The sequence below is a fragment of the Moschus berezovskii genome, chromosome 2, assembly GCF_049115385.1.
Source record: "Moschus berezovskii isolate FMDL1 chromosome 2, NW_MosBer_1.0, whole genome shotgun sequence".
Classification (NCBI taxonomy): domain Eukaryota; kingdom Metazoa; phylum Chordata; class Mammalia; order Artiodactyla; family Moschidae; genus Moschus; species Moschus berezovskii.
Genome location: NC_142461.1, coordinates 108,531,509 through 108,675,687, shown reverse-complemented (window position 1 = coordinate 108,675,687; position 144,179 = coordinate 108,531,509). Strand labels below are relative to the sequence as shown.

The 144,179-nt window shown below is 36.7% G+C and overlaps 1 protein-coding gene and 1 non-coding gene across 7 annotated transcripts; one reads left to right on the top strand and one right to left on the bottom strand.

Moving 5' to 3' along the window:
- Nucleotides 1–4,280: 4,280 nt before the first annotated feature.
- On the bottom strand, nt 4,281–4,387 carry LOC129538810 (U6 spliceosomal RNA). Its single transcript, XR_008682345.1, has one exon. It is a non-coding gene; the product is annotated as a U6 spliceosomal RNA (small nuclear RNA).
- A 44,222-nt stretch (nt 4,388–48,609) lies between these two features.
- LOC129538674 (sodium channel protein type 1 subunit alpha) lies at nt 48,610–137,000 on the top strand. 6 transcript variants are annotated; one of them, XM_088829843.1, is made up of 26 exons: nt 48,610–48,873; nt 62,382–62,500; nt 64,834–64,923; nt 66,836–66,964; nt 69,406–69,497; nt 70,509–70,778; nt 76,907–76,970; nt 77,495–77,636; nt 78,281–78,487; nt 79,908–80,189; nt 81,402–81,602; nt 83,034–83,166; nt 87,608–87,846; nt 89,167–89,340; nt 90,870–91,226; nt 92,793–93,275; nt 110,082–110,202; nt 110,941–111,095; nt 113,127–113,300; nt 117,627–117,749; nt 124,958–125,239; nt 127,550–127,603; nt 129,578–129,715; nt 131,559–131,663; nt 133,730–134,000; nt 135,823–137,000. In XM_088829843.1, exons 1-26 carry the CDS (start codon nt 48,610–48,612, stop codon nt 136,998–137,000), a joined length of 5,847 nt encoding a protein of 1,948 aa, XP_088685969.1. The 6 variants fall into 6 exon arrangements, with proteins under 6 accessions (XP_088685969.1, XP_088685967.1, XP_088685962.1 ...); XM_088829841.1 differs by having other exon boundaries at nt 81,402–81,698; XM_088829836.1 differs by having other exon boundaries at nt 81,402–81,749.
- The last annotated feature ends 7,179 nt before the right edge of the window (nt 137,001–144,179 follow it).

Sequence of the window (144,179 nt, the reverse complement as noted above, 5' to 3'; positions counted from 1 at the left end):
TTGAAAGGGTCACAATTCAGTCCATAGTCGCTGTCTTTGGCTACACTTATGACTGCTAAAATAATGAATAAAGGTGATTGAAACTGACAGTCATTTTTTTTATTGTCAAATTGTTGTTGTTAATGGTAGTCTTTCATTATTCATGCTTTCTTCCCACTGAATAATAGGAACTGGCTATGTCTTTGTTAATAGTCAAGTAAAGGCAATTAATTAGGTTTGCATTTAAAGAGGCGTGATGAATAACAAAGTCTACAGAAGCAAAACGGTGGTGACATTGGTTCCACTCATATGCCTGTAACGTTCTTTGTATAACCTCTGATAAATTTACTAAGCCAAGGCTCCTACTTGTTTCAATGAGAAAGGTGACAAAAAGGGATATAAAACATGAGGTATTCATGAGACACTTACAAATAAAAGAATTTCAAAGTGTTTCAACTAACCTCAGTCTCAGTTGGGACACCACTGAAAATAATACTAAGTATATAAGTAACATCATGGACAGTTATTAGAGCTTACAGACATGCTGCTGCTGCTAAGTCATGAGGAGTAGGTAAAATCTAGAAACTGGAAATGACAAGAGTAAGGAAAATTATGACAGACAGTCCAGATTTTGGACTTTTGGTGGTTTTTGTTTCAAGCTGTTATCTCCTGGGATGATTGATTTCAACTGTTTCCAGGCTTTTTTTTTTTTTTTTAATACAGTCAGCTTTATGATTAAAATTCCATCATTTTAGAAGTGAAAATCTAAATGGTCACTTTGGGACTATGAATCTTTCCCTTTTGTTAAGGGTGAACTGGGTCCTTGGCTGATAGTCCCTCCAATCTGTTCCCCTTTTAAGAAGAGAATTCCACCAAACAAAACTGAAAACAGTCTACATACACCATGTAAGAAGAAACAGTAAATAAATCATGGTTCATGCAAATAATGAGACCTTGTAGAGCCATTAAACGTAATTATTTCAAGAAGCATTTTTACTTCTATGCAAAATTGTTCAGGATATAATGCTACATTGAAAAAGTATCTTACGTAGATATCATATATACCTAGTATGATCTCAATGGAAGACAGAAAACAAAAAACCATATTTGCTTAGGGAAAAAAACCCTGGAAATAATGTAATAGTTCTCCAGTTTATGGGATTGTAACTTCAATTTTCTTTTTTATATATTTTCTTTTTAAAAATAAAACATTAAATCTTATTTTTCTAATAACAAAATTAGTACATGCTAATTATGTAAAATGGAAAAGAAAGTATTAAATAATAAAGGATAAATTAACTCCTACAATTCTACAAATGCAAAATTATCAGTATTAATAATTTATTTTATTTATCAAAGTTTTTTTTTGTACAAATTCTCTAAAAAAAGTGTTACTTTAAAAATCAGCATAAAATTTAGCATACATTATTTTTCAAATGGAACTGAATTAGTCTTTTGTACAAAGATATTTATTATATCACTAGTAAAAATAGTAAACTCAAAGTTATTAAGGAAACAATTGAATATTTGAATAATTTATCAGTCCAAAACTCCTCTATAATAATATTGTAACATTTTTGGAAAATTTGTAACAAGTAAATAACGGTTGGGAAAGGATCTAACATAATGTTAATTTTGGAATTTCAAAAGGGTGTTGTTCTGAAAATTGTGTAATTTGGTAATTTAACTTCTCCCTGTAGAATTCAGCAAACTTTGGGGAAAGTTGTCTTACACACATGGAGCATTTCTGTTTGCACTGGGTTGTTTCAGTAAGAACTGACCTCAGACTGAGAATGACAGTAACAAAAGTTTCTAAATACTAATATGTGTTAATATATAAATTCTTAGCTGTTTAGACTAAAACTCATCAAATTGGGAAGAACCAAGTTATAAGGTTATAACTAGGTTAACATCATTACTAAATCCAATGATGGCAAGGTTAAACAAGCAGTTTACACTATTGAGCCAGAGGTGGCAGGATGGAGCACTGAAAATGATTATAGTATTTGTCGCATTTGGAGATGTGAAATTATTTATGTTGAAGCTGTTGTGGGAGGATTATGTATGAAGAGGAATAGATGGTTAATGACAAGTCTTAGATAACAGTATCTAGACTGTTTTAAAGCAAATATTAATAATTAAAAATTAAAGATTAATATTGAATAAAAAGAAACTAGAGTTCAGTGTTTCTAAGTATATATTCAAAGAGGAGGAAAAACTAACAATTCTGTCACATAAAATATTTCCATCTAAGAAATTCAGTGGATTTGAAAATCCTGGAAAGAGTTACTTTGAGACTTGACAAATGCTCTCAGGCAGCAGTTTTGATATTACCCTGGAATGTGATATGCCATTTACAACGGCCAGATATTTTGGGCTATGTCTGTCAGTGTGTTGGTACAAAACCAAAGAAGCAACAGGCTGGTTTCAGGTCTAGAGTACCATAATTTCTGTGCTGCTTGGGCCTTAGAGTTTCAGGTTTCAGGTGATTTGAGGAGTCTGGAAGATTGCAAACCAATGTTTAAGGCATTTAGAGGATTATAGATCATCAACCTATAGGAATGAAGACAAGAGTTTCCTTTGAAGAAATATGAAAAAGGAAGTTTGAACATAGTTAAGTTAAATAGAAATCAGTAAGAAACTAACAGAAGAGGGTGATCTCCATATAACTCTTTCTATAAGATGACAAAAAAATGGAATCTCAGCTCAGTTCTCTTTTCTCTGGAGCTAAAACTTACTCTCCTTTGATCTCACTTTTTTTTTTCTTTTTGTTTTTGACTAATTTTTATTGGAATATAGTTGCTTTACAATGTATGTTTTCCTACTGTACAGCAAAGTGAATCAGCTATATATATATTCCCACTTTTTTGGATTTCTTTTGGATTTCTTTCTCTTCTCATTTAGGTCTTCCCTGGTAGCTCAGTAGTGAAGAATCTGCCTGTCACACAGAAGATGCAGGTTCGATCCCTGGGTCAGGAAGATCCCCTGGAGGAGGAAATGGCAACCCACTCTAGTATTCTTCCTGAAAAAACCATGGACAGAGGAGCCTGGCAGGCTACAATCCATGGGGTCGCAAGAGTCAGACACAATTTAGCAACTAAACCACCACCACCACTCATTTAAGTCACCACAGAGCATTGAGTAGGGTTCCCTGAGCAGTGCAGCGTTTTCTTATTCCGTTCCGTTCCGTTCCGTCGCTCAGTCGTGTCCGACTCTTTGCGACCCTGTGGACTGTAGCCTACCAGGCTTCCCTGTCCATGGGATTCTCCAGGCAAGAATACTGGAGTGGGTTACCGTTTCCTTCTCCAGGGGATCTTATTAGTTACCTATATTATACAGAGTGGTGTGTGTATGTCAATCCCGATCTCTCAGTTCATCCCACTCCCGTTTCCCTCCTTGATGTCCATGTCTTTGTTCTCTATGTCTGTCTATTTCTGTTTTGCAAATAAGATCATCGATACTATCTTTCTAGATTTCACACATGTGTTATACAATATTTTCTTTCTGACTTATTTCATTCTGTGTGACAGTCTCTAGGTTTATCTGTGTCTCTACAAATGACCCAATTTCGTTCCATTCTATGGCTGAGTAATATTCCATTTTATGTATATATTACAACTTCTTTATCCATTTTGCTGTTGATGGACATTTAGGCTGTTCACATGCCCTGCTGCTGCTGCTGCTGTTAAGTCACTTCAGTCGTGTCCGACTCTGTGCGACCCCATGGACGGCAGCCCACCAGGCTCCGCCATCCCTGGGATTCTCCAGGCAAGAACATTGGAGTGGGTTGCCATTTCCTTCTCCAATGTGTGAAAGTGAAAAGTGAAAGTGAAGTTGCTCAGTCTTGTCCGACTTGTAGTGACCCCATGGACTGTAGCCCACCAGGCTCCTCTGTCCATGGATTTTCTAGGCAAGAGTGCTGGAGTGGCTTGCCATTGCCTTCTCCGGTTTGCATGCCCTAGCTATTGTAAATAGTGCTGCAATGAACATTGAAGTTCATGTGTCTTTTTGAATTACAGTTTTTCTCTGTTTATATTCCTAGTAATGGAATTTCTGGGTCATATGGTAGTTCCATTTTTAGTTTTTTTAAAGAACCTCCATACTGTTCTCCATAGTGGCTATGCCAATTTACATTCCCACCAACAGTGCAAAAGTGTTCTCTTTTCTCAACACCCTCTCCAGAATTTATTGTTTGTAGATTTTTTTATGATGGCCATTTTGACTGGTGTAAATCGTACCTCATTGTAGTTTTGATTTGCCTTCCTCTAATAATTAGTGCTGTTGAGCATCTTTTCATGTGTAAAAATATGGAACCCTTCATGAATTTGTGTGTCATCCTTGCAAAGGGGTGATGCTAATCTTCTCTGTATCAGTCCAGTTTTAGTATACTTGCTACTGAAGTGAGCAATCTTTTTTTTTTGTTCCCCATTCCTAGGCATTTTGTTTTACCCTTGAATTTTGCGTTTCATTTTTAACTCTCCTTCCACTCATGGGTTATGTGAAAATATTTCCACAGTTGTATTCTCAGTTTGTTCATAGCTTTTGATGTGTACGTGCGTGCTAAGTCACTTTAGTCATGTCCAACTCTTTGTGATCCTATGGACTATAGCCCGCTAGGCTCCTCTGTCCATGGAATTCTCCAGGCAAGAATACTGGAGTGGGTTGCCATGCCCTCCTCCAGGGGATCTTCCCAGCCCAGGGATTGAACCTGCATCTCTTACATCTCCTGCATTGGAAGGCAGATTCTCATTACTGGTGCCTGGGAAGCCCCTTTGATGCATATAGAATGTAATCCAAAAAATGGAAAAATTGTGTAGAGCGAGTGCAGAGAAAAAGAGAATGAGCTGGGCAGTCAGGCAAAGAAAAGGAAATTTATTAGAAGGAAACAAGGTGACTAGCCCTTAAAGAGAACCAGTATCCTGTTTCTGATGGGGTCTTTCTTATACCCCGCCAATGAAAAATTCTCTGAAGGGATGGTTAATTTTTAGCCCGTAGCGGAGTCCTGCAGTTACATAGCCAGAGGTCTGGCATCCAGTGGTCTCGTAGCCTTGAGAAGGTAGGGGCCAGCGGGAAAACAGAATGTCATTTGGGCAATTTGGTCTGTCTCAAGGGTCACTGTGACTTTATCCTTTGTTTGCGAGTTCAACATAATGAGCCATTTTAACAATAAGTCCCCATGTAAGCCTTATCAGTGTGTTAACATGACTTCAGTTATTGTCAAAATGTAGCCCACAGACCTCCTTGAGTTCTCTTGAAACCTTTTAGGGGGTCCCTCAGGGCAAAAGTATTTCAGAATAATAAAAAGAGCATTTTTTGCCTTTTTCACTGTATCGATTATTGCACTTAGGGTCAAAAGCAATTAAAACTCTTAACCTTAACAATTATCAAACCAGTGGCGCCAAACTACTTGTGGTCACTGTAGTCTTCACTACCATTCACCCCCCAGTAAAAATAAGTAAGTCAATATATGAGTAAAATTAAAAACCAGATTTACTGCAAAAATATCTTTGATGAAGCAGGAAAAAGTATTAATTCCATTTCACCTAGACACATAAATAAGTGCACCTGTTTTTTTTTTTTTAATGTTATGTGTGCTGAAATGGGAAGTATGCATACAAAATAGTTTCCGCAAACAAAAGTGTGATGATGGTTGACTCAAAAAATAAATAAATAAAACACTTGTGCAATTATTTTGAGTTGCAAGCTGAATTAGCTGATTTTCTATGGAACACCATTTTTACTTGAAAGAATGACTGACAAATTGTGGTTATTTAGACTTGGATATCTGGCAGATGACTTTTTGAAATTGAGTGAAATGAGCCTGTCATTTCAAGAAAAAATAATTGACTATATTTGTTACCAAGGACAACATTTGAACATTTGAGAGAAAAATCAGAATTTTGGAAAACTTGTATCTCCACCATAAGTTCAACAGCTTCTCAAAACAGAGTTTTCTGATGTGATGAATGATGGTTTCACATTTCAAAGATCTGCATAACTCAGTCAAACAATATTTTACAAATGAGCAGTGGATAATGATACAAAATCACACATAGATAATAGATCCATTCAAAGTGCAAGATAAACCAACAGATTTTAATGTAGCAGAATACAAGTTCATTGATACATCTTCAGATTCTATTTGTCTAGTTTTGCTAGACTTTCAAAGAAGACTATTTCTAAGACTCTATTATTGAATATGTATTGAAATAAATATTGTCGATGTTAGGTCGCTCAGTCATGTGCAACTCTTTGCTGCCCCATGGACTGCAGCACACCTGGCTTCCCTTCCTTTACCATCTCCCAGAGTTTACTCAAACTCATGTCCATTGAATCAGTGATCCATCCAACCATCTCATCCTCTGTCATCCCCTTCTCCTCCTGCCTTCTATCTTTCCCAGCATCAGGGTCTTTTCCAAGGAGTCAGTTCTTTGCGTCAGGGCTAAAGTATTGGAGTTTGAGCTTTAACATCAGTCCTTCCAATGAATATTAGGGTTGATTTCCTTTAGGATTGACTAGTTTGATCTCCTTCCTGTACAAAAATTTTCAAGAGTCTTCTTTAGCACCACAATTCAAAATTATAAATTCTTCAGTGCTCAGCCTTCTTTATGGTCCAGCTCTTACATCCACATGTGACTACTGGAAAACCATAGCTTTGACTAGATGGACCTTTGTCAGCAAAGTAGTGCCTCGGCTTTTAATATATATTCAATATGTTGAATGTATATTGAAAAGGCTGTTGAAAAGCTTAAATTCCGTATACATGTGAGGCCAGATTTTCATCATCCAAAATGTAAGGTATAATAGATTGAATGCAGAAGCAGATTTAAGAATCTAGACATTAAGCCAAATATTAAAGAGACTTGAAAATTTATAAAATAAGACAATAAAATAATTAAAATAACTTTTAAAAGTAAATAAAATGCAGTAGATTTTTTCTTTTAGAGCTATGATTATTTTTCACCTAAAATATTATTTTAATATATTATTGTTTCTTACTGATATTTATAATTTTTTCATGATTTCTCTTTTAATTTCTAATATAGTAAAATGTTAATATGAAGTTATGACCAAACTAGACAGCATATTAAAAAGCAGAGACATTACTTTGTCAACAAAGGTCTGTCTAGTCAAGGCTATGGTTTTTCCAGTAGTCATGTATGGATGTGAGAGATGGACTATAAAGAAAGTTGAGCACCAAAGAATTAACGCTTTTGAACTGTGGTATTGGAGAAGACTTGAGAGTACCTTGGACTGCAAGGAGATCCAACCAATCCATCCGAAAGGAGATCAGTTCTGGGTGTTCATTGGAAGGACTGATGTTGAAGCTGAAACTCCAATACTTTGGCCACCAGATGCAAAGAGCTGACTCATTTGAAAAGACCCTGATGTTGGGAAAGATTGAGGGCAGGAGGAGAAGGGGACGACAGAGGATGAGATGGTTGGATGGCATCACTGACTCAATGGACATGGGTTTGGGTAAACTCCAAGAGTTAGTGATGGACGGGGACGCCTGGCGTGCTGCAGTTCATGGGGTCGCAAAGAGTTGGACACAATTGAGTGACTGAACTATATAAACAAAAGCTTTTGGAGGTCCTCAATAATATTAACAATACAAAGAGGTCCTGAGATCAAAAGTTTATATGACAAGGATGAATTTGATAATTCTTTTTCTATGGTAAATACATTTATGTCTTTTACATTATGGACATGTCTTATTTGAAACTACTATAATGCAGGTAACTGAGTCCTGGAAATTATGCTGAATAAGGAAAATATTTATCACAGTATGCTAGTGTGTTTTCCATTACTGTGATATGAGCTGCACATATCATCAGTTTAGCTCAGTAAGTTCTAATACATGTAAGAAGTGTTACATAGCAAACCAGAGATTATAAAAGATAAATATTCTGATACTCTTGTTTGGATTTTCAACATCTCTCAACTAAAACAATGTAAAATTTTTCTATTGGTCTTTTTTCATATACGCACCTTTCCTACTTAGAAACCTCCCTCCCCTCCACACTAGTAACCTTTCTAACAGGCACATCAAGTCTCCGCTGTTTAAAAGTATTAGTGACATCCAGGGATAAAAGCTCAGTTTATTCAGGATGACTGGCTCCTGTGAGCTGTTGAGGTTTGTCTTTTTTCTGTGGTCTATCTACTCTACCATGTGCCCCCCTGATATACTGCATTTCTGTGTGTATCTGAACTGTTCTTGTCTCTTGGCCTTTGCTGCTGCTGCATTCTCTGCCTGAAAAGCCATGATCTCTTCTTCCCTCAAGAATGACTCATTTCCTTTCTGTGCTATGGTCGTGCCCGGAACAGACTTCCAGCATAGCACCAACTGCACTTTATCGTGCTTATTTCTTGGCTATCTTTTCATGTGCTGTACCTTCTCGGCAACACATTTCAGCCTATTCGCTGATGTAACAGGATCATCACCACTACCTAGTTCATTTGGGGACACCTGATGCTGGGAGGGATTGGGGGCGGGAGGAGACGGGGACGACAGAGAATGAGATGGCTGGATGGCATCACCGACTCGATGGACATGAGTTTGAGTGAACTCCGGGAGTTGGTGATGGACAGGGAGGCCTGGCGTGCTGTGATTCATGGGGTCTCAAAGAGTCAGACACGACTGAGCAACTGAACTGAACTGAAGTACTCAATAGGGGTTTCCCAGGTGGTGTTAGTGGTAAAAGATCCCAATCTGCCTCCCAATGCAGGAGACACAAGAGACGCAAGTTCGATTCCTGGGTGGGGAAGATCCCCTGGAGGAGGAAAATGGCAACCCACTCCAGTATTCTTGCCAGGAAATGCCATGGACACAGAAGCCTGGAGAATGAGACAAAACAAAAACATTTCAGGGAAACCTTTATTACCTGACAATTCTATTCTTTAAATAATATTTTCATAAATATATTTATTGGTAAAACTATACTTAAGCACATAATAATATTTTTGTGCAAATTCCAGACTCCTATCACAGAGTCCATATATGCTATGATTGAACACTGGTTTTCAAAGTAACTCTAAATTTTTTTTTCTTATTGTTACCTTTAATTAAAAATGACTTGATTTAATTCAGAGAAATCTCATTACTTCACATTTAATCTGTTGGATTTGTGTTTTGTTTTTTTCTTGAGTCAAATTTTTAAAAAAATTATCCAAGGATTATCCTCTTTTAGTTCTAAAAATTAGTGAAGTTATTATAGAAAACTTAGAATATTTAAAAAGTATAAAGACTATAATATTCATATCTTATAATCTTTTGTGTAATCTTTTTTGCCCACAAGAATAATAATATATTGCTTTTGACACTGTAATATTTTCCTCTAAATAATTTTTATTTTTGTTGTTTTGGGGGAATTTTTTTGTTGTTTCTTAGGCTTCCTATGGTGTTTGCAATTTTATATCTATCATGTGTTATATCATAAACATTTTTTTCATGCTCTCAGACATTTTTTAAAAAGATCATTTTAATAACTCCATAGTATTCCATCACAGAGTTTTACTTTTATTTAATTATTCCAACAGTTATGGAAATGTTGTTTCTTTCTAATTGGATAATTACTTTTGAGGTAAACTTAACTAACACATTAAAAATATCAAGCATTTTAGAGTTCTGTTAATAATCATCAGATCTTTTGTTGTATAAAATAGAGCCAAAAAACAGGATTCCCACATTGCCTGTGTAGTGCACACAAGATGAAAGTTCAGTCAACCAACACTTACATGTGGGGCAAACAATTTCAGGTGTGTAGTTTCTTGCAATAGGCTCCTTAGCTTTCACCTTTGGTTGTTCCGGGTCTCCACTGAGAGTAGAGCTTGAAATAGGTTGGTTCACTATTCTTATTCACTCCTCCTCTCACAATTTGTTCAGAATATATCCTTTTGTGTTCATTTTCTCAAATTTTTCCTTACTTTCAGAAATTGAGACAAAATAACTTAAATATTAACATGGAACAACTACACAAAAACTGTTGCAATGTTTGCTCTTTCTGCCACTTTCCAGTAGCTTATAATGCTCTTCTTAGATATTCAGATATAGTTTTAAAGAGATTTAAAGTTTCCATTAAAATATGTCTTTAACAAGTATATTGAATAATATGAGACTTGAAAGGGAAGTAAGGAAACGGCAATCATTTTACAGTTCTCATTTATCCTTCAATTATGAGTGCGTGCTAAGTTGCTTCAGTTGTGTCCAACTCTTTGCAATCCCATGGACTATAGCCTGCAAGGCTCCTCTGTCCATGGGATTTTCCAGGCAAGAATACTGGAGTGGGTTGCCTTTTCGTCTTCCAGGGGGGCTTCCCAAGTCAGGGATCCAACCCTCAACTCCTGGGTCTCCTACATTGCAGGCGGATTCTTTACCACTGAGCCGTTGAAGAATCCTAAATAGTACCTTAATCTAATCCACTTTCAAATCCACCAATTTAATACTATTTTATTTTGAGGTACCTGAATATATTTCAATATTCCTGCAGCTCCCTTTGGAGACTTATGCTTTTATGATTATTATTTTCCTGGCAATGTACTACATCTCTTATTTCTCTTTCATTGGCAGGCAGATTCTTTACCACTAGCACCATGTGGGAAGCCCTTCAATTATACATAGTTATCAGTCAGTTCAGTCACTCAGTCGTGACCGACTCTTTGCGACCCCATGAATCACAGCACGCCAGGCCTCCCTGTCCATCACCAACTCCCGGAGTTCACTCAAACTCATGTCCATCGAGTCAGTGATGCCATCCAGCCATCTCATTCTCTGTCGTACCCTTCTCCTCCCACACCCAATTCTTCCCAGCATCAGAGTCTTTTCCAGTGAGTCCACTCTTTGCATAAGGTGGCCAAAGTATTGGAGTTTCAGCTTTAGCATCAGTCCTTCCAATGAACACCCAGGATCAATCTCCTTTAGAATGGACTGATTGGATCTCCTTGCAGTCCAAAAGGTTTGATATTGTTAGCAGAGAGTCTGGTTGAGACCCCTCCTTCTGTTAGCCTTGGTTCTTGGTAAGGATGCAAAGAAGAATCTGAGGTCTTATCTGTTGCAAGATAATTTATTGAAGATGAAGAGGGAACATCTCAAAAGAGAGGTGGGCCAGGTCAAGGGCAGCAATGACCCTGGAGGGCTTAAGTGTAGAGTTTTTAAGGCAAGCTAATTTGCATAATCCAGGGAGTCCATTGACTGAGGTTATTTAAAAAGAGGCTCTACTGTACACATCCTTCACATATTTCAGTCTATTATAATTAGATGTATCTACTGGTGGAATGTTTATGAACAGTTACTGAGCCCAATGGCTGCCAAAGTCAGACACGACTTCGCAACTAAACAGTGGACAAGTAGTCACCTTCTTTCTTCTTAGCATTACTCTGATTCTGTGTAGGTACCACCCTCCTCAGGACATTGAAGGGTCTTGAGAAACTGGTCTGTCTCAATTCTCCACCCAGTTCTAGGAGTGCGCTAATTAGCCTGGGGGTGACCTCATTCCCATCATCAATGATTGATTTATCAATAGACTCATCATCCCATCCTAACTAATGAAATATAGAATGTCTACCATGGGGCTTCTAGAAAAACTCACTGCTCTCCTAAGAAAAAGCCATAAGATGGTATTTTTCCTCTGGTGTTGCCTCTCTGGATGTAACATCCTTCACTGCTGCAGAACACCTTACTCAAACATCACTGAAGGTGGTAGAATAGAAGCTTGAACAGAGCATGGCTTCTTAGGTGAAATTATTGGATGAGCCAACCCTGAAACCTCCTCTTCTATGGACTTTCTTAGTTCAAGCCATCAGTTCAGTTCAGTTGCTCAGTCGGGTCCAACTCTTTGTGACACCAAGGACTGCAGCACTCCAGGCCTCCCTGTCCATCACCAACTCCCGGAGTTCACTCAAACTCATGTCCATCGAGTTGGTGATGCCATCCAGCCATCTCATTCTCTGTCATCCCCTTCTCCTCCCACCCCCAATCCCTCCCAGCATCAGAGTCTTTTCCAGTGAGTCAACTCGTCGCATGAGGTGGCCAAAGTATTGGAGTTTCAGCTTTAGCATCAGTCCTTCCAATGACTACCCAGGATGGATCTCCTTTAGAATGGACTAGTTGGATCTCCTTGCAGTCAAGGGACTCTCAAGAGTCTTCTCCAACACCACAGTTCAAAAGCATCAATTCTTCGGCGATCAGCTTTCTTCACAGTCCAACTCTTACATCCATACATGACCATGGAAAAAACCATAGCCTTGACTAGATGGACCTTGGTTGGCAAAGTAATGTCTCTGCTTTTCAATATGCTATCTAGGTTGGTCATAACTTTCCTTCCAAGGAGTAAGTGTCTTTTAATTTCATGGCTGCAATCAGCATCTGCAGTGATTTTGGAGCCCCCAAAAATAAAGTCTGACACTGTTTCCACTGTTTCCCCATCTATTTGCCATGAAGTGATTGGACCAAATGCCATGATCTTCGTTTTCTGAATGTTGAGCTTCAAGCCAACTTTTTCACTCCTCTTTCACTTTCATCAAGAGGCTTTTTAGTTCCTCTTCACTTTCTGCCATAAGGTGGTATCATCTGCATATCTGAGATGACTGATATTTCTCGCAGCAATCTTGATTCCAGCTTGTGCTTCTTCCAGCCCAGCGTTCCTCATGATGTACTCTGCATATAAGTTAAATAAGCAGGGTGACAATATACAACCTTGACGTACTCCTTTTCCTATTTGGAACCAGTCTGTTGTTCCATGTCCAGTTCTAACTGTTGCTTCCTGACCTGCATACAGGTTTCTCAAGAGGCAGGTTGGGTGGTCTGGTATTCCCATATCTTTCAGAATGTTCCACAGTTTATTGTGATCCACACAGTCAAAGGTTTTGGCATAGTCAATGAAGCAGAAATAGATGTTTTTCTGGAACTCTCTTGCTTTCTCCATGATCCAGTGGATGTTGGCAATTTGATCTCTGGTGCCTCTGCCTTTTGTAAAACCTGCTTGAACATGTGGAAGTTCACGGTTCACATATTGCTGAAGCCTGGCTTGGAGAATTTTGAGCATGATTTTAGTAGTGTGTGAGATGAGTGCAATTGTGCAGTAGTTTGAGCATTCTTTGGCATTGCCTTTCTTTGGAATTGGAATGAAGACTGACCTTTTCCTGATCTTAATAAAATCAATATTCTTATTTACGTATACTATTTCAATGCAAATGCAGTACTGTGCCTTGACTGGTCATAATGGGATTCAAAATTTCAATCTAAATTTGGAAGAAAGATTTTTCTCTATTGTAATGCCCAACGTAACACCAAAGGTAATTAATAGACATCCCATGAGGAATAATCACTTTTGACTTTAGGCGAAAAGAAAATTATGTAAAGAAATATAGTAAATATCAAATATTACAGTTATTATTTCTATAAAATTCTTCTTGAATTCCTTTAGAGGAGTAAAACATAAAGAAATGATCAAGGCATTCTGATTCATAAACAGAAAAGAAAGGGAGTCAATAATTATCACTGTTTACATGATTATCCTTGTGGCGTGAGTTTCTTTTATAATTTATAGAGTTGTGCAACCATAACTACCACTTAATTTTAGAATACTTCCATTGAGCCCGAAAGAAACCAAATGCGCATTTGTATTCACGCCCCACTTCCGCTGTCAGTCGCAAACACCATTTAAGTTTCTGCCTCCATACATTTGCATTTTCTAGACATTTCATATGAATTTGAATAATGCATTACGTTATTTTCTGTGTCTTGCTTCTTTCACTTAACATTATATTTCTGAAGTTCACCCATGTTGCAGCATGTATCAGTACTATTATTTTTAATTGCTCAGTAATATTTCATTGTATGCATATACCATATTTGTTTAATCATTCACCAGTTAATGGACATTTGGGAAGTTTCTACTTTTTGGCTATTATGATAAGACTCCTCTGAATATTCCCATACAGGTTTCTGTATGCATATATGTTTCCATTTCCCTTTCTTGCTTTGGAGTAAAATTACTAGGTCATACAATATACCAATGTTTAACATTGTGAGAAACTACCAAAGTGTTCTCCAAAGTGTCTGTACCATTTTATATTCCTGCCAGCAATATACGAGGGTTCCGGTTTTTCTACATCCTCAACACCACTTGTTTTTATCTGTCTTTCTTATTATACCCATTCAAGTAGATGTGATGTGGTATCTCATTGTGATTTTGGTTTGCCTTTCCCTCACGGATAATGATTGCTGAACATCGTTTGATATGCTTATTGATTCGTATATCTTCTTTGAGCAAATGTCTATCCAAATCCTGTGCTTATTTTTACATTGTGTTTCCATCTTTTTATTATTGACTTGTAAGAGGTTTTTAAAAATATTCTGCATATAATTCCTTATCTGCTATGTAATTTGCAAATGATTTCTCCTATTCTTTGGCTTGTATTTATTTTCTTGATGGTGCCTTTTGAACTACAAATCATTTTTTATGCAGTACAATTTACCAATTTTTATCTTTGATTGCTTGTGCTTTTGGTGTTATACCTAAGAAATCATTACCTCTCCTAAGGTCATGACAAATTACTTGTATTTCTCAAATAATTTTATTGTTTTAGCTCTAACATTTATATCTATGATTCATCTTGAATTAATTTTTGTATGGTGTTATACATGGTCCCAAATTCTTCCTTTTGCATGTGGGTGTCTAGTTTTTCCAGAACCAAATGTTGAAAAAAGTCTTTTCCCGTCAAATTGTCTTGGTGTCTTCTTCGAAAATCAATTGGCCAGTGTCCTATTAGTTGCTAATAAAAAGCTAAATTGATAAAAATTTTTATCAAAGTAATGTTCTCTTCTATACAGGAATGAATCAGAATAAAAGCCTTTGCTCTTTTATAAATATCAGATGTCTAAATATTAAGGAAACTATATGGTCACTTAATGAGACCTTATACTATAAAATGTTCTGAAAAAAAAGTTTTGTGTTTTAGGTTTTTATTTTTGCTGTAGGTTTTGAATTTTTAACTATTGTGTTGTATCTCTCACTCTTGGGAGATGGCATTGTTATTCCAAGTATACTTTATTGATTAATGCAGAAACTATTGTGTGCCTTTCACAAGTATGCACTTTGCGTGTTATAGTGAAAAATGTAAACATGGATGATACTCTCAAGGTGTTTATGTATTAAGACAGAAAATAAGACATTCACAAGTAAATATAATAAGAGGTAAAAACTGGCAAGTAATGTGAGAATTGCAGATAAATGCTTATGGGAATTTAAAGATAATTCGCTGTTTATTTTGGAGAAGCGCCAGTGGATAAGAGATTAACAGTCTATGTGACAGCAAATTTAGCTCTCCATTGGCCTATAAAAGTGGTTAAGGTGATTACAAAAAATAAGCATTAAGTATCTGATTGATGAATATAAATTAAATATATGTAGCTATCAAGAAGTATCTCCTGTGAAAAAAATAATTATGAATAATAATCATTGTACATGACATGCCAGTTATCAATTTGTTGTCTCTCAGCTCTAAGTTCACCATTTGAAACCTAGACAGCTATAGGGCTTTTTAAGCATTAAGTGTTAGTCAACCGCTCTGTATCTGACTCTTCGGAACCCCATGTACTATAGCCTGCTAGGCTCCTCTGTCCATGGGATTCTCCAGGACAGAGGATCCTGGAAGAGGGTAGCCATTTTCTTTCTCCAGGGCGTCTTCCTAACCCAGGGGTCAAACCCGGGTCTCCCACATTGCAGGCATGTTCTCTACTATCTGAGCCACTAGGGAAGGCTTTTGTCAGGGAAGCTTTGTCAGTAGAGGACACTAAAAGGAACATTGCTGAAGAAGGGGCTGCTCTCGCTGCTATATTTCGTTTTCACTTCTCCTGTTGCACTGTCTGTTAGAGATGTGTGTGTTCGGTGACATGTAGCGATATTCTGCCACAGCCTAGTTGGGGCAGCCCATGGTGACTTCGGAACACAGATAAGGGCACAGTACCCCTTTGCCACAGCCCTCCTAACCCAGAGACCTCCTGCTCCTTGACTCGCACAGTAGTGCCCAACCCCTCCTGAGGACCCATCTTTAATACCAAACTTGGGTAACTGGGTTCTGAAGTGTTGTTCCTGCTTGCCTGACAATTATGACCCAGCACTGGCCTGAACACCCCCGCAAAGGCTGCTGCTGTACAGAAAAAGGGCTTCAGCTATCCCTTGTCCGATGAAATCTGAAACACTGCCTTAAGAAGGGCAGCACTTCCCTATCTTCCTTTCTATGCTCTCCCTCAGCCCTAGAATTCCCTTGAGACTTTTCTTACACCTTTTTTATTTACTCAGCTATACTAACTTAATAATCAGTCCTTCATATTAAAGTCTTCCTGTTTAAATTTCCACAGAGTATCTATCACTTGATTGGATCCCCAATTGGTACCTATTGCTATAAAATCTTTTGCTCATTAATATTCTTAATTTTTCCAGTTCCTCAGTTTAGAGTGATAAAGGTTTAATTTCACATCACTATCCCAGGCTTCCCTGCTGGCTTGGTGGTTCAGTTCAGTTCAGTTCAGTCGCTCAGTCGTGTCCGACTCTCCGCGACCCCATGAATCACAGCACACCAGGCCTCCCTGTCCCATCACCAACTCCCGGAGTTCACTCAAACTCATGTCCATCAAGTTGGATGCCATCCAGCCATCTCATTCTCTGTCGTCCCCTTCTCCTCCCGCCCCCAATCGCTCCCAGCATCAGAGTCTTTTCCAGTGAGTCAACTCGTTGCATGAGGTGGCCAAAGTATTGGAGTTTCAGCTTTAGCATCAGTCCTTCCAATGAACACCCAGGATTGATCTTCTTTAGAAAGGACTGCTTGGATCTCCTTGCAGTCCAAGGGACTCTCAAGAGTCTTCTCCAGCACCACTGTTCAAAAGCATCAATTCTTCGGCGATCAACTTTCTTCACAGTCCAACTCTCACATCCATACATGACCACGGGAAAAACCATAGCCTTGACTAGATGGAACTTTGTTGGCAAAGTAATGTTTCTGCTTTTTAGAATGCTATCTAGGTTGGTCATAACTTTGATTCAAAGGAGTAAGTATCTTTTAATTTCCTGGCTGCAATCAGCATCCGCAGTGATTTTGAAGCCCCAAAAAATAAAGTCTGACACTGTTTCCACTGTTTCCCTATCTATTTCCCATGAAGTGATTGGACCAGATGCCATGATCTTCGTTTTCTGAATGTTGAGCTTCAAGCCAACCTTTTCACTTTCCTCTTTCACGTTCATCAAGAGGCTTTTTTGTTCCTCTTCACTTTCTGCCATAAGGTGGTATCATCTGCATATCTGAGATGATTGATATTTCTCCCAGCAATCTTGATTCCAGCTTGTGCTTCTTCGAGCCCAGTGTTCCTCATGATGTACTCTGCATATAAGTTAAATAAGCAGGGTGACAATATACAACCTTGACGTACTCCTTTTCCTATTTGGAACCAGTCTGTTGTTCCATGTCCAGTTCTGACTGTTGCTTCCTGACCTGCATACAGGTTTCTCAAGACGCAAGTCAGGTGGTCTGGTATTCCCAGCTCTTTCAGAATTTTCCACAGTTTATTGTGATCCACACAGTCAAAGGTTTTGGCATAGTCAATGAAGCAGAAATAGATGTTTTTCTGGAACTCTCTTGCTTTTTCCATGAACCAGAGAATGTTGGCAATTTGATCTCTGGTTCCTCTGCCTTTTCTAAAACAAGCTTGAACATCTGGAAGTTCGTGATTAACGTATTGCTGAAGCCTGGCTTGGAGAATTTTGAGCATGATTTTACCAGCGTGTGAGATGAATGCAGTTGTGCGGTAGTTTGAAAATTCTTTGGCCTTGCCTTTCTTTGGAATTGAAATGAAGACTGACCTTTTTCAGTGCTGTGGCCACTGCTGAGTTTTCCAAATTTGCTGGCATATTGAGTGCAGCACTTTCACAGCGTCATCTTTCAGGATTTGAAATAGCTCAACTGGAATTCCATCACCTCCACTAGCTTTGTTCGTAGTGATGCTTTCTAAGGCCCACTTGACTTCACATTTCAAGATGTCTGGCTCCAGGTGAGTGATCACGCCATCGTGATTATCTTTGTCGTGAAGATCTTTTTTGTACAGTTCTTCTGTGTATTCTTGCCACCTCTTCTTAATATCTTCTGCTTCTGTTAGGTCCATACCATTTCTGTCCTTTATCGAGCCCATCTTTGCATGAAATTTTCCCTTGGTATCTCTAATTTTCTTGAAGAGATCTCTTGTTTTTCCTATTCTGTTGTTTTCCTCTATTTCTTTGCACTGTTCTCTGAGGAAGGCTTTCTTATCTCTCCTTGCTATTCTTTGGAACTCTGCATTCAGATGCTTATATCTTTCCTTTTCTCCTTTGCTTTTCACTTCTCTTCTTTTCACAGCTATTTGTAAGGCCTCCTCAGACAGCCATTTTGCTTCTTTGCATTTCTTTTCCATGGGGATGGTCTTGGTCCCTGTCTCCTGTACAATGTCACAAACCTCCGTCCATAGTTCATCAGGCACTCTATCTACCAGATCTAGTCCCTTAAATCTATTTCTCACTTCCACTGTATCATCATAAGGGATTTGATTTAGGTCATATCTGAATGGTCTAGTGGTTTTCCCTACTTTCTTCAATTTAAGTCTGAATTTGGCAATAAGGAGTTCATGATCTGATCCACAGTCAGCTCCTGGTCTTGTTTTTGCTAACTGTATAGAGCTTCTCCATCTTTGGCTGCAAAGAATACAGTCAATCTGTTTTCACTGTTGACCATCTGGTGATGTCCATGTGTAGAGTCTTCTCTTGTGTTGTTGAAAGAGGGTTGCTATGTTGCTATGACCAGTGCGTTCTCTTGGCAAAACTCTAATAGACTTTGCCCTGCTTCATTCCGTGCTCCAAGGCCAAATTTGCCTGTTACTCCAGGTGTTTCTTGACTTCCTACTTTTGCATTCCAGTCCCCTATAATGAAAAGGACATCTCTTTTGGATGCTAGTTCTAAAAGATCTTGTAGGTCTTCATAGTTCATTCAACTTCGGCTTTTTCAGAGTTACTGGTTGGTGCATAGGCTTGGATTACTGTAATATTCAATGGTTTGCCTTGGAAACAAACAGAGATCATTCTGTCATTTTTGAGATTGCATCCAAGTACTGCATTTTGGTATCTTGTGAGGAGATACCCCTTGTCCAAGGTAAGGTGCAGCGCCTGCGCTTTGCTGGAGCAGCTGTGAAGAGATACCCCACGACCAAGGTAAGAGAAATCCAAATAAGACGATAGGTATTGTGAAAGGGCATCAGAAGGTAGACACACTGAAATCATAATCACAGAAAACTAGTCGAATCTGATCACATGGACCACAACCTTGTCTGACTCAGTGAAACTAAGCCATGCTGTGTGGGGCCCCCCAAGACGGGCGGATCATGGTGGAGTGGTCTGACAGAATGTGGTCCACTGGAGAAGGGAATGGCAAACCACTTCAGTATACTTGCCTTGAGAACCCCATTAACAGTATGAAAAGGCAAAATGATAGGATACTGAATGAGGAATTCCCCAGGTCGGTAGGTGCCCAGTATGCTACTGGAGATCAGTGGAGAAATAGCTCCAGAAAGAATGAAAGGATGGAGCCAAAACAAAAACAATACCCAGTTGTGGATGTGACTGGTGATAGAAGCAAGGTCTGATGCTGTACAGAGCAATATTGCATAGGAATGTTAGGAATGTTAAGTCCATGAATCAAGGCAAATTGGAAGTGGTAAAACAGGAGATGGCAAGAGTGAACGTAGACATTCTAGGAATCAGTGAACTAAAATGGACTGGAATGGGTGAATTTAACTCAGATGACCATTATATCTACTACTGTGGGCAGGAATCCCTTAGAAGAAATGGATTAGCCATCATGGTCAACAAAAGAGTCTGAAATTGAAGTCTCAGTTCAGTTCAGTTCAGTTCAGTTGCTCAGTCGTGTCCGAGTCTTTGCGACCCCATGAATCACATCACGCCAGGCCTCCCTGTCCATCACCAGCTCCCAGAGTTCACTCAAACTCATGTCCATCGAGTTGGTGATGCCATCCAGCCATCTCATTTTCTGTTGTCCCCGTCTCCTCCCGCCCCCAATCCCTCCCAGCATCAGAGTCTTTTCCAGTGAGTCAACTCAGCACATGATGTGGCCAAAGTATTGGAGCTTCAGTTTCAGCATCAGTCCTTCCAATGAACACCCAGGATTGATCTCCTTTAGAATGGACTGGTTGGATCTCCTTGCAGTCCAAGGGACTCTCAAGAGTTTTCTCCAGCACCACAGTTCAAAAGCATCAATTCTTCGGTGATCAGCTTTCTTCACAGTCCAACTCTCACATCCATACATGACCACTGGAAAAACCATAGCCTTGACTAGACAGACCTTGGTTGGCAAAGTAATGTCTCTGCTTTTTAATATGCTATATAACCTCAAATATAAATTTTAAAAAATAGATTCCTATTTAAGATCTTTTAAACCTGGCATTTGGAAAGATCAAATTAATAGGGACTAGAAGATGGACTTCCCTGGTGGCTCAGAGGTTAAAGTGTCTGCCTCCAATTCAGGAGACCTAGGTTCAATCCCTGGGTCGGGAAGATCCCCTGGGGAAGAAGATGGTAACCCACTCCAGTATTCTTGCCTGGAGAATCCCATGGACGGAGAAGCCTGGTAGGCTACAGTCCACGGGGTCGCAAAGAGTTGAACATGACTGAGGGACTTCACTAAACTAAACTAGAAGATGAAATAGAGATGGAGATATACAGAATTAGTCATTCTCATAAAGTTAAGAAGGACTTTCCTGGATGACTCAGCAGATAAAGAATCTTCCCGCAATGCAGGAGACCGGAGACCCAGGAAATGTGAGTTCGATCCCTGGGTCCGGGAAGATCCCTAGAGAAGGAAATGGCAACCCACTCCAGTATTCTTGTTTGAAAAATCCCATGGACAGAGAAGCCCAACAGGCTACAGTCCAAAGGGTCTCAAACGGTCCAACATGACTGAGCAACTAAGTGAATGCACCATGCGTGCACACGTGCACGCGCTCACACACACACACACACATCTAGGTGAAAAGGGGAAGAAAGAAGTTAAAAACTAAAAGTATAATTACCGTATATTTATAAACTCGTAAATAAAAAGAGAAAACTTGTATAATATTTTTAGATTTCCAGCAGAAATGGTGAATGCATACAATATTTTTCAAATTCCATGAAAGGGCACATTTGAGATGTTTGAGAAAAATGATTAAAGAATTTTAGGACCTTTATCTTAACTCAATATCTTGAGATAGCCTAAAAAATGAGAAAATAAAACCTAAAAATCATACATATATTTAAATTGATAGTCCCCTACAATAACACAGATAAAAACAATTAAAGCCTGTGAGTAGAGACTGTGTCAGACCAATTTAATTTCCTTTGTGACAAAGTAAAAAGTCATGTTGATTAAGACGAAAATAATAAATATCACTTATCTGTGCTTTGGGGATGCTTTCATATATCTGTACTTGATCTTTCTTTTATGATCTTTTATTATTAATTCCAAACTTTCATGTAAGAATTATGAAGGACCACAAAATGAAAGAAGTTGAACTTTCAGTGCCTGTTGAGAGTAACAATACACTTTTTCAAAAAAGGCATCCATGAAAGAATTGATATTTTGTTAAGGACTATCATGTATATAATTACATAATTGAAAGAGATTATGATATGAATGTGTACATGGCATTTATTCAGCATGAATCAAAAGCCAGAGTGGGCATTACAGATTTTAGAATCTCTAGTATAACTCTGAGCCTGATTTCTTGAAATTATTTCTTTATTAATTTAATTTAAAATTAATTGTTAAGTGTTCAAGTGATTCAAGATGGTTAACAATGATTTCATGATTTCACAGAGAAATATATTAATTACACCATTGAAATCAACCCAGAGATTATTACGGTTTAATAACTTTTCACTGACCTCAATGTTGAAATTGGGAATTTTAGTATAAATGGTGTATAATAAATCATATTAATAGCTCTGAGGGATTCAAGAAGAGAACACAGGATAAACTTGAAACTTTTAGAAGCTGATAGACTCTAAAGTTCAACCAAGGTTAGATTTTGAATCAAGAACAAACCATTAAGCATACAAATCATAAGATGCTGGGAAAACTAGTCACAAATTGGTGGAATCAAGACCCTTATGTTTAACAAGAAGTCAGTATTTGTTTCTGATTAATAGTAGGAAGAGGATCATAGGATGTTTTTATATGTAAAGATTGATTTTATTGTTTCAACCCTTTTTATAATGTCGAATTGATTTGTGCAGATACAGGCTAAGTGAATAGATAGCCTATTACTGAAACAATTTGTGAAGAAAATGTATGCAAAAGTTAGGAATCATCTTTTATCATTGTTGTTGCTGTTCAGTTGCTAAGTCATGTCCTACTTTTTGAGACCCCATGGACTGTAGCCCATCAGGCCCTTCTGTCCATGGGATTTCCTAGGCAAGAATACTGGAGCGGGTTGCCATGTCCTTCTCCAGGGGATCTTTCTAACCCAGGAATTATCTTTATGCTATTTTTAATTACTATTATTCCTTTAGAGTCTCTGAGCAGCTCAGTGAGTTTGGGAAGAAATTGTAAAGGACCAGGTGAGCAATGCAAATAATTACATAGTATCCAATATAGGGCCTTGTAATATAGAAAATGTTGCAGTTTGGAAAAGAGAGCACTGAAGGGAGAGGTGATAACTGTTTTCAAGTGTATGTAGGTTTGTCACAAGAAGAGTATGTAATGGATCTTTTTTAATCTCTGTAAAAAGATAAATCACTGGCTATGGGCATAAACTGTAGCAAGAGAACTTCATGTTTTTCTTTGCTTCTTCCAAAAGTGATTTGATCTGACTTAAAAAATCAAATACAGTATAAATCAAAATAATAAAGACCTAACAAGCTAAAAGGAGTGGTGAATTTGATGTTCCAAAACCCAGAAAAGATGTGACTTCTACTTGGCTCTGAACTGAACTTTGTGCTTCTAACATTAACTAGCTAAAGGGGAAGCATGGAGGGTCATGGGTTACATAAATAGATCCCATTGTCTACACAGGAAAGTTAGAAGGGGACACACTGGAAATCTCTGCTATCCCTGGATCATCTAGTATGTAACTGAGCGTGGCTGTAGATTAATAGTTTCTTTGGTTGATTAATTGATTGATTGATATTTAGTCATCTTTTGCTGTTGAATTCCATTCTACCATATGCCTGCAGCTGTATGTCTATTGTTGTTCAGTCACTGAGTCATGTCCAGCTCTTTGCAACTCCATGGACTGCAGCACTCCAGGCGCCCCTGTCCCTCACCATCTCCCAGAGATTACTCAAGTTCATGTCCATTGAATTTGTGATGCCATCCAACCATTTTATTCTCTGTTGCCCTCTTCTCCTTCTGCCTTCAATCTTTCAGAACGTTAGGGTCTTTTTGAATGAGTTGGCTGTTCGCATCAGGTAACCAAAGCATTGGACATTCAGCTTCAGCATCGTTCTTCCAATGAGTATTCAGGGTTGATTACTCTTTAAGATTGATTGGTTTGATCTCTTTGCAGTCCAAGGGACGCTCAAGAGTCTTCTCCAGCACAACAGTTCGAAAGCATCAATTCTTCAGCACTTTGCCTTTTTTATGGTCCAACTCTCACATCCATACATGACCCCTGAAAACACCTTAACCTTGATTGTATGGACCTTCATCAGCAAAGTGATGTCTTTGGTTTTTAACACACTCTGTCATAGCTTTCCTGCCAAGAGGCAATCTTCTTCTAATCTCAAGGCTGCAGTTATGGGTCAACTGTGTGTCTATGCCAACTAATTAGAAATTTCTGGTATTTTTATCACATGCAACTTACTTTCTGCATTTGGCCCTACTTTGTAACATCTAAAACACTAGATATTTTTATACCAGGATTTTTTGAATTTTGAAGTGCAAAACATTCTGAATGTTTCTTACTTCTGCCAAAAAATTATATAATAACGTATAAACTGTGACTATATGTGGAAAATAAATTTGGCTCAATTAAATATTCTGGGTACAACTTAGTATCACCTACACAAAAACTTATTCTGGAAGATGTTCTGCAAGGTCTAAATTGGTCATTTAAAAGGACACTTTCAACACTCAATTCATTAAGTGGCATAGAGACTTCATTTGCAGGTAACCCCTTCTAACAGATCCATCAGGATACAATCTCCTTAAAATCAGTCATTCTCCGTGTGCCATTCTTTTCTTTCTTTTAAAATGTTGAGGGTATAGTAACAATGGCTGCCTTTTTTTTTTTCTGGTCACGAGTTTTCTCCATTCTTAATAACACAGAGTTCTGATAACCCAAGTAGCTGCTTGTTCAAGTGCTTGAAATTATGTTAGATCATTTTTTTGAGGAAGATTTGGCTTGGAAGGATTCCTTGGGTCTACTTTTAAGAAAAGTTAGGATGACTCAGTTTCTCAGTGAGAAAACATATTGTGACAATAAATGTTTCTAACCAAATATCAGCCCTGCTGCCTGAATTCTTGATTTTATAACAAGAGCATTGAACTATAAAACAGTAGACCCAGATTTCAATTTCAAACTTTCACAAACTATCTAACTAGAGCTAGTCACTCCATTATCTGTGGTACCTAACTTGTTGAACCTTCATTTTCTCCTTTACAAGGTAGACAGTTAAAATTTTAAGAATCTGTTAAGTGCAAAGTGTCCTTACATTTTTAACAGGGGGAAGGGAGGTGTCAGGGAATGCTTGTTTCCAAGGCATTAAAACACATTCAAGGTAGTACAGGTCAAATGGGTTATTTATTGGAAATCCCACAGACCAAAACATAGTTAATGCGTAAAGAGACTAAACTGAACTGAGAAGTCAGGAGCCGCATCACAACAGCTCCCTCTCGCTCGCTGTTTGCATGCTTACTTCTTATCTCTGCCGCTCTGTCTTTTATGCTTTGGCTGCTGTCCTCTGCTTGATCGGGGCCAGAGAGCGCTTCCCAGACTCAACCCTGGGTCACTGCGTTCGGGTTCTTGTAATGTTCTGACTCACTCAGTCTCACTCCAATCTAATCATTCTCCGGAAAGAGAACTGCAATAGCTCAGATAAGCTTGTGGATTGGTTCCACTGTGATCTGTGTCCTCATTTCACCTACCAGGCTGTGGCCACCGGAAGGGATGGGAAAGTCAGATGGTGCAAACATGGTCATTTAGGTTCATCCTTCAGCCCTGGCTACACCAGGGGCTGAGGAAGCACCCCACGTGTTATTATAAGAATCAATTACATTTTACAAATGATGAAATTGAACTGATGGATGTCAAGAAACTATTTTTAATGTCACAGTTTATTAAAGGTTAGAGCCAAAACTTGAACCAAGATAAACTCTTTGAGTTCTGTGATCTCACTACAAAACTTTCATGGTTGACAGAATAAACTTACAGGACAGAAGTGACCATTCCACTATTTAAATTATTGAATCATGGATTCCTCTCTAATCAATAAACTGATACTTGCATGAATTAATTCAATTCCTTGGGTATCAAATACTTGATTTTGATATTTATGAAGTATGCCTTACCTAGATCATTCATCTATACCAGTGTTTGTCAACACGTGCCCATTGATTAAATATAACCCCTCTGTCTTAATCACCTGAAGAGCCCAACTTCAGATCTCTGAAACAAAAATACTTGGGTGGCCTTGGACTTGTGTTTTCCAAGTCTCTCCCGGGTGATTTTTATGAATAAAATAATTAATATACTCAAGGTTCAATATCTATTAAATAGTAATATGCCCTTTTATTTTAGTTCCCCACAAATTAAAAAAAATTCACTTAATTAAACTCTAATGTTCCATTTTTTAATTTTGTAGAAAGGAGGATTTTTATCTGAATGAAACTCTGAGAATTTTTATTATCACTTTATGTTTGAGTTCCCTTAGTTTGTGATGACGTATATGTTAGAATGAGATGTGGGAGGACGGTGGCTTTGCCCTTCTAATGCCCTGGGGCTGAGCAGATGGTCTGGGTCTGCCTCTGATTCTGAATTCATTCGTGTATTCATTCATTCAAGAAAACATTTACTGAACACAGTGTGGCTCATGTGTTGTTTCTCCCAAATGTTGAATAGGATGATCTTGCTTATACTTCTAGGAGAGTTGGGGGAAAACAGAGGATAAAGGAGATTTAGTTGATTTAGTTCTTGTTGGATATTTGCACAGTTTGCCTTTTTCCTTAATGCTGAAGTTGTCTTTTCTGCCTTCCTCTTTGGTGGGGGGAAAAATAATTGAACAGTAGCAGAGGAGTCTTGACTTATGTATATAGCCAGCAAAATTTGGCAGGTTTAAAAGATGCCCAGAATGCTGAGTAATGCTTGCACATGTAAGAGGCCTGTCAGCCCCATCCCTACAGCTCTGTTCATGTCCTCTATCATGCTGTTAAGTCCCTGATGTTTTATAACCCTGTTTCTAGCCTCAAAATGAAACTCAAGCTAAATGAGGCATACAATACATTTATCCATTTTATCCTTCATTCAAATCAGTAGCATGTAAGAAGTCTTGTAAGGACTCTTCGCTTCAGTTACCAGAGAGACAAAAACATACTTAAAACTGCTATGTCTCTAGTTTCTAAAAAGTGTCAAAAATTTTTCTTTCCATGTAGTCAGTGTTTAAGGGAATTAATGTTAGATTAGTTATGTGAATTTTAAAAAAAGTAAAGAGAATCTCTGTTTCATCTCAGCTGAGAGCCAGCAGTGCTGCTCCCGAAAGAAGTGATTTTATTCCAGCCTCTCTCCCGTGCCTCTGGACTGCATTCGTGCAAGGCTGCAAAGCTGTGCATTGCGTAGCTTTCCCCATCAGTCAGACAGCTGTTTAGCTGTGTTTCCCATAAATGTTATTGTTCAAAAGGAGGCAAAAAATATAAACCCACTGCAAAAATAGATTATTATGTTCTGACATCTGTTTCATGCAGATTGTGGGTACAATAACATACTAGTAATTGGAATGAATATAACTGTAGTCTGATTTAATTTTGGTCAATTACATTTATTTTAATACACAAGTCTTAGGAAAATGAAATTTTAAACTTGGATTGTTTGGTTACAGAAATGAATAACAATACTAATATAAAATATTAGATTTTGGAATTTAGAATCTATTTGGGGGATTTCAGTTTAAAATATGAATTTTAATGAACAGTTGTTCAATTCATCAAAATTTTTGAAAAGCGGTTCAGTCCATCTTACTTTTCTGGGTATCTTAGAAAGTGAAAGGAGTTTGTAACAATGGTAAACGTGTAACAATATTAGCTGCATTTCGTAAGAAAACATCTATTTTATGCCCAGAGAGTGGTAGACAATGTAGGATGTGGACTTTGGTGACTGGGGAAACTGTATGGTTTAGACTCTGTTTAAGAAGAGCCTGGCATGCTGTGGTTCATGGGGTCGCAGAGTCAGACACGACTGAGCAACTGAACTGAACTAAAGAAGAACTGCTGCTAAGTCACTTCAGTCGTGTCCGACTCTGTGTGACCCCATAGATGGAAGCCCACCAGGCTCCCCTGTCCCTGGGATTCTCCAGGCAAGAACACTGGAGTGGGTTGCCATTTCCTTCTCCAATGTGTGAAAGTGGAAAGTGAAAGTGAAGTCGCTCAGTCACGTCCGACCCTTAGCGACCCCACGGACTGCAGCCCACCAGGCTCCTCCATCCATGGGATTTTCTAGGCAAGAGTACTGGAGTGGCTTGCCATTGCCTTCTCCGAAAGAAGAACTAAATGCTGCTAAATTCATATCCTTTCATTATTACTAGGAATATATCGTATCACATCTAAGGCTGAAGGGAACCTATAACTGCTTTATCTCTCTCAAAAGTTTATAGGTTTATGACTCATGCATATGTGTAAGAGCATTTTTCTTCCTGTTATTATGGCTGTTCAGGTGTACTGGTTTTGTTCTTAGTGATCTGACTAATCAGGGTGTGAAGGAGCAGATGTCATCCATGCTAAAAGTTGGGCTTTCAGACCCTTCTAGTTGAGATTTTTGTTTAAAATGGAAGCCAATGTATTAATATAACCATCATTGTTTACGCACATTGAAACCACAATGAAATTAGTTAACTTGATCTGTCTTGTGATTTTAATTGCCATCTCTTCACCATTTGTGAAAATCTACTTGCCACTGATTATAATATTTACCACTATCCACTTAAAAAAAAATGCCCACTACTGATTCCCTCATGAAGTAAGTACTGTTTTTAAGAAAAAAATCTAAAATAAGTGGGCTTTCTCTGGTGCTACTACCTTATACTCTTAGTCTAGTCTTCCCTGGCCTTTGATAACTGTCAGAAAATCCCCACTAAAAGTGGTTCATCTGCACATATCCTCCCACTGAAATTAAGAGTTCCTACCCAACCATAATTAACCTCTTCCCGCCAAAAAAAAAAAAAACACTCCCAGGCCCTTCAATCTGACTGACTGACCCACTTTGATTCAGAGAAATGATCTAGACATTGGGAATTAAGTAGTCTCTTTAAATTAATTCACACTGACACATAAACAACTCATATAATTCCCAGAAATATTTATCTTTTAAAAGAGAGTGCTTCTTAACTGATTGAAAAATGTTAATCAATTGAATGTTAGGTGATGTGAAAAGAATTTTTAGCAAGGAAGCCTTTCTTTGGATTTAGGATGACTAGATTTAACAATGGAGAAGGCAATGGCAACCCACTCCAGTACTCTTGCCTGGAAACTCCCATGGACGGAGGAGCCTGGTAGGCTGCAATCCATGCGGTCGCGAAGAATCAGACACTACTGAGAGAATTCACTTTCACTTTTCACTTTCATGCATTGGAGAAGGAAATGGCAACCCACTCCAGCATTCTTGCCTGGAGAATCCCAAGGATGGAGGAGCCTGGTAAGCTGCCGTCTATGGGGTCGCACAGAGTTGGACACGACTGAAGCGAATTAGCAGCAGCAGCAGCAGATTTAACAAATACAAATATGGGATACCCATACATTTGAATTTCAGATAAGCAATAAATAAATTTTTAGTATAAAGTATGCCCCAAATTTTGTATGGTATATGCTTATACCATAAAAGAGAGTCTCTTGCTTGTCTGAGGTTTAGGTTTAATTGGATGTCATGTATTGTTTCTGGCAGCCCTATTCAGTTTCTTTAAGTCACCATTGTGACTACTGGTGTCCTCCAAGGTGTAAGCTGTCCCTGGCTTTCCCTGTCCATCTGCCTGTCCAGTCCCAGTGATGAGTTGGTCGTTGAACATCATTATGTTTCCTCCTTTCAACACTCTACCCAGAAAACAGCAGTTTTCTTAACAAGTCAAGCACTCTTCTAGATCAACTCTGTAACTTAAAAATAAAAAAATCAGACCCTGCTGAGCCCAGGATCTTTGGGACTTTACTGGGGCTGGAGGTGAATCAGTAGGTGAAAAATGTTTGGAAATTGATACAGAAGGAAAAATCATTTGAGTATAAGCTTTAGTTAAATGTAATAACAGTCTACATTATTTATAAGGTTTTATTTAACAAAGCATGTAATTGAACAACTTCAGCTGCCACCTGCTATGGAGGATAACAAAAAGGGAAATTTTTCTCAGCACTTAAGTGTTCGAAAATATATTGAGATGAAAGAAGAGAAATGGATCCAAAAAGGATGCAGTGTGATTTAATTTAATCTGCCAAAAAAATAATTTAATATAAAACTCCACAAAGATATAGATGAAATAAATGCCACTGTTCTTGCTGTTCTCTCAAGTCATTTGTGGCCAGGTCCCCGAAGGAGGGGTGGGCGTTCTGTAGCCCTAAGTAGCAGCCAGGGGACATGGTGCTAGAGTTGGCGTTTGTGAATGCAGAGAATTTGTTAAAGCCCAGAAGTGCAGAGACTGGTCCTGTTCTGCTCATCCTTCCCTGTCTTGTCGCTCAACTTTTCTATCCCAACTCTCCTTGAATCCCTTTCCCTTCCTTTCTTTAGGAATTTTTCTTTTAGGAATTTTTCTTTTAACTAGCTCTTCACTGTCACCTGGATGAAAGACACTGGTGCCACAAAACTGGTTAGGTAGAAAGAAAGCAGGACATGCAGTGAACTTTTTCTTGTCTTACAGGCTTGTTAACATTCAATATGATATACTGCTGCTGCTAAGTCGCTTCAGTCATGTCCGACTCTGTGTAACCCCACAGACGGCAGCCCACCAGGCTCCCCCGTCCCTGGGATTCTCCAGGCAAGAACACTGGAGTGGGTTGCCATTTCCTTCTCCAATGAAAGTGAAAAGTGAAAGTGAAGTCGCTCAGTCGTGTCCGACCCTTAGCGACCCCGTGGACTGCAGCCTATCAGGTTGCTCCATCCATGGGATTTTCTAGGCAAGAGTACTGGAGTGGCTTGCCATTGCCTTTTCCGAATATGATATACTAAGAATGTTTTAAATGAATTTATTTTAAAAATGGGCATCCAGATTACAGAAAAATCACTCTGGCCTGATAGTTTTGTGTGAGACTGTGAATACAGATGATACAATGGTTGCCCGATTATTAAAGCATGGTTTAGCAGTAATGATTCAGAATAGCTTTGCAGCTCACACATTCACCTTCCACACACAGACATTCTCTTGACTTGTGAGGTTGGGAGAGATGTTCAGTTTTCAATGCTTCAGTGTTCAACATCCTTTTTTCTCCTCTCTGGGACTAAAAAATTGAATCCATTAAGATAAAAAGGCAAATGTCTAATTCTCAAGTCAAGGTCCATGTGCCTTAAAGTTTATTTCATAAGGTAGATTATAAAAGTAATTTGCTTACCTTCCAGTATTCCCAATATTGTTCTTTTTCCACTTGCTAACTTAATATCCTTAACAACCCTGCTCAGTGCCTTGTACATGGTATACATTCAATAAATATTTGAAGAACGAACAAAATTTATTGCACATATCATATGTTGCACAGAGAGACAGAAATAGTTCCAGCTAAGGCTCTGTTGTGACAGACGTTCTGGACATCTGGTCATGTCCGCTCTATACAAATCTGTGCTAATCATCAGCTGGTGGGCATTCAATCTAGATAAAACTATAGCAATAGCTAGAGGGTCACTTTAACACAGACCAGTACACCACAGAAGAAATGCAGTGAGGATAATAGAATTCACATCACAGACAGATAAAACAGTTAACATAAGTATAATTGTATATAATAAGTGAATCATAATTTATGTCATAGATGAGAAATAAAGAAAATTTAATATAGTAAATTTTGAATCAGGAAATCATCTCCATTTTTCAAGATCTATTTTCTATAACTTCTTTCAGCTTACCCTGTATTGATAGGGTTTTTCTATGAACAAATAATAATTGTACATAATACTATTACTTTGCCTATAAGTGTTCAATCTCAAGATTTTGCATATACAGAATATTTTTCAACTGGATTTCAGTAGCTCTGATACTTCTGGTCTTAATTCCTCATGTCTCAGGGAGTTTCCCTTCATCTTCAGGTTGTTCTGAAAAGTGAGTCTCCGGCATTAGATCCCCCTCCCCCAGGGCTGTTCATTTGTATGCAAGCTCTTCTCTCCCCTTCCTTCCCCTGTCCTGTCTCTACTCAGCTGCCTCTCAGTTGAGTGCTGTTTCTCCATATATCAACCCTGCCTTTGGCAGTTTTGATTTGTGAAGATATAGTGTCATACATACAAACTTCTTTGGGCCAGAAGAGTAACTTCAAATTGCGTTCCTGCTAAAGAGGAGCCCCCTGGGCAGAATTCCACCCTCCGGGCTACTTCCTGTGTGACACCATTTCCACACCCTTCTGGCTTGCAGCTGCTCTGGGACATCTCAAAAACTATTTCGTACTCTGAACTGTCAGGCAGCACTCACGAGAGTGAAGGGTGAAAATCTTCCCAAAATAAAAATAAACAATTATGAATTCTTAAGAATACCTAGATATTCAGTAAAGATGTGACCAAAAAGATGGACTCTGTTTCCCTCATTAACAGAGTCTAATCATATGTGTTGTAAGTCCTGAAATTGTTTACATCCTAATTGAAAATATTGCATCCTTTCACTGAAGTGATGATCAAGGTAGATAATTTGCAAGGAGGGAATGTAAGCATTTCCTCCCGGACATCTTGTGTTAAATGCTAGTGCTGGCTTCTACTTTCCTTCAATGGGAATTGTACCAAGTAAGCCTGATTGTTTTCCTCCCCTTGTTGTCCCATAGCCATCAAAGTACAAATGCCAACTCTAGCACCATGTCCCCTGGCTGCTACTTAGGGCTACAGAACGCCCACCCCTCCTTCATGAACCTGGTGACGAATGACTTGCCTTGCCTGAGAGAGAAGAGCAAGAACAGTGGCATTTATTTCGTCTCTTTGTGGAGTTTTATATTAAATTATTTTTTGGCAGTAGTTTCAAAAAAATTTGGACTGTTGAAATTTCTGCAGAGGAAGAGGGTATATGGAGAGTGTGGGGAAGATGAGCAATGGAAGCAAAATGAGGGCTGAGGGAAAGGAAGGGAAAGGGAGTGACAAGAAAGGGAAGGGTGAGCCGAAGAACAGCACAGGACAGGTCTCTGCACTTCTGGGCTCTAACAAATTCTCTGCATTCACAGCCTGCTGTGGTTAGCCTGGATAAAAGTGTGCTTCCCTCCTTCCCAGGTAAGCAGGTCTGGGGCATCCACAGTAGGCTCTTAGTGCCCTGCACCTCACAGTCTGTCAAAATCTGTAACCACAGACACAGCCAGGAACTATGAGTCTTCTTCTCTTCATATCCTCCCTAATTTCTGTGAGCTTGTCTCCCCTGCTCTGTGACCCAAACCTCTTGTTTGCAATGCATTTACGATTTTACCAGGAGCATGGACTTCAAGCAGCTCCTGTTTACTGCTCTACTAAAGTTCCTGAGGTATTAAAACCTCACAATTCAATTTGCTTGAAATGACAGAGAAAGGAAAATGTATAAACAGAGAAAGGAATATGTATATAACATACAAAGTTATATTTCACTAAATTATGCCGTCACTTAATGAGTTTTCTAAAGGCTAAGATTCTCAGCCCGAGTCTAGGATGCGAGCATTTCAACACTTCGTATTGTTAAAGTATCTTGTTCAGGGATCCACTAAGTGCAAGGTATATCTTATATTAGGTAGCAGTTTCTGGAGTTCAGGAAACAAATTAATGGTATAAAGGCATAACCTGGAAATAGCAGTTGTTCATAAGACTGGACCCAATTATTTTGCCAAATAAAATTTTCCACTGGGCAAAGAAAGATAGGATTAAAGGCAGGCAGGATGATGTCTATTTGAGCTAAATTTAAGTAGATGAGTTCTCTGTGGCGTGACAGTATAAGCCTGTGGTCTACAGGAGTACATGTATGGTCAAGCACTTTATGGGAGCCGATAATGAGTCTGTATATATTTTTTAATTTATCAAATGCTACCTCAAACCTATTGCCAAACTGGGATAACATTCAAAGTCGACTCCAACTAATATGATGTGAGGGCTCATATTTTGTTTTTCTAAATATTTAATTCAATAATCATATAGCAAGGCAAAAGCCCAACAATTGCACAATTTTATTAAGAAAAATGTGGTTATACATTTTTTTATTCCAAACATGCCTAGAAAGCAGTGTTTTAGTTCAGCGTAGTGGACTTGTTGATTCTACTCTGTGTTAATTTTGCATTAGCATCTGAAGTAAATATAGACCATTTATTCCACACAGTAATAATGATGTCAATTTGGACAAAGTAGTTTATTGATATTGGATCGGCAAAGGCACTAGGGGATTTACTGAATTTTGAAGCTTGTAGTCTATTGTTAGGCTGCCCTGAAAAATACCCCTGAAATGAACAAATGTACATGAACATGGAGATGTATATTAGATATGTGACCTTGTTTTAAATGTGATTTGCATGTAGCATGAAAATTAGTTTTGAAAGGTTCACATTTTTTTGAAGGTTAATAAAGTTTTGAAAGAATGTAAATGTTTTAAACACAGGGATGAAATATGTTATTTAGTCAGTCCTAGTTGTAATACTCAAAAAGAGTCTTGTTAAAAACCACATGAAATGCAGTTATTAAAAGCATATTAAAGCCAGTTATTTCCAGAAATTCATAAAACAATATTTCTTAGGCTTGTGAAATTCTATGTAAAGCAGCTTCTTTCTTGAGTGTTTAAGAACTAATAATGTGAGATTACAACCGTGAGAATAACATTTGACTAGTTATTTTTATTATTATTGGCAGTAACATTCTGTTGTAAAATAGGTGGCAGAAACACCACAAAATTAACTGAAACACTTCCTTATGAACTACTGTGCCCAGATGGATTACGTCCCCAGAATAGTAGTGGGATGCTGCAAGGAGCTGGCAGTCATTTTGGCAGGAGACTGCTTTCTCCTCAGTTTGAAAATCAAATCATTTTAAAGACAGAATTGCAGATATAAGGATTTTCCCTGTGTTACATTATATAATATAAGGTAGTCAAGATACATCAGTGTTATATAATTATAGCTTTGGTTAGAAAACCATTGAGTGGAGCTAATGAATTATACAGAGTGACCTTCTCAGTAGTAAATAGAAGTAGGTTTAGCAAAACATAAAAAAGTTATAGAAAAAAATATAAATTGACTGTGGAAAGATGATTGATCAGGTTTCAAATCTGCATAACACAGTTTCAAAATTTAAGTATTATGATCATTCTTTTTGATGTCTAGTGTTTTTTAAAGATAGTTTCAACTTCTGCCAAAATATTTAATTTACTAGGTTTGCTTTGGGTTTTTGCAAGAAATATAATTCATTGAATGAATGCGAGGTTACCATAGCTACTTGTGTTATATTTGCATACTTTTTTTTTTATTTAGGTTTAAAATCATGTAAGTACTTGAAAATCATTTCATAACTATTAAATATGGTCAGGCACTGGTTTGGGAGTCAAGAAATATTCTGAATCCAGTTCATTAATAAACTTGTGACCTGGACAAATCAAATATTTATTTTGGAAGTGATAAACACACAAATTCTAAACAAAGTATCAATTTTGTTTGTTTTCTATTAAATGAAAGGGTTGGATTAGATGGTTTTTACAGGGAGGCCTGGAGTGCTGCGATTCATGGGGTCGCAAAGAGTCGGACACAACTGAGTGACTGAACTGAACTGAACTGATCTTTTCTTTCAACATTTGCTATTTCTTGATTTTATGATTTACTTAACTTTATCTGATTCTCTTAAAGTAACTTACTTAACCTTTCAGAAGTTCAGAGATAGAAGCAAACTAATTCTTCTCTGACTGAGAAACCTGTCTTATAAACTCTAAGGATCTCTTCCACATCAACATTAAAATATGATTATGTTAAGGATTATTTATGTATCTATATACTTGTCTGCTGAAAACTAAGATCATGGCATCTGGTCCCATCACTTCATGGCAAATAGATGGGGAAACAGTGACAGACTATAATTTTTTGGGCTCCCAAATCACACAGATGGTAACTGCAGCCATGAAATTAAAAGATGCTTGCTCCTTGGGAGAAAAATTATGACCTACCTAGACAGCATATTAAAAAGCAGAGACATTACTTTGCCAACAAAGGTCCATCTAGTCAAAGCTATGGTTTTTTCAGTAGTCATGTACAGATGTGAGAGTTGGACTATAAAGAAGGCTGGGCACCGAACTAATGCTTTTGAACTGTGGTGTTGGAGAAGACTCTTGAGAGTCCCTGGGACTGCAAGGAGATCCAACCAGTCCATCCTAAAGAAAATCAGTCCTGAATATTCATTGGAAGGACTGATGCTGAAGCTGACACCCCAATACTTTGGCCACCTGATGTGAAGAACTGACTCATTGGAAAAGACCCTGATGCTGGAAAAGATTGAATGTGGGAGGAGAAGGGGATGACAGAGGATGAGATGGCTGGGTGACATCACCGACTCAATGGACATGAGTTTGAGTAAACTCTGGGAGTTGGTGATGGACAGGAAGGTCTGGCGTGCTGCAGCCCATGGGGTCACAAAGAGTCGGACATGACTGGCCAACTCAACTGAACTGAATTGAACACTTGTCTGTGAGGGAAAACTTATAAGTGACAACCTGAGAAAACATCAGACTGTATGTTTAATTTACTTATCAGTTGGCCTGTTTTTCCCTGTAAATTCTCTTCCAGAGTCAGATAAGGCATAAAATAATAATAATTATTCTAATAGATCATAATGGCAGTAGTAGAAGTTTGGAGGAAACCATGATAAAATGGTCTTACCACGTTGGGGTGAGGGAATGGAGGGAGTGGAAAAGGAAATTACATTTAGGCTTTAAAAGTAACATGGAATTTAAGAATGAAAACAATTCCATGAGAAGTTGCCTAAATTATGTTATTCCTCACCTAAATCAACAATAGCATTAGGATGAATAGTTGTGGATGTTGGGAGTCTTTTAAGGGTATCATTAAATGATACATTTTTTCTCACTCAGATTCTGAATGAAAGAGGCAAATTAGCAGATGAATAACATATGAATGGGCTTTCCAGGTGGCTCAGATGGTAAAGAATCTGCCTGCAATGCTGGAGACCTGGGTTCGAACCCAGGGTTGGGACGATCCCCTGGAGGTGGGCGTGGCAATCCTCTCCAATATTCTTGCCTGGAAAATCCACATGGACAAAGGAGTCTGGTGGACTATAGTCCACAGGGTCGCAAAGAGTCAGACATGACTGAGTAAGCACAACACAAATATAACAAAATATCATCTTATAGTTTCATATAAATTTGTTTGGCGGGTATAGCTGTGTAGTCAGGGACAGAGATATCCCCCAAAAGAAGCTGCATAGTATTAACTTATAAAAGGACCAATTTCTTCAAGTTGTTGTTGTTATTTTTCAGTTGCTCCATATAAACACAAGGATTAAAGAATTAAAATGTATCTCTGGTTCTCAAATACACACACATACACACACATTGTATTTGAAAGCAATACCAATTTTCACATTGGAGTTTTCTGCTCAGATTTTTCCTCACAAATTTCATATTCAAAAGACAATGTCATACATTTGCTCCCACCTAATATTTAAGTGTTAAATCTCCAAAATAGATTGTGATCCCATCCATTTTTCTTTGTCTTCATGGTCAAAAATCTAGACTGAGCCTTTGTTTGTTGTTCAGTCATTCAGTCCTGTCTGACTCTTTACAGCCCCATGAATTGCATCACACCAGGTTTCCCTGTCCATCACTGATTGCTGGAGTTTGCTCAAACTCACGTCCATTGAGTTGGTGATGTCATCCAACCATCTTGTTCTCTGTCGTCCTTTTGTCCTCCTGCCCTCAAGCTTTCCCAGCATCAGAGTCTTTTCCAATGAGTCGGCCCTTCACATCAGGTGGCCAGAGTATTGGAGCTTCAGCCTCAGCATCTGTCCTTCCAATGCATACTCCGGGCTGATTTCCTTTAGGATTGACTGGTTTGATTTACTTGCTGTCCGAGGGAATCTCAAGAGTCTTCTCCAGCACCACAGTTCAAAAACAGCAGTTCTTTGGTGCTCAGCCTTCTGAGTTGGACTATAAGTCCAACTTTCACATCTGTACACGACTGCTGGAAAAACCAAAGCTTTGAGTATACAGACTTTTGGCATCAAAGTAATGTCTCTGCTTTCTAATACACTGTCTAGATTTGTCATTGCTTTCCTTTCAAGGAGCAGGTGTCTTTTAATTTCATGGCTGCAGTCACCATCTGCAGTGATTTTTAGAGTTCAAGAAAATAAAGTCTGTCACTGTTTCCATTGTTTCCCCATCTATTGTCATGAAGTGATGGGACCATATGCCATGACCTTAGTTTTTTGAATGCTGAGTTTTAAGCCAGATTTTTCACTCTCCTCTTTCACCTTCATCAAGAGGCTCTTTATTTCCTCTTCAATTTCTGCTGTTAAAGTGGTGTCATCTGCATATCTGAGGTTACTGATATGTAACCTCCCAGCAGTCTTGATTCCAGCTTGTGCTTCATCCAGCCCAGCATTTTGCCTAATGTACTCCACATAGAAGTTAAATAAGCAGGATGACAATATATGACCTTGAATTATTCCTTTCCCAATTTGAAACCAGTCTGTTTTTCCATGTCAGGTTCTAACTGTTGCTTCTTGACCTGCAGACAGGTTTCTCAGGAGGCAGATAAGGTGGTCTGGTATTCCCATCTCTAACAGTTTTCCTCAATTTGTTGTGATCCACATGGTCAAAGGCTTTAGTGTAGTCAGTGAAGAAGAAGTAAATGTTTTTCTGGAATTCTCTTGCTTTTTGTGTGATTCAAGGGATGTTGGCAACTTGATCTCTGGCTCCTCTGCTTTTTCTAAATCCAGCTTGTACATCTGGAAGTTCTCAGTTTATGTACTGTTGAAGCCTATCTTGAAGGATTTTGAGCATTACCTTGCTAATATATGAAATGACCACAGCAGTGAGACAGTTTGAGCATTCTTTGGCCTTTATAAGACTGCCTTCAAGTTTAAGACTTATGTGAAACGCCACACTGAAAATGAAATGCTTCATTTGAACTATCGTAGATATTTCTGTTTGGATGTGAAAATGCAGATGTCTAAAGGCATCTGAACTGTGCAGCATCATGGGTTAAGTTTTTCTTTTTTTAATTGAAGTTCTTCTATGTGTACTATCAGTTCAGTTGAGTCGCTCAGTCATATCTGACTCTTTGTGACCCCATGGACTGCAGCACGCCAGGCTTACCTGTCCATCACACCATCCTGGAGTTTCCTCAAGCTCATATCCACTGAGTTGGTAATGCCATCCAACCATCTCGTCCTCTGTCATTCTTTTCTCCTCCCACATTCAGTCTCTCCCAGCATCAGGGTCTTTTCCAATGAGTCAGTTCTTCACATCAGGTGGCCAAAGTATTGGGATTTCAGCTTCAGCATCAGTCCTTCCAATGAATACTCAAGACTGATTTTCTTTAGGATGGACTGGTTGGATCTCCTGGCAGTCCAAGGGACTCTCAAGAGTCTTCTCCAACACCACAGTTCAAAAGCATCAGTTCTTCGGTGCTCAGCCTTCTTTATAGTCCAACTCTCTCATCTGTACATGACTACTGGAAAAACCATAGCTTTGACTAGATGGACCTTTGTTGGCAAAGTAATGTCTCTGCTTTTTAATATGCTGTCTAGGTTGGTCATAACTTTTCTCCCAAGGAGCAAGCATCTTTGAACTTCAGGGCTGCAGTCACCATATGATTTTGGAGCCCGAAAAACAAAGTCTGTCACTGTTTCCATTGTTTCCCCATCTATTTGCCATGAAGTGATGGGACTAGATGCCATGATCTTAAGTTTCTGAATGTTGAGCTTTAAGCCAACTTTTTCACTCTCCTCTTTCACTTTCATCAAGAGGCTCTTTAGTTGTTCTTTGCTTTCTGCCATAAGAGTGGTGTCATCTGCGTTTCTGAGGTTATTGATATTTCTTCCGTCAATCTCGATTCCAGATTGTGCATCATCCAGCCCAGCATTTCGCATGAAGTACTATGCATATAAGTTAAATAAGGAGGGTGACAATACACAGCCTTGACGTACTCCTTTCCCAATTTAGAACCAGTCTTTTGTTCCATTTCCAACTGTTGCTTCCTGACCTGCATACAGATTTCTCAAGAGGCAGGTCAGGTGGTCTGGTATTCACATCTCTTTCAGAATTTGCCTGTTTGTTGTGATCCACACAGTCAAAGCTTTGGCATAGTCAATAAAGCAGAAGTAGATGTTTTTCTGGAACTCTTGCTTTTTCGATGGTCCCAACGGATGTTGGAAATTTGATCTGTTTTCTCTGCCTTTTCTAAATCCAGCTTGAACATCTGGAAGTTCGTGGTTCATGTACTGTTGAAGCCTGGTTTGAAGAATTTTGAGCATTACTTTACTAGCGTGTGAGATGCGTGCAATTGTGTGGTAGTGTGAGTATTCTTTGGTATTGCCTTTCTTTGGAATTGGAATGAAAACTGATCTTTTCCAGTCCCATGGCCACTGCTGAGTTTTCCAAATTTGCTGGCATATTGAGTTCTGTACTATGAGGACGACTCAGGAAAAAGTTTTGACTGTGATAAACGCTTACTGAAGCCCAATTTGATGTTGTAGATTTAGCTCCCCCTTTTTATATCCACTTGGTGTTACCAGAATGCATCATCTATTTTATTTATACTTGTACATTCTATTTTCCCTTTATTCTTCTCTTTCCCACATTAATATTGGTTATGCTATTGCTATTACTTTACTATTTCTTTCCATTCACAAATTCTACTTTGCTTTTTTACAACCTTTTTTGTTTCACAGTCTCTGGCTTCCAATTTATTTCCTTTTGGATTTTTTTTTCCTTTTTAGGATTTTTAAAAATCTAATTGGCTTCTACTTTTGTTTTGTCTTCCTAAAGAATGTTCTTCTTCCATTTTTCTATTGCCCACTGCACTGCTTATTCCCAACTTCACACACACAAAAAATCTTTCATATATGCTCTTATCATACACGTCCTGTTATTTTATTCCCAGCTGCGGTTACTTAGTTATCTCTCTGGCTTTTTATAGTTCATTTTCATTTGTTTAAATGCATATCTGTATTCATCTTAAAAGTATTTCTCTCTCTTCAAAGTCTTTTTCCACCAAGAAAATTCAATTGTTTTGTCTCTTTTGAAAGGAGTAAGTGCTCCTCTGTCAACTCAAATGCAGATTTAAATGCCAGCTCTCAAGTAAAAAGAAGGTGTAGGCCAAAACTACAACCACATGTTTTGTGAGTTCCTTCCCTCTAAATTAGGACCATTTGCAGTATTCAGTTATAAAAGTTTATACTGAAGTGTGAAGTTTCCTTTCAAGTGTAAGTGAAAAATTCTTGATTTATTTATTTATTTTTTAACAAAGTATATATAGGTTCCAAATATAATTTAGAACTTTTTTCTGTAATGTCACTGATAAAATATTAATATTTAATTGTATTTGACAGCTTTTAGATATTCCATGAATAAACTTATAGGGCAGGTTATAACTTTAAAAATGTCTTTTACTCTTAATAACTAATATAATATAAAAAAATTTTAGATCATATTTGAATATAGGGTTACCTAAAGTTGAAGAAACACTTTCATTGATCTCACATGATTTCATTATTATATGGGTTAAGTTATTAATAATTTATAATTTTATATAATGCATTTTAAGTGATCATATTTGTCAGTGTAAATGCTTTTCTTCTATCTTCCTGGTTATTTACTTCTCTAGTTAGCACTGACTACTAGTACTCAGGGAGATTTTCCTGGAGGACTTTTCTCAAATGGACTATTTCTGGAGGCTAGGAAGGCTTTTTAGTCCTTGTTTTGTTCTTTCCACACAACTTCATGGATAATGATTTCTAATGTGGCACTCCATTTGAAAGGCAGTGATTGGCCAAAATGATCATATATATTTAAAATATATCTATAGATAGAATCTAAACATACATACATAAAGCAGTGAAACCAAATGGATGGTCAAATGAAAAGAAATTAAAAGTCATGACATATCAGACAAAGATATCTTCAAAGGGAAAGAAATAATAATGATATGAGTATTATTTAAGATAGTAAAGGCTTCAACCCACTGCAAAGATCTGACTATAAGCAATATCTACACATCAAATAATATAGCATTAAAATTCATAGAACAAAATTTACAGGAACTACAAGAAAAATAGAAACATTAAAAATAGACTTTAATTCACCTTTTACAATTTATAATAGATCAAGTAGAACAAAAATATATACTGATATAGGAATTCTAAGTAAATATAAAGATAAATTTAATTGAGATGTGCTGAACTCTATAGCTTTAAAATAAGGAAAATGCTTCTATTCTGTGTTCTTGGTGAAGTCATTTAAAAAAATAACCTTTATTAGGACAAAAATGTATATATTCCAAGAGACAAACAAGCTACATTATAAGATTATAATGCAATGAAACTGAACATAAATATTGAAAGATATCTATCATTTGGAAATTTTAAGCACTTTATCTTGCACAGCACTTATAATAAACACCAATTTGAAAGTGAAGTTCATTTTAAGAAATTATTTAAGAAGTTACTTTTGTTTGTTTATTTTCCCATAAATGTTTCAGAGAAGTTAGTTTAGTTTTAAAATTTTCTTATCATCTTGATGTGGGCTGCATTTAACTTATTAACTAATTTAGGGATATTTTTTGTGTCTTTATTATGTAGTATTCCTATCCAAGAATAGCATATGCTTTTCTACCCATTTATATTTCTTTCTAAGTTTGTTCAATGCTTTTAAACAATTTTTACATAATATTTAGGAAATATTCATAGTTGTTTTCTCCCTGTTTTAAATAGACTATTTTTTAGGTTCACAGTAAAACTGAGCAGGGAGCAGAGTTCCTATACATGCCCAGTGGACACACAAGCACTGTCCACTGTCAGTATCCCACACCAGTGTAGTACATTTGTTAAAATTGGAGAGCCTATATTGACACATCATTATCCAAAGTTTATAGTTTACATTAGGCTTCACTCTTAGAGCTGAAAATTCTACGGGTTTGGACAAACAGATAATGACATTTATCCATCACTATAGTAGCATATGAAGCAGTTTCATTGCTCTAAAAATCCTCTGTACTCTACTTTTTCAATTTTCCTTTCCCTCTAACCCCTGGCAATCACTGAGCTTTTTCTAGTCTTCATAGTTTTGCCTTTTCTGAATTGTCATGTAGTTGGAATCATACAGTAAGTAGCCTTTCAGACTGGATTCCTCCACCTAGTAATAGATGCATTTAAGTTTCTTCCATGTTATTTTCATGGCTTGTTAGCTCATATCATTTCAGTGCTAAGTGATATTCCATTGTTTAGATGTACCACAGTTTGTTTATCCATTCACCTAATGATGGACATCTTGGTTGCATCCAAGTTTTGCAATTATGAATAAAGCTGCTATAAACAACCATGTGAAAGCTTCTATGTGGACATAAGATTTCAACTCATTTGGGTAAATACAAAGGAAGATAATTGCTGAATCATATTCTAAGAGTAAGTTTTGTTTTGTAAGAAATTGCCAAAATTTCTTCCAAAGTGGCTGTATCATTCCAAATAGCAATGAATGAGAGTTCCTGTTGCTTCCTTGCCAGCATTTTATGTTGTCAGTGTTCTGGATTTTGGCCATTCTAGTAGTCATGTAGTAGTATGTCATCATTGTTTTAATTTGCACTTCCCTGATGGTATACAATGTGGTGTGTCATTTCATATGCTTATTTGCCAACTGTATATCTTCTTTACTGAGGTGTTAAGATCTTTGGTCTATGTTTTAATTAAGTTGTTTGCTTTCTTACTGGTGAGTTTTAAAAGTTCTTTGTATATTGTAAATAACAGATTAACAGTCCTTCACCAGCTTTAGTCTTTTGCAGTTATTTTCTCCTAGTTTGTGCCCTGTCTTTTCATTTTCTTCTTATTGTCTTTCACAGAGTAAAAGTTTTTAATTTTAATGAAGTATAGCTTATCAATTATTTCTTTTGTGGGTCATACTTTTTGTATTTATTTAAAAAATCATCACCTTGCCCAAGAGCACCTACATTTTCTTCTATGTTATCTTATAGGCATTTTATAGTTTTGCATTTTACATTTAGGTCTGTGATCATTTTTAGATTAATTTTTATAAAGGGTATATGGACTATGTCTATATTAATTTTTTTTTTGTATATGGATGTGCAGTTGTTCCAGCACCATTTGTTTTGACTTCTTAAAGGTTCTTGAAGTAGGGTACTGTCAATCATCCTTTTTGTTGTTGTTGTCATTCACTATTTTATTGTCTATTTCAGGTCCTTTGTTTTTCTATATAGATTTTAGAATAAGTTTGTCAATATCCACAAAATAATTTGATTTAGATTTTAATGATCAGTAGATCAATAGACTAATAAAGATCAATTTGGGAAGAATTAGCATATTGATAATATTGAAACTTCCTATCCATTAACAGGGAATATCTCCATTTATTTAATTAGTACTTTCCTGGTGATTCAGACAGTAAAAAATCTGCCTATAATGCAGGAGGCCTGGGTTTGATCCCTGAGTCGGGAAGATCCTCTGGAAAAAGGAATGGCAACCCACTCTAGTATTCTTGCCTGGAGAATTCCATGGACAGAGGAGCCTGGTGGGCTACAGTTCAAGGGATTGCAAAGAGTAGGACACAACGAAGCAACTAACACTCACTTGATTTCTTTGGTCAGTTTTATATTTTTCCTCATATAGATCTTGAACATAATCTGTTAAATCTGTATTTGAGTATTTCTTTGAGGGGTGTGCTAATGTGGGTGGTTTTATGTTTTTAACTTCCAATTCCACTTTTTCTTTGCTGGAATGTAGGAAAGCAACTGACTTTTCTATATTAACCTTGTAATTTGCAACCTCACTGTAATTGCTTATTAGTTCCAGAAGTCCTTTTATTAATTCTTTTGGATTTTTTAATATAAACAATTATGATGTCAACAGAGATACTCATTTGTTCCTTCCAATCTGTAAACCTTTTATTTTCTTTCCTTGCCTTATTTCATTAGCTAGGACTTCCAGTATGATCTTAAAAAGTGGTGAGAGGAGAAGTCCTTGCTTTGTTTGTAATCTGAATGGGAAAGGTTCTACTTTCTTCCATTACATTTTAAAACTTGTTGTTCCTATAAAGGAAATACATTGAGTTTTTCATAACACCTTTGAAATAGACACCTCAATTCTTTTACCACTTTTAGGATTCTTTCAGATGTTTCTATTTTTGCTCAGCATTCAATTATATAGTATGCAAATAACTATATTTTACTTTCTTCATCCTTATTAAATAGTGTAATTGTATCTCACATCTAATTGGATTGGTATTATAGTGTTGAGTTTTTCCTAAGCTTTATGAAAATACGTTTAGGATTTGTAAAGTTTTTTGTGGACCTTGGAGATCTGTGTGTGTGTGAGTGTGTGTATAAAATATTAGAACAACTGGACAAATGGATGTCTACCTCACTCCATATAGTAAGCAAATTCTAGAGCTTTCCTGGTGATCCAGTGGTTAAGAATCTATCTTGCAATGCAAGGGTCACTAGTTCATCCCTGGTCCAGGAAGATCCCACCTGCTGCAGAGCAACTAAGCTCACACACCACAACTACTGCGCCTGCACTCTGATGCCTGTGAGCCACAACTATTGAGCCCACGTGCAGCAACTGCTGAAGCCCGCACACCCTAGAGCCCGTGCTCCGTAACAGAAGAAGCCTCAGCAATGAGAAGCCTGTGCGCTGAAACTAGAGACTAGGCCCTGCTCCCCATAACTAGAGAGACCCTGTGTGCAGCTATGAAAACCCAACACAGCCAATAAGTAAATAAATATTAGAAAACAAATTCCAAATAGATCAAAGATTTAAATTTATAAATCTAAACCATAAAATGATAAAAATGATGGAAGAAAATATGATGGATCCCTCCACACTCTCAGGGACATGGATGCTTTCCAGAGCATGACACAAAATCTAGAAACCAAAGAAGAATTAGAGTATAATCATCAAATAACATGTAAAATATTTTAATTAAATTTTGTAATCTGTAGCACAAAACACCATAAACCCAAAATACATACACTGTATATTTTTAAAGCCCCCACATTCCCAAATTAAATAGTTCATATTGTATCTAAAAGAGTGCAATAGATTAAAAAGGAAAAGAAAATGAAAACATGTACTGTTATTTAAATAGTCACAGAAAGAAAAGAAAATATAGCTCTTGAACATATGCTCATGTAAGTTCACATAAGTTCAGTTTTTCTCATTTTAAGACAAATACAAATTAAAACAGTAATATGGCCCCTTTTTTGCCCCAATCAGGTTGAACATACTGAAAATATGATAACACATTATGTGGTGAGGATGTACATGAGCAGGTACCATATTCCATTGTTGTCAGAAAAATCAATGGGTTCAACCTTCAGAAAGAGTTATTTTGTAATAAAGCAAAATTAAAGATTCACATTTTGCATAGCTAAGTACAACTGTAGAAATTGATACTATACTATTCACATATATGTGAAAGTATGTGTATAACATATATTAATTGCATCTTTATTTGTAATAACAAAAGGTTAAAAACAGGCTGAATACCCCTAACTCAGGAATTGGTTGAATAAATTATAGTAAGTACAAAAAGAGGAAAACCATGCAGCTGATAAAGAGTTGAATCTGTAAAAACCGATAAGAACTGAACTCTAATAGGCATTTTTAGTGAAAAGTGCAGGGTGCAGAAAATGTGTGAGTATACATATACCTATGTGATTGACGCATATCTATTACATAGACAGATAACAGTGGTTACATCTTGGATCAGAAATTGATTTTTTGCAAACAAGAAGGAAGGGGAATTTTCCAGTTTCCTTTAATGTTTTGAATTTATATCATTTATCCATGTATTCTATCAAAAACTAATTAGACAGAAATAAAACCATCCATATATTGATGTTATAATACTTCCCTTAGAAAATGCACCATACTTGTTATCCCTAAACATTTATTTCAAAATAAATAACTGCTAGTATTTTCCTGATTCCTTATGGGAGCAGTAGAATTTTAAGGCAAAATATTCTTTTTCTATTGATTTAAATTTACTTGATTTAAATTTTCTTTTCTTCCAGGCCCTAAGCTGAATTAAAGGACCTCTGAAAATTTCACTAGTTTACTTCATGGACAAAGAGTACAAATTTAGACTTGTATACCCAGTAAAGAATCTGCCTGCAGTACAGGGGACTTGGTTTCAGTCTCTAGGTTGGGAAGATACCCTGGAGAAGGCATGGCAACCCACTGCAATATTCTTGCCTGGAGAATCCCTGTAGACAGAGGAGCCTGGCAGGCTACAGTCCATGGGGTCTCAAAGAGTTGGACTCAATGAGCGATTAAGCAAATTTTCGGTCACCCACCAAAAATATGGTCAAACACTTCACAGCAATGGGAATCTCCCTCAGTAAAATTTGAAGTTCCTGTAAGACCTCTCACAAGATATATGGCAGCAATTTCAATTTTTCAGTTCATATACACCAAAGCTGCAACTGACTGTATCGCAGTTTGTTGACCTTAATGAGTTAATGATCTTTCCTCCTAGCTCAGTTGGTAAAGAATCTCCCTGCAAGGCAGGAGATCTGGGTTCAGTTCCTGGGTCAGGAAGATCCCCTGGAGAAGGAAACGGCAACCACTCCAATCTTGCCTGGAGAATCCTATGGACAGAGAAGCCTGGCCGACTAGGGTCCATGGGGCTGCAAGAGTCGGACACAACTTAGCAACTAAACCATGAACCAATGAGTTAATGCCGTGTCCAAATAAAACTTGTGGCCAAATGATAGCCTAGGCTCTGAGAAGTTTGGCTCAGTATTATCTGTGAAATTTGAGCTGATATTAAATATGCCTTAAAACAATACATTTGGGATTTGGCCTCCAGCATCTGATCAGGTCTGGCAGCTATATAGAGTCAAGAGTTTTGCCTCAGGTCCTTATGTTTTGCACTATAGGATTCTAGCATCAGCAAGAATATGATTATTGCCTTTAGTGAAGGAAAATATCTCAGTGTTTGAGCTTGTGGAACTGTCTTCTTTCTGATTATTTTTTCCTCTGAAATAAGAGAATTCAGCTGTCTCCTGTACCTACAGTTATCTTCTCCCACCCACAGCCCAATCTAGTAATTTCTATCCAGCCTAGCCTTTCTGCCATTCTTAAGTCATCTAATTGTTGTCTGTCTAACCTTAGACTGTCTCTTTCTATATGCATTTAAGTAGGCCGACCCTAGCATGACTGATGCCTTGACAGGTCACAGTTCCATTGTCTTTGTCTCAGAAGAGATGAAGGCTCAATCAGGACAGCCATGGCTATTTGACTGGTCATTAAATCTGGCTGCAGCAAACTGTTCTGACTGGCTTGATCAGGAGCCACTTGTGCGGATTAGACAGTTGCATTTTACATCCTCTCGGCGACAACTCCCTTTCCACTTCATCCTGTTGATGAGTTAACCATGGTCTCTATGGGGCTACATCCTCATCTTCTGGGTGGCTCACAGAGTGAATAGCTCATTTGGGACAGGGTGGTACTTAGCCAATGTACTTTAATTAAAGTTATACTTGAATAACTTCCTTAAGTTATGGCAGTTTGTTCCTACCTCGCAAAGTGTAAGGATTGGATTAATAAACATGGGACATTTATAACAAAAAAGCTGAGATAGAAAACATGTTTGTTAAGCCAAACTCATTGAAACAGAAAGTGGAATGATGGTTGCAAGAAGCTGGGGAGGGGGGGAAATGGAGAATTGCTGTTCACTGATATTAAATTACGTAAGATGAATAAGTTCCAGAGAGCTATATGACTTTGTGCCTATAGTTGACAATACTGTCTTGCATATTTAAAAGTTTGCCTAAAGGGTCATGCTAAAGACCTCAAGTTAAATGTTCTAGCTATAAAAAAAGAAAAGAATTTATATTTAATTATTCCATTTGGATTTAATTGGAAATGAACTTTTCAGTCTTCTAGTTTGTATTGCATAACAGGAGGTGGCAGATATTAAGATCTTTTAAGCTGCTTAAAATATGTGTATTCTTTCTCTTTAGGACTTCATATGCAGAGTAAATGGTGATTAAAATGTGCAGGATGACAAGATGGAGCAAACAGTGCTTGTACCACCAGGACCTGACAGCTTCAACTTCTTCACCAGAGAATCCCTTGCGGCTATTGAAAGACGCATTGCAGAAGAAAAGGCTAAGAATCCCAAACCAGACAAGAAAGACGATGATGAACATGGCCCAAAGCCAAATAGTGACTTGGAAGCCGGAAAGAACCTTCCTTTTATTTATGGAGATGTCCCTCCAGAGATGGTGTCAGAGCCACTGGAGGACCTGGATCCCTACTATATCAATAAGAAAGTGAGTGTGTTTTATCAGGCATATTTTGCTGCTTATTGCCTTATAGTATACCTTAGATTGTTACAGTACCAACATATGCTAAGTTAGCACAAACTCTAAGTATCCTTCTTTTTGGGAAATAGAACACATTTGCATATGCTTTAAGCATATATACGACAAATAAATTGATCAGATCATAACAGATGGAGCTGTCCCAAATGTACACAAAAGATATCTAAAAATAAATGTAAGTCATAGGCAGCTATTTTGACAAATTAAAAACTTCTCCCCAGGGGTTATATTTACTATTTATGAGTTTTCTGTACTTGAAAATCCTGAAATTGTCACAAGTATAAAGATCTCAAAAATGTTGGTATTAATTTTTCATAGAACAAAATTTGATACCACAAGGATTTTCAATTTTTATATTATATATAAATATTATATATTGTATTAATACATAATAATAATAATATGTATTATATTATAATACATCAATTAAGTTCCTGAAGAAACTTTTTCATTTGGGAAAAAACATTACTATACACACTATAGTTTAAACAATTATTTAATCTTTTGGTGGGAATATATTAATATTGGTAAGGATTAACCAAAATGTAGTAATCTAAAAATACATAAATTTGAATATTCATGCTTGAAATGAATGTATTAAGTACTTATCCTTTCATTATGACCATGATTTCACCAAGCCAAGAAGAAAAGTATAAAAAAAAGATTAAATAAAAAAATTATTATATTGACTTTAAATTTATGGCTTGTTAATTTGCAGTATTTTATTATATTTTCACCTAAGACAACATATTTGTTAACTCTTGGTGGAAAGGTACAGCACAAAGATTGTAATTAAGCAAATGAAATGTTTTAGTTAAATATGGTCCTTAAAAGTGCCCCTAAAACTTTTAGGGATGTTTTTGGTTGCTGGCACAATTATCACGTTAGTTTTTATGAAGTGCAGAAGTTTGGACTTATGGTATGTTAATTCAAGGCAGTTTTGTAAATCACTTCTCATTGACTACTGCAGCTTTCAGAGGTAGAAACCTCTTAGGTTCAGAATTTTTTTTTAAGTTTTCAGCCTATAGCTGGTTTAAGTATAACAATTTTCCTTTTTAAAACTGATTTGTCCATTTTACAGTAATGGAAGAGATTAATCATTTTCAATAGATTTATTATCTTTTATGTAAATTTGTTTTTTAACATCGTAGTATTAAATCTTAGTAGGCAAGCCACTATCTGTTTCATAACTGCCATTTAAATTAAGAGAAAAATTACATTTTGTCATTCAGTCACCCCTTTGGAAATTAATATGACATCTGAAAAGCTAAACCCCATATTAAGCAGTCTATGAGGGGGTTATTTGTACTTTTTTTAAAGTAAAAATGTGATAAACCAGTTATTCAAACATTTTAACTTATTTAAAATTACTCTATTATTGAAGTTATCACTCTGATACGTTCTAGCCAGAAATTCATTGTAACTGAAGTATATGACTTTATGTGTGACTTTATTTATAGCCATTGGACATATCCAAGCTATTTAGAGCAGCTATTATCATGGGTTAGTGGGCTCCATCCTAAACAGGCATTTTGCTACCCCTAGACATCCAGTCCCCAGCTTTCCAGTAGGAATAACCATCTGAAAGTTATTAAAGTCACCCAGAACCTACCACTTCATCAAACAGGATCCACAGCTAGGATCCCAGATCCTCTGCCATGTCTTTATTTGTCAAACAATAAATGCATACATTGAGAAAGACCAAACTAATGCGTGTTGACAAGGGCAGCTCTTCTTCAAATAGAAACCAAATCATCCAATCAACCTTTTCCTTTAAATTGAAAAATTTTTAGATTGATAAAGTTGTCATCTTGAGCAAATGTCCCCAGACAAAGCAGTCCACAATTGGTTTATAGTGAATGATGTGTAACAAAGGATATAAAGACAGATGGAAAACAAAATGATGTAAACCCTTCCAGATAGTTAAAAGAAAGGTCTTGAAACTGAGGATGAAAGACAGACTCTGAAGGAATGACTATTCAACCAGATTCTTGTGCTGAAGTAACCCTTATAAACTTTCTTAGGTTCACATTCAAATTTGCCTTTATCATATCCTTATCTTCAAATGCACATTGTGTGAGGAAGGAAAAACATTCTGACATTTTGGAACAAATCGGTGTTCAAGTAGCACAACCTGATAAGAGAAATATTGTTATCAGAAAGGAGGTTTCCCCAAGGTGAGGCACATCCATTGCTTTCACTTTGAGCTGACATCAAGCAAGTCTCCAAATGTAAGTCATTGAAGAGAAATACCAATGAAACTTTTTGCAGGACTGAAATCCTTAAAAACTAACATGGCATACTTGAGCTGTGTGTTTGAAATTTCCTTTTTTTTTCCATCTTGTTTTAAAACTTCCTATAGTTATGTGTACACTCTTTTCTAGTTTTAAATTTTCTTTCATAATTGGATTGTTTCTGTATGGAGGAATAGTCTTAAATTCTGAATTTGTCTCCTCTGATTGATGGTAGAATGCTTAGAAAAATAATAACCTTTTTAAAATAATGAATATTTCTTTTGATATTTGACCAATTTCATTTTAGTGGCTTGGGTGTCTAAGGATGGCAGGGTGATCTTCATTAAACAACACAATACACATACACAGTACTCCTGGCATAGATAAAGGGTCTAATGATGGAAGTGTCACTGGGGAAAAAGCTTCCTAGGATGAGATTTCCCATTCCCACCGATAATAGGGATGTGGGTTTTATTGCCTTTGTGGGTTGTAACATACAAATATTAATCAGGCTAGTGACTCCCCTAAGGCTTAACTCAAGTACAGTACTTAATGTGTCAGTTGTATCTATATACCACATCTCTATAGTTTCCTTCTTAAAAATGTATAGAATAAACAAAGCAAGCCTCTTGTGAGAATGGTTGGAGAACCTTTGTTGTTTTAGGTTAAAGTGCAGTGGTGCACGTATATGAGGAATTTTCCTATAAGGAATAGAAAGGACACAAACCACAGTGAAACTGTCTGTGATCTTCTACAAAGACAGTGTCAGTGAGCTTGTGGAAATGTCACTGCTGATGGTATATTTTCGGATGGCATATGCCCACATATTTTTTCTCTTTTGCCCCAGTTTAAAGTGTACTAATTACATAATGTTCAAAATTTCTGCTGAGATTGTTAAAATAGTTTAATCCATGGTCAATGATATTGTGGCAGTAACTGGAAAAATAGTATCAACTGTCTCATGAACATTCATAGCACATGAAGCATTCCAGATTCTCAGATGTTTTAAGCCTTCAGAAGTCCAAGGTAAGAACTAAGGAATAAATTAACAGTGCTATCAGAAGAGACCCACAGAATTTTCCACACAGTGTTAACTTTGGTTCCATGGCTTCAGAACATAATTCCAGGCTGGGTTCCTTTTTTTTGTTTATTTACTGTGTGGCAAGGCACATTTTAGCTTGTGAACACACCTTTATTTCCTCATGCGATTTTTTTTTTTCACAGTTTCCTTTCATAGCTTCGGTTGATAGTGCACCATTTGGCTATACATTCAAATTCTTCACCCACTCTTTATTATAGAAAACTTCTTCCTTCTCATGTTCTTCTTAAAATTACAGATGACTCATTAGTATCCTTTTGACTGTGACAGTGTACTGGAAATAGAATGAGGTATTTTAGCTGTGCAGTGAAAATGGATGCTTGTTAATTATGGAATGTACAAATGTATCCATTTAAAAATGTACTCTTTACTTGACTGTCTCACCAACCATTTAAAGACAATTTATTCTCCCCTTTTATCAGCTCTTCTAAAAGAGATGCATGGCCCCTCTTACTGGGGCTGCATGAAAAATTGGACAGGAACTTGCGATTTTAAATTCATGCCTAGTTTGTCATCACCACAGGAGTTTTTAATTGTTACGTGGGGTTGGGGGAGTTATTTGTTTTGGTTTTAAACAAATTGGAATTAGGTAGTTTTTCTTGCAAAAGTAATTTAAAAGAAAATCAGAACAATAGATGGTAAGGGCTCATGATTCCATGAATTCTCATCTTCATGATTTTTCCTTGTATATCATTAACTCCTCTAAGATTACCAGTCACCCAGGCTCTCCCTCCCTTAGTTTCAGGGCACTATAGTTCACTTTTAGATCTTTTTCCTATCCACCCTTTGTTTCTTCCTTATGTCCCTTTCTTCTTTGTCACCTCCCTGTCTATGGCTCAGAAACAATCCCCAAGTTGATGAGGGTGGTAGTTAAATAATGGTTAACATTTATCAAGTACCTCCCATATTAGTAAAACTTCAAATGAAAGTGACCAAAACTCAATGGAAAATAGTTTTTGAAAACAAAAAAACAAATAAATGTGTGTATAGGGTAAATCTGGTCTTAATATCAAAGGATCCAGTACCTAAAACAGTGTCATCAGGACTCAGTCCTTTTGCATTTCTCACTCTGCTTCCGCCTATGCCAGCTGCATTCACAGGCTGGTTCTTCCCACAAGATGGTAGAAATAGCCATCAGTAGCACAAAACGAACTTCTACAGCCTAGTAACTCCAAAGAGAAGAATTCATTTTTTCTTCAAAATTTCTCCTGGAATTCATTTTACTAGGTCACATAACCTATTCTGAACCAGCCACTGTAGCCAAGGGTTTGTGATGGTCTCACTGGCCAGATCAGTGTCACATGTTGACCAGTGTTGCCAGGGGATGGATCAGCTCCACCCAAGCCATGTGGCCAGACAATGAGGCAGCGGTTTTCTGTAAAAGGAAGAGATAGAGACTGTGAAGAAGGTGTGCTAGACAAACAAAAGCCAAGCTCTGTCTATGCTTTAGGAAATTTACAGTTCTTATTTAACCAACATGCCCTTCCAAGATAACTCTTATCTTTATTCTAAAATGATGAAACTGAGGTAAAGTAATTTTCCTAAGATCATAGAGCTATTAAGTAACAGAGACTAGATTTCAAACCAGATCCTTCAGCTTCCATGGCTTGTTGCCATGCTACTCTGGATTTGCAGTTGTCACACTAATGAAGAGAAGTCAGTGATGGAATCTAAATAAGCCTGTCGCTACTTTTCCTGCCTCTCCACACAGGCCACTGTGAAGCTGTCCTCATCTCCTCGGCTGGCAGTATTTCCCAAACCTGACTTGTTGCTTCACTACTTCTACTCAGTCAGGACCTGCCTTTATAAAAACTAAAATCTTTGAGACTCAGTGGCTCCAGATCAGTTCCTAAATTAATTAGAAAATTACATTTCCCATCAGATTCTAATAGATTTTTTTCACGTTTTTTCCAAAGAGGACAGATTCAGGTAACATGAATTGTGTGCCTCTGTAAAGAAATGCCATTTAAATTGGGATCTCAAGCGTAGAAAGAAGAGAGAAGTCTTCCTTGGGAAGGGAACAGCCTGTAAGAAGACATGTAATATAGTGGAACTGTAATAAATAAATGGAAAGTAAGATGTGGTTGGGGAGATGGGCTTGGGGCTAGATCAAAGCCCCAAGAGTTTGAAGTTTAAGGGAAAAATAATTCCCTGAAGACTTTGGGTAGAGAAGTGACAATGTTCACGTTTTGCTTTTAAGATCAAGTTGGGGGTCTTTATTAGAGGTCTGGTCTAGATTTTTGACAAAGAATAATGGATGAGATCAGAATCCATTTTGGAGACATAATGCTTAAGCATTACATGGGAGCAAACAGATGGCATTGTTTTTTGAATATGAAATTTGGGAGGAAAGAAACTGAGCAGCAAAGTTCCAACGTGAAAATTGGCACTGCTTTGTTTTAACTTATGTTAAAACACATAAGTTTTAACAAGTGTTTGTTTGTGTATATATTTGAGAACCAGAGATACTTATATTTTTAATCCTTTAATCCTTGTGTTTATATGGTACTTGGAATTCATTAAGGAGATTCACATGTTTTATTTCATTTCTATCCTTTAAGCCACCCTGAGGTTAATAGTATTATAATCTTTTCCATTCAGATAAAAAAATTGACATGGAATAATTTGCCCAAAGTCTTCACACAGCAACATCTGCAATAAAACTGGGCCAATTAGTCCTTTTCTGTCAATGAAAAGTTAACTGAGCATGGACTATGTACCATACCCATGTTATAGGTTAAAGATAAAGGGATGAGAAATTTTTGACTCCCAGATTTTATCAGTTTACCTGTGGTTATAATTTTTCCTCTCCATCTGAGGCAGAGGCAGAAGCATCTGTAACCAGCTGATGGGAACCTAGTTGGGGACCAATTATGGGGTCATCTCTAGCACTGGTCCCACTGCAACTATTCTTCCCAGTTAAACCTTAGGGACAAGCAATTTTACAGACTCTTTTCTGGGTACACATTGTTCTCCTTTGCATGAACTTAAAGCAAAAATTAAAAAAAAAAAAAAAAACCTATGAGGCCTTGAGCCTGCAGATGTATTTTTGTTTGTCTCATGCAATACTGTTTAAAATTTTGAATTAGTGTCTGAGATTTATAAATCAGAAGATTGCACAAACGTTTAAACTTGCATATTTAGGTTTCTCACACACTATCAGATCTGGCATCACTGATTTGCATACCAGAAATTAACATGTCTCTTGCACTGTCTATCCTCTGTGGGGTGTTGGTTTGTGATCCCTGGCTTCAAGACAATTAAATGAGGGCTGGATATTAAAGCTTGGTGGACCGTGGGCAGGCATCAATTCACAGATTGTTCTTTAGGCTGGTTATCCCTCATCTAAGCAGAAAAATAGAATGAGATTGGGAGAAAAAACATTTTTAAATTATTGCTTACTCACTTTGGAATCAGGTAGAGAACCTGTGAGAATGCTCTCCATACCTCAGTGAGCCAGGAAAGGAAGGAAATCTTGGCCTGAATCCACAGGTTATTAAAAAATTTTAAAAAAAAGAAAAGCAAAGAAGTAGGTGAGGTCATTTAGATAGCTCATAGGGAAAAAAATAGAATTAGATACCAAGGAATTGGCCCACAGTGAAAGATGTCCCCAGAGATATGTACTAATGGGAATCTCTTGCCTTTCTATGCAATTATTTACACCCAAAGCTCTGAAGCATCTCTTCTGCCATGTGGTTTCATTCTGCCCTTTCTTGCTGGAACCTCTTCTCAGGCCAACAGCTTAGAGCTGGAAAAAGGTTGACCCCACTTTTCGAAGAAGATAGAGCCAGGGAATTTCCCTAATTTGAATGCCAGGGTAATATCAAAGCAGGGAGAGAGGTGCACCTTGCTGACCCACTTAGAAATCTGTTAACACTTTTAGAGCGATGATTTCTTATAAAGAGTGATAGAGTTCCACGCTGTCATTACACAGAACTCTATCTCATTAGGAATTATATAGACTTTTGAATCTATATGTAAATATATATCCTTTCTTTGAGAAAAGATGTTCAGAGTTGCAAACAATTGACCTCCAAGCACATTTTTGTGTCACAGTATAAGTACAAGTTGAAAATCACCTCTCTAAATTTTGAGGCTAAAGAATAAATGTAATCACCTGATAGCATATTCTGTTTTTCTATTATTCATGGTCATTGCTTACCTTCCTCTGTTATTTCTTTTGCTTTTGCCAGTACATTTACTATAAGGGCAGGCAAATTGAGTTGGCATCAATCCTTTTATTTGGCATTTTTAAAATAATGTTTAGATAAACACAAAGCTGGGCCTTAGGTTTAAACTATTTAAGAAGCAAAACACCTAGATTGAAAGAAAAATCAAGATAATGGACATAGTTTTTAAGGGAACAGGGAAACTCTAGTTTGTTAAATTCAGTGTTCATCCTGAGGGGAAATGATAAATCATTTTCTAAAGTCTCAGAGACAAGAAGGATTACTAAATAGTTAACAAGTACAGATTCATAAACAATAATCCTACCAAACTATTATAACTTAAGTGTTTTCTTATTGACCACGCAGTGTATAAAGGGGAAAAATTTTAATGCAGGTGCACAGCATAAGCGGATAACAAAAACAGATTCATAGTCCTCCTATTGCAGATCACCCTAGTTATTCATTAAAAGTACAGAATACTGCGCATCACAATCTGACCTACTAAATTAGAATCACAACACCTCTGTGAGCTTAGTGCATGAGTGCATGCTAAGTCACTTCAGTTGTTTCTGATTCTTTGTGCCCCCACAGACTGTTGCCCGCTAGGCTCCTCTGTCAATGGGATTTCCCAAGCAGAATACTGGAGCGAGTTGCCGTGTCCTTCTCCAAGGCATCTTCCTGACCCAGGGATCAAACTCGTGTCCCTTACATGTCCTGCAATGGGAGGCCGGTTCTTTACCTCTAGTGCCACCTGAGAAGCCCCAAGTTTAGTGTATATATTCCCATTTTTCAAAAGAGACAAATGAGTCACAGAAAAATTAATACTTGTCCAGGATCTCAAGGCTAGAAGGCGGCACAACCAGATTTTGAGCCAGACATCCAACTCCAGAGTCCACACTCTTAATAAATACATAAGCTAAAACAAATCCTAAATAATTTTTTAAAAAGAAAAAAGAATTAAAAAAAAAAAACAAATCCTACTTATATTTTCCTAATGTTGCTTTCAAGAGTATTAAACTTTGATTATCAGGAGTGTAACCTGCTTGGGTTTTTGTTGTTGTTTTCTTTAAAGCTGGAATGGATTTTTACCTAACAAAGCTTGCTGAAGAGAGTATGACCTGGCAGTACAATGAATGGTTTACACCTAGGTTGGTGCTGCCCAATTCAGTGGGCAGTATTCATGTGTGGCTATTGTTCTTGAAATGTATTTGACATATGGCACGTTCAGTCTTTTAAGATTTAGAATGGTATAAAAAGAGGATGTAACTTATCTCAATAATTTTTAATACTGATTTCTGCCCCAAATGATAATATATAGGATATATCGTGTTAAAATATTATTCAGATTAATTTCATCTGCTTTTTTTTTTCCTTTTTAAAAATATGGCTATTAGAACTTTTAAAATCACATATGTGTCTCAGATTTGTAGTTCACGTAGTATTTCTATTTGGTAGCTCTGGTCTAAGTAAACTTTCACTAATACTTCTAGATTTTCTTCTGTCAGTAGAGATAGTTGAACATTTGCTAGTTTTCAGGCTTCTTGGGGTCATAACTTACTACGTATTCCAAGTTTCTTGGGGGTCTTTGTTTTCCCTACAAACTTCAGCACAGAACTTTGTGAATATTGTGCTAAATGGTTAACGCACATCTTCTGCATTGAAGTGAATTGAATTAGCAATTGGACTGAGAATTAGGTCTAGGCTGCTTTCCAAGTGTCTGAAACACTCATACATATTAACAGCTTAACATATAGGGACTTAGTAAATGCTACTTGAGTTTAGTAGCTATACATAGAAGAGATAAGTGACAAGCCTGATCAATACCTAGTACTTGAAGAGTTATATTCCTACAAATGTGTCTCTAAAGTGGCATTTTCTATATAACTTCTCATTTCTAATTCAGTCAAAATGCTGTCTTGAAATTTGTTCTGAGGCACAGTATTATTCTCAGGTTAAAATGACTTCATGAATTTCTTACAGCCTTGGGCTGTTTAAAAAAAAAGAAGTCTGTTTCAAGCTGGATCCTACTCTATCAGCCTTTTCTCCTCCACCATCAATTCTGAAGTTTTCCTTTTCTACTGAAGTGACTTAATGCAATAAAAATTTTCCTGAGTAGTTATGTTGATGAAATTTTTATTAAACTGACTAGATTTAAAGAATGTTGATACTTTCCTCTAATAAGACATTCAGTACATTCATTAAAAAAGTCAACATCAAACTTAAAAACTTAGAATGGTAAATTTTATGTTAGGTGTATTATACAATAAAAAATTAGGGGCAGGGAGTTAAAAATATCACTCAGTCGAACAGCTCATAAATCTTGCTTTGCTTAAAGCTGCATATTTGTTTATACAATTTGAAGTACAGAAACATCTTGCCTGAAAGTGAAAATGTTAGTTACTCAGTCGTGTCCAATTCTTTGCGACCCCAAGGACTGTATGGCCCACCAGGCTACTCTGTCCATGGAATTCTCCAGGCAAGAATACTGGAGTGGGTTGCTGTTTCCTTCTCCATACATATTTGTTTATACAATTTAAAGTACAGAAACATCTTGTCCTCCTTCCCTGCTGTTTTCTTTTTGACCCCTTACCTATGAAATGAGGGAGGCAGATATCTCTATGTTGGAAAATTCTAGAGTTAACTTGACTTCTTGTAAGTAACAGTGTTTGGAAAATTCTAGAGTTACTTAGCAACTAAGGATGCACACACACACATCCTTTCGTTAATCCTTAATACTTACGAACTAAATGGCTTCTTGGAGTGCAAGTAAATATAAGGAGGATGAATACAGATAGATGACAAAATAGATATGAAATTAGTTACAAACTGTAAATTTGAAGTTCTAAATGGAACTTACTAACATAAAAATGATTACAGAGTCAAGATTCTAACATTAGGTTTCTCTGTAAGTCAGCAGTTTAAAATGAATCCATAAACACTTTAAGGAAGTATTTGTGTAGATTGTATGTAAATATATATGTTTCAACCTGGGAACAACTGAGTCCTCACAGAAGAAACCCTGAAATGGTCCCTTAATGCTGGTCTTAGCATCAGCTTCCTAGGAACTCTATCAAGAATGTCTTATCTCTCTATACTGCTGGCGAAAAATTAAAGAACAAGCATTGTTATATAGTAAAACCTCACTAATTTCATTATACATTCTAATTGTAAGCACTTACACACTGCACACATTTCTTAACTTATAAAGTTAAAAATACATTCTTTGAATTTTGTAAGTAAATAAGTGAAAATATCCTGAAATCGGTAAAAGTCTCTATCTATCTTGAACAATTGAGAATTATGTCCTTTTGCCTTTAACTTTTGTGTCAAAGTATTAATTTCTCTATGTGTAAGGACTTTTCATTTGAGAATTGTTTATCAGCATCAGGGGTGCTGTGGCGTTCATTAGCTTCACCCTGCTGAGTTCTGGCTCTTTTTCTGTGCCTTTTTGGGCTCCTCTTGGTTCAATTTCAGAATCTTGATTCTTTTTCTTCTTGGTCTTTAGGGCAGAGGTTCTTTCTTACACCCTTTCATTTGGCCTCTGCAGCTTTGCCTTTGGCTTGATCACCGCCTTCCTCTATCTTTTCTACTCCTTTGTTAGGTCTACTCATGGTTTGGACTGGAGGCTGGCTACACAGCCAGAGTCACAGGTGATCTTTTCTGTGAGTGGTCCTATCTCCTCAGGATGAGCTGGATTGTTATTCTTATCCACTGAGCTACAGTCAGGATCATCTTCAACCCCCTCCCCAAGTTCATGATTTAGCCCCATATGGACTGTAACTTCTTTTCAAAAATTTATTGTTTGTTGTTGTTTAGCCACTAAGTTGTGTTCGACTCTTTGCGACTCCATGGACTGTAGCTCACCAGGCTCCTCTGTCCATAAGATTTCCTAGGCAAGAATACCGGAGTAGGTTGCCATTTCCTGCTCCAGGGATTGAACCTGCGTTTCTTGCATTGCAGGCAGATTCTTTACCACTGAGCCACCAGGGAAGCCCTTTCCAAAATTAGGCTTGTAATATTATTTGAAACAAGGGTATTCTTATTTTTAAAAAACATATCCTATGCTATGTTTTTACTGGCTTTCCCACTCCCAGCCCATAATATTTCTACTAGGGTTTACTCAGCATAATTTTGGGGAGAGGAAGCATAGGCAGTATGTTTGCAAGGTGGACCATATTTGGTCCCTAATTAGCTCACTCAGGGCTTTTCTGTGTCCTTGCACGTGTATACTCCCTAGGGCAAAAGCATTTGCATTGGACAAGTCTGTGCACTTTTTATGATGATATCACAGTGACATTTAGGGGCACGGAATCAATCAGAGAAAAAGGCACTAAATACTGTAGACACAGGTGCTTGCTCCTCCAGTAAGCACATGTGAAACTCTGACCTTCTACAAATGGATATCATGATACAGTTTTCTTTGTATTCTTGACCCAAAGTCCTTCAAAGATGAAAGTGGAAACATGGAGTCAAACTTACGTGTAGAGCAGTGCTTCTCAAACTCTCTGTGGTGAAGATGAGGTGGCTAATCTATAAAATACAATAAAACTAATTTTCAGAAAATTGAAAAAACAGACCCACAAAATACAGTCTTCTGTTTTATTATTAGATGTGACAGATGTAAAATTAGTTTGTCAGACTGGCTTACACATTTCTAAATACCTACGTTCAGTGTCATGTTGCAGGTCAGGAAAAAGTTGGAGACCAGCACTGGTTGGACCAGGGTCAAAGCTCTCCTTTAGGGCACTTCTACCCATACCAGCCAGGAAGAGCTAGTTTCAAACAACAACTCAGTAAATATTTTGGAATGATTGCTTGCATTTAGAAAACCCTGAAAATAGAGGGAAAAAGAGTTGAGAAATCTGTAAATACCTGAAGACTAAATGTAGAGAATAAACGCTTGTCAAAGATTCTTACTAGAAAATAAACATAAGGTTAATGCTTGCTCTGTAGTAATGCTGGCTTCCATCTATGCATTTAGAAGGGGGGTAGAATTTTTGAAAGAATGGTGAATTTAAATTTAAAAGATCTGTAGTTCCCTTCCCAAGACATGTTCTTCATAGAGAAATAGGCTTCCTTTCATCACCCCCAGGCTGTTTAAATATATATAAAAGTCCCAAGAAACAATGAGTGAGAATCCTTGATAGAGGGTTGTACGTTGCTGCTTTGTTGGTTGTTGTTGTTTTGTCTACATACTGCTAATTGTGCTCATATATGGCTAAATTTTGGAATGCCAATTCCATTCACATCCATGCATCCTGGATTCTGCAGGGTCTTTGAGCTTTTCCTCTATGCTAAGAAAGCACTACATGAAATAGGCAATCAGTTGGGACTGGAATTCAATGTGTCAGCTAACTCAGAAATCCAAATACAGAATTTAGTACTCCTAGTCAACAGATACTCTCCAGGGAACTTGGCCTCCAGAAATCAATCATTGGTTTACATACATCTAACCCAAGAGTCGGTTTAATGGTGGCTGTTTTTATTTCCTGTTATAAACAGAGTGATTTTTTTATAAGCAGAAATGGTAAAAGAATATTTAAAAAAGTATTAGTTTTATTGAATGATTTTGTGTTCTACAGCATTAATTTTCAAAATAAGCAAAATGAGAAAGCTGAAATCACTATAAAAGAACTGCAGTGTCTTAAGGATCTGTAGAATGAAACGTGCACCCTTTTGAGACTTTCATTTAACTTAGATATTTAAAATACTAAGAAAATAAATAAATTATGTTGGCTAACTATCTTATAGACAATAAAACTGCAGGATCAGGTCAAAGGTAAGTGATATCTCTGGATATTGTTTCTAGTTAAGAGAGCCTGGAACAGTTTGTCCTTATGGTACACTTCAAAAAGTTGCAACATTGGAATAATTCATGTGGACAAACAGAAGGTGGGTAACAGAGTTTAAATGGTTGATACTTTTATACTTCTATGTTGTGTTCCTATCTTACAGACTTTTATAGTATTGAATAAAGGGAAGGCCATCTTCCGGTTCAGTGCCACCTCTGCCCTGTACATTTTAACTCCCTTCAATCCTCTTAGGAAAATAGCTATTAAGATTTTGGTACATTCATATCCTTTTCAAGTGATCAATATTAGCTATTTGTACATAATCTATAAGTGCTTTGTAGATAAATGTAAGATTAAGTTGGGAAATGTCATATTCTGCAGTTTTTATCATTTTCATTTTGTGTTTTCTTTTGTCATGTAAGTCTTTTCTTAAAATTTATTATATTAATGTTACTGAAATTTACAGTCTTTACTATTATATATGCACACTATATATATATATATTTCAGTCTATTATATATCAAAGTCTAACATTATATATCTCTCTCTAAAATTACTCATCCTACAAATCTAGTGTAAAGCAGACTTATTTTTACAATATTGTATAAAGTTTGTGACTTTCTGGAATTTTCATGGAATCCTGATATAATAGCAAGAAAACCAAACCTATATCCAGAGCCAAGTATAACTATATCTATAATATAAAGCATTTTCCTGTACCTTAGAGTTAACCTTTAAGCATAATTTCCATTGGAGAAGATCCGGGGACTTTGGTCAATATGTAGCTAGTTTTTGAACTTTCCTAATGAATTCTGTGAAGGAAGTACTGGATCACTGGCTGAATTTCAAATGGAAGTCATTGAATTATGACTCTGCTGTGCAAAACTGATTGCTTAGTAAAGACTCTGGAAGTTAATGAAAGATGCAGGGATTATATTTCCAAAAGGTCTTCAGGGATTTAGCTTTGTGATTCTCACTGGTGTTAAAAAAAAAAAAAAAGAAAGAACTTTGCAACTAAATTTATCCGTTCCTATTCATTGGCCAAAAGCCTTCACTTCTGATTATGTCTCATTTGATGGCTTTGGCAATAATAAATATAGAATTACTGGTGTAATTATCGTCTACTTATACTACCTGATTTTTAGAAAAAAAAAAGTTTCAAAAACTTAAAAATCCATTCTATTTTTAAACGATAACAAGAGATTCCTTATGGTATAAGTATGGTATTAGTGAATTTCAGAGATTTGAAACATAGCTTTTACACGTTCCAAGCTTTTACGTTTATGGAGGTTTCTTTATCCTAGTTTGTGTTCCTAGTGCCATCGTGTGGTCATTTGATGAAAACTTTCTTTTTCACTTATGGAAAATTTTTGCTTTGGCTGTAGATTGTTGTTGAATGTTAGATATGAATGCAAGAAATCTGTGTTTTACTCCTTGGCTAAGTTATCTACTTTCTCTAAAGTTTTAGCTTTATTTCTCTGATTTCTAAAATATAGGAATTAAATAGTTATCTTTCAAGGTCCATAATTCTATTAGGTCCTAGTCATTTGTTTCAGCTAACCTTTAGATCATATCTACTAACCAGACCTATTCCAATAATTCACACTTATTATCCCATTTAATCTGTACCTCAAACTGATGAGTTCCACATCTGATGAGCTCCATTGCATAAAATTCAGTGGAGACACTAGAAAGTTCAGTGGCACAGAGAGGTTGAGTCATTTTTATGTTGCTAAGATCACCTTTATGTTGAATTTTGCTTATATTCATATCATGCTAAGTCATGACTTTGAAATATTCACTTTCAGTCTTATCCAATGCTGCTATATGTTTACAAACATTTGAAATACAATGACCTGACATTTAACACCCTGCTATAATATATTCACCTATATTGTATCACATGTGTTTAAGAAATTACAATTCTGCAAGGATGTGCCTTCCTCAGCAATTCACTATTTTAATCAACTGCTGCTGCTGCTGCTAAGTCACTTCAGTCGTGTCCGACTCTGTGTGACCCCATAGACAGAAGCCCACCAGGCTCCCCCATCACTGGGATTCTCCAGGCAAGAACCCTGGAGTGGGTTGCCATTTCCTTCTCCAATGTGTGAAAGTGAAAAGTGAAAGTGAAGTCGCTCAGTCGTGTCTGACCCCCAGCGACCCCACGGACTGCAGCCCACCAGGCTCCTCCATCCATGGGATTTTCTAGGCAAGAGTACTGGAGTGGCTTGCCATTTTAATCAACTAAATTAGTTCAAATCAGTGCTCTCTGCTCAAAAGCTATGCAACTCCAGAATGCCCACAGTTTTCCCAATGAGGTCTTCTGGGAATAAATAGATTGATTTAATAACAGTAGCAAAAGCCACAGTTTACACTTTTATAAAGTTTTCTTGTACATTTTCTCATTCAATCTATACAACCACCCTGTGAGAGTAGTGTTATTATCTAAACTTAAGGATGAGAAAAATGAAATTTAAAGAGATTAGATGATTTGTCCACAGTATATTTGTCACTGAATCTAGCCAAACTGCAGGTTGAGCGTTTCAATGTTAGTTTTGTATAATATAATACATGGGTTTGGGTTTTCTTCTGTGTGTTCCTTAACAATAACCTACATTATTCAGCATGCTAATTATGTGCACTATTTTGACAAACTGTGTGTTTATGACAATGAGTAACCCTCCCGACTGGACAAAGAATGTAGAGTAAGTTCAACTAATAAGCCACCTATGTGAGTGTGTGTGTGTGTGTGTGTATTGTTGCATAGACACAGAGATGTGTATCTGTGTCTGTATATATGTATTAAGGATTTAATATCTCTCCATGTGTACTTGGTGGTGACCAGAAGCCCATCATTCTTGCACCTTCATCACTCTCCCTTTAGGATATACAGTGGCCAGAGCAAATATGGTGAAAGTTATCACAGAAAGGAACCAATGTGGTAGACCTTGGTTCCAGTTAACTTCCAGATTAATTCAGTGAGTCTTCCACATGCCCTAAAAAGATACTATCAAGCCTCACCAACTTTATACTTCCATCAGGCACATCCACTCTGTGTCAGGCCTATATTGGTTTCAAATGTGGTCACCAAAATATCTGCTGGGAAAAAAATCCCCAAATTTGGGATTTTCAAACTTGATTATTTAATAAACTGAGGGCTGTGCTAACTGAGCTTCCCTAGTCACTCAGACAGTAAAGAATCTACCTGCAATGCAGGAGACCAGGTTTTAATCCCTGGGTCGGAAAGATCCCCTGGAGAAGGAAAAGGCAACCCACTCCTGTATTTTTGCCTGGAGAATTCCATGGACGGAGGAACCTGGCAGGCTATAGTCTATTTTGTCACAAAGAGTCAGACACAACTGAGCAACTAACATACACACACACACACACTGAAATGAGAGTAGCATTTTCAGAAACCAAGTGCATTGCTAACTGTTCTAATGGACTCTGTTCTGGAATACTTTGAGGACAGCAAGGCCAGATATGTGGTAAGTGCTGCTGGGGCTGTTCTCATGGCTGGCGTGGTAACCACTATTGCTCTGTGGCTTCTGACCCTTAAAACAACAACCATGGGGGTATTGTCAAGGGCCTTTTCCCTTCCTGGACACTTTCAGGTTGGAGCCAATAAAAAGATAAAGTTTCTGAAGAAGTGAAAGTCGCTCAATCGTGTCCGACTCTTTGTGACCCCGTGGACTATACAGGCCATTGAATTCTCCAGGCCAGAATATTGGAGTGTGGGTAGCCTTTCTCTTCTCCAGGGGATCTTCCCAACCCAGGGATCGAACCCCGGTCTCCCGCATTGTAGGTGGATTGTTTCCCAGCTGAGCCACTAGGGAAGCCCAGAGATTCTGAAGGAAATTAAAAAAAAAATTATATACAAAGGATTGCTTAAGTATTAACACTAACGTGTGAGGCCCACAGGTCTCAAGTTGATTTGTTTCTGTGATTTCATTCTCCAACTTCTGAGTTGAAGATTAAAACATCTAAGTTTCTAGTTGGAAATCTATACATTTCTTATTTAAACTGAGTAAGTGATTTAAATTTTGGAAGCATCTAAATTTCAAATCTGTCTCAATATTTTATTCTAAATTAGATTTTCACCTCTGATGACCCTAGAATTATCCATTTGGCATGAACAAATTTCTTTTCCCAAGTAAGTTAACTTAGCTTATCTTGAAAAAAGAGAAAATCTTAAGACTTACTAATTTGTCAATGTTCCCTCATTCATAAAACATGATTGAAATTAAGCATTTTTACTTTCTAAAGGAAAATAATTTTATGCTTCCACAATATTATTTACCAGCTACTCCATCATGTGAATGTACTGGATAATTCTCAGGAGGCTCTATTCATTTGTGTCAATACTAAGATATTTCAGATACACTTTATACAGTATGTATTTCTCACTCTGCTCTTAGGGCAATTTAAAAACAACTCTGTGTGTGTTAAGGAGTTGAATTTAAATTTCAGACTATGTTTTATTTCCATGAAAATAATTTTAACCTGCATGGATTCCTTTTTAAATGTTTGTTATTAACATGAGAGAGTGTTAAGAAATTGATATGCCATGAAAGAAAGTGATTAGTTTATTTATTCTTTTTGGATACTTGTCTTCAGGTACACCTTCACAGGAATATATACTTTTGAATCACTTATAAAAATTATTGCAAGGGGCTTCTGTTTAGAAGATTTTACTTTCCTTCGAGACCCATGGAACTGGCTAGACTTCACTGTCATTACATTTGCGTAAGTGTTTTTTTTTTTTGGAAGCTTCAAAAAAGGATATATTTTGGCTTCTATGAATGTTCATGCTTTTAAAGAATAAGCTTGCTTTAACTGTAGAATATTTCTGTGTGATTTTGCAACAGAGGTCAAAGAGGCATTTCACTTTGGCATAAAGGCTTTGTAGTAATTGAAATTATAATGTTCACACATAAACATCTGTCAGCAAATTTCATACATGCTGCTGTTTCAACAGTACACACACACATTCACACACACACACGTGCTAATATGGAAGCAAAAGTGTATTTATAATCATCTGTGAAAATGGTTTTTAAAAATTACAACCAAAAAAACCTCTGCTGTCCCTGAAAATTTCCATTGACCTTACCCACATCTTGCACTCTCCCCAGGTTCTTAGGTAGAATAAACATCAAAACATTTTGACATAACAAACTAATAGAAAAACATAAGGTTCTTAATATATATTTGCTATTAAATGGTTATGTCATCAACAAATGCACAATTAAGGCTTACAAACAAGCATACTCTCTGCCTCTTCCTATTTCTCACTTGATCCTTTCCTTTCTCCCTCTCCTTTCCCCTTCTAATTTTCCTCATCATTTTCTTTATATAAACCTTCTTATCCTTATTTCCCAACCAGATAAATTCAGTAAGGCACACAGCACAACTTCTGCAGTCTGCTTTCTCTTTTTTTTTTTTTTTTTTTGGTCTAGTGATAAACTTCCCTGAGAAAGAAGAAACCCAGAAAAGTAACAAGGCCACTCTGCACTAGGTGAAATTAGAATGTGGAGGAAGATGGACCAATGTGGTTCACCCACATTCTTCAGCAGCTGGTTTACTTGGCTTCTTACAGGCATAAGGATGTGGGAAGATGGGCAGAGGAGAAATGGAGCTGATATTCTCGACGCTCCAAATGCTGCCTGTCTCGTCTAAATTCCATATCTAGTCAAGATGAGCAGATTCTTCACCATCCCCTCTGGCCGTGGCTCAAAAGAAAGCATTTTTGAGGGGCTTTGTTTCTTGAGGCTAAAATAATAGGAATGGCAAGAGTGATCATTGGGCCCCCATAAAATATTGTTCTTAATTTGCCTAGCTTTCACTTGAGTTACACCAAGAAATCCTGATCACATACAGATAGGCAATAAGTCAGTCTGCCTGAATTTCTCTTGGATGATTTCATGTATTTTTTAAAAACTGAAGGCCTAAAACTATTAGTTCAATCACTTAGTCATGTCTAACCCTTTGTGACCCCATGAACTGCAGCACGCCAGGCCTCCCTGTCCATCACCAACTCCCGGAACTTGCTCAGACTCAACGTCCATTGAGTTGGTGATGCCATCCAACCATCTCATCCTCTGTCACCCCCTTCTGCTCCTGCCTTCAAGTCTTTCCCAGCATCAGGGTCTTTTCCAGTGAGTCAGTTCTTTGCATCAAGTGGCCAAAGTATTGGAGTTTTCAGTTTCAGCGTCAGTCCTTCCAATAAATTTTCAGGACTGATTTCCTTTAGGATTGACTGGTTTGATCTCCTTGCAGTCCAAGGGACTCCCAAGACGCTTCTTCAACACCACAGTTCAAAAGCATCAATTCTTCAGCGCTCAGCTTTCTTTATAGTCCAACTCTCACATCCATACATGACTACTGGAAAAACCATAGCTTTGACTAGACAGACCTTTGTTGGCAAAGTAATGTCTCTGCTTTTTAATATGCTGCCTAGTTTGGTCACAGCTTTTCTCCCAAGGAGAAAGCATCTTTTAATTTCATGGCTGCAGTCACCATTTGCAGTGGTTTGGAGCCCTCTAAAATAAAATCTCTCACTGTTTCCATAGTTTCCCCATCTATCTGCCATGAAATGATAGGACCAGATGCCATGATCTTTATTTTTTGAATGTTGAGTTTTAAGTCAACTTTTTCACTCTCCTCTTTCTCTTTAATCAAAAGGTTCTTTAGTTCTTCTTCTCTTTCTGCCTAAAACTATAGCTAAGAGTTATTGTCTTTTTACTTAATTCTCCTAAATCACCCATATCGATTGTACCGCTTTCTGCAATGACAAAAGGATTGTGTACTTAAGAAATTTACATCCACTTCATGGCCTTAAATGATGTAAGTAAAGAAAACCATAGTGATGGACCCTAACTTCTAAATTGTTACTGACAAAATTATCATTCAAAATCACGAAGAAGGGCTTTATAAAAGACCCAAGCAAATAACATAAATGCTGCTTAATTCTTGAATAACTCTAATTTAATTCTACAGGAATGTAACAGAATTTGTAAACCTAGGCAGTTTTTCAGCTGTTCACACTTTCAGAGTCTTGAGAGCTTTGAAAACTGTTTCTGTAATTCCAGGTAAGAAGTGGTCAGTGTAAAGCATAAGGCTCCTTGTACCTATGGCTCTTTCTCTGTATCCTGTTACTGTGTTTGTGTGTGAACTCCCTATTACAGATATGTGACAGAGTTTGTGGACCTGGGCAATGTCTCCGCATTGAGAACATTCAGAGTTCTCCGAGCGCTGAAAACAATTTCAGTCATTCCAGGTGAGGGTTAAACAGAGGCTCAGCTGTCCTGATTTTTCAACAATGGTCTGTTTTCTTCACACTCAGCATTACAGAAAATTGGGGATCATAATCATTGAAATCATAATAATAAAAAAGAAAGTACTGCTCAGAAAATAATTCTTATTATTTGAACATAAATGTTTATGTTTTCATATTTTTCATCAGTCTTGGAGTTCAACACTTTCTTGCATGAGACACTGTATTTTGCGGTCTATGTGATTTGCACTTAAATAAGTCCGGGGTTTTTTCCTCCACGTCAGTTGTACTAAAGATTTGTTCCCTATCAAATGTACCGGTCTGTAATTTCTTGTTCATTTTAGGCATTGATGACAATGTCTATACAATGTGAATCTTAATATTGTTTAAAAAGACAAGGAAATAAGATAGTAAAGAGTAGCATGGGTCTGCCAGAGGATTTATTATCTTTTTGAGCTATGCTGTGTGGCTTGGGGGATCTTAGTTCCCCAGTGAGGCTTTAAACTTGGACCATGGTAGGAAAAGTAGCAAATCCTAAGCACTAAACTGCCAGAAAACTCCCCAAGGCTTTATTATCTTAAAGTGCGATTATACTCTAGGTTTATAGCAAAATCTTTGCTACTTATGCATAGGAATTTGAAAATATTTTTATTCTGGTAATTTGTCATAAAACTGACAACTGACCCTAATGAAAGTATGGGGCAAATTTCATTAGCAAACCAGAGAAATACAAGATGTTTTTCTTCATACAGGCTTTGTAAAGACCATAAACTTCCAGCTATTTTATCCAAATGTAATGGGATACGGATTTTCATTTCATTGTTCAGATCATTACGTTTCCAGAGTTTATTTTCATTAACACTTCAACCTTCCATGAAGTGTTGCTTTCCCTTTACCATTGATTGCGTCATTTTCAAACTTATTCATGGAATCTATGTTTTCCAGAAAATTGTGTGAAGCTTTTGTTACTTCAGACATTCTAAGTCTTCATAGTAATAACCTTCCTTCTTTCAGGTCTGAAAACCATTGTGGGGGCACTGATCCAGTCTGTGAAAAAGCTTTCAGATGTCATGATCCTAACTGTGTTCTGTCTGAGTGTGTTTGCCCTGATTGGGCTGCAGCTCTTTATGGGCAACCTGCGGAATAAGTGTGTACAATGGCCTCCCACCAATGCTTCCCTGGAGGAACACACTGTGGAGAAGAACATAACTAAGAACTACAATGGCACACTTATAAACGAAACTCAAAATGAGTTTGACTGGAAGTCGTATATTCAAGATTCAAGTAAGAATTACTATTATGTAGGTTTATTTTTTCATTGTTGATCTTCTTTCCATATAGGCATGGAAAATTTTTTAAATGATTATATAACAGGCTGTGATATCTTTATCACCTTATAATGGTTTGCACATAAATTTAATTATTTTAGTGATAAATATTCTAATTATGACTCTTAAATGCCACTTTCTGTCACATCATCTGATGAGAGGCTGAAAACTTCAGCAAGAAAGAAATTTTCATAGGATATTGGGTTTCTGTACATTCTTCTCATCAAGGTATGAAGTTATACATTGTCTCATTTGAGGCAATCAAATAAAATATTGAAAGTCCTTTGTTAACTCCAAAGAATTATGCAAATATAACTTATTAAATACCAATTTCAGAATGCATTTTATGTACTAGAAACTGTACAGGATTCCAGGAAAATAATGGTGATGGCACATGGTTCCAGGGTACTTATAGTTTAATAAGTAACTTTTATTGTTATTTTATAGAAATCAAGTGAAGACCTAAAGATAAATACTGTCTTAAAATTGTAGAATAAGAATTTTAAGTAGTATTCCATCAAAAAGAAGGAAATGAGAATCAGTAAAGCTTTAAGAGAGAGAAGTTTAAGATATCAAAAAATTGTGAAGACATGGGAATCAGTTTATCTTTATTTCAAGAGTTTAGACAAAATACTCAAATGTTTAAATATTCTAGTATAGAAGGATGAAAAAAATAAATGGCCTAGTATCCTTTTTCTTTTGAAAATGACAATTAAAAAAAGCAAAAATATTTTATTGTATAATTTTAGTATCTGCCAGTATCAACATTTCAAAAGCAGAGAAAAAGACCATGATTCACGGGGAAAGAGAACATCCTTTTAAAGAAAAATATTAAATATATAAAACTTAGACTCTAGAGGTGCTTAAGTATAGCTTTATCTTTTTATTTTAAGGAGATGAGTAATACTTAGGGAAAAAAAAATCAAAGAAGAAAGAAAGCCTTAGTAATGATTATGTGAAACAAGTAGAATTAGTCTTAAAGGTTAACTTACTGGTGATTTGATAATTCTATTACTTTGCCAACCAAGGTCCGTCTAGTCAAGGCTATGGTTTTTCCAGTGGTCATGTATGGATGTGAGAGTTGGACTGTGAAGAAAGCTGATCGTTGAAGAATTGATGCTTTTGAACTGTGGTGCTGGAGAAGACTCTTGAGAGTCCCTTGGACTGCAGGGAGATCCAACCAGTCCGTTCTAAAGGAGATCAATCCTGGGTGTTCATTGGAAGGACTGATGCTAAAGCTGAAACTGCAATACTTCGGCCACCTCATGCGACGAGTTGACTCACTGGAAAAGACTCTGATGCTGGGAGGGATTGGGGGCGGGAGGAGATAAGGACAACAGAGAATGAGATGGCTGGATGGCATCACCGACTTGGTGGACATGAGTTTGAGTGAAATCCGGGAGTTGGTGATGGACAGGGAGGCCTGGCGTGCTGTGATTCATGGGGTCGCAAAGAGTCGGACACAACTGAGCGACTGAACTGAACTGAACTGAAAATAATAATATCTTAATTATATCTACTACTGTGGGCAAGAATCACTTAGAAGAAATGGAGGAGCCATCATTGTCAACAAAAGAGTCCGAAATGCAGTACTTGGATGCAATCTCAAAAACGACAGAATGATCTCTGTTTCAGGCAAACCATTCAATATCACGGTAATCAAGTCTATGCCCTGAGTGTAATGCTGAAGAAGCTGAAATTGAGTGGTTCCATGAAAACCTACAAGACCTTCTAGAATTAACAACGAAAAGATGTCCTTTTCATTATAGGGGACTAAAATGCAAAAGTAGGAAGTCAAGAAACACCTGGAGTAACAGGCAAATTTGGCCTTGGAGTACAGAATGAAGCAGGGCAAAGGCTAATAGAGTTTTGTCAAGAAAATGCACTGGTCATAGCAAACACCCTCTTCCAACAACACAAGAGAAGAGTCTACATATGGTCATCACCAGATGGTCAATACCGAAATCAGATTGATTATATTCTTTACAGCCAAAGATGGAGAAGCTCTATACAGTCAGCAAAAATAAGACCAGGGGCTGACTGTGGCTCAGATCATGAACTCATTGCCAAATTCAGACTTAAATTGAAGAAAGCAGGGAAAACCACTAGACCATTCAGATATGACTTAAATCAAATCCGTTATGATTATACAGTGAAACTGACAAATAGATTCAAGGGATTAGATGTAATAGAGTGTCTGATAGGATGGAGGTTCATGATGTTCTACTGGAGACAGTGATCAGGACCATCCCCAAGAAAAAGAAATGCAAAAAAGGCAAAATGGTTGCCTGAGGAGGCCTTAAAAATAGCTATGAAAAGAAGAGAAGCAAAAAGCAAAAGAGAAAAGGAAACATATACCCATTTGAATGCGGAGTTCCAAAGAATAGCAAGGAGAAATAAGAAAGCCTTTCTCAGTGATCACAGCAAAGAAATAGAGGGAAAAAATAGAATGGGCAAGACTAGAGATCTCTTCAAGAAAATTAGAGATACCAAGGGAACATTTCATGCAAAGACGGGTACAATAAAAACAGAAATGGTAAGGACCTAACAGAAGCAGAAGATATTAAGAAGAGGTGGCAAGAATACACAGAAGAACTGTACAAAAAAGATCTTACTGACCCAGATAATCAGAATGGTATGATCACTCACCTAGAGCCAGACATCCTGGAGTCCTAAGTCAAGTAGGCCTTAGGAAGCATCACTAAGAACAAAGCTAGTGGAGGTGATGGAATTCCAGCTGAGCTATTTCAAATACACAAAGATGATGCTGTGAAAATGCTGCACTCAATATGCCAGCAAATTTGGAAAACGCAGCAGTGGCCACAGGACTGGAATAGGTCAGTTTTCATTCCAATCCCAAAGAAAAGCAATGCCAAAGAATGCTCAAACTACCACAGAATTTCACTCATCTCACACACTAGCAAATTAATGCTGAAAATTCTCCAAGCCAGGCTTCAACAGTACGTGAACCATGAACTTCCAGATGTTCAAGCTGGATTTAGAAAAGGCAGAGGAACCTGAGATCAAATTGCCAACATGCTGGATCATTGAAAAAGCATCAGAGTTCCAGAAAAACATCTACTTCTGCTTTATTGACTATACCAAAGCCTCTGACTGTGTGTATCACAACAAATTGTGGAAAATTCCTAAAGAGATGTGAATACCCAACCACCTGACCTGCCTCCTGAGAAATCTGTATGCAGGTCAAGAAGTGACAGTTAGAACTGGAAATGGAACAACAGTCTGGTTCCAAATTGGGAAAGAAGTACGTCAATACTGTATGTTATCACCCTGCTTATTTAACTTATATGCAGGGTATGTTATGAGAAATGATGGACTGGATGAAGCACAAGCTGGAATCAACATTGGAATATCAATAACTTCAGATACACAGATGACATCACGCTTATGGCAGAAAGTGAAGAAGAACTAAAGAGCTTCTTGATTAAAGTGAAAGAAGAGAGTGAAATAGTTGGTTTAAAACTCTACATTCAGAAAACTAAGATTATGACATCTGGTCTCATCACTTCGTGGCAAATGGATGGGGAAACAGTGGAAACAGTGGCAGACTTTATTTTTTTGGGCTCCAAAATCACTACAGATGTTGACTGCAGCTATGAGATTAAAAGACATTTGCTCCTTGGAAGAAAACTATGACCAACTTAGACAGCATATTAAAAAGCAGAGACATTACTTTGCCAACAAAGGTCTGTCTTGTCAAAGCTAGATTTTTTTCTAGTCAAAGCTACTGGTTTTTCCAGTGGTCACGTATGGATGTGAGAGTTGGACTTTAACGAAAGTTAAGCCCCTAAAAATTGATACTTTTCAACTGTGGTGTTGGAGAAGACACTTGAGAGTCCCTTGGGCTGCAAGGAGATCCAACCAGTCCATCCTAAAGGAAATCAGTCCTGAATATTCATTCAAGGACTGATGCTGAAGCTGAGACTCAATGGATATGAGTTTGAGTAAACTCTGGGAGTTGGCAATGGACAGTGAGGCCTGGCATGCTGTAGCATGGGGTCACAAAGAGTTGGACACGGCTGAGCGACTGAACTGAACTGAAAGTAAAGATAGCATAATAAAAAAGTTAACAGGTCTCTTACGGTTGTAGATCTGGAATATACCTTGGTTGGTACAGATGAACTCTTCCATGATATTATTGACATGCCAACAAATAACTTGCAAATAATTATAAATTGCTACATTAAGACAAATGTTGAGAAAAATACATGTAAGAGGAACACATGAAATGTCTCTTATTCATTTCATATGATGCCTATCAGTTCACTGATGTCACCAACTCCCTGAAATCTGTTTTTCTTTTTCAATCAAGAAACTGGTTATGAGGATGTCACTTATGATTTATTCACTTTAAGGAAAATTGATTGAACTCCATTCTTCTTACATTGAAAATAAAGGAAGTTAAGAATATCTGAGACTATTTTCAGCCCTAAAAATCTGTCTTATCATTTTCTCTAATAATATTCCATTTGTTGAAAAGAGTATTTTAAACTAAATGCACATATAGATAAAATGGTTTGTTTTTGAAAGTGATAGAAAGTCTAATTTATTAAAATCAAAAGATAAACATTATGATTATTTTTTCTTCAGATTAAACTTCTAGATCACTGAGTTTAATGGAAAAAGCTTCCCTTATAAATATCTAGTATCAAAAATTTGTCCAGAAAATGTCATATTTGTTTATATTGTTAATTTTAATTACAAGCTAAGAAATTATTCCTTCATTTTCTTATGTTCAGAGATGACATAGGGATTTAAAATATTTTTATTATGTATCTTTGTATCTCTTACAAAACTACATAGAATAAATTTCTTAGAAGATTTAACATCTAGAAAATATTTTTTCTTATAAAAATCCTAAATTGTTCTTTTTACAAAATGACTCTTTAATTTCATGTATTTCACTTTTTGTCACCCCTTTACTTTTTCATTCAGTAAACTTTATTGAAAGGTTGAAATGAAGTGAAAGTTGCTCAGTCGTGTTCAACTCTTTGCAACCCCAAGGACTATACAGTCCACCAAATTCTCCAGGCCAGATTACTGGAGTGGGTAGCCTTTCCTTTCTCCAGAGGATCTTCCCAATCCAGGGATTGAACCCAGGTCTCCTGCATTGCAGGTAGATTCTTTACCAGCTGAGGCACAAGGAAAGCCCTATTGAAAGGCTGCTGCTGCTAAGTCATTTCTGTCGTGTCCAAAAGGCTGCTAGGTCCCAAATACTATGTATTCCCAAATAATGTGGAAATCACCGATGACTCATTTTTCAGGAAGGAGCAGTATTTGTAAATAAATAATTACAACATAAGACAGTGAATGTAATAATAATGGGTATACGTGTTCCTAGTAGCATAGTGAGAGTTCTTAATTTTCCTATCTTCATTGGAAGAAAGTAGAAGATATTATGGAATAGTTCACTGAAGAGTTGAGATTTCAACAGCATATTGAAAGAATCTAAAGAATTTGCCCAGAGACAGAAAACTTAGAGTTAATAAAATATTCACTTATAGTAATTATTTTAGCTTTAGTATTTAAGATTATTTTTAAATTTCACTTATTTTAGTAATTGACATGGTTTATGCATCTTTTATGATAAGTTGCCTATGACATATCTTATAAATTGGTAGAATATAAATTATAATTTATTAGTCATTTATAAAGTGTTAAAAAATACAGAATACTGTTCAGAAAAGCTAAAATCCCTTTCTTTTGAAGTATGTGTCAGTCTTGAGAAAGCAAAGAAATCCCTATCATTCTTATCTATTTTTAGAGAATGAAATTTTTATTTTTCATGAGGTGGGTAGAAAATCACCGATACTTTTAAAAATGTTATGTTAGTTCCTATGATTATCACTTGTTTTACATTCATAAAGAACAAGTGTTTTCTACTCTTATGTAACCCAGTCCCATTGATATAATAGCTAATATTTAGAGGGAATAATAGTTCTGCCTTTGAATAAATTATATAACGTATTTAAAATTACAGACTTTAAAAGTAGAATCGGATCTTAATCTTATTTTGCAGTGTCACACAAATGTTCATCATGTGATTTTTTTTTTCCTAAACAGGATATCATTATTTTCTGGAGGGTTTTTCAGATGCACTACTATGTGGAAATAGCTCAGATGCAGGGTAAGCCAATAATTTGTATGTGTATATACATATTTTCTCTTTTTTTGTACTAACTGACAGACAACAGCCAGCTAATTTTATTTATAGTAATTTGTGATAATTAAGATGTTTTTTATTTATAAGATGAGGGATTATTTAAATGTTAGGCAAGCTTTCATGTTTTGTAAAACAAAGGAACACTTTAGCTTTAATGCTGTTTCCTTTAGATGAGCATTCGTGAGCTATGAGTCAACTCTGGAGCATCCACGCTAAGAAAATGAGCTAGACATGTTAACACGCTAATTACCAACAGAAAATAGTTTTGTAAAATATTACTAGACATGCTATACAATATTTTAATGATGACATCAGGTGATCAGTAAAATTATATTAAGTCAAAAGTTGGGAAATGTGTTACTTATTTATCATACTTTCATCCCTTGAAATAGCAAATCTTTCTAGCTCAAATGTTAAAAGTATAGCATGCTACCAGAATATAAACTCAGCAGAACTTCTTATAATACTTTCTTTTGCCACATTTACAGCCAATGTCCAGAAGGATACATGTGTGTGAAAGCTGGTAGAAATCCCAATTATGGCTACACAAGCTTCGATACCTTCAGTTGGGCATTTTTGTCGCTGTTTCGACTGATGACTCAGGACTTCTGGGAAAATCTTTACCAGCTGGTGAGAACCTGAGGCGACACATATTGTGTTTAATTGGAAGTATATAAGAAAACCAACTTAGTTATGAGATCCAAACCGCACCATAATATCATGGAAAGAGAAGAACTTGAACTCAGAAGACTCGACTTTCTTTATCTTATTGATTGTAATACATATTAAGCATAGCAGTGTGTTATGAACACAATTTTGTCTCATTTCCCCTTGACCTCAAAACATATTCCCCACCCTTCCCATACACAGATGCTCCTAAATAGAAAAGCACAGCTTCCTCTCAATTCCGTTTGCCCCCTTCAGGTGGCAGATGATGAAAATGAATAAACTGATGTAGAAGGATAAGTTTGGTCTCTTCCTGACCTTACTCAAAGGTTCAGCTCTTTAATGGAGATCCCGATGGTATTTTATTTGACTCTGCTTTATTCCTGGTAAATCTAGGAATTCCCTCTTACAGATTAGAATGCTAAATGCATGAGTTAGGGAAGGAAGAGGATGAAGTTAAAGAAACAGATAGTCAACAAGGTAGGAGGGGACATGACCATCATAATTATTTATATCGGAGTCCTACAAGACACAAAGTAAGTTGACAGTTGAAGCCACCAGTTAGTGAAATATTGTAAAAAACATAAGTCTGGTATTCTTGTTTTCAGACATTACGTGCTGCTGGAAAAACATACATGATATTTTTTGTGCTGGTCATTTTCTTGGGCTCCTTCTATCTAATAAATTTGATCCTGGCTGTGGTGGCCATGGCCTATGAAGAACAGAATCAGGCCACCTTAGAAGAGGCGGAACAGAAAGAGGCTGAATTTCAGCAGATGCTTGAACAACTTAAAAAGCAACAGGAAGCAGCTCAGGTAAATTCACCAAATCAAGTATGTCCTGTCTCATGGTATGAATATTTTTTTATTGTTTTGGTTGTTACAACAACGCTGGAGAGAACATGAGAAACAGGTGATTGTTTGTACTTAGAAGAAACTGGTAGTAGAGGGGGTTAGTCGATATTTTACATTATTCTGATCATTTGTAAATCATTTAGTTTAACTATTCTAAGATGTTTATAATATTGACCACAATAGGAATCTTTCATGCTATTTTAATCATCTTAAAAATTTTAGAATTCAAGGAAAAACGTTATTTTGAGGTCTTCTCAGGTGAGAAACTTTTACTGAATGAGTATACTGGCATTAGAAGAAAACCCTAAGAAATCATCTTTTCCTAGGAAACAATGTATTGGTTATTGTGTAAAAGATGTTCATGCGGTTCTTAGAAGATAGTCTTTACCCAAAAATATGTTGTCTTTTATGCGGTTGCTTATCTTTCTAAATAAAGAACTGATCAAATAATGAAATGCTCTCTGGTACAACAGTCGACATATAAAAGTAACCAGTTTTATGGAGATCAGGGAACCTAAGAATTACTTCATTTTATAGTATGATAAAATGCTCTTCCTATCACTTCCATCTTTCTTCACTCATGTTTAGCATCAAAACTCATTGTCTTTACTATAAAAGAAAGTTGATTAGGGAATATTAACTTATTTGCAAGCCTATATTGAGGGCACTCTTGGAACAATGAAAATCATCAAAAAGTTCCAACAAGCTGTGATAAAGAGCATTGTTTTCATCCCATGACCATGTAGCTAGCAAAAACCAGTGTTGACTTGAAGAAACTGGGGATGATCTTTGGAGACTGAATGTCTTGTCTTGCTTAGCAGAAACTATTGACCCTCCAGTCTCTAGTCTTTTGGATAGAGCATTGTAGAGGTGAGATGGGATATAACCTTCCATAAATTTGATTGATAATATTTTGAGGGTACTGGACAATCCTGTTTCAATAGCAAGAAAGAGGCCCTCAGTTCTTTATCTCATTTCTCCTATCTTTGGATATGACCCAAAGTAACTCATCAGCTTTTCTTCCATTCTCTAGTTGTTGTTGTTTTTTTTCCAATGAAAAAAAGACAGTGCTAATTGCCAATTCTTGGAGTAAATCAAATCCCAAAAGAAATATGAATTTATGTTCTTGTTGGTGTCTGATTGATTCTTTTGAATATGTGGTCTGTAAAAAATGTTAGCACAGAGAAAGTCAATTTATTTCTAAAAGTCTTTATTAGATGGACAGGAAAAATTTTCCCTCATATTTGCTGTTTCTTCAATGTAAGATTAACTGGAGTCAGCTGAATATTTTTTCAAATACTTTGCAAATACTTGAGGTATATTTTTAAAAGTAAGTTCTTCTCCACTTCCAAGCTGAAACCGTGTCTCCTCAATGTAGCAGGCAGCAGCTGTAACTGCCTCAGAGCATTCCAGAGAACCTAGTGCAGCAGGCAGGCTCTCAGACAGCTCATCTGAAGCCTCCAAGTTGAGTTCCAAGAGTGCAAAGGAAAGAAGAAATCGGAGAAAGAAAAGAAAACAGAAAGAGCAATCTGGCGGAGAAGAGAAAGATGACGATGAATTCCATAAATCTGAATCTGAAGACAGCATCAGGAGGAAAGGGTTTCGCTTCTCCATAGAAGGGAATCGGTTGACATATGAAAAGAGGTACTCCTCCCCACACCAGGTATGGCACTGCTGAGTAAATGATGCCTGGATGGAAATTAGGACATGAAGCTGGCGGGGGAGTGGGGAAGGGGCGGCTGGTGGCTGGGAGGAAAAGTGGATACAACATAGGACTTTTTATCAGCTGAATTGACTGCTTTTAAAAAATACATATATATTTAAACCTATCCTTTCTGTACAGTTTGAAAGAATTTTAGTTTGCATATATGTAAACCTGCAGCTTGGTGAGTGTGTGTGTGTGTTAGTTGCTCAGTCATATCCGACTCCTTGCAACCCTATGGACTGTGGCCCACCAGGCCCCTCTGTCCTTGGAATTCTCCAGGTAAGAATACTGGAGTGGGTTGACATTCCCTTCTCCTGGGGATTTTCCTGGCCCAGGGATCAAACCCAGGCTTCCTGCATTGCAGGAGGATTCTTTACATCTGAATCACAAGGGGAAGCTCTACAACTTGGTGTATTAAGGTAGCACAGCATCAAAAGTCAGGAGATCTGAATTCTCACCTGAACTTGTCTCCTGGCACTTGTTCTAACTAACATCTCATCTTTCTGGTCCACAGCCTTTTTAACAAGAAAAAATGTGGATAACTCATCAGTAATGTCTTTTTGGTTATTTTATGTTGTTTCTTTTTTTCACAACCCAGACTTCTTTATAAACCACAGTGCATGCTTCTGAAAATATTCGTTGTGGTATGCTTTATCAAAAGAGACAGCACTCTGAATTTCAGAGGTCTTAACTTCAAGCTCCAACAACACTGTGCCTACTAGATGCGATGGGAATAGTAACTCAAGTGATATTAGGAGGATGGACTTAAACAATTTGTGCAAAGTGTTGGAATTTCTTGAAGGGAAAGAGCAGTGGAGACAGATGTGCCCTTGTTAAGGCCATGCTGTTTAATGAGTGTTTTACAGTGTCCACAGTAAGGTGCTAGAGATGTTTGCTTTTCAACTTGAAAAATGTATTTCGGGTTTTGTTTTCCAATACCTTTAAGTTGCGGTCTGTCTCTCCTGTTATTAATCTCAAGGGCTAGACACCTTCTCTTATAAACTAATTTAACTTGAATGCACATAAAATGAGAATGTTAATCAAGGAATGAGTTACATTCTGTGAAGAATGCTGAAATCCCCTTCAACTTAATCTTACAAAATAAAAGCACATTCCAAATGACTATACTAATATGAATTTAATTTTTTTTTTTCGGTTTCAAACTTATAGTCTTTGTTGAGCATCCGTGGCTCCTTATTTTCTCCAAGGCGAAATAGCAGAACAAGCCTTTTCAGCTTCAGAGGGCGAGCAAAGGATGTGGGATCAGAGAACGACTTTGCTGATGATGAGCACAGCACCTTCGAGGATAACGAGAGCCGCAGAGACTCCTTATTTGTGCCCCGACGGCATGGAGAGCGACGCAACAGTAACTTAAGTCAGACCAGTAGGTCGTCCCGAATGCTGGCCGTGTTTCCAGCCAATGGGAAGATGCACAGCACTGTGGATTGCAATGGTGTGGTTTCCTTGGTTGGTGGACCTTCGGTTCCTACATCGCCTGTTGGACAGCTTCTGCCAGAGGTGATAATAGATAAGCCAGCTACTGATGACAATGTAAGGAAGTTTTAAATAGTTCAGGCATGGCAGGCCCATGATTGCTGTACCAGCCAGTGTTTCTACAGAATGGAACCCCTTGAGAATGATTCCTGGTTGGTCAAGCTGTGAATGCACCTGCATCTTGTAATACCTTTAAGACTAACCAACTAAAAACTTAAGGCCTCAACACTCTCTTGCATAACACCTGAATGCATTTATTTATTAAATGTGCTAAGGATAAATTATACACAGTAATAAATGACTGCCTCCAGTTGGAGGATTTGCTATATACCCATGCATGCTGAACTATCTTTAGATAGCAGGCCATCCACTAAAGACCTGGTATGAGAATAAATGAACAATTCCTATGTTTAAGTGTAAAGGGTGTATAATAAATCTTTCCAACAGATTCTTCGATATAGCTTGCTTTAGTGTAGAAGATTTCAAGAACACTGTGCCAAAATAGATAGCTTCATTATTATCTTAAAATTTCTAGTACTCATATTTGTCTTACTAAAAAATAATGCTGATATAGGTCTTATCAAAACTAATCTAAATGAAGAGACACAAAAAACTATTAATATAGACAGATAAAAGAATTCTCTGTGTACAAAGGTATGTTATGTGTTTGTGAATATATACCCAGATTAGGAATTTCTAAACATGTGTTGCCTCTTATTAGACCTGGAAATATATCAGCATGAATGAGGCATGATTAAGTCAGAACTAGATGACTTATTGCTTTGGTACCCTGGATGAAACTGTTGTCCATGCAGCATGTATTGTTGTTTTTTTTAACATACAGCTTGTGTTGTCAATGACCATCTGTGTCTTGTGTCCAGAAAATGAGATGGCAGCTACGTGTGTTCTAATTATTTGTATTCCTTTAAAAATAAAGGGCTACCTTCTCAAAATAAAATGCTCTGATCATTTAGGTGACTTTTCAAGTTATTACTTTTTTCTGTTCTGAAATAAGCAAATTGTTAAGTATGTCACTCACAAGGTTTATCAAGGATATCCAAATTATGTCACCTAAAACTAACAAATCAGAGGGTAAAAAGAAAACCCTCAGTTTTGGTGTATGAAAAAGTGGCTAACAGTTTGGACAGTCCAGGTTAATGCTACAATAAGTCAGCAATACCTGCCATCACCAGTTAAATACGAACGTGCATGATGCATGTATTTCATGAATTTCACTGTGTCACAATGGTTGTTTGCTTATCATATTGCCCAAGATAAGCATTGAATCCATTAACATTTTCTTTACAGGGAACAACCACTGAAACTGAAATGAGAAAGAGAAGGTCGAGTTCTTTTCACGTTTCCATGGACTTTCTAGAAGATCCATCTCAAAGGCAAAGAGCCATGAGTATAGCCAGCATTTTAACAAATACGGTAGAAGGTTTGTAACAAATTCCATTTCCATTTCAGTTGTTTTCACTGAATTTATGTTGTCTTATTTGAAACACATGTCAGTAAGTTGGAAGTAGTGTATTCCAAAGAAAACATCATAGATTTTATCTAAGAGTTATTTGTTATATATTTCTATATTCTAGAAACTTTTTAAAAAGTTACTTAAACTTCATGGTTTTTACAGCTCTAAAGAACACATCCTGTGTTTTGTTGCGCAGTCTCTCAGTAATGACCAACTCTTTGCCACTCCATGTACTTCACCACACCAGGCTTCCCTGTCCTTCACCACTTTGTGGAGCTTGCTCAAACTCATGTCCATTGACTTGGTGATGCCATCCAATCATCCTGTGCTTTGTTGTCCCCTTTTCCTCCTGCCTTATATCTTTCCCAGCATCAGGGTCTTTTCCAATAAGTCCATTCTTTGCATCAGGTGGCCAAAGTATTGGAGTTTCAGCTTCAGCATCAGTCTCTCCAGTGAATATTCAGGATTGATTTTCTCTAGAATTGACTGGTTTGATCTCCTTGCAGTCCAAGAGACTCTCAAGAATCTTCTCCAACACCACAGTTGAAGAGTTGAAAAGCAGCAATTCTTTGATGCTCAGCCTTCTTTATGGTCCAACTCTCACATCCATACATGACTTCTGAAAAGACCATAGCTTTGACTATATGGACCTTTGTCTGCACAGTAATGTCTCTGCTTTTTAATATGCTGTCTAGGTGAGTTATTGGAGAAGGCAATGGCAAGCCACTCCAGTACTCTTGCCTAGAAAATCACATGGACAGAGGAGCCTGGTGGGCTGCAGTCCATGGGATCGCTACTAGTCGGACACGACTGAGCGACTTCACTTTCACTTTTCACTTTCACACATTGGAGAAGGAAATGGCAACCCACTCCAGTGTTCTTGCCTGGAGAATCCCAGGGACGGCGGAGCCTGGTCAACTGCCGTCTACGGGGTAGCACAGAGTCAGACACAACTGAAGCGACTTAGCAGCAGCAGCAGCAGCAGCAGGTTAGTTATAGCTTTTCTTCCAAGGAACAAATGTCATGGCTTCAGTCATCATCTGCAGTGATTTTGGAGCCCAAGTAAATAGTCTGTCACTGTTTCCATTGTTTCCCCATCTGTTTGCCATGAAGTGATGGGACCGGAGAGCATGATCTTCATTTTTTGAATTTTGAGTTTTAAGCCAACTTTTTCACTTTCCTCTTTCACCCTCCTTAAGAGGCTCTTCAGTTCCTCTTTGCTTTCTGCTGTTAAGGTGGTGTTATCTGTATATCTGAGGTTATTAATATTTCTTCCAGCAATCTTGATTCCAGCTTGTACTTCTTCCAGCCCAGAATTTTGCATGATGTGTTCTGTATATGAGTTAAATAATCAGGGTGACATTATACAACCTTGCCATACTCCTTTCCCAATTTTGAACCAGTCCATTGTTCCATATCCAGTTCTAACTGTTGCTTCTTGTCCTGCATACAAATTTCTCAGGAGGCAGGTAAGGTGGTCTGGTATTCCCATCTGTTAAAGAATTTTCCACAGCTTGTTGTGATCCACACTGTCAAAGGCTTTAGCATAGTCAATGAAATAGAAGTAGATGTTTTTCTGGAACTTTCTTGCTTTTTCTATGATCCATTAGATGTTCGCAATTTGATCTCTGATTCCTCTGCCTTTTCTAAATCCAACTTGAACATCTCAAAGTTCTCGGTTCAAGTTCTCAGTTCTCTTGACAGAGAATTTTCAGCATTACTTTGCTAGCATGTGAAATGAGTGCAATTGTGTGGTAGTTTGAACATTCTTTGGCATTGCCCTTCTTTGGGATTGGTACGAAAACTGACCTTTTCCAGTCCATTAGCTACTACTGAGTTTTCCAAATTTGCTGGCATATTGAGTGCAGCACTTTCACAGCATCATCTTTTAGGATTTGAAATAGCTCAGCTGGAATTCCATCACCTCCACTAGCTTTATTAGTAGTCATACTTCCTAACGCCCACTTGACTTCACACTCCAAGATGTCTGACGTTAGGTGAGTGATCACACCGTCATCGTTTTCTGTGTCATTAAGATCTTTTTTGTACAGTTCTTCTGTGTATTCTTGCCACCTCTTCTTAATATCTTCTGCTTCTGTCAGGTCCATACCATTTCTGTCCTTTATCGAGCCCATCTTTGCATGAAATGTTCCCTTAGTATCTCTAATTTTCTTGAAGAGATCTCTAGTCTTTCCCATTGTTTGTTTTCCTCTATTTCTTTGCATTGTTCACTGTCGAAGGCTTTCTTATCTCTCCTTGCTATTCTTTGAAACTCTGCATTCAAATGGGTATATCTTTCCTTTTCTCCTTTGCCTTTATCTTCTCTTATTTTCTCAGTTTTTGTAAAGCCTCTTCAGACTGCCATTTCGCCTTTTGGTATTTCTCTTTCTCGGGGATGATTTTGGCCGATGCCTTTTATATAGCATCTGTCCATAGTTCTTCAGGCCCTCTGTCTATCAGATCTAATCCCTTGAATCTATTTGTCACTTCCACTGTATAATCATAAGGGATTTTATTCAGGTCATACCTGAATGGCCTAGTGGTTTTCTCTACTTTCTTCAATTTAAGTCTGAATTTGGCAATAAGAAGTTCATGATCTGAGCCACAGTCAACTCCTGGTCTTGTTTTTGCTGACAGTATAGAGCTCTCTGTCTTTAGCTGCAAAGAATATAATCAAGCTGATTTTGGTGTTGACCATCTGCTGATGTCCATGTGTGGAGTCATCTCTTGTGTTGTGGAAAGAGGGTGTTTGCTATGACTAGTGTGTTCTCTTGGAAAAACTCTGTTAGCCTTTGTCCTGCTTCATTTTGTACTCCAAGGCCAAATTTGCCTGTTACTCCAGGTATCTCTTGACTTCCTAATTTTGCTCTCCAGTCCCCTATGATGAAAAGGACATTTTTTTTGTTGCTAGTTCTAGAAGGTCTTGTAAGTCTTCATAGAACCATTCAACTTCAGCTTCTTTGGCATCAGTGGTTGGGGCATAGACCTGGATTACTGTGATACTGAATGATTTGCCTTGGAAGCTACTGAGATCATTCTGTCTCTGACCAAACTACAGGGAGGGAACACAGTCCCACCCATCAACAGCATGGCCTTGCCCACAGAACAAGAGCAAAACAGAGCAAGACCCAGTTTCCCCACACCCATTCTCTCCCCTCAGGAAGCTTCCACAAGCCTCTTATTCTCATCAAGCAGAGGGCAGACAGAATGAAAACCACAGTCACAGAAAACTAACCAAACTGATCATATGGATCACAGCCTTGTCTAACTCAGTGAAACTATGACCCAAGCCATGCATGTAGGGCCACCCAAGATGGACAGGTCATGGTGGAGAGTTTGGGCAAACGTGGTCCACTGGAGAAGACAACAGCAAACCACTTCAGCATTCTTGCCTTGAGAACCCCATGAACAATATGAAAAGGCAAAGGATGTGATGCTTATAGATGAACTCCCCAGGTTGGTAGGCATCCAATATGCTCCTGGAGAAGAGCAAATAAATAGCTCCAGAAGAAATGAAGAGATTGAACCAAAGCAGAAACAGCACCCAGTGGTGGATGTGTCTGGTGATGAAAGTAAAGTCTAATGCTGTAAAGAACAATATTTCATAGGAACCTGGAATGTTATATCCAAGGATCAGGGTAAATTGGAAGTGGTCAAACAGGAGATGGCAAGAAGGAACATTGACGTTTTAGGAATCAGTGAACTAAAATGGACCAGAATAGGTGAAATTAATTCAGATGACCATTATATCTACTACTGTGGGCCAGAATCCCTTAGAAGAAATGGAGTAGCCCTCATAGTCAAAAGAAGAGTCTGAAATATAGTACTTGGATGCAGTCTCAAAAATGACAGAATCCTGTGTGTGGTAACTCCTTAAAAATGTACAATAAAGTATTTCTGTAAAGGGTTTCTAATCCTATTAGTTATAGTGACCGTATCTTCTGTTCCATTTAGTTTAGGACTTCTGATACCATCCTAAACACTCTCAAGATTGGAGGGGAAGAATGGGTTATTCTCACAAAATAAAAACAAACAGCTTATTCTTGGCTCTCTTATAGCCTGAGGATGACAGCATAGCCAGACATCAACATAGGATTACACACAGTATCTCTATTAAAAAGATAGTCTATGTAACTTAGAACCAAATATGGAACCACAATATCAATGCATAAGAGAAGAAAATCATTCTTTGATGTCCCTGTTCTATGTTTATGTCTGAAGAAATTTTGGGGAGTAATCTAAAGAGTAAATTCTATTTTTAAAATCATATTTTTTTAATAAGTACAAAAATAGGTTGTCTGTAGCAAATGAGAATGTTTGGTTAGTGAAATCTATTGGATCTGAGAGGAATATATATGTTTTAAAATATCTTTTGGTGGTTGTTTTTATTTATTTATTTTTAATCTAGAACTTGAAGAATCCAGGCAGAAATGCCCACCCTGTTGGTATAAATTTTCCAACATATTCTTAATCTGGGACTGTTCGCCATATTGGTTAAAAGTGAAACATATTGTCAACCTGGTTGTTATGGACCCTTTTGTTGACCTGGCCATCACCATCTGTATTGTCTTAAATACTCTCTTCATGGCCATGGAGCACTATCCCATGACAGACCATTTCAATAATGTGCTTACAGTAGGAAACTTGGTAAGCATATTGGAAGGTAAATGTGTTCAGTCTTCAAATTTTCTGTTTGAGAAAATGTTTGCATGTAATGTCTTATAGCAGTCTTACCATCACCCTTTCTACTTCCTTGCTTTCAAAAGATGGGAATTATATCTAGCTGGATATACCCTACTCTTTGCCAAAAATAGCCCTTAAGATCCAAGCTGAAACTGAGAAAGACAGCAATAAAAACAGGCCTACATTACTACTTGAAAAAGTCAATATTGATATTTATAAGTAATACAAAGCACAGAAGCAGTTTATAGTTTAAGGACACACTTTTTAAAATGATGTTATCACAGTTTCCCTACGTATAGAAGGCTAAAATAAAATTACAGATCTTTTTATCTTGCTTAGTCATTCATCATCACTATAAGCCACAACTTATTTAACAACTCACAGACGGCTCCAGATTTTCTACTTCCAAGATCTAGGGCCTGTATTGTTTAATCCATCTAGTCTAGATCAAAGCCATAAATAATAAAAAACATCCAGTACATTTTGTGCATTATATGATTAACAAGGCCATTTTTGGTGAAGGTTTCCACCTAATTCTTTCTCTTCTGAGCTTAAAAAAAAAAACAAATTGTTAAAGTGTTTGTTGTCTTAATTTAGGAACATTAGCTTTCTTTTGCTGAAATAAAGGTCTCTAAAATAATGTATTCATTTTTCATAATATTTGTTTTGAGGTTTAAAGCTGTTGATGTTAGAAAGAAAAATATGTAAAGCATCCTGAATTATAGTATTGCTATTTTTAAAGTTCTAGTATTTACTGCTGAAGTAATTTTTTCATGTGCATAATAAATAATGATGATAATGCACATATTATAATATAGGTGTGCATGTAAAATAACTGTCTGAGTAGAGGGAAATGGGAATAAGCTTATAGTTAAAACTGTTTATGGGAAAAATCTTGTCAGTACCTGTGCTGTATGAAGTCTGGAGGAAAATGCAGTTGATGCAATGGAAAGAACACTGATTAAAAATAGATTTGCTCTCAAATCCTAGTTTTTCTAACTTTCTAGTTGATGTTGGGCAAGCCACTGAACCCATCTGAAGACATGTTTACTAATTGGTGAAGTAAGAGTTATAATACTCACATTATGTGTTTAACAGTGTTTCATTTGAGGATAAAATTAAATAACATATATGAGAGCTTTTTAACAACTATAAATTACTGTGCAAATGTAAGCAAGTAATAGAATAATTACTAGTGTAAACATTTTGTTCTAGGAGCAAATATTATGTCATGCTGCTTTATCACTATCTGATGGAATTAGAGTAACTTTGTTTTGATCTTAGGTTTTCACTGGGATCTTTACAGCAGAAATGTTTCTGAAAATTATTGCCATGGATCCTTACTATTATTTCCAAGAAGGCTGGAATATCTTTGATGGTTTTATTGTAACGCTTAGCCTGGTAGAACTTGGCCTGGCCAACGTGGAAGGATTATCTGTTCTCCGTTCATTCCGTTTGGTAAAAAAACAAAACAGTACAAAGATAAAAACCTTTCCAACAATCAGGGTTCTTGCATCATAGATTTTACCACACACCATTAACATTTTAAATTTTTTGTATAACATTTGCATTGTTAAAAACAGTCCCTAAGTGAAAAAAAAAAATTCCCACATATTTAGGAAAAAGCTTTATTGCAAAAATCTTGGTCATATAAAGTTGAATATGTTACTCAATTACCATTTCAACTAATTATTGTTTCTAGAGATGACTGCAGTTAATATATTTGCATCAAAGAAAATATTTTAATGAAAATGTGTTTTAATAATACTTTGAAAATATAAACACCCTTTTATATTGGTGAATGACAATCAGATAAGGATGTGCATGTAGAAACCATTTCTAATTGTATCTCTGGAAAATCTTCTCCTTCCCCAAATCAGAGGAGAGATATCAGAGTTATTTACTTAGTCCACTGATTCACATATATGTGCTTGCAAATAGGGAAAGAATTATGAAGTCATGGGAAGTATTCCAAGTTCTTAAATGCAGGTGCATCTAGCTATGTCAGTGCTCCAGAGGAGCATTATGAATAATAAACACTTTACTTATAGCAGGGCTCTGTGTGCTGTTACTTTGCCTGCTATTGACAAATGAGTATCTTTGAGCAGAAATCATTGAGATCAAATATTAATATTAGTGTCAGTCCAGGTATGCCTTACAACCACCTTTACAAAACAAATTAGGGACAGTATGTCCCCAAGTAATAATTAAAAATTCACTCTCAGGGAAAATTATCTACATAAAATATGGAAGGATCAGATTCTTCCTGGGTGGGAGGGAGGGGTCTAAAAATTAGCCATGAGACTGGCCATGGTCAAGGATAGGACAGATGTTGTAAGAGAGTTTTGTTGTTGTTGTTTGTTTGTTTGTTTTTTAGATAAGAAGCTCCTTACGGGAAGACCTTTGCTTCTTGTTTGGTGAAGTGAAACATTTGCTCACAACTCTGTTCCTGATAGATTAGAAATATGTCTTGGAGTAAAGCCAAGCACTGACACAAAGACATCCAGACAGCCTGCTCTTCACATCTTTTGCTTAGGAGGGTGGTGCTATGACAGTGCAGTGGCACAGGTCATTTCTAATTGGTTAAGGTCCAAAGGTAGATGGATTTAAAAGTCTAGAAAGCAAAGTGCAAGAATGCAAGGTGGCTCTTACCTGTTTCCCCAATCAAGATTGTAAGTTTTACAATCAGTAGTGGCCCAGGACATCCACTAACTCTCTTTAAAAATGTCTTCTGTTATATACTTCAATATCTTTATTAAGTTATTACTGATATAACACTGTATTTCAGGTTTACAACATATGACACAATATTTGTATATAGTGCAAAATGATCACCACAATAAGCTCAGTTAACATCCATGACCATTATAACATCTGTAGAGCAAAGGCTGTTAGAGATTCAGTTTTAATCATTTCTTGGTAAACCTCACATGTAATGCTTTCAAAGACTGATCATAATAACATATATATATTTTTTTATTTTCCAGCTCCGAGTTTTCAAGTTGGCAAAATCTTGGCCAACATTAAATATGCTAATAAAGATCATCGGCAATTCAGTGGGGGCTCTGGGAAATCTGACCTTGGTGTTAGCCATCATTGTCTTCATTTTTGCCGTGGTTGGCATGCAGCTTTTTGGTAAAAGTTACAAAGATTGTGTCTGCAAGATCAACAGCGAGTGTAAGCTCCCACGCTGGCACATGAATGACTTCTTCCACTCCTTCCTGATTGTGTTCCGGGTGCTGTGTGGCGAGTGGATAGAGACCATGTGGGACTGCATGGAGGTCGCTGGTCAAGCCATGTGCCTTACTGTCTTCATGATGGTCATGGTCATTGGAAACCTGGTGGTATGTACCCATTTAAGATATGAGTTTCAGAAATGGATTAAGAGCATAATGAATTGACAACCATTTTGTCTAAAACAAAATTAAGATTATTAATTTCAAAAGTTTCTTACCTTGGATACACTTATAATCTTATTTTGACAACACAACCAGTGACCCTACAATGTTTATTCTCAACTGTTTTGCCAGTCATTTCATCACACTTATTATGTGAACTCCTATGGAGTATAATATTAAAGACAGGTTTAGAAGGATATGTTGGAAACATTAAAAAAATTCAAATCCAAGGAAGAGAAAAGTCTGAAAAAAAATAAATTTAGAGAAAACCCAAACTTACTTGCTAGTATAGGACTGAAAAGTGGTACTTCCCATTGTTCCTAGCTATTTCAACTTTTCTTTGCCCATTCATTATAGATAGTATTCAGTCACTCTATGTCATAAGGCAGATGTATGAACCAACCTGGGTTAGTTAATCCTTATGTCAAAACAGAGGTTGGCTAAGGATTCCTAACCTACATGGAGTAACTAATCTGTCCTCTCTTTTAGGTTTGGTACCTTACTATTACCATATAGAAATATATACTCCAAAGGATATGTACATTAATACTCCAGTCTCATGGAAATATTAGTGATTGTTTATAAATAGTTGTCCTAGTTAGTCAACAGTGGGGTATGAAAAAAGTAGTAGATCAAGAAAATATGTGTTGATGCCTATTGATGCTTTTGAACTGTGGTGCTGGAGAAGACTCTTGAGAGTCCCTTGGACTGCAGGGAGATCCAACCAGTCCATTCTAGAGGAGATCAATCCTGGGTGTTCATTGGAAGGACTGATGCTGAAGCTTAAACTCCAATACTTTGGCCACCTCATGCGATGAGTTGACTCACTGGAAAAAACTCTGATGCTGGGAGGGATTAGGGGCGGGAGGAGATGGGGACGACAGAGAATGAGATGGCTGGATGGCATCACCAGCTCAATGGACATGAGTTTGAGTGAACTCCGGGAGTTGGTGATGGACAGGGAGGCCTGGCGTGCTGTGATTCATGGGGTCGCAAAGAGTCGGACACGACTGAGCGACTGAACTGAACTGAACTGATGTTAAGCCCAAAATTCTCACTCTGGATTATAATGATTTTCTTTCAATTAATATCCAATTTAATATCTCTTCATCAAAAAAAGAAACTATAATATGCAATTAAATGCATAGTTTTAAAAACTAAGGAATTTTAAGTTTAGAACTCTTATATAGAGCCCATATAAATTTATTTCTTATAATCACATAATTTTAAGTTTAGTAAAACCTTAGGTCAGCTCATTCAGTGTCTTCATTTTATAAGTAGAGACCAATAACTAGGACCAATGGAAATCATGTCTTTGCCCATGGATGAATTGTGGCATAGCTGTTAAGCCAAATCACAAATTTAGATCTCTGAACTTCTAGTCACTATGCTGTGGTGTTTATTTCACCTCATTGTTAGAACTTATAGTTTCCTCAACAAGGAATAAGTGATCTCAATCTGCTCTTCTTCACATTGGGGTGAAATTATAATGATGTTTGTGTTATTTTTAAGGTCCTGAACCTCTTTTTGGCTTTGCTTCTGAGCTCATTTAGTGCAGACAACCTTGCGGCCACTGATGATGATAATGAAATGAACAATCTCCAAATTGCTGTGGATAGGATGCACAAGGGAATAGCTTATGTGAAGAGAAAAATATATGAATTTATTCAACAGTCCTTTGTTAGAAAACAAAAGATTTTAGATGAAATTAAACCACTTGATGATCTAAACAACAGGAAAGACAATTGTATGTCCAATCATACAACAGAAATGGGGAAAGATCTTGACTATCTTAAAGACGTAAATGGAACCACAAGTGGAATAGGAACCGGCAGCAGTGTTGAAAAGTACATTATTGATGAAAGTGATTACATGTCCTTCATAAACAATCCCAGTCTTACTGTGACTGTACCAATTGCTGTCGGAGAATCTGACTTTGAAAATTTAAACACAGAGGACTTCAGTAGTGAATCAGATCTGGAAGAAAGCAAAGAGGTAAGATTTTATAGATGTGGTTGGGTATAAATGTGTATGTATATACATGTATTATATTGCCTGTATTTATGATTATATATTCTCCATGTAGGATATTTTTGCCATAATATATTATTTCATTGAAGAACCAAAGATTTAAGCTCAGTGAGATTATTAATAAGTTAAAGAATAATATATATGTGTATGTTTTCTCATCTTCATAGTATATGTATAAGTTTTCTCATCCTAAGTAGTGGGTATTTGTTAGATGACAAATGAATGAATGATTCAGGGAATGAACAAGCATTATTGTATTTAATCCTTGTAATAACCTCAGAAAGATTTGTTGTTGTTCTAACCTGTCAGGTAAGAAAATTAGCTTAGAAAATTTAAGCCCATGTTATAATGAGGAGATATAGCTGAGAATTGAACTTACCGTCTTTATGAGCTCTGTATATCTTACACTGCATTGCACTAATTCACATACATGGAAGAGAATTTAACAAGAATAGTCTATGTCATTCCATTAAGGTGACTCAAATGGAAAAGAATCTGCCGGCAGCACAGGAGATGCAGGTTCAATCGCTTGGTTAGGAAAATTCCCTGGAGGAGGAATGACTACCCACTCCTGTATTCTTTCCTGGAGAATTCTGTGGTCAGAGGAGCCTGGTGGGCTACAGGTGGGGTTGCAAAGAGTTGGACATGACCGAGCAACTAACACTTTCTTCTGAACTTCATGTTAATCTTCCAGGCTTCCATAGCAAGGCTCCACACACTGGGTGGCTGAAATAATCAAAATGTATTTTCTCACATTTCTGGAGAGTGGAAAGTGCAAGGTCAAGGTGCTAGGAGGGTCAAGCTCTGGGGAGAGCTCTCTCTTTGCGTTGCAGATAGCTGTCTTCTCACTGTGTTCTCACATGGTCTTTCCTTAGCATGTAGGTGTGAGCTCTGGTCTCTCTTCTTATAACAGCACCATCCCTGTTGGATTAGAGGTTGGATCAAGACCTCACTTAACCTTTATCACTACTTCACAAGCCTGGTCTCCAAATAGAGTCACACTGGGAGTTACGGCTTCAAAATACTAATTTTGAGGGAACACAATTCAGTCCATAGCAACTGACTTAGGAATATTAATCTGAAATTTTAATGGATTTAAAAGATAATTCCAAAGAAACATAAAACAACTTCACTTCCCATTTATTATGTGGAAGTCTCAAAAATGGTAAGATGACTTGGGTTACATAGTCAAAAATTTTAAACAATTTATTTAAACATTTTATTTTTAAAACAGATTCACAGACAAATTGAGAGGAAGACTGCAAAATTTGCATATACTCCAATTTGTTTTATTTGTTGAAGTTACATTGATGTGTCATTATAACCCAAAGTCTATAGGTTACATTTGGATTCATTCCTGGTATTATCCATTTTATAGTCAGTTCATTCATTCAGTCATGTCCAGTTCTTTGCAACCCCATGGACTGCAGCAGGCCAGGCTTCGCTGTCCATTACCAACTCGCAGAAATTGCTGAAACTCATGCCCATGGAGTCGGTGATGCCATTCAGCCATCTTATCCTCAGTTATCCCTTTCTCTTCCTGCCCTCGATCTTTCCCAGCATCAGGATCTTTTCAAATGAGTCAGTTCTTCACATCAGGTGGCCAAAGTATTGGAGTTTCAGCTTCAGCATCAGCCCTTCCAATGAATATTCAGGACTGATTTCTTTTAGGATTGATTGATTGGATCTCCTTGCAGTCCAAGGGACTCTCAAGGGTCTTTCCTCACACCACAGTTCAAAAGCATCAATCCTTCAATGCTCAGCCTTCTTTACAGTCCAACTCTCACATCAAAAATGACTACTGGGAAAACCATAGCTTTGACTATACGGACCTTTGTTGGCAAAGTAATGTCTTTGCTTCTTAATATGCTGTCTGGGTTGGATATAACTTTTCTTCCAAGGGGCAAGTGTCTTTTAATTTCATGACTGCAGTCACCATCTGCATTTATTTTGGAACTCAAGAAAATAAAGTCTGTCACTGTTTCCCCATCTATTTGCCATGAAGTGATGGGACCAGATGCCATGATCTTTGTTTTTTGAATGTTGAGTTTTAAGCCAGCTTTTTCACTCTCCTCTTTTGCACAAATGTCTGAAGGTATTTACTGACTGTTACTGCATCACACAGAGCCGTTTCTATGGGTCTAAAAATTCTCTGTACTCTATTCATCCATCCCTCTGTACTAACCTCTGGCAATGATCTGTAACTGTTTCTGCCCTTTTCAGAATGTCATATACTTGGAGTCATAATATATAGCCTTTTCAGACTGGCTTCCTTTACTTAGTAATCTGAATTTAAGACTCTTCCATATCTTTTCATGGCTTGATAGTTCACTTCTTTTAGTGCTAAGTACTATTTTGTTGTCTGGATGTTTATTTATTCGTTCACTTACTGAAGGACATCTTGGTTTTTCCAAGTTTTGGCCATTTTGAATAAAGCTACTATAAACAGAGTCATGTGCAGGCTTTTGTGTGGACATAAGATTTCAACTCATTTGGTTAAATACCAAGAATGGCAATTGCTGGTGGTATGCTAAGTGTAAGTTTTATTTTGTAAGAATTTACAACCTGGTTTCAAAGTCGCTGTACGGTTATTCATAGCCACTAGCAATGAAGGAGAGGTTCTGTTGCCCCACAGCATTTTGTGTTGTCAGTGTTCAGGATTTTGTCCATTCTAGTAGATGTGTTGTTGTTCAGTCGCTCAGTTGCATCCACCTCCCTGTGACCCCATGGGCTGCAGCACACCAGGCTTCCCTGTCCTTCACAACCTCCCAGAGTTTGCTCAAACTCCTGTCCATTGAGTCAGTGATGCTCAACAGATATGTAGTGGTACCACATTGGTTTTCTTTATTTTTCATTAAAGGATGATTACAATATTGTACGGATTTCTGCTATATAACAACATGAATCAGCCATAGGTATACATATGTCCCCTCCCTTTAAACCTCCCTTCATGACCCATCCCACTCCTCTAGGTTGTCAGAGCCTTGGTTTGAACTCCCCGAGTCATATAGCAAATTCCCACTCGCTACCTATTTTACATATGGTAGTGTATATATTTCCATGCTGCTTTCCCCATTCATCTCAACCTCTCCTTCACCCCGTCCCCGTGTTCACAAGTCTGTTCTCTATGTCTGCATCTCCATTGCTACCCTGTAATAGGTTCATCAGTACCATATTTCTAGATACCATATAAATATACAATATCTGTTTTTTCTCTTTCTGACTTACTTTACTCTGTAGGCTGTAGGTTCATCCACCTCATTAGAACTGAATCAAATGCATTCCTTTTTATGACTGAGTATTCTTCCATTGTGTATATGTACCATTACTTTGCCAACAAAGGTCCGTCTAGTCAAAGTTATGGTTTTTCCAGTAGTCATGTATAGATGTGAAAGTTAGACTACAAAGAAAACTGATCGCCAAAGAATTAATGCTTTTGAACTGTGGTGTTGGAGAAGACTCTTGAGAGTCCCTTGAACAGCAAGGAGAGTCAACCAGTCCATCCTAAAGGAGATCAGTCCTGAATGTTCATTGGAAGGACTGATGCCGAAGCTGAAACTACAATACTTTGGCCACCTGATGTGAAGAACTGACTCACTGGAAAAGACACTGATGCTGGAAAAGATTGAAGGCGGAAGGAAATGGGGACGACAGAGGATGAGATGGTTGGATGGTATCACCGACTCAATGGACATGACTTTGAGTAAACTCCGGGAGTTGGTGATAGACAAGGATGCCTGGAAAGCTGCAGTTAATGGGGTCTCAAAGAGTTGGACTTGACTGAGCAACTGAACTGAGCTGACTGACTACAGCTTCTTTATCCATTCATATATTGATGGACATCTCAGTTGCTTCCATGTCCTGCTGCTGCTGCTGCTGTCACTTCAGTCATGTCCGACTCTGTGTGACCCCATAGACGGAAGCCCACCAGGCTCCGTCTTCCCTGGGATTCTCCAGGCAAGAACACTGGAGTGGGTTGCCATTTCCTTCTCCAATGTGTGAAAGTGAAAAGTGAAAGTGAAGTCGCTCAGTCATGTCCGACCCTTAGCGACCCCACGGACTGCAGCCTACCAGGCTCCTCCATCCATGGGATTTTCCAGGCAAGAGTACTAGTTACTGTGAATAGTCCTGCATTGAACATTGTTTTTTAATTTACATTTTATGAAGACATATGATGTGGAGGATCTTTTCATATTCTGCTTTGTCATTTGTTTTTCTTTGATGAAGTATCTGTTGAGAGCTTTGACCTGTTTTTTGTGTTTTTTTTTATAAATGTTTTCTTGTTGTTGAGTTTTGAGAATTCTTTGTGCATTGTTAATAACAGTCCTTTACCAGCTTCATTTTTGCAAAGATTTTCACCTAATTTATGGCTTCTCTTCTCACTCTCTTGATGATACCTTTCACAAAACAAATATTTTTAATTTTAATGAAGTCTAGTTTATCAGTTCTCTTTTTCATGGATTGTGCCTTGATAGATTTCTGAAATCTGTGCAAAATTGCTGAGACTATGCAAAAGACAAATAAAATCATATCTCCCCAATTAGAAAGTAATTCCTTTGGCAATGGATTGTGTTTTATATAATTTAAATCCTCTGAAGCACCTAGTACAATGTTGTATACATAATAAGGGCTCAATAGCTTTTTGAGTTTAGGTTGATTTGTATGGATACTAAAGTAAGAGTGTGTTGGTCTTAACTCTATTATGGGCAATCACTGATTGTATATTATCCAGTTTCCTAGTTATAATGTGAGTATATCTGTCCTGTAGTGCTTATAGGAATCTTATGAGAATCTAAAAGCTGTTCAGAAGTTAAAAGGACTAAAAAACAAAAGGTAGTGATGGTGCAATTACTACCCTAACTCTGCTTAAATAAATACTTTTAAAATCAATTGAGTTATTAAACGTATATCTCTTTGGAATAAAAACAACATATTAGTAGCATAGTTAGGGGAAAGTACCCTTATTTTAGCAATGAGTACGTGCCAGAATGAAGTAAAACTCTCATTTGAGTCTTTGTAATTCAGATCATATTAATAACATGTCATTTGTTGTTTGCTCACTATAGACAAAGCACTGTTTATAGGGCTTTACACGTATCATTATCTCATTCAGTCTTCACACCGTGAAATAGATACTATTATTCTAATCTTACAAATAAGAAAATTGAACACAAAGAGTTTAAGTAACTTGCCAAGGTCATACAAGTAGTAAAGATTGATCCTGGCCTAGAATCCAGAAAGTGAGTTACAGTTTATATTTTGAATCATTACCTTAAATTTCCTTAACAATGTCTAAAAGTATACTATCTCTGGTATCTCTTTGAATTGAATAATACTGTTTACTGACAAACTAATAAGTGTTCACTATAGAGCCTGGTCGGCTGCCGTCTAGGGGGTCGCACAGAGTCGGACACGACTGAAGTGACTTAGCAGCAGCAGCAGCAGCATAGAGTTGGTATTGAATACCAAGCCCTTGTTGCCTGGCACAGGTTAATGATAAAGCCAGGAGAATCTGAATCTCCATCAGTCCTGGAGGGTCCTCTTCCTCCTTTGCTGGCCTATAATTTAGACTGATCTGCTTCTGCATACCACACTAATCTGTAGAGATCTGCTAATTACAGAGCTCTTATTCTCCCAAATTATGGGTACTCAAAGTTGTGCTTTAGGAATATACCTTTCTGCATGTAATCCCACCTGCAAGAATCCTCCAAATAATTAGGAAGCACATCTGTGGTTGCATTGTTAGTTTATGAAGTCTTTGAGAATAGGGAAAACACCAACCATGTCTTACTCACCTTAAGTCCGCAGCGTATACAAAATGTTTATTAAATGAATGAATAAATGAGTATTGAACAGTTCATTGATCCCAGTGAACAAGTAGATCCCACTTGTCCTCCCAGTGATAAATATTTCCTTACTGTTTTGCTGATATTTCCTCATTTAATACTTTTATCTTTATTATGTATAAGTTGAAGAACACATGATCGTTTTCAGTCTGTTACATACTGCTGAATATCAGCAAGTTAAATTTGTGCTACCACATACAGGTCTACAGGGAATGCCTTATGTGGACAATATCAGTTTTAAAATGTGTCTAAGAACAAGGATTAAGCTCATTTCATTTAACATAATATGCCCCACATTTATCCTAGTCTCTAGCATACAGTTAGTATCTAGCAAATGCATGTTAAATACAGAAATAAGAATAGGAAGTCTTTGGTTAATCTTGAATCAAATGGATATATCCCAAGACTTCTGCAAATATCCAAATTTATGAACACCATGATAACATAACTTTCCCCAGTAGAAAAATAGCAGACAGTATATCTGGAGATATTAAGAATCTACTTGGAGATAGGTATATATGCCTCCAGCTTTTTTGTATAGACCATCTCTTTACCTCTGGTCTCTACAGCAGGGATTGCCTCCATCTTATTAGTTTGACATACTTTAAAGCAGAATTCAGAATGTGTGTTGTGTGTTCAGTCATTGAGTCGTACCCAACTCCTTACGAGCCCATGGAAGGTAGCCTTCCAGGCTCCTCTTGTCCATGAAAATTTTTAGGCAAGAATACTGGAGTGGGTTGCCATTTTCCTCCTCGTGGGGATCTTCCCACCCTGCAATTAAACCCGTCTTTTGCTTCTCCTGCTTTGGCAGCAGATTCTTTACCACTAGTGCCACCTGCTGCTGCTGCTGCTAAGTCTCTTCAGTCGTGTCCGACTCTGTGCGACCCCATAGACAGCAGCCGACCAGGCTCCGCCGTCCCTGGGACTCTCCAGGCAAGAACACTGGAGTGGGTTGCCATTTCCTTCTCCAATGTGTGAAAGTGAAGTCGCTCGGTCGTGTCCGACTAGTAGCAACCCCATGGACTGCAGCCCACCAGGCTCCTCTGTCCATGTGATTTTCTAGGCAAGAGTACTGGAGTGGCTTGCCATTGCCTTCTCCGAGTGCCACCTAGGAATCCCAATTCAAAGTATATTAGAATGATGTTTCTTCACCTTCACCCCTACATAAGGCAAATGTTTGACTGATAGAAGATTTCACAATAAGAAAATTTTATATGTATTGAGTATGAATAATCAACTGAAGACTGTCATTACAACATAAATCATAATGAAGAAATCATCTGAGTTTAGGGATGGTAAGGAAATTAAAGAGTTAGTACTTGATTTTTTCATAGCTTCCCTATGGAAATTCTAAATCTCAGTACAGAATCTGTTCCTTTGATACTGTTGCTTTGCTGAAAGTTTTTAATAGAAGTCACTTTAATTTTTAATATGGTTAGTGTACACTAGAAATATTTACGAATGTACAATGTACACAATGAAATATTAATATTGATATTTTTGATGTTGAGCATCTCAACTATGTATGATTTAAGATATATATCTTAAATATACATGTTAATATGAATACATATATTAACAGTAAAATTCTCAACTTTAAAATAGTATATGCCAGCTTTTAAAATATTTTTCAAAAATAAAAAATACATGTATTATACACATATTCTGTATCCTTTGTACCCTTAAATTCCAGATTTATTTTTAAAATATTTTATCACATTATAAATTGAAATTCTATTACACACTATAAATAAGCTCCCTGTAACAAACCAAGTCTAAAATAATAGTATAAACATCCTAAGATTGAGTCAGAGAACAATAACTAAAAAAATGTGATCACTTACTCAAAGAAATATTGTAGACAGTACTATTTGCTTTGCTTTGTTTTGCTTCACCCTCAAGGTCAAAATCATTTGCTATAGTAGAAAATGTTTTTTAAAAAGCAAGAAATGTTGCATAAATCCACTGAGGAGGAAAAATGCTCTTCCCATCAGGATTGTAGTTATTAAGTGGTTATTGAATGCCCTTGTGTACAAGGCAAAGTGGATGCTTCAGATGCGATGTAGTTCTTTCATTCTCTCTGTTCACTTATTGTCATCCTGCCAAACATATATGGACAATAAGTCAGTATAGAATTGAGCCATTGAGAGTTACATGTGAAAATATATTTTTAAATGAACTAGCCCAAATGGAAATGAGTAAATTAAAGAGCAATTAATGGCTTAATAAACATAAAACTAAATAGTTAAAATAGTCTATTAAATCCCAAAGACCATGAGAGCCAATTGCTTTATTATGTGAATGATGAATTTCAAAATAAAAGTGAACTTCAATGTAAGAACAAAAAAGGAAAAATTAATTGTTTTATTGGTTTTTAAATCAATACAAGTACTTATTAGAAAAATTTAATTTTTTTGTTATCCAAGTTATTTAGTAGTTTATCTGAATTCGTATCTCATGTTTATCTGAATTAATATCTCAGGTCTAAAAATTGTTTCCTTCCCTTTTTGAGTAATAGTGTTTATACTCCAACCAAATAAAGGATTCAGAACCATATTATCTTTTATTTCAACAATGATAAATATAAAAATACACTGAAAAAGTATAATGGTTGTGAGAGTTTAAATACTATTCTTTTGGTCTGTGATGAATCAAAGGAAAATAAGGATGTCAATCCTTTGAATAATATAAATAGTAAAATGTTATAAATTTTATAAATTTCTTGTTATCTAGAAAAACTATATGTACAGAGAATTCTTATTTTCAATGGCCCATGGTGTACTTATATAAACTAATAATGTACTGGGTTTCAAAGTAAGCCTCAATAAATTCAAACAAGCAGAAATTGTAGGGTTATTATCCCAATAAATTCAAGATAGAAGATGTCATATAGGGTTAATCACAATCACAATGCAGTTAAACTAGAAAGTAATAATAAAATACCAGAAAAAATATAACCATTTGAGAATTTAAGAGTTTCCTCCTAAGCAAATATTGGGTTAAGTAGAAAATAAAATATATAAATAACTGTTCTTAATAAATAAGAACTTTTTCTCTCAAAAATCTATGAAGTTGGACCAAACACCCTCTGACTATCTTGCTATTAACAAAGATAACCAAGAAAGGATGAAAGAACATGACATAGAACTTAATTTGAGAAATTAGAAATGGAACAACAAAACAAAGGGAACGTAAATAAAGAGAAATTAATGTAGCAGATAATATTAGTGTAGTAGGTGGTTCTTAGGAAAAAAAATCAATAAAACATACAAACTTTAGTATTATCAGCAGGATCCTAAAGGTGATGCCAATGACTCAACAAACTTGGGTTCAGTTTATTAATGTTGTTATTTAATCTATTTTTGTTTAATACATTTATTATTTATTTTTTAATTTCAAATTTACCTACTAATGTTCTTTATTTAGCTCATCAATCAAAACCCTTACTGCCTCTTCTGTATTGTCAAGGCATGCTTCTCAGCTCAGTCTCTTCTGTATCAGTTTTGTCTGTCTGTCTTTTCTTTTTCACATTCTATTTATTTCCATTATGTACAAACTTAAAGGGGCTTCCCTAGTGACTCAGAGGTTAATGCGTCTGCCTCCAGTGCGGAATTCCCAGGTTCGATCCCTGGGTCGGGAAGATCCCCTGGGGAAGGAAATGGTAACCCACTCCAGTATTCTTGCCTGGAGAATCCCATGGATGGAGAAGCCTGGTAGGCTACAGTCCACGGGGTCGCAAAGAGTCGGACACAACTGAGCGACTCAACAGAACAGAACAGACAAACTTAAAGAAAAAACACTAAAATTTTTCTTGTGATCGCATAGTTTATCTAGAGTAGATTAGCTGGCCTGAGTCCACTTGCCTGTGGTTGGTTTTTTCTAACATTCACATGTCACTTTATCTGATGTCAGTATGATTTAAAGTTGGGGCAAGTTTCCCTCACTAGTGTGAGAATCAGGGTCTATCAAAGGGGTCTGTCAGGATGTGGCTTACCAGGCTTCTTTTGCAAAACATTGTTTTAGGGACCTATTTAAACCATATATGGATACTAAATTTAAAAATCTAATTTGTAATCATGTCCCATTCCTGAAATGCATACAAAGTACTTCTGGATCCCAAATATTGAACTGCTTCATTTTGAAAAATGATACATACTTACAGTAAAATGTCTCTTTGGGCCTCTTGTTCCAGCCTGGGTTCATTGTTTCAAGTTCTACATCATTGCTTATCATCAGCTACATCTGTAATTCATCATCTATGATTCTAGTTTAGGTTTTTTCAGAAGACAAAGATTACAAAGAACTTTATATAGCAACCTAAATTTAGCATTGTTCCAGAAATTTATAGCCCATATACTACAATGGTGTGGTTAGTCATCCAAAGCCAGACATTCTATCTAGAAGTCAAGTGGACCTTAAGAAGCAGTGTTGTTAATAAAACTAGTGGATGTGATGAAATTCCAGCAGAGCTATTCAAATCCCTAAAGGATGATGTCATCAAGGTTTTGCATTCATTATGTCAGCAAGTCTGGAAGACCCAGCAGTGGCCACAGGACTGGAAAAAATCAATCCTCATCACTCATCACCCATGCTAGTAAGGACGTACTTAAAATCTTGCATGCTAGGCGTCAGCATTATGGGTACCAAGAACTTCCAGATGTCCAAGCTGGCTTTAAAAAAGGAAGAGGAGCTAGAGATCAAATTGCCAGCATTTGCTAGATTATAAGCAAGGGAATTTCAGAAAAAACATCTCTCTCTCTTTTGTCAACTATGCTGAAGGCTTTGACTGTGTGGATCATGACAAACTGTGGAAAGTTCTTAGAGAGATGGGAATACCAGACCATCTTACTTGTCTCCTGAGAAACCTGTATTTGAGCCAAGAAGCAACAGTTAGAACCTCGTATAGAACAACTGATTGGTTCACAACCGAGAAAGGTGTACGACACGGCTGCCTGCTGTTACCCTTAACTTATACGTTAGGCACATCACGAGAATTGCCAGCTGGGTGAGTTACAAGCTGGATTCAAGATAGACAGGAGAAACATCAACAGCCTCAAATATGTAGATGATACCACTCTAATGGCAAAGTGAAGAGGAACTAGAGAGACTCATGAGGAGTGTGAAGGAGGAGAGTGAAAAACTGGCTTAAGGCTAAATATTAGAAAAACTAAGAATGGGATCCACCCCATTACTGCATGGCAAATAAAAGGGGAAAAGGCCGAAGTGGTGACAGATTTCCTCTTTCTTGAGCCCCAAAATCACTGCGTATGGTGACCGCAGCCATGAAATCAGAAGATTATTGCTTCTTGGCAGGAAAGTGCTGACAAACCTAGACACTGTGTTGAAAAGCAGAGACATTACTCTGCTGACAAAGATCCATATTGTTAGGGCTATGGCCTTCCCAGTGGTCACATACGGTTGTGAAAGCTGGACCGTAAAGAAGGCAGAATGCCAAGGAATTGATGCTCTCACACTGTGGTGCTGGAGAAGACTCCTGAAAGTCCCGTGGATAGCAAGGAGGTCAAACCAGTCAATCTTAAGGGAGATCAACCCTAAATACTGGAAAGACCAATACTGAAGCTGAAACTCCAGTATTTTTGTCATCTGATGCGAACAGATGACTCATTGGAAAAGTCCCTGATGCAGGGAAGGATTAGAGGGCAGAAGGTGAAGAGGGCATCAGAGGATGAGATGGCTGGATGGCATCACCAATGCAATGAACATGGACTTGGGCAAACTCCAGGAGATGGTGAGGGACAGAGAGGCCTGACGTGCTGCAGTCCATGGGGTCGCAAAGAGTCAGACGTGACTGGGCAATTGAACAACAACAGCATACCCTTTTTAAAAATACCCTAGTCACACCTAATTTTACAACAAGCTATGTTTTAATTTGTTTTTTGATTGGAAGAAAATTGCTTTACAATGTTGTTGGTTTCTTCCATACAACAATATGAATCAGCCATAATTATACATATATCCCTCCTTCTGGAACCTCCCTCCTCACCCCCATTCCACCACTGTATGTCATCACAGAGCACCAGGTTGGGTTCCCTGTGTTATATAGCAACTTCAACAAGCTTTTCTTTATGTGTTTGTTTATGTTTTAGGGATTTGCCTTTACTATTTTTATGCAGTGATTTCAATTTAATTTTTATGAATACAGTAACTTTGTCTTCAAACTCATTTTGTAAGATTATACAAGAGTAAATTCCATAATTATAATATATTAATTTACGATAGTACAGATTGATTTGAAAACAAACAGCTTATTTTTCATAAGCATACAACTCACCAGGTGAAGCAGAGATGTACTACAGTATAGCCAACTTCCTGAGAAAATAGCATATTAGTGGTATCAGTCATTGTTTTACAGCGAAAATGCCAACCATTGTTAGTTTGGTAAGTCAATTAGCATGGAGGTGGGCTAGATAAAAAGCAGTCTGTGCCCAAAAAGTTATGCAGATAAAGTGGTGAGGATAGAGTAATTATTATTCGTCCAAAATGATGGGCAAAACCCACTATATTACTAAAAGTCAGAGAACATTAAAGAAGTTCACTGTCTTTCTGTGAAAGACAGATCTGGGAAATTTGGTTGGAAAGCCAAGCTGGAGACAGAAACTTCATTTGGTAGTAATATCTGAAGCAGAGGCACTCACTCATTCACCAAATATTTATTGGGTAGAAATGCCAACCCACTCCAGTGTTCTTGCCTGGAGAATCCCAGGGACGGGGGAGCCTGGTGGGCTTCTGTCTGTGGGGTCGCACAGAGTCGGACATTACTGAAGTGACTTAGCAGCAGCTGCATAATTCAGGCCTTTGTGGTTCACAAGGGTCTAGTATTAGGTAAGGCTAGAATAAATGGTGAATTTATTATTTATAGCTGTCCAAAAAAGAGGTGACAAGGGTGAACAGAGCATTCCTAGGAATCAGGAAGATGAAACTAAGAGCAGAGTATTTCAAAGGTATAATTAAATTTGACTTCACTGTCAATATTTGAAATAAATAAGAGTAAGCGATATGATTTTGACTGTAGGTGCTGAAAGATATTTCAAACAGAATCAGGAACTTAGTTTAAAAAGTACATTTAAGAGAGAAAAAAGAAGTCATGTGTTTAATTGAGATAGGTTGAGTTTCAGTGACACTAGACATACTTCCGCTTTCCTGCTGTAGTCCAAAACAAACCATGGGATATACTTATATTGCTTAAATTGTTTTTGGAAATTAATTTATAAACATATAAAGAATCACTTATGTAAGCCTGGGAACTTTCTAAGAGCACATCTTCCATTGTAGTACTAATAATGGGCATTTAATCATCTTTTATATCCTTTTAAAATTTCTCCCAGATTGATTCCAAACTGTATGCATTTAAGGGGAAATACACCTTGAAGTATAATAACTGGTAATATATTAGAAAGACTGATTTTAAAACAAGAGTAGCTAATTTTTAAGAATATTCTTAAGAATGTTGTTGTTCAGTCACTCAGTTGTGTCCAGCTCTTTGCAACCCTATGGAACTGCAGCATGCCAGGCTTCCCTGTTCTCCACTAACTTCCAGTTTGCTCAAACTCATGTCCATTGAGTCAGTGATGCCATCCAACCAACTCATCCTCTGTGGCCCGCTTCTTCTCTTGCTCTCAATTATTCCCAGCATCAGAGTCTTTTCCAATGAATCAGCTCTTTGCATCAGGTGGCCAGAGTATTAAAGCTTCAGCATCAGCCCTTTAAATGAATATTCAGGGTTGATTTCTTTTAGGATTAACTGGTTTGATCTCCTTCCTGTCCACAGGACTCTCAAGCGTCTCCTCCAACATCAATCCTTCAGTGCTCAGCCTTCTTTATGGTTCAACTCTCACCTTTGTACATGACTACTGGAAAAACCATAGCTTTGACTAGACAGACATTTGTCTGCAAAGTGATGTCTCTGCTTTTTAATACACTTCCTAGGTTTGTCATAGCTTTTCTTCCAAGGAGCAAGTGTCTTTTAATTTCATGGCTGTGGTCACTGTCTGCAGTGATTTTTGGAGCCCAAGAAAATAAAGTCTGTCATAGTTTCCATTGTTTCCCCATCTATTTGCCATTAATTGATGGGGGACCAGATGCCATGATCTTAGTTTTTTGAATGCTGAATTTTAAGCCAACATTTTCACTCTTCTCTTTTACCTTCATCAAGAGGCTCTTTAGTTCCTCTTCACTTTTTGCCATAAGGGTGGCATCATCTGCATATCTGAGATTATTGATACTTCTCCTAGCAAGCTTGATTCCAGCTTCTGCTTCATTCAGCCCAACATTTTGCATGTTGTATTCTGCATAGAAGTTAAATAAGCAGGGTGACAATATTCAGCCTTGATATACTCCTTTTCCAATTTGGTATCAGTCCATTGTTCCATGTCCTGTTCTCAGTGTTTCTTCTTGGCCTGCATACAGATTTCTCAGGAGGAAGGTAAGTGGTCTGGTATTCCTGTCTCTTTCAGAATTTTCCACAGTTTTTTGTGATTCACATAGTTAAAGGCTTTAGCATAGTCAATGAAGCAGATGCTTTTCTAGAATTCCCTTGTTTTTTTATGATCCAACAAATGTTGGCAATTTGATCTCTGGTTCCTCTGTCTTTCCTAAATTCAGCTTGTACATCTGAAACTTTTTGGTTCATGTACTGTTGAAGCCTAGTTTGAAGAATTTTGAGCATTACTTTGCGAGCATGTGAGATGAGTGCAATTGTGCGGTAGTTTGAGCATTCTTTGGCATTGCCCTTTTTGGCATTGAAATGAAAGCTGACCTTTTCCAGTCCTGTGGCCACTACTGAGCTTTCCAAATTTGCTGGCCTATTGACTGCAGCACTTTCATAGCATCATCGTTTAGATTTTGAAATAGCTCAGCTGGAATTCCATCACCTCCACTAGTTTATTCATCATGATGCTTCCTCAGGTCTACTTGACTTCACACTCCAGGATGTCTGGCTCTTGGTGAATGATCATACGATTGTGGTTATCTGGGTCATTAAGACATTTTTTTGTACATTTCTTTTGTGTCTTCTTGCCACCTTTTCTTAATATCTTCTGCTTCTGTTATGTCCATACCATTCTGTTCTTTATTTTGCCCATCTTAAGAATAAAGATGGATATACTGGCAACAGCTCTCATCTGAAGAAAGTCTGACCCAGTAAGACTTGGAGTAATTATACACTAAGAAAAAAAGTATCAATTTATTTTATCATCATCTAGGCAAGACATAGCATGTTAAAAAGCAGAGACATCGCTTTGCCAACAAGGGTATGTATAGTCAAAGCTATGGTTTTTCTAGTAGTCATGGGTGAATGTGAGAGTTGGACCATAAAGAAGTCTGAGCTCTGAAGAATTGATGCTTTTTTAATTTGGCGCTGAAGAAGACTCTTTGAGAGTCTCTTGAACTGCACAGAGATCAAACCAGTCAATCCTATAGGAAATCAACCCTGAATATTCATTGGTAAGACTGATGCTGATGCTGAAGATCCAATACTTTGGTCACCTGATGCTAAGAACTGACTCATTGGAAAAGACCCTGATGCTGGGAAAGATTGAGGACAGGAGGAGAAGGGGACGACAGAGGATGAGATGGTATCACCAGCTCTATGGACATGAGTTTGAGCAGGCTCTGGGAGTTGGTGATGGACAGGGAAGCCTGGTGTGCTGCAGTCCATGGGGTCGCAAAGAGTTAGACATGACTTAGCAACTGAACAACAATACAGGCAAGACACAACAGAGGAGGATATTTAGTGTGGCCATCAATAGCAGAAACAAATTGATTTTATATTATTTTAGGTTCACATCTTTTCATCTTAGTACTCACAGTTGCTAATTGAAAAACTGAAGTCTGGGTGACCAATAATGATATTTAGTAATGGATACAAAGTTTGATATGGAATCTGATATTTGGCACTATGTGTGAAGAACTATGATAAGCAAGAACAGGATTTGCCTCAAAATTTTAAAGTCTTTTCAAGTAGTACTTTTAAAAAATTTCTCTGAATTAAAGTAATATTATACCAAAATGTTTTATTATTGTTTGTGCTTGTTACTATTATGCCATTTGCTTTCTAACAAGTGTATAATTCATTTGGAAGAATTACTGTAAACAAAGATTAAACAGAAACTCATGTCTACAACTACCCAAAGGTTAGTTTTTTTACATCTGATGAAATTATTTCCATGAAGATACTGAATATTTATATCTTTGTAAAATTCCGTTATTGGTTTACATTATGGATAGATGTTTTGTTTTTATGTCACTCAAGATTGAATTGTAGATTCTCTTCATCTGTTAGACTCACCTTGGGATTTTTCCTATGGATTATTTTCACTTTTAAATGGATAGAATTATAAGCATGTGAATACACTGTTTCTTTTATTTCAGAAACAGTGTATTTGCACAGAAGACAGAGCATGGACATTGGGCTCAGGAATAATTCAAATCTTTGTTTTCTCATTTACTGGTTATATGACATTAGACAAGTTACTTAACCTCTCTAAGCCTTATGATAGCAATTATACTAACTCCTCGCTCAACCTTCCTTTTGTGTCTTTTCTAATTCATAAGACAGTGGTTTGCTTAGTACATATTTTTAATAGCCATTTGTAACTTCAAAATATAGCAGTCTGATTTCATACACTGCAAATTATGGTGAATGATTATTTTCTTATACCTTAATATATATACCTTATATAATCTTATATATAAGATATATAAAAATCTTAATATACCTTATATAATCTTATTACCATAGATTTATTTTCTAATTTCCTCCTCTTATTCAATCACTCTTTTGCTCTAATCTTAAAATTCTCTTTATTTCAAGGAGAATCCAAAATCAGTTCATAGTATTCTTGCTAGACTATTTCTTAGTGACCAAATTAAAGTGATTTACTTTTTATGTCCATCTCATGGTCAGAAACTTAATGAAAGCAGTAGTTCATCTGAAGGTAGCACTGTAGACATTGGAGCACCTGCCGAGGAACAGCCTGTAGTAGAACCCGAGGAAACCCTTGAACCTGAAGCCTGTTTCACTGAAGGTAAAAAAATGACCTTCATGTTAATCTTACATTTATAGAGTGCAGTTGTTGTTTTTTTCCTTTTTTAAAGCTGTTGAACATCCAAAATGGACAACTCAGAATAGAGTAGTACATTATAGTCAATCTATTTTAATTACTTATAATAAGCTAACATATGTAAAATCTCTCATTATATTTTGGTTATACCTGCCTTGTGTAAGGAACCATGAACATGGAGAAAAGATCATTTAATGTAGTCAAAATGAATAGCTAATTTATAATTTTTCAAATAAAACAGTGATTTCGCAAGAAGTCAGCATCTTAAACATTAGTCAAAATTCTCATACACAACATTTGCTTTAAAAATAATTTTTATATTATTATCAAATGAATTACAAGCACTTCTTTTTCCATGATAACATCAGTTTCCAATACTTGGTTGGAACAGGAAATAAGCACTGCCCCATTCCTGATCCCTGCACAGTGCCTAGTTGAGCCTGGCGCAGTGTGGACAATAAATCCATACTTATTGCTTTGTTTTCTCCATGATTAGTTTCCCATGGAAATAAGGGGCTGAATAGTTTTCACAACTTCACATAGCTGATGCTTGTGTTCCTACTACCAGAGGCTTACAGAGTTTTAGCCCAGCAAGGTGGAGATGGCAATAGTCATGAGTAAATGAATCCAGAACATGCCAAAGGGTATCACTGAAGCAGGAGAAGTTATTTATCTGCTCCTGTTTGAACATTATATTTGCAGGCTGTGTGCAAAGATTCAAATGTTGTCAAATCAGTGTGGAAGAAGGGAGAGGAAAACAATGGTGGAATCTGAGAAGAACGTGTTTCCGAATAGTTGAACATAATTGGTTTGAGACCTTCATTGTTTTCATGATTCTCCTCAGTAGTGGTGCACTGGTGAGTGAATATTAAGCAAAAGTGCCATAATACTAAGTTTTTAGAATCACCTAATACTGATGACTTATTAATCCTTTCTGTTGCATTCTTTTATTATCCAATGCATTATTTTTCCTGAACCCTCATTGTATAGCTATTTCCGTTTCCATGGAATCAGCCATTAATCTCTGTTTGATAACCCCAGAACTGTTATCTCTATTTATGACTTCTTCCTTAAACATGCATACATCACTATATCCATCCATCCACCTACCCGTCCACTCATATCTTTCTACCTATCTCCAGGGCATTTTTAGTAACACCACTGCATATCTTCCAGACTACAGACAATGTATAACTATGCAGCTTTGCATTTACTTTTATTATGTGTACATACATTTCTAATTAACTAATTATTAATTTTCATTTATTGTTAAGTAATCCAGGGAATCTGTCCCTCTAATTTATTCATGATAGCCAAAGGACATGAGTATTTAATTACTCATATATCCAACCAGTCCATTCTAAAGGAGATCAATCCTGGGTGTTCATTGGAAGGACTGATGATAAAGCTGAAACTCCAATACTTTGGCCACCTCATGCGATGAGTTGACTCACTGGAAAAGAGTCTGATGCTGGGAGGGATTGGGGGTGGGAGGAGATGGGGACGACAGAGAATGAGATGGCTGGATGGCATCACCAACTCAATGGACATGAGTTTGAGTGAACTCCGGGAGTTGGTGATGGACAGGGAGGCCTGGCGTGCTGTGATTCATGGGGTCGCAAAGAGTCGGACACGACTGAGCAACTGAACTGAACTGAACTGAAGCATGATAATACAGAGTAGTTAAAGAAAATCCTGTGGTTGGGTATATATATTAATATAATTTCTATGTTCTGATGAATTTTGTTTATGAATTATATTATTATTATCTCTTTATGGATAGTTGATAAGTCCTTAGGGACCACTTCTCTGTCCCCTTTGAAATGCATCCAGTGTTCTCTTTGTTATTCCAAAACCAGCGAATATTGGTAACAATAAATACTGGGCAGTGTGCCTAAGTAATCATTTAAGGATTGGTTTCTCTCTATATAAAGGTGTTCATTTCATCAGAATCAATTTCTATTTATATAAAAATCATTTACAAAAATGTAAAGTATAGCACATAGATAGCACTTTAGGAAAATGCTGACACAAATAGACTACTTAAACCATAAAATAGATGTAGACAGACAGAGATGGAAAGATGATACAGTACTTAACTGAAACACAATAACTTAGGTTTATTTAACGTAAAAATGTATAATTCTAACACAGTTTTTTCTATATTTTTCTTCATATTTCTCTGATGAAATAAATTTCATCTACATGCTACTTTAGATAAGAAATAGTTTTTTTCACCATTTAAATGAATATAGACTTAGATATAAAGTATCATTGAGGTCATATTAGAAGAAGAATACATAGTATATAGTCTAAATGAGAAGGAATTTCATGCTACCATCTTTGTTATACCATATCTTTGCTGATAAACATAAACTGTCAACAAAATGAAGGGGACAAATGAACTCAACTGTAGAGCAAAATTAGGTGATGTATTGATCAATTATAATTTCTGCTTTATGAAAAATATAAGCTGTTTTATTTCTTCAACCTCCTTTCTGTGGAAACAATAAAGAGGCTAACAGGAGGAGGCAAAAGATATGAAACAAAGAGAAAAAATAACTTCAAGTTGGGATATCAGCATCAAGACGTGACATCAAGAACTATTTCCTGAACAAGTCACTTTAATTCCTTAGAGTTATGCTTTTATTTCTACCTTTTAGTAAGATCAATAGAGAGCATAACTTTTCTCCTGATTCATTAAAAGATCTTTGAAAGAAAGAAAAATAAAAACATCAATAGCTACTTTTCCTCTACCCTCCTTTTCCAATGAAATCTCTTTTTATATATATGAAAATCAGGAAAAAATATGTAATCAGGGAAAACAGCCTATAATAGTTGTAGTATAAAAGTTTCAGAAAACTAAAATGCATAACTTTTCTTTATAGGCATTTGAGGATATATATATTGACCAGCGAAAGACTATCAAAACAATGTTGGAATATGCTGACAAGGTTTTCACTTACATTTTCATTCTGGAAATGCTTCTAAAATGGGTGGCATATGGCTATCAAACGTATTTCACCAATGCCTGGTGTTGGCTAGACTTCTTAATTGTTGATGTAAGTATCCTCCATATTTTTGTCTTTCATTCAAGGTAATTTGTCTTATTTATAAACTAGTTCCAAAATAGTGAATCTTTGATCACTCTGTTATGTTGACAGGATATGCTACTTAGTAGACACTAAATTAATTCACTGAATAATAGTGTAGTTTTTGTAATAAATAAGCTAATTTAGTACTGATTTAGCATTGGGCGGATGGGATTTGTGGTGGTTATCTAAGATAAAAAGTTGAGGGAAAAACATCAGAAGTTTGTAGAGAGAATGTGAAATAGGATATGATGTTTAAGTTACTTTTATTAATATTATGATTCAAACAGAGTTGAGATTGAATCCAAGCCCCACCACTGTTTTGTGTGCCACTAAGTTACTTGGCTCCTGACACTATAAAATGATCATATTAGTACATAAGAGTTAGAGGCACTCAGTAAACAAACAAACCAGTGATGATGGTGGAAGCTACCATCAATTTTTTAAAAATTATTGATTTTCTTAAAGGATATTTTTAAAGAGTAGATTATATACCTTGTAACTAAATTATAGAAAGTAAGATTCATGGGGAATAGTGAAAAAGCTCTACTTCATGCAGTGATGGGAGTTACTCTGGAATATAACTAGATTTACGGCAAGCCCATAATATACCAACAGCCTTTCACAGAGTTGGTGTATTCAACAATTAATACTTCATCAGCCCAAAGCAAGTAGCTGTCTTTGAGATTTGTTAAAGGCAAATATCATGCTTTATGTTTGCCATATTTTCAGCTTAAAAAAATGTATTTTCAAAATACCACAGACTTCATAGGCATTTTATTCTCCTAAAATGATAATCCAGCAGAACTACTCAATTTTCTTATGGAAAGCATTTGTAGAACCAAGAGCCATGTAATATCTCTTTAATTCTGTTGAACAAAGGCAAATCCAGAGCTATTTGAAAAGCTTAACATTACTATGAAATGAGTAAATTAGAAAAAAAAAAACCCTCAAAAGAGTGATAAGTGGCTCATATTCTACATATATAAATAGCCCTTACAACTCAACATCAAAAAGCAAACATCTCAATTAGAAAATGAGCAGAAGAACTGAATAGACATTTTTCCAAAGAGGAAATCCATATGGCCAATAGGAACATGAAAAGATGCTCAGTATCATTAATCATCAGGGAAATGAAGATCAAAACCACAAAGAGATATGACCTAACACCTGTCAGTGAGGCTATCATCAAAAGGGCCACAAATAAAAAATGTGGAGAAAAGAGAACACTTGTACACTGTTGGTGGGACTATAAGTTGGTGCAGTCACCATAGAAAACAGTGTGGAGGTTCTGCAAAAATCTAAAAACAGAACTACCATATGATCCAGAAATTCCACTCCTGGGTATATATCTGGAAAAAATGAAAACTTTAAAAAGGTACATGTACCAAATTTTCATAGCAGTATAACTTATAATCACCAAGATGTTGAGGCAGCTTAAGTATCCATCAAGAGAAGAATTGATAAAGAAGATTTATAATACTACTAAATAGAATACTACTAAGCCATAAAAAAGAATGAGATTTTTGCTATATGTAACAACATGAATAGAGCTGGAAGTTGTTATGCTTAGTGAAATAAGTTAGACAAGTGCTATATGCTATCACTTAAATGTGAAATCTACAAAATAAAGCAAACTAGTGAATGTAACAAAGTAGAAACAGATTTCACAGATGTAGAGAACAAATTAGTGGTTACCAGTGAGGAGAGAGAATGGGGGAGGGGCAAGATGGGGTAGAGGATTAAGAGGTACAAACTACTATGTATAAAGTCAGACAGTCACAAGGATATATTGTATAGCATAGGGAATATAGCCTATACTTTATAATAACTTTAAATGGAATATAATCTATAAAAATTTTGAACTACTATGTTGTAAACTTGGAACTAATAGAATACTGAAATCAACTATACTTCAATTAAAAAAAAGAAACCTCAAATGAATAATTGCTTCAGCATTTCACAAAGTTTCTGCTATTGATATTTCAAACACTAGAAGTTATTTCATATTTCAGCTCTTCAAAAACTTTCAAATTAGGCTTTAAATCTCAATGTAATTTAAACTTTTTGAAGATTTCTAAGCTTTACTTTTCTTTATTAGACTTATTACATGTCTGAACTTTTTAGAGGAAGAACAATGATTTTGTTATTGTAAGTTGGTTTTTAATAGCCATTTCCAAAATAGTTTAGGAAAATAATTCTATAGAGAATTTTGTAGTTTTGCAGTAATAATTCTTTCATTTTTCAAGGTTCTTTTTAAATTATTTCTTAAGGATCAGTGTATCACTCTAAAAGAAAGACAAAAGGAATTATACCACATCTCAAGTAAAGTAAAAAACACCAACTTAATACACTAAAATATAGAAAATTGTGCAGAAATAGTGTTTAGTTTATTTGGAACAATCCAATATTCTGTTCTCAAACCAAAGAAATTCTATTTGGATACAGAGTTTTGGTCTTTATTTAAAGAATTAGACACTTAAAATTTTATTTCTTAGTTTTGCATATTTCATGCAAATGAAATTTGGATAGTTTATTTAATAAATGTTGACGGGCCATTTTGGGTCAAGTACCATGGCTGCTGCTGCTGTCACTTCAGTCGTGTCCGACTCTGTGTGACCCCATAGACAGCAACCCACCAGGCTCCCTGTCCCTGGGATTCTCTAGGCAAGAACACTGGAGTGTGATGCCATTTCCTTCTCCAATGCAAGAAAGTGAAAAGTGAAAGTGAAGTCACTCAGTCATGTCCAACTCTTAGCGACCCCATGGACTGCAGCCTACCAGGCTCCTCTGCCCATGGGATTTTCCAAGCAAGAGTACTGTAGTTGGGTGCCATTGCCTTCTCCAAGTACCATGCTGCTGCTGCTGCTGCTGCTAAGTCACTTCAGTCGTGTCCGACTCTGTGCTACCCCATAGATGGAAGCCCACCAGGCTCCCCCGTCCCTGGGATTCTCCAGGCAAGAACACTGGAGTGGGTTGCCATTTCCTTCTCCAGTGTGTGAAAGTGAAAAGTGAAAGTGAAATCGCTCAGTCATGTCCAACCCCCAGAGACACCATGGACTGCAGCCAACAGGCTCCTCCATCCATGGGATTTTCCAAGCAAGAGTGCAGGAGGCTCTAAATTAGTATTAAAAATTTGAGTAAATTTCATGATGGAAGTACTTTTATGTTACATTATTTATATAGAAATAAACTTTAGGCAAGTGAAAACACAAAGTATTAGCAAGACACCAAAAAATCACTGCCAAAAAATCAACCTCAAAACTAGTACATTAATTTCTGAGGGTATCAATTATTAATTGAAAATACCAACCAACACAGGATAGAGATTGCTTGCCTTTTCTGATACAATCATAGTTTTCACATTTTATTACTCAGTTCAGTTCAGTCGCTTAGTCGTGTCCGACTCTTTGCGACCCCATGAATCACAGCACGCCAGGCCTCCCTGTCCATCACCAGCTCCCGGAGTTCACTCAAACTCATGTCCATCGAGTTGGTGAGGCCATCCAGCCATCTCATTCTTTGTCGTCCCCTTCTCCTCCCGCCCCCAATCCCTCCCAGCATCAGAGTCTTTTCCAGTGAGTCAACTCTTCGCATGAGGTGCCCAAAGTATTGGAGCTTCAGCTTTAGCATCAGTCCTTCCAATGAACACCCAGGATTGATCTCCTTTAGAATGGCAAATTTCTAAATTCAGCAACAACTTAATAAAGGAAGGAGGATCAATGACATTTTCTTGTATCTGACTTTCTTCCTTTTGAAAATCAGTTTTTATTTAGGTTTTCTAACTACTTGAGGGATTAATAAATCACATGACATTTATTGTTTTTTATTCAACTAGCTTTAAATAACATCATGAAAGCTACTTTCTTTCTATCAAACTAAAAATATTTCCTTAAAATTTTAAGTGGTTTACTAAAAACATGAAAGCATTTATCTTCTGAATAATTACAAATAAAAACTTAATTGTTACAACATTGCAATTCAACTATGCGTGGCAGTGTTAGTCACTCACTCTTGTCCGACTCTTTGTAACCCCATAGACTGTAGCCTGCCAGGCTCCTCTGTCCATGGAATTCTCCAGGCACTACTGGAGTGGGTAGCCGTTCCATTCTCCAGGGGATCTTCCCAACCCAGGGACAGAACCCAGATCTCCTTCATTGCAGATAGATTCTTTGCCATCTGAGCCACCATACTTCAATAAAATGAAATTGTAATAAATTATAATTGTGTTACAGAATACTACAAATTGAATGGCAATAATTCTATTTTTATTTATTTATTTTTGTATGCTTTCAGGTTTCATTGGTCAGTTTAACAGCAAATGCCTTGGGTTACTCAGAACTTGGTGCCATCAAATCTCTCAGGACACTAAGAGCTCTGAGACCTCTAAGAGCCTTATCACGATTTGAAGGGATGAGGGTAAGACCCATGAAAGAACATGAAGTATTGTATATAGCCAAAATTAAACTAAATTTTAAGAAAGGAAAATTCATGCATGCAAAAGGAATGGCAAATCCTTGCAAAATTGCTACTTTATCTTTTTATCTGTTGCATATTTACTTCTAGGTGATATGCAAGAGAACTTAGGCCTCCTTTGAAATGATATAATATCATTTATCTGCTGTGCTCATTAAAATGACTTTATTTCTTAATCCATTTTGGGAGTTTCCTTCGAAACCTGTACACAAAAAAGCAGATGCAATATTAAAGTACTGTGTGTCATGATGATGATGATAATAATCAACTAAAATAAATCCTACATCATGTGGTTCTCATTTGTGATGGTCTAAACTGTGTTCAATGAGTTTTACTGAAAATAATATGAATCTTGCCTAAATATAAAAGAAAAAAAACTTAAATTGTCAAAATTTTGTCTTTACAATGCCAAAGTTAGCCTTATTTAAATGTTCAAGGGTAGATATTAAAAGTTAACTGAATTTCAGTTTTCAAAAAGTTATATTAATATAACCTCAACCTGTAACTGTATTAATCTTAATTTATATAAACAGTAATATCTACTTTAAGATTATATATAAGTGCTAAGTTGCTTTAGTCATGTCCAATTCTGTGTGACCCTATGGACTGCAGCCTGCCGAGTTCCTCTGCTCATGGGATTCTTCAGGCAAGAATACAGGAGTGGGTTGCCGTTCCCTTCTCCAGGGCATCTTCTGAACCCAGGGATAGAACCCAGGTCTGCATTGCTGGTAGACTCTTTGCCATCTGAGCCACCAGTCTTATGAGATCCTCACATTTTTACTAAAATGTTACTGAAATTCTCTTCAGGATATGTGAAAATAAAGTTTATTTTCCACTTAAAATAGAGAAAAATATCATTTTTATATATTCTACTTGAAAGGATTTTTTAATGTTTTTTTAAAACATTTGATTGGAAGTCACATTTGAAAAGGTGCTTCCCAGGTGGTGCTACTGGTAAAGAACTTGCCTGCCAATGCAAGAGACTTAAGACCTGGGTTCGATCCCTGGGTTGGGAAGATCCCCTGGAGAAGGGAGTGGCAACCCATCCACTGTTCTTGCCTGGAGAATCCCCATGGACAGACGAGCCTGATGGGCTACAAGTCCATAGGGTCGCAAAGATTTGAATATGACTGAAACCACTTAGCATGCATGCACATTTGAAAAGTTTTCTGAAATCTGAACAGTTCTAAAGATTTGAGGCTCTTATAATTATTTCACGTTTGACCTTTTGTAAGTTGATTAAATCCATGAATCCAAAAGCCAGACATTTTCATATTTAACACCTTACTTGCAAAACAATACAAGGCCCTGTGGGCCTTTAATTTTTATGGAAAGGACCTTCTCTATAATTTTGATCAATAATGTTTTTTATGCTGTAGGGGAGGCCAATTTTTGAAACTTGAAGTTTGAAAAACATAAACTCATTATAGATACTGATAGGAGATGAACTCATCATTTAAATTATCACACTTACGAATATAGTTCTTGCCTCATAATGACAGCATGATACAACCCTAAAATGGCTGATGGTTTCAACATGTATTTGGCATTGTAAAGACAAAGTAACCTGATTATTGATTCTATTTGCGTGTGTTTGTTTCTGGTGTTTGGAATTTTTGACTTCGTTAAAAATATAAACATATATGCTGGTGAGGATGGAAATAATAATGATGATTATAATTTAGAAGTGAGCTTTGAATATATTCAGAAACTCTCATTTTATTCTTTTCCCTAGTAGCATAAAATCACAATGGCTATGTCAAAGCGTAAATCAGACTCATTTTATTTTCGTTGTTTTGTCGCTTTTTCAAAGCATGTGCTTTAATGCAATATTACCAAGTAAAGCATGTCATGTAGTGCTTGATAAGAAGTTAGAAAGTGAGAAATAAATTATCATCACTTTGCCCTTTATGTTTTGCATGTCTTATGCACATTTCTGGCTGACAGCTTTGAAACATTTATTGTATTTCAAATTTCCAGTCCAAATTTTTCAACTTGTAAAATTGAACTGAGTGAATTGATGTCAGGAATAACTGGAGTAAAATACATTTTGTATTTTCAATTTCCTTATCTAGGAAATCTTAAATATCTTCTTTTTTTTTTTTTCAAAAGAACTCAAGTCTTGATTGATAGGGAAACAGACAGAGAGCATCATATACAAAAAGTAACACCAACTGTTCTGTCATATCAGATTTCTAACTAATAACAAACTATATATTTCTATTTTGTATAGGATAATCTTGCTCCAACTTGGATGGGGGGGAGCGCTGGCTCCGCCCCTCAGCCCTTTGTTATGGGTACTGTATTACCCCTTTTGCTTCCTTTCATCCGTTCACTGTGGCTTTGTGTCGTGGGATGAGGGAGGGGTTGGGAGGGGTACTATTGTACCACAGTAAGAAAAATACAATATTTACATTCTAATCCCCTATTTTCAATTGCCTTAACTTTTCTTTTGAGAAAAATACCTTTTGTGAATTTACCCTCTGTGGATTTGAAGCCCAGCTGTTGATATCCTTATTAAGTTTCACTGAATCTGATTAGATGTGTGTATATCGAGTTATCCATTTATGGGGAGAATATCTATATGATTGGTGATGGGGGGGACCCTGGTTCAGAATGGTTGAATAAAATTTTTAACTTGTCAAGTTGAATGATGCTCTTTGAGTCATTTAAAAGGACCCTTGCTATTTTCGACATTGGTCTGAGTCCTGAAAATTAATATCAAGTTACCAACAGTGGCTTCTTGCCTTGTTGATCTGTGTGAGCAGATGCTGGAGTGTAAAAATCCCAGGTTTCATAGACTGGAATTGATTGTGTGATCATTCTCATGTCTTATTAAGTGTAAGTTTATAGGGGTTATTTTCCAAATGCAAAAAAACAAAAACATATTAAGATAGAGTTGACTGACCAAATGTGATTTGTGTTTTAAATAGGAAAAGTAAATTTGAAAGGATCCACTTATTTGAATTATACAGACAACACCCACCTAGAAATAAAATATCATGTGTATTAAGATAGTATTTAATGCATAAACTGACTTCATAGAATACATCGCTCCCAACTAACCTCTTAGTGTCTTAGAAGACAGCACAGTGAACACCTAAATAAAAATGGATCTGCTACCGCTGTGCTGTGCTCAGTTGTGTCTGACTCTTTGTGACCCCGTGGACTGTAGCTCACTAGTCTCCTCTGTCCATGGGATTTCCCAGGCAAGAATACTGGAATGGGTCACCATTTCCTCTTCCAGGGAATCTTCCCCATCCAGGGATCAAACCCACATCTCCTGTTTCTCCTGCATTAGCAGGCAGGTTCTTTACCAGTGAGCTACCTGGGAAGCCCCACATTTTGTTTATTCTTAAAGTTTGGGATAATGTGCAAGGATGATAGTTATTTCTGAGGGAGAGAAAAAGTTAGAATTTTTGTTTGGGCAACCCACTCAAGTACTCTTGCCTGGAAAATCCTGTGGAGAGAGGAGCCTGGTAGGCTGCAGTCCATGGGGTCGCTAGGAGTCAGACACAACTGAGCGACTTCACTTTCAATTTTCACTTTCATGCATTGGAGAAGGAAATGGCAACCCACTCCAGTGTTCTTGTCTGGAGAATCCCAGGGACGGGGGAGCCTGGTGAGCTGCTCTCTATGGGGTCGCACAGAGTCGGACATGACTGAAACGACTTAGCAGCAGCAATTGATATATCTTATCTCTCAATAATAATTACCTTAAGTAAATCCCACAACACAAATGAAAACATTAGGTTTTTAAAAGATTTTATACTTTTCTTCATACTTTAAAAGGGGTGATTTCTACTTTGCCTACTTTTGATTTTTATTCACAGTCTTTTCAGTATTTTGATTAAAGAGGCAGTAGAATCCACGAGTAGTATTGACTTGAAGTTCAAATGCAATTTATTTAGGCAAGAGGACATTTCTGCATGTATCAAAATTCCTAACATTGATTTGCATTTTTAATTGTCAATTTCTCATTTGGTGTTGATTTACTTAAAAAGGAGATAACGAACCAGAGACAGTTTCTATAACAGTGAGTTATGCTAAAATACAGAAGGTCTATAGGATAATGCTGTGCAAAATGGTTGTGAGGAGAAGCACCTCTAGTGTTTATTCATTAAGATAGTTCCTTTCTTCTAAACCTCCTTTGATGCAGCCTGAAACCTCAATCTATTCTTTCCAGTTGATTAGTCCAGTTCTGCTTAGTGCCTTCACCACCTGGAAACCAATTACTGCAGTTCCCTGGAGCCAGAAAGGAGTTAATACACCTCTCTCTGTGCTGAAACAAGAGAGGGCTTGGGTCTCTTGGGATGTGAGTCCTTTCTCATATCCTTCATTGTCTAATTTAATGAAATTTTAAGAATAGATGGACCTCTGTAGAGTAAGTCCTTTTATCTTATAAAAATAAACCTTTTCTCTGTACCAAATGTATGCGAACATTGTAAATGTATCTCAAAACATGCTACTGCAGAGCACTTGCTTGTGTCATGTATTACATAGAGTTAATTTGAATGCAAACTGAATCCCCAGTTTCAAAGGAAACCCCGCAGACTTATTAGCTAACCCCACATCTTTTGTGTACAGTTCTTTATTCTCATTCCTATATCTAGAAATAACATTTAAAATTTGTTTTGATCAATAAATACTAAGCTAACCTTTACTTCATTCATTCAATCACCATTTTTATAGTCCTATATTCAAAGTACTCAGAGCCTTGGAAAATTCACAAATATAATTTTTTATCTGAAGTAAAGAAAAAGCCTACCATCTGTGAAGATTACAGGAATGCAATTAACTCTAGTACAGAGCAGTCTGGGTAGCAGATAAGTAGGAGCAACTCTAGGGACAGTTAGTGCAGTGGAGTGGAAGAAGCACTAGATGCCACTCGTGGTCTACATTCTGAACTGAAGCTGGCTTAGCTCATTTTTCTCATTTGCCAAATGAGAATGCAGTAGTAAAGTATCTCTATAGTCCTGTCCAGTGCTAGAATTCTGATTTTTTAATTCAAAAGAGGAAACATCTCTATCTTGGAGGCTAAACTGAGTGGAAGTGAGGCTTCATGACAAAAGTGCTGCTTGAAATACAGCTAGTGAGAAGAAAAGTGTTTCAGAAGAGGAGGAATTGGACAAGGAATTTCAAAGGAAATGGTGTCTCAACTCTCTGGTAATGTTATTTGCATATGGTGACTACATTAGTTGGATTGGCATGAAGGCTAGGTAGCTAGTGAAGTTAAAACTAGACATGTAGATTGAGGAGTGATTTGAACATCAAGGTAAGGCAAATATTTGATAATTAGTGAAAAGTCATTAAATAACTTTAAATGAGAGTTGAAGAAAATTCATCTTACGTGAATTAAAAGAAAGAGACAACTGGAAGACAATAGTACAAGTTGGTAGTAACAGATGTCAGAACTAGATGGTGATCATGAAGATGGAGAAATGATAAAGGTGAAAAAGGTTTTGAAGAAAAATGTGAGACCTGCAGATGGATATGAAAAGAATTCAAGAAATAGGTATAGGTAATCAGTGTTCTGCTCATGGCCTAAGCTGGGTGTTGTAGGTTTTAAAATAAAAGCCTATTTTAATGTGTGCTTTGTGTATACACAGTAGAAGCAGCGTTTTCATCTGGATGGTAGGCAAAATATTTGGAAAAGGAGAGGAATAATAACTTGATTTCAGTTTTCAAATCTTGAATCCAAAGAAATCTAAGTGTATCCACATGTTTAAAGTGAAGTATAAAATAAAAACATTCATTCAATTGTATTAATACGGATGGCCACATGAGCTAAGGTGAGAGGCCATGTGTCAACTTGGTAGGCTTGCATAGCTCACACCATCTGGATCTGCCTGGATAACTCAGCTGACTTCATTGTTTCATTCTCATTCCCCTCTTTGTCATTAATGTTTTTACTTCCTTTGGCCCACTTATCACACTGTGTTGTAATTCCAGAAGGCCTAGCATTCTTGATAGACTTTAATCACAGCTCAGAAGCATAAGGAATTGCTTCATCTATTCTTGTTTTCAGACAGTCAAAAAATTTGTTCTAAAAACACATTGGTATCAAATGGCAGGTAGAAGATATTTTGATGCCTGTTGTTTCTTTTAGATCAGGTTGACAAGAATGATAGGAGTACACAGGTAGAATTCAATTTAGCTATGAATGTTCAAGTCTGAGGCATCATCTGCTACTTAGGAGCATATTAGGGCCTGTCTTTCTCTCTTAGCTATTCATGTGTATCTGCAAAGGGAACTATAGAGAAGGAAGCAAAGACAGCCATCCCTACAGTGTTGCTAAATATTAAAACACAGATTTTTGACTTGTGGTCCAGGAATAAAGATAAAAAGGGCAAAAACGCTTCCATTAAAAAAAAAACACGGTAGATAATTATTTAGCACAGTACTTGATGTAATCACATCAGATTTGGGCACTGTCACCCCAAATATGGCATCTCTCCTTTTCTTATTTTCCTAAGAAACTGATTTCTACTATGTTTCATTTAAAATAAGTTTATCAAATTAAACTCAGTAAATGAAACAGCTGATATGACTGGAGCTTGAAATAAGCTATGTGATGATCTAATGAAATACATGATGCTAAATTGTCTTGCTTCTTATGCAAAAATTATTATTAGTCATAGCGATGCATGAATAATTAAGGACAAAATTATTTAGGTATTTATATTTTTATATTTATACACCTGAATTTTTTTAGTTTATTAAAATATATCAGTCTATCAAATCAACTCTTGCCCCAATATTTTAGTTTCATTCTTTAATATATTGCTTTGTTTAATGAGTTAATCTTCTCTGATAGGATTTCTTACTCCTCTTTTTCTAATAAACAAATTTTATGGCTTCATCTGGCAGCAAATGCCTCTGATTTTGTTTTCCCTTTAACCTTTTAGTACTTTCTCCTCTCTTTTAAAATACTTTTTATCTTCGTTATATTATCTATATTCATTTCTCTAAATGTATGCTTATGAAAGAATATATTTCATTTTAAGGCTTTTTTATTTTGCTTTTAAATATCTTAGAATAGTCTTGATATTTAAAAAAAAATAGAATCACTAAAGATTACTAGGGGGATAATGTTTTTTCTTTTAACCAACGAGAATTCTGACTTTTCTTTCTTTCCATTTGTGTATTAGGTGGTTGTGAATGCCCTTTTAGGAGCAATTCCATCCATCATGAATGTACTTCTGGTTTGTCTTATATTCTGGCTAATTTTCAGCATCATGGGCGTAAATTTGTTTGCTGGCAAATTCTACCACTGTGTTAACACCACAACTGGTGACATGTTTGACATCAACGAAGTGAATAATCATTCTGATTGCCTAATACTGATAGAAAGAAATGAGACTGCCCGATGGAAAAATGTGAAAGTAAACTTTGATAATGTAGGATTTGGGTATCTCTCTTTGCTTCAAGTTGTAAGTGAACACTCTTTTCTCTGAAATGTGTTTATTGTCTGGAATAATAACAAAGTGATGACATACAGCTGTTGTGCAGTACAAAGAAGAAAATTTTTTATCCCTTTTTCTAATTTTGATTTATTAGTACAAGTTTATGAGCCCAGATGGGTGGAAGTGTCAGTATATTTGAACAGTCCAGACATAGTTGATAGTGGCCAGGTATTTGTTATTCTCCTATTATTCTCTCTTCCCATATGAACAAGTTGATGACTAAATCAACAAATTTGCTAATATTTTTCCTATTGCAATTGGAAATCTTGTTTCACTGATGGATCACCCCCTCCCCTCAAACACGCACCCTAAACACACCTGATTGGATTGTAACAAATTGGTGAGAATTAATTGCTACTGAGTTATATCATTTGGATTGAAGATTGGGTAATGATATTTAGGCTTTAGTATTAGATCCTCATGGTGAAATGGAATAATACCAGGTAGCACTCAGAAGCAGAAATGAAACACAAGCAGCTGTTATCCCATTGCAAATGGCCTTTAGTACAATTACAGAAGTCTTTTTTTCCTCTAAATAGTAATGTTTTCACTACTGGGTCTCTAAGATTGAAAAACCATTCACAATGTATAAAACATGGTGGCTTCTTGAACATTTTCATTTGATGCAGCTTCTGACTGCAGCTCCATCACAAAGCAGTGGATAAAAAGAGCCCAGAGTATTTGAAAAACATTGTAAAAATACAGTTCTATTTTGGCCACTGAAAACTGGTATTTAAAAAAAAAACTGCATAAGTGTGTTCCTGTGGTTCTATAGTCCTTAGGGCAGAAGTCTATTTTATTTCACCAGGGTTCTGTTTCCAACCGTTCAACCAGGAGATTGAGCAAGCAAGCAAACTTGCACTGATCAAAATCCTCCTGCGTCTCTTTCAGAGCACTGTGATTCTTTCGCAAGTTCTTTCTACCTTCTTGTTAGAAATTCTTATCTCTCTTGTAGATGTTTCTGACTTACTCTAAACGTTCATGGAATTAAAATAGAGATTTTTAATATTTGGACAAGTATGATTTCTTTGAATATTATAGTAGACACATGATGGTATTTCCTTGGGCATTTACCCTAACCCTTAACTGATAACCACATTTGTAAATATCACTAATGTATATCACTTCCTCTATAAAATTGAGAAAGAAAAATTGAAAATTTCAAGCAATCCCTTAAAATGCTAGGGTAAAGATGCTGCACAAAGCCAGTAAATAAATTCTGCTACCAAAGTACTGATTTACACTTGGCTATATATAGAGTCATCTCTCTGTTGGTTAGCAAATTCATTGAAATGGTTCCTTGGATCACCTTTTACTGCTTTTGTACCTAGTATGTAATGAACTTGTTGTGTCATTGACCTCAGCCACTGACACATTCAAAATTTCCCTCTTTGATAGACAAATAAGTTCTGTTTTCTAGCTAAGAGTCTTTACTTTTTCTTCATTGCCATCACAAGCACCCATACTTGACTAACTTCCCATGACATCTACCACTTCATAAGTGTTAGTGTTACAAAAACAAAGATGTGTTAAGATACAGATGCTGAAAGCTTTTTGCTAGACTTTCTGACTAAGGAATAATCCTCTCAGGTCCATAGTGTTCAAAACTCATATTCTAGAACAAGTATCAAGTTACTATAAATTATTACACTTGGAATACCAAGTGTCTACTGTACTATTTTCACTTTTCTTACCCAAAATAACTCACTCTCATCAAAAATTGCAGAAAAAAAAGTGTAAGATAGGATTATTTCTGATGTTATGCTTCAAAATTCTTAAAATGTTAGCTGCAAGTGACTTTTTGGATACCTGTATGATCTTTAGAGTGTTACAATCAAGAGAAATCGTAAGCTTTCAGTCACTTTGAATACCTTGTAGATAGATTTTAGTGGATGATCATCAGGTCTAAGATGTAGTAGTTTTGCTGCTATGAACATTGCCAGATGTGTTGGCATTTGTAAGACTTTCTAAAAGTATTCCACCAAATCTTGATAGCACTTTAAACTGCATGATTCCATTAACTAAAGAACTGAAAAGTATTTGTCAGTTGGTTGTCAAGCAGGAGGATATATCAAAGGACCATTCTATTCATTATAAATGGTCGAGAAATGAAGAGACTTACTGAGATATTGTTGGTCCAAAATCCATGTAAAATTTGTTTTGAGATGTCTTTTTTAAATGTTCCTTTTAAAGAAATATATCAGTAAGGATATTTATTAAATATGGGGTCTGAATTATTTTTACCCCAAAGTAAAACATGCATGTCCTTTTTAATAGGCCACATTTAAGGGATGGATGGATATAATGTATGCAGCAGTTGATTCCAGAAATGTAAGTATTCTTTACATTCTAAGTCTTTTCACAATATTGATTTGACATTAAAAATAATTTAACAGAGGATAGCAGCTAAATGGAATGATTTTACAATGATTTTTTAAAAAGAAAAAAGTATGAGTCAATACTCAAGTATAGCAGTAGCATGCAGGCACACAGCAGTATTTATCAGAAATCTTACTAAGATACATCAAAACAGAAGTGCAACTAAAGTAACACAGTCATATATTTAACAACTAACAAATATCGTTCTATTCACTATTTTTCTATTTTGTTTCCTTTCAATCTATCAATTACATACTCATTAATAATTTTGGCATGATAGAACAAATGTGAAGAAATATGTGATTGCCATCCGTAGTTTACCCTCCATATTGGACAAGTTAAGGATGTTGTCTAGGCAGTGTAAGATTTCTGTAACAGTCACTTTAAAATCCATTCCTTTATGTGATGATACACTGTGCTCAGTCACTTCAGTCATGTCTGACTCTTTGTGACCCTATGGATTGTAGCCCACCAGGCTCCTCTGTCCATGGGTTTCTCCAGGCAAGAACACTGGAGTGGTTGCCCTTCTCTTCTCCAGGGGATCTTCCTGACCCAGGAAATGAACCTGTGTCTCCTGCGTTGTAGGCGGATTCTTTACCACTGAGCCATGTGGGAAGCGCCCTTTATACAATCCATAAATATACTGGAGTCTTTACAGATACTGTTATCATTTCTATGATCAACAGTTTCCTTTAAGTTTCTATCACCTAAGACCTACTTTTTTGATTTCTCCTACTACAGCCTTTTTTAGACTTCAAGAAGAGAATTAAAATCCATGCTCATTCCAAATCTGCTCTTCAAATTTTGTACAATTTAGTATTTTCTATCTTTCTATTCTTAGGTCCCATCTGTTTAGCCTGTAATCATGATGGATGACCTTTGCCCCCGTAATCTTTAAACTGACCTAAGAAGCTCCCTTTTATCTTTCTTGATGTACATTTTCCATAAATGATTCTAGTTTTGTGTTGAGTACCTTCCTGATATCCTCCAGAGCTATTTTACTTTGTTATTATTTTGTTCTGTGTGTTTGGTTGCTTTTTAACTCTAATATCTTTAGGAGGACATGAATATATTAGGGCACTGTTTAGTAGTGACTCCTTTATGTCTTTGTTACATGCTAAGTAAAAGCTCAAATGCTTATTTCTCATGAGTACACTCTAGAGATTAAATTACTGGTTGAGGATTTAGCAGATGGCATGTCCAGTTGGATGCTAAGTCCCCTTCAGTCAGATCTGACTCTTCTCAATCCTATGGACTGTAGCCCACCAGGCTCCTCTGTCCATGGGATTTTCCAGGCAAGAAGACTGGAGTGGGTTGCCATGCTCTCCTCCAGGGGATCTTCCCAACCCAGGGATCGAACCCAAGTCTTTAACGTCTCATGCATTGGCAGGCAGGTTCCTTACCACTAGTGCCAGTTAATGTCTACTTAATCTGAAAAATTCAGTTTCTGTTACACTGTTATAGGCAGGGTCAAACGTCTAAATAAATAAATAACTCAATTCTTATTTGCTAAATAAATTCACACATCAGGAATGATTATTTTTAAACATAATCTACACATATTTACTGATGTAAAATGTTTTCACTAATAATTTTTAAAGTATCAAAATGCAGTACGTTAAAAATTGCCAAACTTAGTATACTACTGTCCAAATGCCAAGATATTGGTTGTGTTTGTAGTTAGAAAAAAAAATAATTTCGAAATCATTTTATGGTATTTTTTTACATAACACCTCATTTTTCACTTAAAAAATTATCCTAAAGGCCAATTTCAGAGATTGTTTTTAGAAGTAGCTGATTTTAGAGGAAATAAAAGTACTGCCTAAGGATTACTAAAAATTTTCTTATCTATTCTTATGAAAAAGCAACAATAACTTCCAACATCAAGTGTATTATAATGTCTTAAAAAATATTCTCCTTTGGTAGGTGGAACTCCAGCCTAAGTATGAGGAAAGTCTATACATGTATCTTTACTTTGTTATTTTCATCATCTTTGGGTCCTTCTTCACCTTGAATCTGTTTATTGGTGTCATCATAGATAATTTCAACCAGCAAAAAAAGAAGATAAGTATTTCTAATATTTTCTCTCCCACCAAGATAATAAATCATTTGGAGGGCTTTCAATACCAAATGAGTACTTTAACTCAGAAACCAAATAGGATTATATATTACAATCTATTTTTTGTATGGTTCCTCTCTGCCATTCACTGCCCATGTCTTTGCCAAGAATGACTGTGTTCCATATTTCTGTGCACAGGCTCACAAAATATCCTCTTTAAATAAAAAAAAAAAAAAACTTCAGGGGCCACATTTTCGCTTTTGGAAAAAAAAAAACAAACAACTAAAAAAGAACTGGAAGAGAACCCAGACATATACCTCTTTCCCAGACTCAGCTTATTGTTTTATTCCTATGACATCTCCCCTTAAAATATATTATCCAACAAAAACCTTTACAATGTAACAAATTATACATGAGATGTAAGCTTCTTCTGGTGCTTACTTTCACACTTTAAAATTCTTTATTGGCTCCTTTTATATATTCCCACTTCATTCTCCCTGATATTAATTATAAGCTATCAGTTCTAGCTTTGAATTGAAAGTTCTTTATTAATTAGTATCATTTATAAAGTCCACTTATTATCCTAATTATATATGTACATTATCATAAAATAGTAAAGAAATATCTTTTCTCAGGAATAACCATTATTCACATTTTATGTTTTTCTGTACAAACTTTTTCCGTACACATTCTTATTACTGAAATTATTTTATCTATAATTATAAATTATTTTTGACATAACATATATATTTCCCTTTTTAATACTTCATATATACATTATCATAATTCATAATTTACTTAACCATTTCCAAGTAGACTGATGGTATAGGTTAATTTTAACCTTTAAGGATTAAATAGTGCCTGGGCAAAACTCTTTGTGCCAAAAAAACTGGAGCCTTTAACGATTTCTTTAAGATAAATTCCCAGAGTAAAGTGTTTTGCTTTGCTACTCATACTGTCAATAACAGCATATGGCTGTGCTCAAATCACCACTGATTCACTAGCATCAAACATTCTCTCTGTTTTTTGATACTTGGTATTTGATATATGAAAATTGCATTTAATTTTTCATTTTCATGTCTTTTAAATATATTTTCAAGGGCTTTTTTTGCCATTTATATTTCTTCCTTCACGTACTGATCCCTCATCTCATTTGTTCAGTCTGTTTTCCTATTATATAACTGCTTTCATTGCATGAGGCTCTTTCACTATAGAACGTGTCCTCCTTTGTTATTACTAATATTACTCTGTCATCATTATCAAGCTATTTCATTTCACTTATTAGCCTGAATTCCAGTTGCCTGTCACATACCTGCCATACTTATGACATTGACTTTTCCCCTAACTCTTCTACCAACTTCCCCAGTTCCCTCTCTATTCTTTTGCTACAATTCTTGGCAGAGTGACAGTGGCTTTTTATGAGTAACTAAACCATCACACCATATAGCTACTTTAACTCTTTGCTACATGTGAATAAGAAAATCATTGTCTGAAAATTCTGAAAGACAGTGTGTCTAGTGTAAGGAACCAAGTATTTAGTGACTCAGTGAACCAAATAGTACTACTTCCTGAGTTTACAGTCTTGGGCAAATACTTAACCTCTCAGTTTGTGGGATTTTTTTCCTCCATAAAATAATAATAAAAATCATAAAGTCAATTTTGGATGATCGAAATAAATAAGATTATAGTATCTAAAACTAGTTTTAATTTTTCAATTTAAAATCTTAGGCAAATAATGCTAATTAGTTGAATTTTGTGTTTCCTTTTTTAATGGTCCCTTTTCTAAGTTTAACATTGAAAGAAGGAAGGTACACAGTTTTAACCAGTTTTTATTTTTCTTTTCTATACTTTGGAGGTCAAGACATCTTTATGACAGAAGAACAGAAGAAATACTATAATGCAATGAAAAAATTAGGATCAAAAAAGCCACAAAAGCCTATACCTCGACCAGGAGTAAGAAATACCAAATGATATGGGGGAAAATGTACAAAAACAAAAATTTGCCTGGTTTTTCTCACAGAAGAGATAGCAGCTAACATTTCTAGCAGCAAAGATTTCTCCCACTTTTCAGTTCAGTTTAGTTCAGTCGCTCAGTCATGTCCGACTCTCCGCGACCCCATGAATCACAGCACTCCAGGCCTCCCTGTTCATCACCAACTCCCGGAGTTCACTCAAACTCATGTCCATCGAGTAGGTGTTGCCATCCAGCCATCTCATTCTCTGTCATGCCCTTCTCCTCCTGCCCCCAACCTTTCCCAGCATCAGAGTCTTTTCCAGTGAGTCAACTCATCGCATGAGGTGGCCAAAGTATTGGAGTTTCAGCTTTAGCATCAGTCCTTCCAATGAACACCCAGGATTGATCTCCTTTAGAAAGGACTGGTTGGATCTCCTTGCAGTCCAAGGGACTCTCAAGAGTCTTCTCCAACACCACAGTTCAAAAGCATCAATTCTTCGGCATCAGCTTTCTTCACAGTCCAACTCTCACATCCATACATGACCACGGAAAAAAGCACAGCCTTGACTAGACGTCCCACTTTTAGAACAGCATTAATTCGTACATTTTATGGTAATGGTAAAATAATTTTTTACAGGAAGAGGCCAAAAGGAAAAAGAAGAAACAGAAAATGCACCTTTATTGTCAAGTCAATTAGAATTATACAACTAGAATTGAAATGAAAAGGCAAAAGACACATAGGCAGTGTTATGTGCACAAGAAACTTGACCATGTAACTCAAGAGTAGTTGCTGAGTAACATATATAGAGGAGTAAATCTTTGATAGGGTTCAGAAACAGTTTCCTATAGATAAACAAGTTGATGAACTATTAAGTGAAATAATACCTTACTTCCAGTTTATTTTTCATTAGAGGTACCAAGTATTTTGGAGATGAAAAGACTTCTAGTATCTAATATTCATATATAGTATATGAATATACTAGTATCATATATCTATTCTAGTATCATATATATGGCTATAAAGTTAGAAATTACTAATGCCTACAGAAGTCAGAGACAATAAGTACAATTCATGATGATAAGAAAAAGGTGTCATGTTTCCATGACAACCAATGAAACAACTGCTATGAAATAGAGAGCCTTGTCCCACATTCTGTTGATTTTTATGATGATGACGTGAGGTTAAAGCAACTTCTGGGGTGTACTGGGGAATAAAATGTTAATGAACATTCATATTCATATTGTGCTAGCCCACACTTGCTTTCTTGAGAATGATGTAAAACATACGCTGTCCTCTGTGAAGGCTCAACACTGAATGTAGAAATGAGTCAATTATGTGTAGGAAAAATGTAAGACAGAAGATATCCTCAAAGTTCCTCAGTGGCCTAGGGAAGTGTGTCAGACAATGGCCTGCAATAAATGACAGTGGCAAAATCACAGATCAGTGAAAAGCGCCATGAATTTTTGACATCAAAGCATAAGGAATGTCTTCTGGTTTGATTATCCCTGTGTAGACTCAGCATCTGTGTGTGACAATATCAGCAAAGACTGTTTGGTGGAAGAACATCAATATTGCCGCACAGGGACTTTAAACGCATAATGTTATAGCTGTGTCATGGGAATCCCAAGTTCCCTATAACAATTTTTTGAGAACAAGTCTAGTGGATTGTTAATAGAAATTATGTTTTGAAACTGCTGTATGGTCCAACTAATCATGGGAAATTCTAGTAAAACAAAATTAAGCAGATTTCTTAACCTCTCATAATATTAATACATTCTCATGCATTTTGGGCCTCTTAGAGTAGTGTATAATAGTATGCAGTGTTTCTTATCAGAAGTCCCTTTTTGACAAGGGATTGTTATTCTGTGGAATATATTTTGGTAAATAGTAATTTGGATAACTAAATTTAAAAACTTAAACGTGATACAAACCATCTTTCATGAAATTCAGAACCAGTGGTTCTTAGGTACAATCCTAGACAGTCAGTACAGAAACTACTTATATAGAAGTTCATGTGTAGAGGGAAACTCCTCTGTCACTAAAAGCTTTTCTGTTTCTCTACAGAACAAATTCCAAGGAATGGTCTTTGACTTCGTCACCAGACAAGTTTTTGACATCAGCATCATGATTCTTATCTGTCTCAACATGGTCACCATGATGGTGGAAACCGACGACCAGAGTGACTATGTGACTAGCATTTTGTCACGCATCAACTTGGTGTTCATTGTGCTGTTCACTGGAGAGTGTGTGCTGAAGCTCATCTCTCTCCGCCATTACTATTTTACCATAGGCTGGAATATCTTTGATTTTGTGGTGGTCATTCTCTCCATAGTAGGTAAGAAGTATTTCAAGCCTTTTAGCTCAATAAAAGAGCGATCACATTTAATTTAGAAGTCATCTGAGCACTCAGAGAAAACCACTGTGAAAAGTTGAATGTTTTTTATTCAGATGTGTTTGTCTTTCTTATCTGCTATACATTGAGTATTGTAACCTGTTCTATCCATTTTAGACTAGGTGTATTATTTGTCAATATAGTAAGGTCTCATTCATTTGAACTAGAAATGTGCTATTAACTAAATGTGCTATTAAGATTGAAATGTCTTTGACATGTTGAGGTTGAATAGTCTGTACAATATGTAAATGACTCTGTTGAAAAAAGGGCTAGAAATTTAGTCTGATACTAAGGAGAGACAGTACATCAGAGACATAGAGTCATTGGCATATAGATAAGAGTGGAAGCTGGTACTAATAAGGAAGAGTATAGAGTGAAAGAGTAAAGCTAAGAACAAAATGTCAGTGAAGACGGTAAGTTCTTTAATGCACAGTATCAGAGATTTTCTCAATTACCTTGGAATGTAAAATGATGCACAAAAGAAGTGATTTGGCATGGAACATCATTTCATCAGTCATACACTTCAAAGCCTGGAATGTCAACAGTTCATGTGAACAATAACTCATCTAATTGAATACACAACTCCAGCCCCAGTGAAGCGAAGAGGTCTGTCTGTGGGCCTACAGTATCCATTTTTTTTCCTAAAGTAGATGATATGATTGAGTAAATATTTTACTATCCAATATGGGGCACCTCTGTTGGGCAGACTTTTATGACATTCCCCCTCTGAAGAAGTTGATCTTTTATCCAACTTATATGTTGTGTGTACCCTTTGACCCCACAGCATTCTGTGGTGTAACTAGTTGGGGATAGGGTACTTAGTTGTGTTCACCTCTCTCTCTTTCTCTGTCTCTCCCTCTCTCATACACACACAAACATGCTCCTCACTTACTCTTTACAAAATGAGATGGTGTAATTCAAAGATACTTGGTTTCTTGAGCTCCTCTTCAGCTCATTCATTATTTCACTATTTCAAAGGTAAATGGAGAAAGAAACTTTAAGTAAGAGGGCTAAGACACAGATGTAGGAAACCAGAAAAAGCATCAGCTTAAATCCTTTTAGAAATGTACCAGAGCATATATAAATATACACATCTATATATGAATATTATAGTGGAAGCTTAGGAAGGCATCATGTTCATGGAGAGATGAAAATAGCATTCAAAACTACAGATACGTTTATATGGGGAAGGACTGAATACAGGTTATATGATTTAGTGTTTCAGAAAAAAATCATTGTGTTTACTGTATTTTTATAAACGTTTACATATACTGTCAGCTACTGCTCTTCAGACAGACTTGAATTTTTAACTTGTTTTATTAGATTCAGTCTTTGGATTTTCTGTAAGCTAAAACTAGTCTATAAATACCCCTTAAAGATAAAATGTACTATAACATCATTATTGAATACTATCTTAGTCACCTTGGGGTTTCCCAGGTGGTGCAGTGGTAAAGAATCCTCCTGCCAATGCAGGAGATGCAAGAAATGTGGATTTGATCCCTGGGTTGGGAAGACCCTGTGGAGGAGGAAATGGCAACCCACTCCAGTATTCTTGCCTGGAGAATCCCACAGACAGAGAAGCCTGGCATGTTACAGTCTGTGGGGTTGCAAAGAGCCGGACATGACTGAGTGACTAACACTTTCACTATACTTTTCAATTGAATTTTAGAACTCTGAAATTTACCTGTGAGCCTTAACAAAATTTGAGTATTAATTTAATGGATAACTTCTTCACTGGTTGGTACCTCATCTTTTTTGTCCATAGGTATGTTTCTGGCTGAGCTGATAGAGAAATATTTTGTGTCCCCTACCTTGTTCCGAGTGATCCGTCTTGCCAGGATTGGACGAATCCTGCGTCTGATCAAAGGGGCTAAGGGGATCCGCACGCTGCTCTTTGCTTTGATGATGTCCCTTCCTGCGCTGTTTAACATTGGCCTCCTGCTCTTCCTGGTCATGTTCATCTATGCCATCTTTGGAATGTCCAACTTCGCCTATGTTAAGAGGGAGGTTGGAATTGATGACATGTTCAATTTTGAGACCTTCGGCAACAGCATGATCTGCCTGTTCCAGATTACCACCTCTGCTGGCTGGGATGGATTGCTAGCACCTATCCTCAACAGTAAACCACCCGATTGTGACCCTAATAAAGTTAACCCTGGCAGCTCAGTTAAGGGAGACTGTGGGAACCCGTCTGTTGGGATTTTCTTCTTCGTCAGTTACATCATCATTTCATTTCTGGTCGTGGTGAACATGTACATCGCTGTCATCCTGGAGAACTTCAGTGTTGCTACTGAAGAAAGCGCAGAGCCCCTGAGTGAGGACGACTTTGAAATGTTCTACGAGGTTTGGGAGAAGTTTGATCCAGATGCCACCCAGTTCATGGAATTTGAAAAGCTATCTCAGTTTGCAGCTGCTCTTGAACCACCACTCAATTTGCCACAACCGAACAAACTCCAGCTCATTGCCATGGATTTGCCCATGGTAAGTGGTGATCGAATCCACTGTCTTGACATCTTATTTGCTTTTACAAAGCGGGTTCTGGGGGAGAGTGGAGAGATGGATGCCCTTCGAATACAGATGGAAGAGAGATTCATGGCCTCCAACCCATCAAAGGTCTCCTATCAGCCAATAACTACGACTTTAAAGCGAAAACAAGAGGAAGTGTCTGCTGTTATTATTCAGCGTGCGTACAGGCGCCACCTTTTAAAGCGAACTGTAAAACAGGCATCATTTACGTACAACAAAAATAAAATCAAAGGTGGGGCTAATCTTCTTGTAAAAGAAGACATGATAATTGACAGAATAAATGAAAACTCAGTTACAGAAAAAACTGATCTGACCATGTCCACAGCAGCTTGTCCACCCTCCTATGATCGGGTAACAAAACCAATTGTGGAAAAACACGAGCAAGAAGGCAAAGATGAAAAAGCCAAAGGGAAATAAACACAAATAAATAAAAATCACTGGGTGACAAATTGTTTACAGCCTGTGAAGGTGATGTATTTTTGTCAACAGGACTCCTTTAGGAGGTCAATGCCAAACTGACTGTTTTTACACAAATTTATTTAAGGTCAGTGCCTACAATCAGACAGTGACCCCTTGTCGGAAAACTGTGACTGTATAAAAGGGAGATGACCTTGACGGGAGGTTACTGTTCTCACTACCAGCTGACACTGCTGAAGACAAGAGACAAAATGGCTACGTAGACTGTAGGGACCAGTTCAAAGGGGTGCAAACCTATGATTTGGGGGTTGTTTAACACGAAAACACTGTAGTGTAGTAATTGTATCCACTCTTTGCATTTCGACTGCCACATTTGTCACGTTTTTACAAAATCTGTTAGTGGATTCATCTTTTTTTTAGTCCATATGTTGTTTATTATATGTGACTATTTTTGTAAATGGGGTTTCTGTTGGGAAATAGATTAAAGGACCTCTTTAACAAGTATGCCACTGGGGGTTATGGCAATCACATGGCCCTCCCATCTGCACAAAGATATGGTTTGCATGAGGGCATGCTACACTTAGAGATCATGCATGAAAAATGTCACAAGGAACACAATGAGCTCTTAAATTCCATCTATGTTTCTGGGAGGGGTAATTAGGTGATAATTGGAGGTGCTTTGCTGATCTTGTTTTGTCAAATCCAACCCCTAGACCAAGTATGTCATTTTAGGCGGATAGCCCATTAAATCTTAGCAGGTGCAAACTTCACTCAAATGTCACGAATCTTAAGTGTTACATTTCTGTTTATTGTATTTAAAAAATACTGAATAATGAGTATTGCTTCTCCCTTAAAGACGGAATTGACCAAAAGAACCTTTTATAAATTTCTGCTTAATCCTGCACTTTGTTTAGCCATCTTCAGCTCAGTAAGGTTGACAATGTATATGTTAATGAAATGCTATTTATTATGTAAATAGTCATTTTACCCTGTGGTGCACGTTTGAGCAAACAAATAATGACCTAAGCACAGTATTTATTGCATCAAATATGTACCACAAGAAATGTAGAGTGCAAGCTTTACACAGGTAATATAATGTATTCTGTATCATTATAGATAGTTTGGATGCTATGAATGCATGTTTCTATTACCATGCTGCTGTATCTGGTTTCTCCCACCGCTCAGAATCTCATTTGTGAGAAACCATATGTCACTCGTAAAAGTCAAAGAAATTGTTCAACAGATCTCATTTATTTAAGTCATTAAGCAATAGTTTGCAGCACTTTAACAGCTTTTTGGTTATTTTTAAATTCTAAGTGGATAACATATGGTGTATAGCCCGATTGTACAGACATGTTTAAAAAAAAAACACTGCTTAACCTGTTAAAATGTGTTTAGAATTTTATAAGCAAATATAAATACTGTAAAAAGTCATTTTATTTTATTTTTCAGCATTATGTACATAAATATGAAGAGGAAATTATCTTAAGATTGATATCACAATCACTTTCTTACTTTCTGTCCATAGTACTTTTTCATGGAAGAAATTTGCTAAATAAGAAATGAACACAAGACTGGGTAGTTGTAGATTTCTGCTTTTTTATTACATTTGCTACTTTTAGATTATTTCATAATTTTAAGGGGCAAACATAGATTCACAACTGACATCCAAATTATGCTTTGCAATTGGAAAAAAGGTATAAATTTTTATTTACATTTTTGGTAGTGCCTATACTAACTGATTGAAGGTAGTGTTTATTTTTCATCTGTGTCTTTTTTTTCCTACTTCTGTTTATGTTTCCATTTATTTGAAGTCATGCTGCTCTAGATTGCTCTAAATATAATGTGGGTTTCACAATTTTTTTTTCCCCACAAGAACAGAGAGTAGTGAACTTATGTAGTCAATTACATCAGGATATTTTGTGTTTCTTACAGAAGCAAACTGTAGGCACCTCTTTTTCTTAAAACTACTTAGAATACTTAAATTGTATTCGTGAACTGCATGCTGGAAAATGCTACTATTACCCTAAATGATGCTAACCAACATTAAAAATGTGCAAACTAATAAAGATTACATTTTTTATTTTATTGTTTGACCAGTTACTTTTGGTTAACCATGTTGTGTAACAAGATAAGCTTTGTTCTACAGATTGAGGGAGAAGGGGAGCTACACACACACACACGCACACCCACACACACATACCCACCCACCCACCCACCCATCCGGGCTGAGAGCAAGAAAACTTGAGGTAAGAATGAGACTGGAGGGAGTGGCCTACCAGGGACTACAAGCAGCAGGTTATAAACAGGAGGCTCCAGCAGAACAAGAAGCAAGGGTACGTGGCCACTTAAGGTACAAAGAGAATCCTCAAAACCTATTAAAATATTAGAAGTTGCTATGTGTGAGTGGGGTCTTTTGTTTGCTCCTCCAGAACCACTCTTCCTGCTCCTCCATCATGCTCTGTGTTAGGGTGAATTTGTAAATTGAATCAACGGGCTCTCTTACCCTCTAGATCGCAATCAGTTTGGCCAATGGGAAACCCCAGCAGGAAAACACCATCAGGAAAGCAGGAGAACGGTGAAACTGGGTGTTTATATCCTAGTGTCATCTTTGCTAGGTTGCTCTGGGTTGGCAGTGCTGCCTTCATCAACCGGCTCATACTTCCACTCAGACAGCCCCTCCTACAATGAGAGCTACTTTGTTGAGGGGCTGGTCATCACTCTCTGCCTTGCTTCCTTAGACCTGTGGCCCCTTTATCTTGCTGACATCTTTTTAAATGGCCCCTCATGAAAAACGTTCCTCTTGCCTCATTTCAGTGTGCCATCTGTCTCTTACCTGGATGAAACAGAGATTAAAATAGCTTGTGAAAGTGGGCAACAGGCAAAGATTTGCCTTGGGTCAGCGTGGAGGCTTAGTCTAACCAGCATCAGTAGATGGAGAAAGAGGAACTGGGGAAACTGCAGTCATGTCAAGCACAGATTTCACAGAGATCATGGAGCATAGGCCAAACAATAAAAGTGACAGCTGAAGAAACATCTAAATTTATGAGAAAAGAGAAGCCTCATTTGTTATCAGATTTGCACAATGTCAGTTATGAAGTCTGAAAGAGGAACATGACCTTGATGAGAAGATGAACGTCACCCACAGTGACGTTCCTATCCTTCAGCTTCCTGACTTTGTCTCTTCATGACATCATCGCTCTAAAACACCAGGACAACTAATTCTGAAAAGAATTTCCCATTTCTAACCAACAAAAATAAGGATTATGGGATAACCCCTACAGATTTTTTTAATATTCCACATTCATACCAGTACTCACTGGTACATTTTCAAATACAAAGCAAATTGGTGAAACATAATCATATAAATCACCATAGTCATTTTGGTATTATTTTTACATAGTGAAAGATAGTAACAGATTATAATCTGTTGAATAAAATAAGAATTCACAAGTATGTACTAACATAAATAAATGGAAAAAGTGAAGAGCTCTTCCTCACAGTTGAATATTAACTAACAAACGTAGAAGAAACAATGAAGATAGAAAATTACCACTTGGCAACCATCATAAAGACATTCATGCAAGAAGAATCAATGAATACTAAAACTCATGGATGAAAGTTTAACAAGGAATAGGACATTTACATTGTCTCAAAGTATTTCTTATGCATTAAAATTTTTTTTAATAAAGCATACAGCGGAGATTCCTAGCAGACACTATCTTCATCAATTATGGGACAATTCTGAAGAAGACATCACTTCTTAGTATCCAGTCAAAATGGCATAACGAGAATTTAATCATAAGGAAAATCAGATTGAGGATATTCTATGAAATGACTGAACTCTTCAGAAATGTCATGAAAAGCAAAGACAGGCTAAGGAACAACTTGAGGTTGAAGAGTTATGAAAACTAAATACAACATGTGATTCTTGATTGAATACTGGACTGGAAAAATAGTAATAATTATGGATGTTACTGGGAATACTGACTAAATTTGAATATGGACTTGATTAAGTACTAGTATTATAAAATATTTTAATTTCCTTAATTTTATAAAGTCTAAATGAGGCTATTACATAATTATGGGTAATATCCTTACTCTCAGAAAATGCACATTAAAGTATTTAGGGATGAGTGGGATGATGTCTGCAACTCACTTTTGAGTGGGATTGAAGGACAATTAAAGGACTTCCCTGGTGACTCAGATGGTAAAAATTTCTACCTGCAATGCGGGAGACCCGGGTTCGAGTTGATCCCCTGGAGAAGGAAATGGCAACCCACTCCAGTATTCTTGCCTGGAGAATTCCACAGACAGAGGAGCCTGGTGACCTACAGTCCAGGGGGTGACAGAGAGTCAGACACGGCTGAGAGACTAACACAGAAAGGGCAATGAATTATATGTGTGTATGTGCGCATGTAAACGTTGATATAGATATATGTGTGTGTCTTCAAGGAAGTGAAGATTTTTTTTTGTTGCTCTTGTGTTCCTGCAGTATGTATGTGTGTGTGTTCAATTATCACCTGTTTTTCTGTGTCCTGAAATTTATGATTCTACTCTTAAAATTAGATAAACTATTTCTAATTACTTCAAAGAACACTTCATTTTAATTACTATTCTTGTTTTCCAGAAGTTGTGTTTTTGAAGAGAAGAATGATTACATTCCTGATCCTTTGTGGTAACCCTTATGTTACTAAAAATAAGAATATTTTTAGGAGAGATCTGTGGCATACTGGCTAAGATTCCAGTATTTGAAGCTAGCTCTATTAAATTGGAAACTTGTGATCTAAACTCTGGTGATCCTACCCGTATTGTAACAGAAGGTGTCTTATTGGCTATATGAGGCCCTGGGGTCCAGATATTTTAAGTACCAACCAATAACCCCAAACACAGCTCTACAGGCCAGCACCCACATGACAAGTATTTCACGTGCCACAGTTAAATTACAAATCATGTGATAAATATTTATAAAGCTAAACATATTCAATTTTAAGAAATTTACTGTAAAAATGTGCCTTTTTAATGTTTATTTCCAAAGACTAAACCCTTATGGCAGAAAGTGAAGAGGAACTCAAAAGCCTCTTGATGAAAGAAGAGAGTGAAAAGGTTGGCTTGAAGCTCAACATTCAGAAAACAAAGATCATGGCATCGGGTCCCATCACTTCATGGGAAATAGATGGGGAAACAGTGTCTGACTTTATTTTGGGGGGCTCCAAAATCACTGCGGATGCTGATTGCAGCCATGAAATTAAAAGATGCTTACTCCTTGGAAGGAAAGTTATGACCAACCTAGATAGTATATGAAAAAGCAGAGACATTACTTTGCCAACAAAGGTTCATCTAGTCAAGGCTATGATTTTTCCAGTGGTCATGTATGGATGTGAGAGTTGGACTGTGAAGAAAGCTGATCGCCGAAGAATTGATGCTTTTGAACTGTGGTGCTGGAGAAGACTCTTGAGAGTCCCTTGGACTGCAAGGAGATCCAACCAGTCCTTTCTAAAGGTGATCGATTCTGGGTATTCACTGGAAGGACTGATGCTAAAGCTGAAACTCCAATACTTTGGCCACCTCATGCGAAGAGTTGACTCACTGGAAAAGACTCTGATGCTGGGAGGGATTGGGGGCAGGAGGAGAAGGGGACAACAGAGAATGAGATGGCCGGATGGCATCACTGACTCAATGGACATGAGTTTGAGTGAACTCCGGGAGTTGGTGATGGACAGGGATGCCTGGCGTGCTGTGATTCATGGGGTCGCAAAGAGTCGGTCATGACTGAGCGACTGAACTGAACTGAACTTAAAAACATTTTATGTTAAAATACTCTTTTTGAAATGATGGTGAGAATAAATGACAGTGGGTTGTTTTAATATTTTATTTAGCTAAATTAAAAATTGGCAACCTTTTGTTGGTCTTCCCATTTGTATTTTACTGATGCAGCAAATCAAGAGTCTAGGAACCAGTGGGATAGACAATCAGTACTCAACCTCATAAGCTTGTATGTTCATATGTATGTAACAAAAAGTTTGGATGCTAGAACTATACAAACTATATTAAAGTCTGCAAATTTGTCCTATAATTGTTTATTCTACCATACGTGGACTAAATTTCATACTATTATGTAAGAAGATGAATGCTTCTTAGTCAACTATAAATGTATTGAAATGCTCATAATCAAAATATTATTGCTTTAATCAGGTACAATAGCACTTATAGTACTGTCCTTCCTGGAACATGGGAATATTCTCCTAAATTGTCAATTAATACTGATTCAAGCAGTGTGACACCAAAGGCACTAGAGGAGAAAAATATTCCGGACAATCGAGTATTGTTGGGGAAACTGCATCACCAAGAAATTCTTGACATCAGTAATAGATAATCTGCAATGTCAACTGAGTACTCAGTGTTGAGTTATTGCCCTATCTTGTGTCTTTACTCTCTCCTTTTGATTGCTTCTTTCTGTCCAACTTTGCACCTCAAAATTGTCTTTCTAATCTTGAAAAATAACTTTTCTCAACCCTGATGCTTTTTTCTCATCGTTCATATCTCATTCCTTTTTAAAAAATACCTTTTAAATTCAGAGTTCTATACTCAACACTTTCACTCTTGGTTAAAATTAAATGAAATATAGGTCCCAATGATATTGATGAGAAAATTTGGCTGTGAATATTCTTATTGACATAAGCACATGGAGTATTCAAAATGCTATGAAGAAAAGACTGGAAAATACAAAAGGTGAAGATAGAAAGAAAGAACATTAGCCATGTGGAACAGAACTGTATATACTCTATTTCTGGTTATCATGAATTATCTCTTTATTCAGTGTTTACTTAGAAGAGCAAGATGGTCACAGAACTATTCGATTGTTAACTGCATCATTTTGTTTGTCTTCTAGGAATATAATCTTTATTTATCATGGTATGGAGACCATAAAGTTCTTAAATTTATAGGAAATTACATTTTTTGTATAAATTCTTCATTAAAAATATGCTGTTATAGGAAATTCCACTTACTTTCTGAGCTTTCTTGAATTCACTACCCCATGTTTAACTTGCCACAGTGTGGTGTGTGTTAGAGAACATTAAGATACAAGTTTTATCTTTCTTCTTCAAACTGTTTGAAATACATTGAGACTCGAACATGGCAGCCCATTTCAGTATTCTTGCCTGGAAAATCTTATGG

Excerpts from the sequence above, each read along its gene's own strand:
- LOC129538674 (XM_055398930.2), top strand. The coding sequence starts at position 48,610 with ATGGAGCAAACAGTGCTTGTACCACCAGGACCTGACAGCTTCAACTTC. Across the intron at positions 125,240-127,549 it reads ATCTCTCTTTGCTTCAAGTT|GCCACATTTAAGGGATGGAT; the intron begins GTAAGTGAACAC and ends CCTTTTTAATAG. Across the intron at positions 134,001-135,822 it reads GGTCATTCTCTCCATAGTAG|GTATGTTTCTGGCTGAGCTG; the intron begins GTAAGAAGTATT and ends TTTTGTCCATAG.